At 37.9% G+C, this 144179-nt stretch overlaps 4 protein-coding genes across 4 annotated transcripts in view; 2 read left to right on the top strand and 2 right to left on the bottom strand.

Moving 5' to 3' along the window:
* Nucleotides 1-10260, top strand: part of AK3 (adenylate kinase 3) — a 29021-nt gene extending 18761 nt beyond the window's left edge. The window contains exons 4-5 of the mRNA XM_036738111.1: nt 3539-3657; nt 6554-10260. Of these exons, the coding sequence (XP_036594006.1) occupies nt 3539-3657; nt 6554-6674 (240 nt within the window). The 3' untranslated portion in view covers nt 6675-10260. The remainder of the gene's footprint in view (nt 1-3538; nt 3658-6553) is intronic.
* Nucleotides 10261-14428: 4168 nt separating this feature from the next.
* CDC37L1 (cell division cycle 37 like 1) lies at nt 14429-45449 on the bottom strand. The gene is made up of 7 exons (XM_036738110.1): nt 45108-45449; nt 41041-41322; nt 36783-36876; nt 22710-22825; nt 22116-22238; nt 17105-17269; nt 14429-16197 (listed from the first exon to the last, which is right to left on the bottom strand). The coding sequence occupies exons 1-7, from the start codon at nt 45237-45239 to the stop codon at nt 16096-16098; spliced, it is 1014 nt and encodes a 337-aa protein (XP_036594005.1). The 5' UTR covers nt 45240-45449; the 3' UTR covers nt 14429-16095.
* Nucleotides 45450-58777: 13328 nt separating this feature from the next.
* Nucleotides 58778-143029, top strand: SPATA6L (spermatogenesis associated 6 like). Its single transcript, XM_036739414.1, has 12 exons — nt 58778-58816; nt 66019-66156; nt 71160-71208; nt 77261-77302; nt 97030-97154; nt 111421-111495; nt 114220-114474; nt 122252-122357; nt 131192-131226; nt 136165-136355; nt 139771-139864; nt 142931-143029. Exons 1-12 carry the CDS (start codon nt 58778-58780, stop codon nt 143027-143029), a joined length of 1248 nt encoding a protein of 415 aa, XP_036595309.1.
* On the bottom strand, nt 60110-63608 carry PLPP6 (phospholipid phosphatase 6). Its single transcript, XM_036739415.1, has one exon. The coding sequence runs from the start codon at nt 63562-63564 to the stop codon at nt 62668-62670; it is 897 nt and encodes a 298-aa protein (XP_036595310.1). The 5' UTR covers nt 63565-63608; the 3' UTR covers nt 60110-62667.
* Nucleotides 143030-144179: the final 1150 nt, after the last annotated feature.

The raw sequence follows: 144179 nt of genomic DNA, 5'->3' as shown, positions 1-144179 counted from the left end.
TTTTCATTCGCGTAATTTCACTCACGATGCATTTTAGGTGGCACATCAGGTAGAGGGCTGGAGTCAGGAAAACCTGAGTTCAAATCCTATCTCAGGTTCTTATGACACTGGGCAAGGGACTTAGCCACTGTTTTCCTCAGTTTCCTCATCTGGAAAATGGGGATGATAATAATAGCATCTACCCAGGACTGTTATACAGAACAAACGAGATATTTGTAAAAGCACTATGTAAGTATTACTGTTGTTATTGTGGTTCTCAGTTCTTTGCTCTCCATCAGTTCATGCAAGTTTTCCTTTTTCTCTGAAGCCCTCATTTTCATCTTTTCTTATGGTTCATTACTTTTATTTATTTATTTTTTGTTTTTTCTTGCGCTAAGGACAATTTCTTGTTTTTTTTCCTAACACAAAAAATACCACAATCAGTATTTTGTTTATACAGAGTTTCCCAAAAGTGTTAGTGCCATTCTAAGCTTGAATAGTTAAAAGCTGTTACCTAGGTAGTATTTACACATAACTTTACAAGTGTTATCCCATCACAACAACCCTGGGAGGGAGGTGCTATTATTATCCCCATTTTACAGATGAGATAACTGAGGCAGAAGGATGTTAAGTGACTTGCTCAGGGTCACACAGTTTTTAAGTATTTGAAGCTATATTTGAATTCAGATCTTTCTGACTCTGGGCCCAGTGCTCTGTCCACTGTGCCATCTGGCTGTGGGACTTTTCCTCTATCTCTGACCTCCTTGAGGACCAAGAGTAATATTGGGTTAGAGGGTATGAACCATTTAGTAACTTCACAGATGAGAAAATACCTGATCTTCGAGATTCTGACTTATCCAAGGTCACAAAGCTAGTTCCTGGTGGAGCTGAGGCAAGACTCTAGGTCATTAGACTCCTAGTTCGATGTTCTTTTCATCCTACTTTGCTGCCTCATAGTCTTTTAGCAGTTCTGTGGGAGGTAAGCCTTTTTTTTTTGGCAGTGTGTACCATATATGGCAGGCACTGAAATCTCATGGTCCCCAGAGTCTTAGAAACCCATAAGTTTGGCCAAAGCTCTTTCTCAGAGGGTTTGTTCTGAGAGTACTTGGCATCAATCAACAAGCATTTATTTAATACTTGTTATGTGCCAGGTATTGTGCTAAGTGCTGGAGATACAAAGAAAGTTCAAAAGATTCCCTGCCCTCAAGGAACTTATATTCTAAAGGGAGAAGACAACTTGTAAATAAATAGGAACGTACTGTATATCTATAGAGAAGATGGAAGTCAGTCTGAAAGGGAAAGACATCAGCAACTAGAGGAAGCAAGAAAGGCTTCCTGCAGAGGGTGGGATTTGAGCTAAGTCTTTTTTATTTTATTTTTTGTTTATTTTATTTTTCTTTTAAATAATCAAGTTCTTTAAATTTATTTTTAGTTTTCAAAATTCAACAAACTTTCTCCCCATCTCTACCCTCCCTGCCACCGCAAGGTGGCATGTATTCTGATTGCCCCTTTTCTCCAATCTGTCCTCTCTTCCATCACCCCCTCCCCCACATCCTCTTTCCCCTTACTTTCTACTAGGGCAAGATAGATTTCTATACCCCATCGCCTGTATATCTTATTTCCCAGTTGCATGTAAAAACAATTTAAAAAAATTTTTTTAACATTTGTTTTTAGAATTTTGAGTTCTAAATTCTTCCCCTTCTTCCCTCCCCATCCACCCTCCTTGAGAAGGCAAACAATTCAATATAGGTTATATATGTATCGTTATGTAAAACACTTCCGTAAATAGTCATGTTGTGAAAGACTAACTATATTTCCTTCCATCCTATCCTGTCCCCCTTTATTCAGTTTTCCCCTTTGATCCTGTCCCTTTTCAAAAGTGTTTGCTTTTGACTACCTCCTCCCCCAAACTGCCCTCCCTTCTATCATCACCCCCCTCTTATCCCCTTACCCCCTTCTTTCCCACAGGGTAAGATACCCAATTGAGTGTGTATATTATTCCCTCCTTAAGCCAGATCTGATGAGAGCAAGATTCACTCATTCCCTTTCACCTACCCCCTCTTCCCTTCCATTACAACAGCTTTTTTCTTGCCACTTTTATGTGAGATAATTTACCCCATTCTATCTCTCCCTTCTCCTTCTTCCAATGTATTCCTCTCACACCCCTTAATTTTATTGTTTAGATATCATCCTTTCATATTCAACTCACCCTGTGCTTGCTCTCTCTCTCTCCCCCCTCCCCCTCCTCCTCTCTCCTTCTGTCTCTCTCACTCCCTCTCTCTCTCTCTCTCTCTCTCTCTCTCTCTCCACTTCTCTCACCCAGGTCGAACAGTTTTCTCACTGACCTGCTCAGTTGTCTTTGTGGGTTAAGAAGTCACTGAGCTCAGTGATTCAGGGCCCTGAGACCTACTCCGTCAGTTCTAACTGCAGCCTGGTCTCTTCAGGCATGGCCCATGCTGGCCTGCACTCCACTGTCAGCATGGTGTGATTAGACCCTTCCCAGTGACCATCCAGACCATCTTGGTCTGGAGACTTGTCTCACTCTGTCATTTCATGGGTTCTGTAGCTCTAGAATTTGTTTAGAGTCATTTTTTACAGGTGTTTGGAGGACTTTAGGGGAGAGCTCAAGTGAGTCCTTATTTTCATGCCGCCATCTTGGCTCTGCCCCCTTGAGTTAAGTCTTGAAGGAAGCCAGGGAAAGTAGAACCTGGAGGTGAAGGGGGCAGAGCCTTTGACTCATGGGAGAAGGCCAATGCAAAGGCCCAGAGTGAGATATGGCCTGCCATGTGTGAGGAAGCAAGTAGATCAGGGTAGCAGGAACGTAGAGTGTATAGAGGGGAGGAGTCTGCAAAGGGGTGAAGAGGCCAGATCATAAAGAGGTTTAAATGCCAATAGACCATTTTATAATTGATCCCAGAGGTAAAAGGGAGTCACTAGAGCTCTTTGAGTGGGGTTGGAGGGATGGATATGATCATATCTATGCTTTAGAGAAAGCATATTGGCGGCGAGTGGAGATGGCTTGGAGTGGGAAGGGAACTTGAGGAAAGGAATCCAGTTAGATGGCTACGTATGATCCAGGTGAGAGGTGATGAAGGGATGAACTGGGGTGGTCATTGGGTGAATACAAAAAAGCGTAATTGGTTTAGCCATGTCTGTACTTCTGAAGTTCCCTCTGGGGGCCAAGTGGGTGGATGAATAGATTGTATAGTTTTAGTGGCAAAGGAGAGGGGTGACGTGCTCAGAGTCTAGAAGGCAAAGTTCCCAACCTTTCACTGAAACTGAACATTGAAACCAGAACTACAGTCTGTAATAGTCTCAAGTGATGCTGACAGCTTTATGTTACAAATCACATTGGGCTTCAAAGCACCCTCGTTCTCTGTTGCTGGTCAATTCCATCCTGAAAGACATGGGGTGGTGGTGAGTTTTTACTTGTTTTGCATGTGGTTTGGACCTTGTGGCATATTTGATGGATAAGAGGTTTATGTTTCAGACTGGTGGATGATGGTTGTTTTTTTTTTTTAAGGCTACTGATTATTTTCTTTCATGACCCACCTTTTAGGGCATTGATGATATTACTGGAGAGCCTCTTATACAGCGTGAGGATGATAAACCAGAAACTGTTACCAAGAGACTAAAGGCTTATGAGGCCCAAACAAAACTTGTTCTGGAGTATTACCGGTAAGTTGTTCACCCACCTGTCCCTTTCTTTAATTCATGGATGTTCACAGTGGGCACATGTATTCAGTTTTCATTTATATTCACAGATGAGAAGGTTGGCACAGAAAATGCAAAATGCACCATTCAAACCCCACTCATTTGGCTCTAGAATTATTTTTTTTTTTAAAGAGAGAAAACTCCAGTAAACTAACTTACTTTTGAATGTAGGTGCATTTGGTGTTCTGAGAATTTACAACACTTCATATGAATATAAAATGAAACAACACAGCTAACATTTGATTTGGGAGGCTAGAAAGTTCTAGAACTTTTCCATTCAATTTCCTCGTTCTGCTTCTGTCTACTTCTCTTTGTAGGGCATAGACAGCATCACTTCTCAGTATAATACTGAGAACCAACCTCAGGGACTTTCTGTGTCCTTTAGATTCTCCTCAGGTTCTTTTGTCTTTGGGTTCCATGGCCTTTGGAAGGGGAGGTAATTAGGCATTTTGATTTTTAAGAAGTTTTATGGATGCCTTTTCTCTGTTAAAAATAACACTGTAACAAATTGTACAAATAACATTTTAACATTCTAATCTTGTCCTGCCCTTCCTTTTGCCTTGAATTTTTCCTTTCCTTGTAACAAAGAGAGAGTTAAACAAAACAAATGGATTTATCAACCATGTCGGACCACACATGCAACATTTTGATTTGGTAGTATTGCTCCTCTTAAGTGAAAGGAGGAAAATGTATCAGAAGTGGTAAGGAGCCAGTAGAGTTTGAGTCTGGGAGTGACATGGTCTGTTCTCCCGTCCTCAGAATCAAGACTGTCAGACTGTCATGTTACTCTAGATTTTGATTTCTTTTGATGTTACCTTCGTTTACATGATTGTGGTCATTATGTATATTGTTCTCTTGGTTCTGCTTTCTTCACTCTTTATCAGTTCATACAAATTTTCCTGTGTTTCTCTGACTTTGACATTTGGTATCCTGCAATAATACCTTTATATTCATATATCACAATTTATTCAGTCACTCCCCGATTGATTCATGTCCACTTTGTCTCTCATTCTTTGCTACTACAAAAGTGATGCTATGAATATTTAGCTATATATAAATCTTTCCTTTCGATTTTGACGCCCTTGAGGTCTGAGACCTTTACTCCCTGATCTTTGAAGAAAAACAGAAATTCTATGAGGCAGAAGTATAGAAGGAATGAATTTTAGGGATAGAGACAAACAGTATATAGACATGGAGATGGGAAATGCAGTGTCTTATGTGACAAGAAGGCCCATTTGACTATACTAAAGAGTAATGGTATTAATAGAAACAGATCCCCACAGCTCACAGATTGACTTAGAAAATCACAAATTAACATTACCTAAGTTGTATTGTATTTTTATTTATTTTGTTAAACATTTGCCAATTCCATTTGAATTTGGTTCTGGGGACTTAGGGGTTTTTCAGGGGTGATGTACCTGCTTTGAGTTTCACACCTTTGCCATAGAGTGCATACAGGGGAGCAAAGTTTAATAAGGCTGGAGAGGTAGGTTGCTTGTGAGGGCCTTTAAATACTAAACAAAGGAGTTGTTAGAGCCAACAAGGAACCAGTAGAGTTTGAGTAGGGAAGTGACATGGTCAGGCCTATGCTTTATGAAAAACCACTCCTCACCAGAGCACAGGGAACCACTTCTACTTTTAAAACTAAGTTGGTATTCTGGAAAGCAATTTGGAATTATATTAGCAAAGTCATAGGACTGTCCATACCTTTTGACCCAGCATTACTGTTACTAGGTATGTACCCCAAGGACAGAAGCCAAAGTTTGTGCAAAAATATTTGTAGAAATACTTTTTGTGGTGGCAAAGAACTGGAGGCAAAGTAGATGGATGCTTTTTGCTTGGAGACCAGTTGATTAATTTCTGGTATGTGAATTTAGGGCAGCTAGGTGGTGCAATGGATAGAGTACCAGGACTGGAGTCAGGAAGACTCATGTTCCTGAGAGTTCAAATCAGACCTCAGACATTTACTAGCTGTGTGACCCTATTCAAGTCACTTAACCCTATTTGCCTCAGTTTCTTCATCTGTAAAATGAGCTGGAGAAGAAAGTGGCAAACCACTCCAGTATCTTTGCCAAGAAAACCAGGTTTTTCTTGATATGAAGAGTCAGGCACAACTGAAAAACAACTGAATGTGAATTTAATGCAGTATTATTACACTCTAAGAAACAATAAATATGAAGAATTCAGGGAAAATGGGAAAACTAATAGGAAGTGATGCAAAGTGAGTAGAGCCAGGAGAACAATTTATACATTGACCACAACAATGTAACGGAAATCACTGAAAGAAATAACTCTGGTCAATGGTGACTACTGAAGACTGGTTGTAAAGCATGTTCTGACCTCTCAGCAGAGAACGGCCATAAAGTGGCACATTGGATAGAGTGTGAGACTTGGAGTCTGTAAGACCTGAGTTCAAATCTAGCTTCAGACCCTTTCTGTGGGACCCTGGTCAAATCACTTAACCTCTGCTTGACCTCATTTCCTTATCTATGAAGTGAGGTTGATAATAGCACCTACTTCACAGGGCTATTTTGAGGATCAAACGAGATAGTGTTTGTAACATGTTTTGCAAACCTGAAAAGCTATATGAGTCCTAGTTGCTATTATTATATTACCATAGGTGAGGAAGGAAGCATACATTGTAAGACGTAGTTAATATGCTGATTTACTTTGCTTAACAATATTAGTTTGTTCTAAGGGAAAGTTCTATTGGGTGGAAGCATCATTTGGAAGTGATGAGGATATTAAAAAAAAACCCAACAAAGCATTTATTTAAAAAATAAAATGTAATAAAATCAAGTTAGAATAGTCAAGTAGGGAAAATCAAAAGTGTTTATTTGTTGTCTTTTTTTCCTTTTAGGAATAAGGGTGTGTTGGAAACTTTCTCCGGAACAGAAACCAACGTGATCTGGCCCCAAGTATATGCTTTTCTCCAAACAAAACTGCCAGATATAAGTCAGAAAGGAGCAGTGACTCCCTGAAGAATAGCAATTCCCTATAAGAGGATCAGAACACTGGTTTGCTTTGTCAGGGAGCTTCTGAATTATGGGACTCATCATATATGAATTCTAAGATCATGATCTACTTTCATTTTTGCTGATTTTTCTGGAAACTAAGTGATGAGTCAATCATGAAGACTTTCATTTCTTACATCTTTATTGCAGTGACCTGGTTCTCATCTCCTGGTGGTTTGTGTAGTTTTTAAAAATTCCTATTTATGTATCTAACCATATTTCATTTTGTAAAATGGCAAAGCCAAAAGGATGACTGGTCATTTTAAAACAATACGATGCCCTTTTTTAGTAAGTCAACAGCTTCTAGTGTTTCCCTCTTTTTTAGGAAAAGAATCGATGTTTACATAGCACTAACTGAGATCAAATACACTATCAAAGAGGCATTCTCTTCCTCCTTGTCCTTTTAGATTAAAGCCATGACAAATATCCTTCTTCTGACTTTAACTCAGAAATTTCCAGCACTGTTTTTTTAAATATCTGGAAGATCTGCCTTAGAGAATCACTGATACAGAATGTCAATTTATCTATGCCTCAAATAACGCACATATGAATCAGCTTTATTTGATGACTAGAATGTGCTTATTTTTCTGGTGAGGATCCTCTCCTTTGAGGGCAGCTAGGTGGCACAGTGGACAGGGCACAGGGCTTCAATCAGGAAGACTTATCTTTCTGAGTTCAAATTCTGCCTCAGACATCTACTAGATGGGTGACCCTGGGTAAGTCACTTAACTTTGTATACCTCAGTTTCCTCAGCTGTAAAATGAGCTAGAGAAGGAAATGGCAAACCACTCTAGTATCTTTGCCAAGAAAACCCCAAAATGGGGCCACAGTCAGTCATGACTGAAACCACTCAACAACAACAAAATTATCTTCTCTTTTAATTCTGCCTGTTTCTTCAAGAGTAACTATAGAGCAGAATGCTGAATTCAGAGCCAGGCAACTTGAGTATAAATGCTGGCTCCTGCTACTTATAAGCTGTGGAATCTTGGGAAAGATCACTTAACCTCTCTAGGCTTCATTTGTTAAAATGACCGGGTTGGACTAGATGACCCAGTGAGGTTTCCTCCCCTTCTAAATCCATTATGATGCCACGAACTATTGAAAACTGCAATGCTCATTAGGAAAACATTCTTTCATTTGTAAAGTGCTTTGGCATTTAGAAAGTACCACAGCATACATAATCTCATTTGATCGAGACAACAGAACTGTAAGAGAGGCACTAAAGGAGTGATCATCCTCATTTTGTCTTCAGTAGTTCAGTCCTGTCTGACTCTTTGTGACCCTGTGGACCATAGCACACCAAGCCTTCTTATCCTTCACTATCTCTTGAATTCTGTCCAAGTTCATGTACGTCGTTTCCATGACACTATCTATCCATCTTGTCCTCTACCATCCCCTTCTTCTTTTGCCTTCCATCTTTCCCAATGTTAGGGTCCTTTCCAATGGGTCCTGTCTTGTCATTTTATGTGGCCAAAGTATTTAAGCTTCAGCTTACATATTTGTCCTTACAATGAATAGTCTGTCTGTTTTACAGGATCAGGAAAATGAGACTCAGGAGTTATCTCATCCCAGATTACAAAACCACATAGTGCCACTGCCTAGAGATAACTGGTCATTATGTTTATTATTGGTCTTTTTTCTTTTGAAGATATTTTCTTGCACTGGGGGATATGACACACAAGAGTAACATAATGCAATGAAGAGGTATAATTTTTATCCCAAATGGAAAGTTCTTAATTAGGAGATTCTAATCTCATTCTTTATTCTGGTTGAGAAATATGGACTTTAGTATATAATTTCTGTTTTTTCTTCCTTGTTCTCACTTATATTTTGCTGTCAGTAATTTGTCCTTATGGATTCCATGCTAACCTACTGAGAAAGAAACATGGTACTCTGCAGACCAAGTATGTTTCCTGAAGTAAGCATGGGGCCTTACATGTAATAGGCTCATAATAAGTGATATTGGTGATTGTTAGCTTTCTACCTCCCAATTCTTGGGCATCCCTGGGCATCTTGGTATCAATAGCTTCCTTGAAGAAGTAGCAGGTGGAGTAAAGTCCTGGAAGGGTTGCCATTCCATATATGAGGTAACAGACTTGGTAGGAGCAAGAAGATAGTATAGTTTGGGGAAGAATGTTTATTATTATTATTTTTTAAATTTCTAAAAAAAGAAACCATGATGCTGCCCACCCTATCTTAATTTTGGGAAAGGAAAACTTCCAGAAGTGGGTGATCTTAAATCATTTAATGTCTCTGGGCCTCAGTTTTCTTATCACTAAGATGGGAACAAGAGCAGGTACCTCTAAGGGTTGGTGTGAGGATCAAACAAGGTAAAACAAAGCTTATATTTCAATTGTATTTTCCTCACAATAACCCTATGAGAGTCTGTGGGTAGGATTTGAATATTATTCTTAGCCCCACCCCATCTGATAGATGAAATTGACTTGCCCAGGGTCATACATCTAGTATCAGAGATAGGATTCAAACTCTGATTTCCTGACTCTGTGGCTGGTTGAGAATAGTGGTATGGTGACACCATATAGCGAATCCAAACTTCACAGAACAAATCCCCTTAATAAAAGGATTTTTTTTTCTGTAAAACTTGGGACTCGGTCAAAAGGTCACATCGTAGAACCCAGAAGGCCACAGGTTCCCCAACCCTGGACTGTAAATAAAATGCTGGGCTCAGTGTCAAGGACAACTGAATTTAAAGCCTGCCTTAAACATTTAATTGTGTGACTCTAGGCAAGTCACTTTCTCTCAAGCCTCAGTTTCCTCATCTGAAAAAAGGAGAGACTTTGGACTTAATGACTTCTAAAGTCCCTTCCCGCTGGAAATCTATGTTTCTGAGCTGTGGCATCAGAGCGGAACAGGAAATTGTCATGGTTTGACTTACCTGGCTTTCCTTCTCTGCAGACTACATTTTTTATAAGTGATCATTTAAGTGCTATGTCAAGTTTCCCAGTGTCTTTGAAAACTTGACCTCCCCTTTTTCTGAGATTTTCTTCTAGGCAGTTAAAATGTAAAGGCCATTTTAGAAAAAAAAAAAAAAAGGTTTTTTTTTCCTATTTAGCATTTCTCACTCACTCACTGTCTGTCTTTTTCAAGATGGATGGAATGAGGCATTTTGAAAGGATTACCACTACTACTTCCCTTTTTGGTATATTTTTCTTTTACTTTGTACAAGATTTTCTGTAATGCCTTATGTGAGTATCATAGTATACCCATTTCTAACAAAATAATTGTGGAATATTAGACTGATACAAAACAATACTAGATTATAAAGCATGCTTTATAATAAAATCAATCAGAAATCAAAACCAATGTTTCTTTCTCTTTGACTGTATGTACTCCATCCACACTTGCCCTATCAATTATGTTGATGCTTTGTTTTCCTGCTACTTAAAAAAGCTCTGCGAATTGAAATCCAGATTCTTAATTTCATAGTGTTTTATACTTTACAAAATGCTTTTACTTGTATTCCTTAGAATCAACTGTAAGAAGAATGAAGGGCATTGTTGCTATTTAACAAATGAAGCTGATTTCCCAATTAGCTGATTTTATATTGTTTTGTATGTAACTTATATTTATGTGTGCTTATTGTATCCCAACCCCAGTAAGGAATTGTTTTGGTTTTAGTATTCCCCTGTGCTGTTGGTAGTGCTTAGCACATAGTAGGTGTTTGTCGAATTTAATTCAGAGAGGTTGACAAAGGTTATATAGCTAGGAAACTGGTAGTTAAGAGATAAGATGTGGGATGACACACTCAGGATCCAAAAATAGATTCTAGAATGATGGGCTGAATCTAATAAGAATTGCAGTTGGAGAGGTCCAGGGGATATCAGTCATCTGATCCAACCCACTCACTGATCCACCCCATTGCTCTAAGAGAGAACTCATTATATCCTAAAGTAGCCTAGTGCCACTTTTGGATAACTCCAGTGATTGTTTTTCCTTCTGTGCAAGTACCTTCCTACTACTGATCTCTGGTGCAAAGAACACATTTAAATCCCTTTTCCCTATGATAGCCCTTCAAATACATGAAGACAACTGTTATATCCACTCCTGTCTTTCATTCATGTTAAACTGTCTCCTCATTTCATTTAATCAATTCTTATAAAGCATAGCCTCCAGTCCCCTCATCATCTTAGTCAAACTCCTTTGGAGATGCTTTCATGTGTCAATGTTATCCTTCGAAAAGGGGGATACAACATTCCAGATGTGATCTGGCCAGAATGAAGTACACTTTCTAGTAAGTTAACCTAGTATCATTTCACCTATTTTGGCTGCCATGTTACACTGATTTGTATCTGAACTCCATTGAAATCCTCTTCCTTATCCTCTTGATATGTATTAATATCTGACCAATAGAACAATATCTGTTCTTTATTCATTCAGCTTATTTTTGGGCTTGAATACAGGATTTGACACTTACCCTCATTAAATTTCATCTTAATAGATTTAGTTCATTTCCTTATACCTACCAAGAACTTTTTGGGTTCTGGGCCTGTCATACATTTTATTAGTTATTCCTATTATCATTGTCATGTGTCATGTTATATGACTTTTCCAAGGCCACACAATAGGTAGAAGAGCTGGAATCTGAACCCAGGTTCTCTGATTTCAAATACTTACACTCTTCAATGTGAGCATATTGTCTCATGACAATGAGACACTAGAAAGTAGTGTCCCTGTCTCATGACACAGGTTGAAACAAAAACATTTCAAGCCTCATCTATATTTTCAGGTAACATCCAATGAAATTTTATTATTGAATATTTTGGCAATCTCTTTAAAGTTTGCAGTAACAGAAACTGGCCTGCACCAATTTGAAAATTTAAAAGATATGAAATGGTCCTCTGTCAAAATGACTTGTTTGTGTTTGCAACTGATTGCAAGAATAGATTTGTTGCTTTTATTCTAAAATGTACTGAGGGTAGCAGAGGGGATGTAGTGATGGTCTTGGAGTGAGGAGTTCAAATCCTGCCTTAGATGCTATCTCTGTCCCTGGGTCAGTTCCCTCCTCTCAGCCTGTTTTCTCACTATAAAATAAGTTGTGAAACAAAGTTTTTATATAATTGTTAGCTGTCATTTTTACAGACTCATCAAAGAAAATATGCCCAGAAACTTTGACAACTGGCAGAATTACTTACGTTTAATCTACAATTCTCCTGTGGCTACCAAATTAAACATTAAAATTAAAAAAAAAAAGATCTAAGTGCTAGACCAGCTAGACTTAGTATTAGTTTTTTATATGGCACTATGTGCTAGGCACTTTACAATCAAATAGAGATCAAGTGACCTTCCCAGGGTTATATAGCTAATAAGGGTCTGAGGTTAGATTTGAATACAGGTCTTCCTGACTCTAGGCTCATTATGGGTATGGGTATGTGTGTACACACACACCCCTTGTAGATTTCAGTGCTTTTTCTTTACCTCTAAAGTATCTGGCACATCTCATCATATTACTTGGATTGAGAAGGCCTAAGTGTTCCTGTTCATAACACTTTGAATTTATGTTCCAAAGAACTCATCTCTTACTCTGAGGTCTCATTGAGGTTAGCAGGGGTAACCCTGGGTTCTTGAAAGTTATGCCAATACAGCATTAGCTCTAGCAAGTGCTACTAAGATGGAAAGAATTTAATTATAGGCTCTTTGAGATAGTGTTTGCTGTTGGAGGACCAGCCTAGGTAAATTCAAAGCGGCTTGTCACCAGGTTAACTATGAAGTGATGAATTAATTTTTATTATGACAGTTCTCAGAGACCATCTATTAAAATGCAGAGGGATTGCAATCTGTCTTGTTCTAGGAAGTACATATTGATAAATTATCTGAAATACTGAATTAAGAACTCAACAGCATTTAAATATGAAGCATTAGAATGATATATGACTTTTCTTTTGGCAACCAAATAATTCACCTTTTACATGTCAATTTAAATACTGATCAGGAAAGGGATGGTGACTAACTTGAATCAACACAAGGCATAATTTAGGAGATGGTTTATTGGTCAGATTTCCTAGTCTAGGAAAAGCTCCACAAAAAGATGACTACTAGTTTGCAATAGGATGAACATTCATTTTCATACTTACCATCCATGAAAAAAGTTTCGAAAACATCATTGAAGAGTAAAAGTTTACAGGCAGTATCATTTCAAGTGCCTTTCGCAACAAAAGAAAGTTGTGAATGATAGCTATTTTGACCATTTTAAAATATTTTAGTTGGAAATATAAAATAGGGGATATAATTGTTCTGCCTAGGTGGCCAACGTGTTTCATGGGGCTTGTTGGTAACTTCAACTGTTTGGTTTAGTTCGTTGAGAACATTTCAAATGGATGTTAACCCAATTTCTCTGCTGGCATCCCACTTGTGTAGATGTGCCAATTCATTGCTCTGTCATTTAAAAAAATATAGCAAGAAAAGAGAAGCCCTGCCATTATCTAAGTATTACTGATATTCCAGTGTAATTTCAGGAAGTAAGTTTTTAAGTTTGCACAAAGGCTATCAGCCTACCTACTTCAGCACTTTTAACACCAATTATGGCCTAAGTGGTCCCTCATTCAGTTTTGAATAAAAGGACACTTAAGTTTAAAAAAAAAAACAAAACAAAAAACCTCCACGCACCCCTATGAGGGTATTTGTATTACTAATATGCATTAAATATTACTGGATTTGGTAACATCCACATGAAGTAACTCCAAGGCCCAGAGATTTGTCTAAATGAATGGGCGTCATCACTTTTGTAATAAACTTGAAGCTTGAAAAAAAATTCCCTTCACAACTAAAATACTATGCCAAATTTTAGAACTTGATTTTGTGGTTTCCAATTGTACTAAAGTTCTTTATTCAGAAGGAAATTTTCAGGGTATTCATCAACCTTAACTTTTTCTTTTCTTTCTTCATGCCACTCTGATTATTAAGATCTGGTTGCTCAAAAGCAACTCTTGGAAGGCAGTGAAGGTAGAAGAAAGTTGAAAACAGTTAAAATGAAAGTAACTGATTAAGCTAGCTCTGTGGATTTTAACCCCATGTTTTATTTCTGTTTGTAATTGATAGCCAAGAGTTGGCTTCTAGAAGGAGATAAAACATCTCTTTATTCATTAGGAAGCTGAAGGATAGAAAGGGAACAAAAACTTGAGAGGCATTTCTGCAAACCTCATTGAAATGGGGACCTAAATGAAACAATTACAGGCTCAGGAGTCATCAGAACTTCAAAAGCCCAGAATTCTGCCATTCTTCTACCTTCTGCCCTGCCTGCAAAGACCCAAATCCCTCCATGCCTTCATTCTCAGTGTGTTCCTGTGGCCAGCACTGAATGCCAACAAATAGATTATGTAGGCAAACAATCTATATTTACATAAAGCAGGGTTCTTTTTCTTTCACATTTTACTCTGAAATTGGGAGAGCTGAGGCTCATGAAATATATTTGATTCACAATTTCAGTCTATGATTATTAGTTCAGCTGGTAAGAATACGGTAGCAATAACGGGTCTGTTGGCTTTATTAGTTCTTAAATACAGACTGCAACTTTTAAGAGCAAGTAAGTGTATATTGCTAGTTCCAGAGAAGTGCGAGTCAAAGACCATCTTTCTCAAAATAACTGAGCTCATGTTCTACTAATGGTAGGATTGGCGTTTTATCTTTACCAAAAGACAACAGCAATGAAAATAAATATTACAGCATATTTGGAAGCAAACATTGTAAAAAATAAAACTTATAAATTTCCCATGATTGGGTTAGAGTTTAATGAAATTTACCACTGTGACAAAGTAACCACATTTGTAAGGAAAAAGCTAGCTTTTATTGAGCAGTTTTAGTCCCTCAACTTTGTATGATGCCACTTACCCCTTAAAGCACTATGTAAATGTGAGTTATCCTTAATAACAATATGCTCAAGGGATTAAATTCTCATAACAGAATAAAATAAGCAATGCCATTTTAAAAAAATCGAATTATCCTATAACTTGAAGGTACTGTACATGTAGTCTACAGGCCATTTATGGATCCTCCCCTCCCCACCCCCCACCCCCACTTCTGCCCAATATTTTCAGGTCATCTAGTGGAATGAAGTTAAACATGAAGAGTTAAGTTGTTCTTATTCTAAAGAAGGGCTTAGGTGAAATTTTTAAAAATTCTGCAATAACTATGATGAGCAATGTGTATTGTGGTTTGGTGGAGAGAGCACTGGATTTCAGGTTGGAAGACCTGGCCTTAAGTCCAGGTTTGGCCCTTTTACTAGCCTTGTGACCTTTGGGAAATTGTTTTAACTCTCTTTAATTACAGTTTCCTCGTGTGCAAACGGGGAGAAAGTAACACCTGCACTACTTGCCTCACACGGGACTGTTGTGAGGACGGCACTTTACCAATTTTGAAGAGTGCTCTAGAGTTTGAGGTTTGTCTTTTGTTTTTAATGAAGGGTTAGTGTGATAATCAAGTAAAATCACCTAGTAAAGAATACCATTTATTCAATGCAGCTTTGAATAGACACTGGGGTGAATCTTTTAAAATATCAAATTACATCCTGGTGTAGCAGAAAGAGAAGACTTGGGTTTGAATCCCACCTCTGATCAATACTTCCTAGCTGTGTGACCACATGACCTTGGACAGCCATGGTTTCCTAATGAGTAAGATAAAAACACTTGCACCACCTACCCTCACAGGGTTATTATCATGAGGAAAGTGATTTGTAAACCTTAACACCATAGAAAACATGAGTTGTTGTTACTACATCCATTTAAAGGCTAGAACTGACAGATATCTTGGAGATAAAAAATAAAATAAAAATTTAATCCTAATAAGGTAAGATATTTGTTTTAATCGCTTACCACTCAGTTCCGTTAAGTGGATATCAGTTATTGATTTATTGCTTTTAATATGATGAAACACCAGATTTGACATCTAAGTTAGCAATATGATACAAGTACATTTTATCTTTAATTGTCTTTGTAGAGTAGGACACGAATGTCTATATAAAAAGAGACTGTAGCAGATGCCTCCTAGAATCAACCAGTTCTTGTAAACATTGTATTTGTGCAGATTTTCATACTTTGATTCCAAAATTGAGAACAGTAAGATTAAAGGCAAATTTAGTAGCCAAAAAAGAGTCCAGTTTCACATCCTGCAACATATGGTGTACCTCTCCTCCCTCCAAGGGAAAAAAAAAAACCCTCCCCCCCAAAAGACAAAAACAAAACAAAAAACCTAGCAGCATATTTTCCAAAAAAAAAATAAAGAGAAAGAAAATTACAAAATGTTTCAGTACTCTCTTCCCCTCCCATCAAAAACCAAACAAAAATAAAGTGCAGCACCCATAAAAGTGTCAAGAAAATAGCCAAGTTCTTCCTTTCTTGTAACAAAATAGCACTTGGCCTCAGCAGTCTTAACTGAACTATACAGTGTCCATCATTTTCGGTTCATCATCCTCTTTATGAACCATGGAATTTAAGCTGCAGAGCGCTGTATTTGTACAATACTGAAGATAATCTGGATTCTGGAACAGAGAAATGGATGAAAAATACAAGAAATCAGTTTTGTGAAAGTTGATGCAATAAGGCATTCCAGTTTCACTTTGTCATCTTCCAAGAAAGATAAGGATTCAACTATTCAACAATGTGGTATCAGCTGATGCATGTGATCTTAATTCCACAACTTTCCAAAACAGAAACTGAAAAGAATGTGACAATTTCAGAAATCAATCTTGAATACTTACCTTATTACCTCATCATATTTTAGCTTAAATAACAAATATCACATTAGTAAGTACTGAAAACAATTTGAATTGTAGAAAAACATTGACTGACTAGGTGAGGGAAAAAAGAGCCCTCTTTAGCATCAGAATTTTGTCTGTTCAAACCTTAAAGGTGATATTATTTCTTCCTATTGAAGGCTAGTGACCCACATTAAACACAAAACCAAAAACATCAATTCAAGGGCAAGTAAAACTCATTTTCGGCTCCTAAACATTATTTTTACAGAAAGAGAAATATGAAACATTTCACTTATCTACATCAACATTTCAGAATGGAGAACATAACACACCGGTCAAGAAATACAACAGGTTTCATTTCATTGATTATTTATAAAATGCCTATTCTGTGCAAGATGTGTGCTAAATGGTAAGGATTCAGTTATAGTGCAGCTAGAGTAGGGTGACAAAGATATCAGGGAGAGGGAAAGGAATGGTAAGAAAAGGGGTATGGGACTGCAGAGAAGTGGCACAAAAAGACAATACAAATCACAGAAGTTCACTGACTTTGGACAAATATACAATACGATCAGAGATTAACCAAATTAGTATACTTATTAAGGTGGGAACATTTTAATGGTCATGAGTACTCAGAAATCGTTCAGTAAGGGAATGACAAGAATAGCGTAAATGATCACTTCTCCACACCTACCTGTGGTAAGGATTCTAATACACCTATAGATCCAACACCAATGTGGGGAACATGATTCTGAACTGACATAGGTTGAAAACTCTGTGATTGAGAATAGAGTCTTACTCTTGACTTGAATGCTTCAAGTTCATTTTTGAAGGCTTCAAAATAACCCTCTTCTTCAGCCTGGAAAATTAAAAAAAAAATGACCACCAAAGTCTACTGAAAAATTTCAAGATTTCTTAATGTCAAGTGGAATGGAAACTGAGATCGCAAGGGAGGAAGGGTACTCCTGTTATATAATACACCTCAGCAATCCTTTAGGATAGAAAGCTTAGGTGTCATTCAGTCTTGGGATTTGATTACCTTCTCCTTCATGTTCTGCTTTGTAGCATAGTTATCTGTGCACACCCTATTACTGCTGTTAGATTACAGAGCTCTCAAAGGGCAGGGATACGGTTTCATTTATGTATCCCCAGCTCCCGGTATAAAGTAATAACAAATTCACATTTAAATTGTGTTTTCAGGTTTACAAATACCTTTCTTCCCAACAACCCTGGTAGGGAGGCAGTTCAAGCACTATTCCCATCTTAGGGATGGGAATACCTGGCCAGAGTCACACAGCTAGTAAGTTTCAAAGAATCCGAAACCATGTCTCCTAAGTCATGAACACTCTCCATTGTATTAAGCTTGCCTGAGAAACTGAAGGCTAGAGAGACTGAAACCTGGCCTCCTGCAGAGAAGACCTGAAGATTCAAGGAGACAATTCCTCCCCCTCAATCAGCAGCTTGAGGATGACTAGGAGCACTTATTACCACAATGACTTTCCTAAATGGTGCTCAGACTTCCTAGCAGGCTTCAAGAGACCACAAGACCTTAGAAAGTTCCTTCTTGCTCTTCCTCAATGCATGACAGCTGAGTAGATCTCCAAAGTTAATACTCACCGGCTTTTCCTCAAGCCCACTTCAACACTGTCCTGTATCATAAGCCACTGTGAGCAGCCCTTCTCGGTGCTGACACTCCTAATACAGGAGTAGATGTTTACTGGTTTTTGAATTAAGCCTTCTGTTCTTGCTATGGCAATACCATGGTTTACTCAGAAAGTCTTATTTCTTTTCAAGCATAAAATACAACTACATTCAACAGACTACAGATAAATACAAAACTTGCTATATTTTCCCCAAACCAGCCTACCTTGGCATGCATATCCTTTTTGGACCTTACAATTCACCCTTCACATCCAAAATCTCAACCACAAACACACCTTTATTCTCTTAGGGATTTTCTTATATAAAAACCTCTTTCCCGTATTTTCTTTCGTGTCCTTTATAAATTTTTTTCTTTAAAAATTGAACATAAACATTTTCTTCCCTTCCTTACATAGCTAACGCTTCACAGTGACACCCCTCTTCATCTCCACCCAAAAGAACCTTCCTTGCATCAAAGACACATTGTTAACCTTCTTCATATTTTTTATACACTTCTGAATGGGTGTTTTATTTACTTTACAACCACACCCTGGAAGAAAATAGGTATCTTTTATGAATCCTCCTCATTGTCTTTGAGATCCCAATATCTTCCATCTGTCCCAGGGTTGGTGTACATATTTTTTTCAATCCTTCAAAGTTACTTACAAAACAGATAAGGGTACATACAAAGTCACAGAATTCTAGATCAACTACTTGGAAATAGCTATCTTGAACCCCCAAAGGAGACGCAGCTAGATGGGTCAGTGGATAGAGTGCTGGGCTTGGAGTCAGAAGACCCCAGTTCCAATAGAGCGTCAGACACTTACTAGCTATGTGACTCTGGGCAAAGCACTTAACCTCTGTTTGCTTTAATCCACTAGACAAGGAAATGCCCAGAACACCCAATGGACAGTATGGTCTACAGGGTCACAGGGTCAGACATGCCTGAACGACCTCCTGTCTTCTATAGACAAAGTAACTACCATTCCTTTGTGATCCTCACATGGTGTGTACTCAAGGCCCTTTCTTGTCCTGGAAGCCTTTTTCTAGAGGCTCTCCAGATCGTCAGTGTCCTTCCTAAATTGTAGTGTCCGGAACGAATCATAACACTCCAGACGCAGTCTGACCAGGGCAGACGACAATACAACTCTCACTTCCTTATTCTTGGAAGCTGTGGCCTCTCTTAGATGATGGCAAGATGAACCCAGCTTGTTGTTGTTGCTGGTGCTCAGCACAGTGCCTGGCATGTCAGGCAATAAAAATGTTTTTGACTGTCTGATTGATCTCACGCTGCTGTTTCAACAATTTGGCTAGCAGCTGTTGTGGGGATGTAAGACCAACACAACCCCAACAATAAGCACTCCACAAAAGCACAGGTTCTTTTGATCTGCTTAACTAAGGAAAGCTACGTGAAGGGTTTGACAAGCTTACTTTAATTAAGCATACAAATATCATTCACTTAGTTCAGGGAAAAAAGCCAGCACACTGAACTTCAGAACAAATACAAAGTACAAACATCGACAGACAGACCTTGTCTGATTCAAATCCCAATACATAGTTACCAGAGTTTAACAAAGTCTCAGCATCCAGGTAACAACCTGGAGGGCCCTTAGCTACAGCTGCCCGGCATCAACACCATCTCAAGTGAGAGCCCTTGCGCAAATGGCTCTGTCCTCTCTTTTTATATGGATTCAAACAGCATCGAATGTCATCTGAATGACCAGAACTTAGGCTGCTATGATTGGCTCTTGAGTTAGCCCCTCCCCTTAAGGGACCCTGGGAGGTTCACATCCACATACGTTAGGTTAACACCTAATGGGGTTAGAGCCTGGGGCTTAGCACTTAGTAAGACTCAATGAAATACACTGAATTACTCAAAGCAAACAAATGCCAAACTCTTCAAGGGCACTTGTTGAACTAAGTGCTAAGGAGCCCATTTTGCTTACCAACACAACTGCTGACTCACACTGAACTTGAAGTGCACTGAAACCCTCAGATCTTTTTCAGAAAACTGTAGTCCAATTACCTTCCTGGATCCTTTATTTAGGTCAATTTTTTCGAACCCAGGGGTAAAACTTAAATTTCAATGTATTAGGGTCAGTCCAATGTTCTTTATAAATTTAAACAAATTGTAAAACAAAACTAAAAGCAAACCCAGCAAAAGCCAGGTATACCTGAATTTAAACCCTCAATCCTTCTATGTTCTATTGGAGAAATCATCTTCAGAACTTGTTAGGGTCATTCTTCATTAGTTTTTATTCACTTATTATCGATTCCTAGTTATTCTACTAGCTTAAGCCCCACACCCTTTTGGGGAAACTCCTGGTACATGAAAAATAATGAAGCGAATACCTCAAAATTTGGCTTCCTTACTATCACAAGTTATTGTTTGGGAATCAAGATTAACTTATTTTTAACTAGTTAAGAAGGGACTGAAATATAACATGCACATTTAGTTAGAAAGAGTACTCCGGCATTACCATAAGATTGAAAGGTAAATTCTAAACTTAACGCCCTACCCTCTCCCCACAATGGGAAATGCCTGCTCTGTCACAGCCCTGGCACTTCCAATGGGTAAGTTATTTAACCTCTCTGGACTTTCTTTTCCTCACACAACACAAACCTTACGGCGTTTTTGTGAAGAAAGTATTTTGTAAACCTTAAGGTGATATATAAATATGGGTTATTCTTTACAAACCATCTCTGTTTTGCATGAAAATTTCCTCCAGTGCACAACACATTAAGGAATGATATAATTATGGCACCAGATCTGAGGGTCACTGTCACACTGCAAGGGCCTGCCTTTCTTCCAGAACAGTAATGAAAAATCCAACATTATTTTCTCTGTCTCTCTCCATCCTGGCTTCTTGGAAGACCAAGACTTCTCACTTTATGCCCTTCTTAAGAATTCTATATTGGAGTTCATACTACCTGCTTCAAATGACATGGTTTTCACTTCCTTGATCAATGACTTCATCTAAACTAGTTGAACAAAAGCCATCCCCTCCAGTCACATCCATGGCTACTAATGCCCTTGTTTTGAAATTAGTTCTCTGCCTTAAAACTCAAGAACAAGGGTTAACTCCTTTGGCAGTCTGGGGAAATTTAATACTAATGTAGTTCGTTGCTTACCTTCACAAAAGAAATACTAAATTTCAGTTGAAAGTTAGTGAAAATAAAAATGTAATCTTTTTCCCAACCCAGTTCACAAGTCCCCTGAAATCTATCCCCTTATGAGTCCATGGGCCCCAAGCAAAGAATTCCTGCTCTAGAGTGACAGATTCTTCCCTATGCTCACAATAAGTCCCCCACTTCCTTTGAGGTCAAAGGGTTTATATTTCCATTTTGCCCCTCCCTGGGTCTAGCCCCACCATTCTGCTGCAGCACAGAATGCCCTATCTGACAGGGTGACCTTCCCTTCCTACAGATGAACCTGAGACCTCTCTTGTATCTAACCCTGTTTCCATTCTTTCAGGTCCTAGTTAATTAGGTATCTAGAAATAAAAAATGTGATCTGGGTCTAACTGATAATGGACAATTATCCTTGGCTATCCCTACTCCTCAGTAAATTCTTAGTCCCTGAGACATGTCTTCATCCTCACCTCTGGAGACTACAATCTTCACAATAACAAAAGAAAGAGATCTCGTTAAATTTGTTCTTACTTTTATGTAGGAATTTTCATTTGGGTGATATTGTAGATATGCTATGAATTTCCCACCACCAGTTACTAGTCATTTTGGTCAGTGTCTAAATCCAGAATATCATGAAGATCAAGACCAGTCCAAGATTTGAATCATCCGTATGTCTCAAAACTTGGTTTATGTTTCACAGCAGAAATTTAGTGGGCTTCCCTTATATCTGCAGAATAACAAGTACAAGATTCTGGTGGTACATTTCTCTTTACCTTTCCCCTGCTGTCCCCCTCTCCTGTTTCCAACAAGAAGAATCCTTTCAATGCCACTGTCACAGACGATTCTAGTGGCACTAAAGCCTTTGACAGGGTTATCCCAGATGCTACAACCTACCTAAAGTTTCCGTTTAACAATCTCCGTCAGCTACTTACTTTGGCTTTCTGGAAAAATAAACGAAAACACCCTCGTGGATCCACATTACAGTTTTTGGCCATTTCCATAATAAACTGCATTACGACAGCTTGATGTGCTACTTGTTCCATTAGAGCTCCTTTCTGAAAAGAAATTGATTTAACTTGTAAGCAACTCTAACAAAAATATAGTTAAGTGTCTACAAAAATGGCATAATGTTTTGCATTTAGAGGCATTTCAGCCTATGCCCTTTGTATATATATCCAATACCATATGATTTTTAAAAGTTTTTGACCAACCGACCTGTTTATTAGGTTAACTAAATCTAGTCAGTGATATTGATTTAAATCAATATTTAACTACTGTTTGGATGTAAAAAATTGTTTATTATATAAATTACAATAAAAGTGATTTTGAAAAGCCATACCTTTCTAAAGAATGTTTCTATTTATCAACTGGAATATGAATGAATCAACTCTCCTTTATAATTATGTTTAAATGAATTCCAGAAACACATGTAGGACTTCCAATTTATTGACCATGACAGGTGCAAAAATACAAAACCAAAGGTTGAACCAAAGTATTTCCAAGTTTCCAGAAGATTTACACAATACCTTTTCAGCTTCTAGATGAAAACACCACAAGATGAGATACTTCGCAGTTTCTTCACACACAAGGTAAGGCTGGTCAGACAAGAATCTCTGACTATCATCCCATCGACTTAGCATACCTGTAAAACAAAATTATAGTATAAATGACAAATACTTTGCGTCTCTATGGGATATAATGACATTTAAAAATTATTTCATTTTAAATGGATGCAAAACATTACTAGAGAAAACAGAAAATAATTCAGTGGGTAAAAATAACCTAGCTGTTTCTCATTGCTTATTTTTGTTTGTGCAGGTCAAGCTAACATTTTAATATACATAAAAACTCTCTTCAAACAGATGCATATTGCTACAGAAACCATTTAACTGGTACAATGTCTTACATCTCAGATCATTAATGAGGTCAAATTAAGTATGATGGAATTAAGAAACACTGTGGAGTAGGAGATTGAACTCTAGACTACAAATCAGGAAGACCCTGAGTTCAGATCCCATCTCATACTCTTATTAGTCGTGTGACCCGAGGGAAGTCACTTAACTTTTCCATGCCTCAGTTTCCTCAGTAAAATGAGGGGGTTGGATTCTACGGACTTTAAAGTCCTTTTCAGACCTAAAGCTATGTATGATCCTAAGTTGTTTCAACCATTTGAAGAGATTAGGTTTTCCTCAACGTCTAAGTAATAAAACTGTGCACATAAGCAAAGAAGAAATTAAAGTCTCATGGATCTAGATTTGACACTTGTGGTACAAGCATCATTACCTCCATTTTATAAATGGAAAACCTGAGGCTTAGAGATTAAGTGACTGGTTCAGGGTCAAAGCTGAGACCTCTTGCATATAAAACCCCTTCAAAGATCTGATAGCTCAGGATTAAGGATTCAACTAAATCTTAGTGATGCAGTCTTGCCCTGCCATTAATCAGCTCTGTAACTTTGAATAAGTCACCTACCCTCTGGGAAACTCATTCTCTTCACCTATAAAATAGGTCAATAACCTCAGGTTCTTTCAAAGTTCAGGGAAAAGACACATTTAGCAAACTCACCACAAAAAACAACTCACTGAATGTATAAGAGAGAAAACCAAGTGAGTAAATTTAAGCCCCATCAATCACATAGTTAAGACCTGGGGTCCAGATGCTTGACTCTGGTTTTTGCAGCAAGAACAGCATATTTATTGAACCAAAGGTCAGGATCAAGGCAGCCTCTCCACTATTTGTTGCCCACCCCTCTTATAGTTTCTCTAAAGGAAAAGGCATCTATGATAGCTGACCTAAACCAAATAATTTGCTTAGTGATTTCATTATCTATCATGGAGTTAATTATCATCTCTATGCAGAAGATCCTCAGATTTTTCTATTCAACCCTAATCTTTCTCTTGACCTCCAGTCTCTTGTTTCCAGCTGTCCACTGACTTTTTGAACTGGACCATAGAAATCTTAACATCTCAACACGTTCAAACACAGACATTTCAGTATGTCCAAAACCGCACTTGGTATCTTCTTGCTCCCCCTCCCCCAAATTTTCCCTCTTCCTAACTTCCCCATTGTCATGGGCACCATCACTCTCCCTGCCAAGTCCTGTAGATTCTTCCTTCACAACATCTCTCCTCTCTTCTGAGACTGCCACCACCCTGGCAGACGCCCTTATCACCCCATACACAGAATACTTCAACATGCTGGATGATGTCCTTGCCTCAAGTCACTCCCCATTCCAGTCCATACTCTACTCAGCTATCAAAGTGATCTTCTTTAGAGTGCAGATCTTACCATATTACTCCCCTATTCAATAAACGCCAGTGGCTTCCTATCACTTCCTGGATCAAATTTAAAATCCAGTTTGCCTTTTAAAGCCCTTAATAACGTAGCCCAGGGGTGGGGAAACTGTGGCCTTGAAGCACATGTGGCCCTCATCTCAGCCTCCTGACCTCCTTCAAGGCTCAGCTGAAGTCCCACCTTCAGCAAGAAGGCTTTCTCAGGCATCTTTAATCTCTGTGCCTTCCCTGAGACTATCTCCCATTTATTGTGTATCTAAACACATTTGTGTGTTGTTCTCCCCTGCACCCCTTCCTAATATTGGATTGTGAGCTCCTTGAAGACAGGGACTATTTTTGTTTTTCTTTGTATCCTTGGCACTTAGCTTCCTTGTTCAGTTTCCTATCACCTGTTCATTTAGGCCCCATCATAGGCCCCTTAGCACACAGTAGGCACTTAACAAATGCTTACTGACTTGACCAAGTGTATTCAAGTCCTACCTTTGATCCTTACCATAATGACTACTCTCATTATCAAGTTTATATCAGTGTTTGGAAGCCAGGCAAGAGAAGTATGCTCAGTTTATAAGTTGTGGGAAAATAATGGTGCTAAATCTTACCTCCTAGCAACTTTAAATTATTTCAATGACCAAATATGGAATGGAGTGGATTATAAATAATGTCAGGGGGTTAAAATTTTTGGTATTGACATTCCAATCACTGGTCAAGAGCCAAAGAGCTGCTGTTCCCTGCATTCTATCTCTTGTCTCTGTATAAGCAAGCAAGGGATCCATCCTCCATCCTCAAATTGCCTCTTAGAATCCTTAGATTCCTTCAAGGCTCATCTCATTTGGCACTTCCTATGAAAAGCCTCAATTTATATTATATTTACCTTAAATGTTATAGTCCCCTATAGAGTGTAAACACCTTCAGGGTAGGAATTCTTTTGTTTTGTCTTTTCGTCCTTAGTTCCTAGCACAGTGCCTTTCTTATCACAGGCATTTAATAAATACTTATTGGAACTAAATATAGAAAACAAGATGAAATAAATTTGATAAATTATTATCTTTTTTTAAAAATTATTTTTATCTTAACAGTACTGATGACAAATTTTTTTTCTTGGTTAACTTTTTTTTGTTAAATGTTAAATGCCTACTAAAGGATATAAACCAAACTACGAAGAAAAAAATTCTACTTAATCTGAGATCTATGAACCTCAAAATTTTTTTGAAAAATATATTTCAACATAATTTATTTCCTTTGTAATCTTGTCAATTTATGCATTCAAAAATACTATTCTAGAGGGATCCATAGATTCTGCCAGGCTGGTCCATGACACAAAAAGGAAGAATACAAGGAAGGTGTAGCAACATTTCCTGAGCAGGAACAACATTTGGGTACCTCCAAATTTCTAGAAAATATAGTCTGATATTTGGTATCCCCCACATTTTCATCACTTGAAACCTGGCTTTTATTCCCACCATTATCCCAACTACACTAATGACCTCCTAACTAAAACCAGCACTCTTCTTCTGTCTTCTCCCTTCTATACCTCTCTGTATCATATGACCCCTTTGCCCATTCCCTCTTTCTTGATATTTTCTCTGCTCCTTCAGTTTGTGTAACACTGTACTTTGATAGGACTCATATTTTTCTGACTTCTTCTGTCTCCTTTGCTGCTTCCTCATCCTACTTCCTCCCATTAAGCATTGATAATCCACCCCCCCCCATTCATACTCTCTCCTTTGGTGATCTTATCTAATTTCATGACTTCTGTAGTCACTTTTTGCACAAGCCCCAAATCTTTCTCCACCCATAATCTCTCCCCAGAGCTCTAGCCCTGTATTTCCAACTGCCAACTGTTTATCTCCCCTGGAATTCCCTTGTTAACACTTCAAACTTGACATGTCCCAATATGAACTACCTTCCCCTTAAAACCTAACTTTCTCACCAATTGTTCTTTTTCTTTTGCTGACACCATCATAGAAAGCCTGTTATCTAGGCTTTTATTGGAATCACCCTTGACTCCTTCCTCCCCTCCCACATATGATTGGCTGCCAACTCTTATTAATTTTAACTCTTAATTATCTCATACTCTCTCCTTCATACTATCATTATAAACACCTCAGCTTAGGCCTTTACCTCTGAGAATAATAAGGTTTAGAGCTGGAAGGACCTCTAGAGATCATATAGTCCATTCTCCTTATTTTATAGCTAAAGAAATGGAAGCCTAGAGGATTTAAGTGATACATCTAAGATTACAAATATAGGAGTGGCAGAGACAAGATTAAACTCAGGTCCTCTAATTCCTGTATTTTCCCCACTGATACATGTTACTTACAAGATTATTTTGACACCCTTCTAACTGATCTTCTTGCCTTTGGTCTATACTTTTCCCTACCCATTCTCCATATTACTGAATGTCTAAATAAATCACCCAATATATCATTCTGATGTCACCCCTTTGCTTAAAAATTTTCAGAGGCTCACCACTTTTTGAGTAAGGTAAAAACTCTTTATTCTACTCGACCGGCCATATTCTTAGCAGCTATCTTTGCCGCTACCAGAAACTATGAACAAAGACTTTAATCCTTTTATCTCCTGAACTCCAACTCTGGAGACCTATGTCTCACTGGCAGCATTTCCTAAGGACCCAGGCAGTTCTCTATTTAAAAGTGTTCAGTGGGGCAGTGAATAAAACAACGGCCCTGGAGCCAGGAGGACCTGAATTCGAATCTGACCTCAGACACTTGACACACTTACTAACTGTGTGACCTTCGGCAAGTCATTTAACTCTAATTGCCCTGCCTTCCCCCTCAAAAAAAAACCCAAAACATTAAAAAAGATGTTCAGTGATTCACCAATGCCTACTAAGTAAAGTAAAAACTCTTTATTCTATTCCCTAGCCATCTTCTTGTCAGCTACCTTGCTACCCTCTATTCCATGTCTCTGTACCTTTTCCAGTTTTGGAATTAAAATTAAATCAATAGCCTGCTGGTTGGCCTCCCTGCCTAAAGTCTCTCCCACTATAGCCTAGCCTATACTCAGCCATCAAGTCGATCTTTTTAAAAGTACAGGTCTGACCTTGTCAACTTTTCTATTCAATAAACTCCTGTGTCTCCCTATTATCTCCAGGAACGAATATAAAATCCTTTGTGCTTAGCTAGCACATAGTAAGATAAAATGCTTGTAGACTTGACCTCTCAGTGCCTTAGGCAGCTAAGACTAAAAGTTAGAGAGTAGGTGCCAATCTACATTGGGAAAGGGACTTTCCTCTTTGGGAGTTCCCTATACCAATGAAATCAACGGTCCAGTCCAAAAAACCTCTCTCTGTGTGTGGTTTCCTCCTTCCCTCTCTATTTCTAGTTTAAAGTGCCCTCATCAGACTTATGTGAATCCAGAAAAATCTATTTCTATTAGCTTATTAGGTATACTACATCTCTGGTCAAAGGCCAAATGTCCCTTTATTTTAGGGTTAATCACATTTTCTCGCAAGAATTTAATAAAATTATTTTTTACTTTAAAAATATTAGTGATAGTGGATAGTTATTGATTGTGGGAGGAATGGATAGCTAGTCCACAAGCCAACTGACCTGAGAGTAAGCATTCCTTCTGACACACACTGGCTTTGTGACCTTAAGCAAATCACTTAACCTCTCTGTGCTCTAGGCAACTCTCTAAGATTACAAATTGTGAGAAGAGAAGGAGCTTACTTAAGTTGGTAGAGGGAATGTCCTCTTCTGTGAGTTCCCTATACCAATGAAATCACAGGTCCAGTTCCTATATATATTACTATCTTTTGTTTTTACATCACCTTCATTTTGGAATATATCTCCATCTCTCTATCACTTGTAACAAAGAATAAAAAAAAGAGAGGAATAAAGCAGCTCAGCAAATTCAACCAACACATCCACTGAGGCTGACAGTATACGAAAGCACACGAGATGTTCCCTGCCCATGGTTCTATAGCTCTGCAATGAAGAAAGGTACTTTTTCTGAACACTTCCCTAGGACCTATTTGGTCACTATAATTATATGGAGTTCAGTTTTGGTTTTTTTTTTTGGTCCTTTCCCTTTATGTTGCTCTAGTCAATATATGTGTGTGTGTATATATGTCTATGTCTATGTGAGAGAATATATATTTTCTAGGTTCTGCTCATTTCACTTTGTATTAATTCATTTAAGTCTTTTCATATTCTTTCAGAATTCATGTTTGTCATTTCTTTCATTTTAATATTCTAGTCCAAAAAAGTTTAGCCATTACTCAATCAATGGGCACCAATTATTTCTAGTTCTTTTAAGCCACAAAAAATACTGCTATGAACAGTTTGATGTATATCTGCTCTGTCTTCGGTCTCTCTGCATGGTATGGATTATAGTGGGATCTCTGGGTCAAAGAGTATGCATATTTTAGCCCTTTTCTAAGCATAATTCAGAGTTTCTAATTCCATAACTCAGAATGTTATCCAGAAAGGCCAATGTAGAGTTCTTACCCATTATGGATGAGTGTACCTGTCTTTCCTTTCATAGCCCTTTCAACATGGTTGTTTTTGACTCTGGTAATCTCTGGGGTTTGCTGGGCATGATTTGCATTTCTTTTATTAGTAATTTAAACAATTTTAAATAGAGTTGTGAACAATTTGCACTTCTTCTTCTGAGAACTGTTGGTTCCTTTGACTACTTAAGTTCTGGGGAATGGTTCTTGGGTTTTATATGAAATAATGTTTGTAAAGTGCTTTGCAAACCTTAAAGGACTATACAAATACTATTATATAACTGTCATTCTAGCTTCTAAACCAGCAGTTTACTTTCCAAATCTAGTTCTATCTTATATCCATACAACTGACAATAGTGATGAAAATACAGTATCATTTCCTCCAGACTTTAAAAGCCTATAGCAATGCTTTCTGGCATGGTCATTTGTCTCCTACTTCACTTTTGCCCACTCCCCGGGTCAAGTTTCCAGAGACTCTCTATTGCATCCGAGATACCCACCCCAAGTAGGCAGCAAACATCTCTACTGGTCCTGTCAGGTTACAAGCAGCTGCTTCAGCAGGAAGTTATTAACCACTAGTACTCAAGTCTCTTTCCTTCTAAGTATTAGTAGAGGACATCTTTTCTACTGGCACTTGTGGATCTACCAAGTCTGCCTTCCTTGAGTTGGAGCTGCTTCCTCCTCACAGAGTTTAGCCACCTCTAAGAAGAATGTCATGCCTGCTGTACAGCTTGCTCAGTGCTCCTTTACTCCATTCTCTGTGTCATATTTATCTATCTTTCAGCTGTTTTCTTATTCTTCTTTGCCTTTCCTTCTTTCTGGGAAAGCTTCATTTTCCCCGAGAAGCTGGAGAATAGACGATGCTTTCTCCTTTTTCTCTAGCCAGGAGATCAATTTGTATTTTGTTAGTCCTAGCTGTGTTTCAGCAATGGCAAAAACAAATGTAGTACATTCTCTGCATGGAGCTGCAAAATTGTCCTTTCCCTATATAACTTGTTGAAAGCCCCTTAGTTCTCAGCTGCTCTTGTGGCTAAATGAATGATGAATAGAGGCTCAGTTACCCCACCTAATGATCTGTTTTGCACTTCTCTAATGCAGCTGTCATTTTAATACTGTTATCTCATTTTTCATTAGATCAAATTCCACAAGGACAATGTCTCCTGAGTGAACCTTTACTTAGTTACTTTTGACTGGCTATTAGATATCTTTCAAAGCCTCAATGTTCAGGTTTTTCCATTCCTCCTACTCCTTGACAGAGACCAAGTTATCACATGTTGAGTAAGCCAACGATGATGGAAAAACTTGGGATGAACAACACACATCAAAAACATGTTCTAACTAGTAATATGTTAAAATCAATGACTAGAAGTCTAATAGAGTTTGACTATGTAGACTGATTCCCTACGTATCTGGGATGAACCGTACTCAGACACAGGGAGGAAAGGGAAGACACACGGAAGTACCTTAAAGGGATCCAACTACTTCTATTCTAGAGCATGATTTCTAACTCCAACACAAGAAACCACAGACTGCTGAAACAATATCAGAGAACACTGAGGTCAGTAGTTCAGAAATCAAAGCCTACCTGCTTTCAGATATTCCATAAGTTAATTTTCTTCTTTTAGTACAGTCTCATACTATGGTTACTTAAATAAAAAGTCATCTAGTTACCTGTAAAGTTTTAACAATACTATTAAGGTATCCTCCTATTTATTATCTGCCATTTCTATTACTGTCTTATTTGGGCCCTAAAATTCAGTTACTGAATTAAATAGCACACACTTCTCATCTATTTTGTTCTTGATTTAAAAAAAAAAATTAGACAAAAGCAAATTTAATCTTTTATGGAGTTAATGAACTTGGAGGAAATCAATAGAGCTCAAGTCTCATCTGCTAACATAAGGGAAGCATGGCTGAAGTTCTAATCACTCAATACAAGTACTTTTCAGAATGAATGCTCAGTGAAAACTTTTCAAATCTCTAATCAATCAAAAAGGTCATCAACACAGCAAAAACAAAAATAATTCTTCATAAACACACATCCAAGGTTCATAAGAATATGTGGAGCCAAATTTACATCTTTAACTCTTTTATGATGAAAGCAGCAGGGGCTTTTCCCAGGTTCTTTTCTTACCTCTAAATTCTACAGTAAATAGTAGCATTGCATTGAAGGAGCAAGCAAGCCAAGGTGCCCCTCTAACATCAATGACTGAATCCATACTCATTATTAAATCAAAATCTTGGGGGAAAGATCACTGGCACCTCTTAATTAATAATGAAAATTCTTTGGGTATAAATTCTCTTTTAAACAACAAAAACAAAAATATAACCTACATTCTTAGACAAGGACAGTATCATATGGACAACAGAATTAAACGGGTTCATGATCTCAGAGCAGGTGTTCTTTCACTAGTATACATTACACACCCATGTCTTTTCATTCTATGTGATTTTTTTTTAACCGAATCTTTCAATAAATCCTCTATTAGGAGAACTACCCAAATACACAAGAAATCCGTTGGTTTTTTGTATTTGGTGGATACCAATGAAGCACTTGGGCTTTCCATGGTTATGTATAGACTACTTCCCCTTTCAGTCAGAAATGTATACATTACGGGAGGGAGGTAGCATAGGAGCTAGAACGACGGGCCTGGAGTCAGAAAGATCTGAGTTCAAATAAGGTCTCAGATGTTTACTAGCTAAGTGACCCTATCAATTAACCTGTTTGCCTCAGTCTCCTCAACTGTAAAAATGGGGACAACAATAGTATCTACCTCCCTGAGCTGTTGTGAAGATCAAATAAGATATTTTTAAAGCACTTGGCTCAGTGGCTACCATATAGTGGCACCTCATAAATGTTTGTTTTCTTTCTTTCCTTGTTTCCTATACCACTACTTGTACCCAAGTCATCTTTGGCATAATCAACTAACGTGCTATTAAGTAACTATGTACAAGGTATGGGGATATAAAGACAAAGAAAAAAGAAACAATCCTATTCTCAAAGGAATTCCATTCTATCGGGGAGATATCACATACCTATATAAGTATATAGAGAATTCAAAATAAATACCAGTTAGGGAAGGATCAGCAAAGGCTTTGTGTACAACACTATGCTTAAGTTGGGTCTTGAAAGACAGGTGGAGGAAATACATTCCAAACGTGAGAGTCAGCCACTTCGAAGTCCAGGAGACAAGAGATGGCATGCTGGCTGGGTATGAGGCTAGAACACTAAGTAGAAGGAGTAGAGTAATAGAAAACAAAGATGAAAGTAGGCTTTGAAGGGCTTAACATGCCAAACAGAAGAGTTTGTGTTTGATCCTAGGAGCAATAGGGAGCTACTGAGTAGGAAAGCGGCTGGGTCAAATCACTGATTAAGGAAAATCATTGGCAACTCAGTGCAGGACTGACATAGTGAGTCTTGAGTCAGGAAGACTAATTAAGGGGCTACTGAAACAGTCTAAGCAATAAGGGATGAAGGCTGTGGGAATGGGGTTACATGGAAGAAATACTGTGGAGGTAGAAATCACAATATTTAGCAAATGAATGAGTACTTGGGATGAAGGAAATTGAGAAATCAAGGACAAAGCTGAGGTTAAGAACCAGAGAGACTGGAAGAATGGTGTGTTTCTTTGACAGAAATAATGAAATTCAGTAGAGGGGTGAGATTGGAGAAAGGTAACGTTGAATTTAAGAGGTCTCCAGGACACCTAATTTTAAACAGCCAATAAGCAGCTGGTGATGCAGGATAGGGCTGGATGAGATCTAGATGTAGGAGTCATCTGCATAAATATAATTATTTAACTCATAGTAGCTGATGAGGTTACCAAAAAGAAAGAGTGCAAAGAAAGCAGAAAAGATGGCCTTGAAAAAGTCTTAGGGAACATCCACAACTAAAGACTTTGATATAGACCAGGGGTGCCCAAAATGCGGCTGTCTACAAGCATAGAAATTTACATAAATGCTTTAGGAAACAAAGCCGAGCTACAGCAGAGCTCTCACCAAAATGGCAAATCAAAATATATTGTCTATTGTTTCAATAAAAACCTAAGGTTGGACAGCCCTGACATACATGATGAGCCAGCAAAAGAAACTGAAAAAGTTTGGTTAGTCAGATAGACAAACCAGGAGATAGCAGTACTGTCAAACCCTACAGTGAAAAGTGGATCCAGGAAGAGAGGGCAGTCAACAACATCAGATGCAGCAGAGAGGTCCGAGAAGGCTAAAGACTGAAAAAGATTATCAGATTTGGCAATTACGAGACTGGTGGTAACTTTGTAGACAGTAGCTTCAGTTGAATGAGTTAGAAGCCAGATTACAAAGAATTGTGGAGTAGAGAGGAACTTGAAGAAATGAGTGCAGAAAGCTGTTATTGTTGTTTTTTGAAGAATCTGGATATGAAAGGGAGGAGGATCTAGCACAACAACTAGAAGGGATGGTAATGTATAATTAAGGTTTTTTAAGACTGAGATTGGGCATGAAGAAAGCAGAGAAAGAACCAGTATACATGGAGAGATCAAGGAGTAGGAATGAAAAGGGTAAGGTATGGCAAAAATGTAAGAGGAAAGGATCAAGAGTACACACAGAAGGATTGGTCTAGAGAGGGAGAGTATTATTATCAAAGACTAGGAGAAAGGGGAAGAGAAGAATGATGGCAAAGGGATTTGAGATGAAGGGAAGAGAAAGAATGGTCAACGGGCTCAAATTTTCTCAGGCAAATTAGAAGCAAAGGTCTTTAGTGAAAAGAGTTGGGGAGAGGGAGGAGTTGGGAGTCTTGAAGAAAGAAGAGAAAATCTGAGCTAGTTTCACTGGGGAGTGAGATTAGGGAAACAATTAGAGAAATAAAAAGATTGCCTGGAGGTAGTATGGGCCCAGTTGAGCTTAGATAATAAATTCAGAGTGTGCCCAGGCAGCAAAACTGGGTGACTTCCTTTACCTCCCTTCAGCACCATGTGAGAAGCAAAAGAGGTAGATAGTTGGAATAATCTAGGGAAAATTGAAAAGCCATTTTTTAAGGACCTGCCATAGTACTTGGACATGGAGTCCTGAGTGTCCCACTCCCATCTCCAGCCAGTTGTAAAGAATATTCTTCAATAAATCTTTTTTTAGATATGCCAATCTTATGCATGGATTCCTTTTCCCCCTTTCCAGTATAGATGATAAGTTACTATATAATAACCCAACAGCACTCATTTACAGAAGAATTTATAATAAAATGAAAGAACTGAAATGGAGAGGAAAAACTAATTAAATCTTATTTTAAAATTCCTCAAATTCAGAAAGTTCTCGTTCTAACTGCTGAAGGAGTAGTCCTTACTTAATCAACTCTTCTCTTTCTCTGTACACAATCTTCAGTCTCTCCCAATTTACTACCTTCTTCCCTGCTGCTTGTGAAGAGGCCTAGATCTTTAACCATCTTCAAGGAAAAAAATACCTTCACTTCACCCTATCATTTCCTAAAGCTACTATCTTATATCTCTCCAACCTTTAGTAGCAGAACTCCTAGAAAAATACACTCAGTGTCTCTATTTCCTTTCCACTTATTTATTGCACTTAAAAAGTGCAATACTTTAATGCACCCTTCTCAATTCCATCCCCATTCCAAGACCTGTCTTTTCTAATAAGTAGAGTCAAACACAAAAAAAAGTGATTTTCATTTCACACCTATAGTTTACTTCCATGGCCAAGTGGAATTCTTCACCAACCCTCTGAAATTACAATTGATCACTGTACAGATGAGAGTTCTGTTAAATGTTGTTTTCCTTTAAACTATTATAGACATCACATAACTGTTCTCCTGGTTCTGTTCACTTGGCTTTTCATCAGTTCATGAGGCTTTCTCAAGTTTCTTTGAATTTTTCACATTAGTTATATCTTAAACAGTATAGTAATATTACATTACATCCACATACCACAAATTGTCCAGACAGTCTACAGCTGGTTAGTACTTACTTGCTTTCCAGTTCTTTTGCTACTACAAAAAATGTAGCTACACATTTATCTATATGGGAACTTTCTTTTAACCTTCATGAAGTTAAATACCAAATTGTACCATCATTGATTCAAAGGGTATGTACAGTTCAGTGACTTTCTGGGTATGACTCCCAATTGTCTTTCAGAACTGTTGGACCAATACATCAGTGTGCCTGGCTCCCCAGAGTTCTGCCAACATTGAAAAAATATGGAAAAAAGACCAACATGGTCAATCTCATACACTTTCCAACTTGTTCCGATGTGGATTATGACTTTGCTACTCAGTTGAAACAGTTCTCTCCAAGGATGCCAAAGATCTCAATTACGAAATCAAAAGGCCTTTTCTTGTTTCTTCCTAATCTCTGCATCACGACACTCTTGACCACCCTTCTTCCTAGATACTTTCCTCTCAGCATTTTTGGGAAATTGTTCACTCCTTGTTCTCCTAGGTCTGTATGGCCATCCTTTCTCAGACTCCTTTACTGGACCATCTACCTCCTGCCCTCTAATTATAGGTACACCTAAAGGTTTTGGTCTTAGGCTCTCTTTTCTTTTTCTACATTTTCTTGGTCAGCTCACCAGTCCTAGTGGATTCAATTATTTCTATGAAGATGACTTCCAGATCTATGTATCTGGCTATGTATATCTTTCCTGAGCTCAAGTCTCATACCGTTGACTACTGGACATTCTATCTAGATATATCTAGATATTGGACAGGGATGTCAAACTCAGAGCAATCAATGTAGAATTTCACGTTCATTATGGTCCAGTCATAATGAATGTGAGGACAGTAATGGATAATAAGACTAGAGCCAGACTGTGAAGGGCTTTAAAAGCCAAACACAGGAATTTGTTGTTGTTTTTTATCCATAATAGGGAGCCACCAGAATCTATTGATCAGGGAATATGGCCAGACCTATGCCTTAGGAAAATCACTTTGCCAGTTTTGTGGAAAAGAGAGACTGGTAGCAGGGACACAAATTCAGAGTCTACTGTAGTAAATTCCTGTACACAACTACTGAATTAATCTTCCTAAATCTCAGGTATAAACATGTCACTGCTTTAATCAGTAGACTCCAGCGGCTCCCTCCTGATTCTAGGATAAAAACAATATAAGCTCTTCTACTTGGCATTTAAAGCCCTAACACAAAATAAGAGCTTCCAATGTGTCAATTCAGACAATTCCATATTACTTCACTGCAGACCCTCACATTTTAGCCAAAATAGACTACTGTTCCTCCTATACACAACATTTCATCTTCTACTTTGGTGCTTTTGCAGGATATTCCCTGGGCCTGGAAAGCACTCCACCTCACTGCTGTCTGCCTCCTTCAGAGTTGAGCTTAAGCACCATCTTACATGAAGTCTTCCTGGTCCCCTCAAGTGGTCAGTGTCTTCCTTCACACCAAAATGACTTAGTATATATTTCAGTGTTCTGCCTGGTTATCAAGAATTTGAAAAAAAAATTAATGCCTAGCCAGAAATCATAAGATATTAGTGACTAAGAAGCGTAAGGAAAGGCAGAGAAAAGTGAGTGGAGATTAGTAACAAATGTTTAAAACTGCATATAATAAAGAAATGGTTTTATCTTAAAGGTTAGTACTATAAAAATTTTTATTTTTGCTTCTATTAACTGGGTGGTTTTGCCTATCACTCTGCTCTATCTTTGACCAAAAAAAGACAAAAAACAAAAAACAAACAAATACTCTGCAACCATAGCCATATAGTTATGTCAGAAATAGCCAGAGAACTAGTATCTGGTTGGCATTTACCTTCTTTTGTGTTCCATCTTTTATATTCTCATTTTTAGCACAGATGGTACCAAGAACTACAAAAGAAGGAAATTCGAGTAAGGTACTTACCAAAATGTCTAATCTTTTGCTCATATTTCTGCATAAATGATTTGGATTTATCTTCATCTTCTATTTCTTTACTTTTATCTTGATTAATAAAACTCTGAGAAAAATAATTTATATAAAGCGATCAGAATATTTCTCTCCCTCATTTGAACTAGAATGTCTAAGTAGGCCTTTTTTGATAATCTTTCAAAGTTCAGTCATCATACATGTCTAGACATCCTTCTTTTGGACAGAGGAAACTCTATCACTATATCAATCCAAGTCTTAATAGCTTGCCCTTAAAACCAACTCCCCCCACCTCCCCACAGCATTTTAGTTTTAAAAAAACAACCCACCAACCTATTATTGTCTAAAGTCAAGTAGAGAAAACAACTAAACTTGAATTTTAAACTGCTGAATTTCAGAAGTAGATACACTTGAAATAAACCAGTGAATTCAATAAACATTTACTAAACATGAATACTGTAAGCACTGTGTGAGACAATACAAAGTTTCTCTAAGACATGGTCCGAGCTCCAGTGGGAATTTTCAGCTTGCTTTTTAATCTATCTTTATAATACCAACTCTCACTCCCAGCCTCATCATCACTTTAGTTGTTCTTTGTTGTTCTTAATTGTTCTCCATTTCCATTTTTTCTTTCTTAAGGTGTGGTGACTAGAAATGCAGAGTATTCTAGAGTGGACACATATCCAGAGATAAAGTGGGCATACACTTATAACCGGATTAATTGCCTATAAAGATTTCTGACTATAGCCCTAATTAGTTCCAACTGAAAATGCCAGAAATCCTGATCAAACTAAGGTAAGATGTATTAAGTATTTTTCAAAATCTCTGATGATTCCTGAACAAGATGGTGAAATTTAGCTGAAATTTCTAATAAACTTTATAGGGCAGTTAAAAAAACATTTTGTTCTTAAAACAGTTTGAAAGCTCTATTAAAGGACATTTCTTTGAGTTAAATAAACAAAAAAGGACACTAAATCAGGTTCTTATTTAGCTAGGAAAACCGTTGAAGAACAATTTTTCAGAACATTCTGTGACCACATTGATACGCTGAGATCATCACTGCCCTAAATAAAAATTGCATTCTAGTTTTCTGCCAGCTCTTAGAATAAGTATTCAAAAACACACAAAACACGAGTACTTCCTGCTAATTCTTTTTTTCAGTAAATTCTGTCATCAAGATCCCATCTCCATGACTTAAATTATCTTATAACAAGTATAAATTTAAACTGGAATAAGTATATATAAAAAAGCACTGTTCATTATAAAACATTCCCAATTAATTTCTGACAAATTCAGGTCAGGTAAGAAGCTAGGTTTAAAAAGAAACAGTTGATAGAGTTGAATATTATATTATGTTGGGTCTACCACTTCCTAGGTGTGTGACCTTGGGCAAGGCACTTCCCCTCTTGTGGACCACAGTTTCTTATCCGTAAAGTGAGGGAGTTGGTAGATGGTCTCTTAAGGCCCCTTCCAGCTCTAAATCGATGATCCTATGATCCTAGACAAAATACTTAGGATTTTCTAAAGTTAAAGAAACCTATTTTTAAGGAGCACTTAATAGATAATTAGCAATAATAAGAAAAAACAGCTATTCACCCATTCTAGAACATGCATTCTATCATTATTTGACATTTTGTTAGACATATACCCTTGCCCTTTATCCTGAGATAGGTGTCCAATCTAGAATTTTCTATTTTTCTGGTCACTGTGAGTCAGAGATATAATGGAAATGAAGAAGGAAGAGATGGGTAACTAAAGTGAATGGATATAGAAGTCTAAAAAAAAGTTTAAAACGATCAAAGATAAAAAGTAAAGATAATTATATATGAACAAAGGAGACCCAATTTTTAGCTTTATCAAGCTTAGGAGAGGATAACAGGGTAAAAGTATTATCTTTACATCCCGTATATGTAGAGTTCTTTTAAAAAAAATTAAATCCATTTTCTCTTCTTTCCACCCACCCTCACCACTGGGAAAACAAAAACAAAACCTTTGTAAGATATATGCATAGTCAAACAAAACAAATTCCCTGCATTGGCCATATCCGAAAAATGTGTCTCCTTCTGCACCTCGAATCTGATCACCTCTATGTCAGGAGGTGGGGCAGCATGATAAGCAAATTTCTGAAACATACCCTCTTCCCCAAACTGATGATCCGGGCCAAAAAGAGAAATTCAAAAAAGGTTTAAGATTCACTCTTGAATGAATAAACATTTATTAAGCACTTTCTACGTGTCAAATGCTGTGCTAAGCACTGGGGATACAAACAGGAATATTGACAGTCCTTGATCCCACTCCAACTCCGGGAGACAATACTTAAAGAGCTCAGTTGAAGGAAGAAAGGATAAAAAGACTGCTAATTCCTAAGGATAAAGCAGCATGCCAGATGGGTCATATAGTTCATAGTGGGCCACTAAAGAAAACGAGGATATTAGGGTGTGCCGTTACTTTTACATCAACTGAGAACAATTATGTCTTTCTGTAGGACAATTCATTATTATACATTTTATCACATTCATCTTATACTGTGGTGTCAATTCCAGTCTCTCCAGGACTGTAATCTAATAAGGAAGTTCTTAAGGTATTTGTTAATAGTGAGAACAGTAATATTTGCTTTAAAGCTAAGGTTTTTTTATTTTCCAAAAATCCATTCTCCATAAGTAGCTGGTATAGTAATCAGATATATCTTCTATGCTTTGTATTTAATTACTGTGTTTCTGCAAAATAAACGTTACTGCTGTAGCTCAATCTGCTAACAGAAGTATTCATTTGCTATCAGATAATTATGCTACATCACTACTACATAGAGAATGGTAACCTCAACAATAGTCTGGCCTTATTATTTTAGTTTTTTTTGTTAACAGATATTATTTAGCAGCCAGTAGAATTAATAAAAGGCTTCCTATGTAGCTAAATACCTCTGCTTCTTTTCATAGTAAGGGAATTTGGCTCCCCAGTTCCTTAACTGCTACTCTGAGAGTTTCAACATAATGCTGATACCTGTTGTACTGATGTTTCTTAAAATCTTATTTGGGAAGGACTGAAATTATGGACTCACATATCACGAGAGTGTGTTCAACAATGATCTTAGATGAAATCCAACAACTATTTCAATAGATTTATGTGATAAGAAACGTCCAATTTTGGAAATCCTCAAATCATAGGGAAAACAGATTTTCAAGGTCACCTAGTTGTACGATTTAGAGTTCAAAGAAAACTTAATCCAGTTAAACTCTCTCTTTTAACAAGAATAAGTAGGCCTGAAGATGTTATAAATTACTTGCCCAAGGTCACACAGATAGTAAAGTAAGTAGCAGGTCTGGATCTGAATCCAGATAATCTGACTTTAAAACCAGCTCTTTCATAATGCTTATCACCTCTCTATGTGGTGATAAATTGTTATTTTCCATAGAAACTGATATCTATTCCATTATCAATGATATTTAGGAAAGGATATTCAACTTTTCCTAGACTAAATGTAATTTCTTTCAGCTTCCGGTGTCAGGAAATTTTCCCTTATTTCTAACTAACAAGTGCTGTGAACTTTAGCATTTTATTTACCTTTTCTTTCTCAGTAAGATAAGGGGGCTGGGCCTAGACCTCCAAGGTCACTCTCTCACCTAAAAGTTCTAAGTCTCTAGGATTAGAATTTAAACTCTTTTCTTCTTGAATGAAGAACATAGTCGTAAAGGTTTGATCATGTGCCTTGGTTGATACAGTGAGCCAGTCAATGGCACAGTCAGGAAAAGAACTGCTGCTTGAAATAACTGTTGACCTTCTAGCTTATACTCTAGCTTTGATTTTTATATAATCTATATATAATTTATAAATAGGTACAGTATTTTTTTAGAGAAAGAATAAAGGATTGGATTACTTGAAATATCCCTTCTAATACTAGAGATTCTACCAGTAAGTAAAAGTTCTTTAACTAAGGGTTTACTGAATGTATGCTGGTAAACTAAATGGAAAAGGCTATTTGTTATTAAACAAATTCAGTAGCTACAAATTCATTATACAATCAACACTGTAGCTTATGGCTATTATCAAGAACTGGCCACATCAAATGCAGCATTGGGGGTATTTGTTACTGGTAACAGTTTCTATGAATCCTTTCTGAAATTTTGGGGGAAAAATTGGTAGATAATGACTGCTGTTTTGTTAATGCAGATATTCTAATGCTAGGATATTAAATGTCCACAACATACATAAGTATATTGATAATTTTTGCTTTATATTTCCCAATAAAAGCTTGTACCTTATTAAAAACATCCTTGCTAATGGCATCCATGTTCCACAAACACATTCTCTCTCGCTGTACCAGGGCCTCTTCTTTTTGTCTCCACTCTTCTTCCCTTTGCCTCAGTTCTGACACTGCTGTTTGTGCTTTGGCATGTTCCTGATCCAGGGATTCAGAGTTATGCAGTGCTAAACTACCAAGTTTCTGCTGAGCTTCAGCTAGATTCCATTTGCACGCTACAGAGCTTTTCACAAACTCTTTCTGCTTTTGGCAAGCCAGTTCAATCCCTTGGCTATACATCTGGATGGAGAACAAAACATTATTTGTAACAATTGAAGGAAACAAAGCATATTTGTGCAGTACAACCATAATTTCACTTTAGATTGTATTTCACAGTGGTCAAACATTTCCAATTTTCATTAATAGAGATTACCCAAATTTTCCAAGTCAGTTAAACTTTTTTGAAGTTTGCCAGAGAATAACTAGGGAAAAAACCTCCAACTACTGCATCTTTATTATATGTACAACTCCCTCATCATTTAATATATGTAACCTTGTAGTGTTCTCTTGTACTCCCAGCTACAATATAAAGCTTTTAAAGTAGGGATTTTTGGTAACCTACACAATACAGTGCCTCATGCACTTTGGTCTCAAATATTTGTTTATTATCTTGTAATAATTAAAGTAACAGAAACAGAAGCCTATAAGTTCTCTCCTCCTTTATACAATGAAAACAAAATCTTTGGAGTTCTCTTCTGTAAAGAATTTCCTTATACCAAGGAATATCAAGAAACGATTCCTTCTTTTTATCTTTATGCATACTTGGAATCCTAGTCCTTAGTGACAGAAGTCTCTTACGCTAAAACACAACAGTACGTTTGTATTTTTATTTCTCAATTTGAAAAAGGTTCAGGTGTTGCTTAGCCCTATTAAAAGAATGCAAAATGTCAAAATGCTCCCTTTTTAAAGGAGTGCTGAAGAACTTATTACAATTGTTCGGCCAGTTAAGAAGTTGTTCATTAATTGTAAATTACCTAGCCAAATAGGCTCCCTCAACTGCGGATTAACTACATCTTAAATACTATGTGCCTTTAAAAGGCAAGGGAATCCTCAAGCAAAGCCCAGCCTCTGGCAAACCTGGAAGACAGGACAAATGGGCATACTCTTAAATCCAGATGCAGCACGCACTCACCACTTTAGGATTTTGTAAATGTTCACTCCATGCTTATATTCTAATCCATAATACTTTACATATATACATTTTACAAACTAAAGCACTTTGCTTCCTATGTATAGGTAGTACAAACACTAACATTTTAAAAAGAGGTTAATGACTTGCCCATGGCCATATACTTAATAAATGTCAGGGCCAGACCTATAATTTAAGTTTCTAAACATTTTACACTGAGGGAAAAAAAATCTTTGTTCTTATTCAGTTTTCATACTTTATACAGAATTACTAATTATTTGTAAAATCTAAAGAAGATAGCTACTAGCATCTGTCTTATTTAAGTCAACTGTTTTCAGCTGGACTAAATTTCTATTTCTTCACATAACAGGAATCTGAGGACTCATACCCCCTTAGATAACTTAGAGACCTTCCTCACTGGCAAAAACTGAACCAGAAATTTAAGAATTTAAAATGTTTACAAACTGTGATAAACATTTTCTTCTTGCTGGTTCTAATACAGAAACTTAAAAGTTTTAAAGCCAGAAAGAAAAACAAGCATCTTAAGTGTGCTTAGAGCAAACAAATGACCAAAACTAGCATTAATCAAACTACGACCTTACAAACTGAAGTATCATTGATAGAGCATTTCATCCAAATATGGTTCAGTTGTGTCTCACCACTTCAATCAAAGCACACAACTCCCCTCCCCACCCTACTCCCAAAAGAAAATAATACCTCACTCACTCAAAATAGATTTTCTTTTGGGAGCACTTTGGGAAGCAATCTCTTTGAACTGAAATTCCTTAGAGAAACTTAAAAGACCTACTCTTTCCTGTGCCTGCAAAACTGACTACAGAAATTGCTGTACAATCTTTCTGCAAGATATGTTTCACATATGAAGATGACATTACTGATTCATAATTAGTAGGGTGCCATGGACTCATCAATTCTTTCATACTTTCTTCATTTCTCAGATGGCTGGTGGTGTCTGTGGTTGTAAAACTGAATTCTGGTCTATTAGTTGGGGAATGGATCAGTGATTGGCTTCTTTGTAAGCACCATAAATTATTTTATGTTTTACACACACATGTAAAATAGATGACTTTATATACTTTTGTCTTATTTGATCCTTTTAACAATTCAATGTGGTTGGTACTAGAAAGGATTCAGCACTCTCTTTAACATGTGAGAAAGTTGAGTCTTAGAAGGGAAAAGGAAGCTTTGGCCAAAGAAGTTTTCAAAGAATATCATGGAAAGTATAATCAAAAATGCTGTGAAAACAAAAGGGCAGTGGCTATTTGAATAAGGGTGGGATGCAGTCTAATACGAAAATCAAAGCCAAGATCACAAAACTAAGTTAAATGTCAAAGATTCCTGAAATTTCATTAGAATTTTGCTCAGGGAACAAGCAAACTGTTACTTCTTCCTCCATCAGTATTAGTTTCACCAAACAAAGTTTCAGAGAACTACACAAAAAGGAAAAGGCAAGTTTATTTAAAGTTTACAAAGGGCTAAGAAGAAAATGAAGATAGCAATCTGCTAAAAGTTTATATAGCATTATGAGGAAGGCCTGCCTCAGCTTCTTTCTGAATGTGGCTCACAGAATTTAGAACTGGAAGGGATGTCGGCAATTACCCAATCCAATCTCCCTTTTTACAGATTTCTTTGCAATTTTGATTATTTACCCCAAATCATATATTCAAATCCAAGTTTTCTGACTTCAAATTCGGAGCTGTTTCCATTAAGATTTGTATCAAACTAGCATATGGAACCTGAATTGGCTGGTACATCTCGTTGGAGAACGCCCATCTTTATTTCTGAAAGCAAAGCTACCAAATTCTTACCTCCTGGTCTTCAGGGAAAGGACAGCTAAAGTGAAAAAGCATGTGTACCTTTGCCGGAGGTGGGGAAACTGGCATAAGCAAACCATGGAACTGCCAGGGGCATTAGAGATCATTTAGTAGTCCAAGGACTTCTAAGATGTCCATGAATTTCGTTAGGTTTGTGAATTGGTTGGGGGGAAAAACTACATTTGATATAATAGGTTTCCTTTGAAATTCTATATATTTTATTTTTATTCATTTCAAAACATTATCCTTAGAAGAGGTCCACAAACTAAACCTAACTTCCAGGGTCCACGACACAAGATTAAGAACCTCTGAAGTAGTCTAAACCCTCCACATTTTAGAGTTCAGCAAACTAAGATTCAAATGTTAGGTGACTTTCAGCCGAGGTAATAAATAATACTCCAGATTCGAACCCAAGGAGGGGTGGGGCAATCGACTGTTCCTTTCACTACAGGGCACGAAGGAAGGAAGGAGGGAGCATGTTTGTTGTTAGGGAACACTGGTGCATTTTTACTTTTACTATTTCACTTTCGGTCTCGCAGGTTGAGAGGCAATTCTGCAATTCCCATTTCTCTTCCAGAGGGGGAAGAGTAGCCAAAGTGAAAAAGTGCTTATGTGGGTATGGAAGTAGAGGAGAAGGGTAGGGGTTGTAGAATGTGGAGTTGAAAAGGTATCTACTGTAATTCTTTCATTGCATACAAGAGGAAACTGAGTTCAACGGAAGGGAAGAGATTAAAGGAAAGGAGACTTTAGGGGTCGCCCCGTACAACTCCCCTATACCCACCCACCCCGTAGTCCCACAATTAGGACGCCTCTCAGATGATCTAGCTCCTCCATTAGGCACCCACACCCTCCCCCACTCCCACGGGGGTGGGGGGGTAGAAGGAGCAGAAACCTGATGCAGCGAAGAGCGAGCGGGCGGAGACCGTGACCGAGGGGAACAACGCGGGGGGCGGGGCAGGAGCAAGGGCCGGCCCGGAGGTTGATGACCCTCCCGTCCCCCGCGACCTCCAGGGGGCCGGGAGTCTGGCAGACCCTCTCCCTCCCACCCAAGTTCGCCCCTTTACCTGGGGGCTGTCTCCAGGCGGCTGCGGGAAGCGGGAGGAGCCGGGAGACACATCCAGCTCCGTCTCCTCGTCAGCCTCACCGCCGTCCCGGGGGAGGTTCCAGGGTCCAGGCGGCGGCCACGGCCGCTCCATAGCCCCGCTCCCCCCGGCCCGGCAAACCGCCACCTTCAACTGCCTCCCGGCAGACCGGAACCGGCTGCCCCACAGCCGCCGCCCCCGGTGGGGGGGGCCGTTACCCAGAATCCCTCCGCGCGCGCGGAGACGCCAGCACACGCCAAGCGCCTGCCTGGCCCCGGCCCCGCGGCGGAAGGAGACGGCCAGAGTTTTAATAGCGTCACTTCCGGAAGCATACTTGGGATGGTGGGGAACGCTGGGGGAAAGGGGAGAAGGGCAAGGGGAAGGGGCGGGCGTGTAGGCGGACCTCGGCTTGGCACGTGGCTGGCGAGGAGAAGGAAGTGGGGGTGTGGAGAGAGGGTGACTTTTCCTCCAGCTGCCTGCCGTGGCATTGAGAGTCTTTATAACTATGTTTTGTTTACATTTCTTGGCTTTCTGCAGACCTTTTCAACTGCAACCTTAAGACAGGGGCGACTCTTCATGATCATTATTTTTATTACTAATTATTTAGATCGCAGGGACCCAACAGATGTCTATAATAACTATTATAATTTTAAAATAATTTGTTTCTTTAGCCCTTTGAAGTTTACAAAGCTCTCTCTTAGCAATACTGTGAGGTAGGGTAATTTCCCCTTCCCCTTTGCAAGTAACGTCCATATTTTACAAATGAAACATGCCCAGAAGCTAAAAGTTAACGATAATGATTTTATGCAGCAATAAAATGAAAATAGATGTATGTAGGGCTTTAAGGTTTACAACGAGCTGGGCATTTGACCCAAGGCAACCTTGTGAAGCAGAGGTAGCAAAGCGGAACACAGAAGGTGCTCAGGAAACTGCTGTATCACTCTTTCTAAAAGTTGCATAAAAGGGGCAACTTTTCTGATGCAGGGTTTAGCGGCTTCCTAGGCTTTGAGTGCCACCAACTGGGGGAACAAGAGTGCTTCAGGGAGGCAGGCTTAAGAAGAGAGTTAACGAAAGGAAGAAAGTGAGCGCATGAGATAATAAACGAAGTCGTTGGTTTAGAGGGAAAAGTCTGCAGAAATTCAATTCAATAAACATTTATTAAACGCCTTCTATGTGCAAGATACTGCTAAGCGCTGGGTATACAAAAAAGAGGCAAAAGACTGTCAAGAGACTTACAATCTAATGGAACAACAAATTTAAGAAACTTGAGTCAAGATATATAAGAAATTAATACATAAAACAAAGAACTATTCCCCAAAGACGTTTCAAAGACTATGAACAAATAGTTCTCAAAAGAATTGTAAACTATTAACAACCGTGTGAAAGATGACTCCAAATCACTAATAATAAGAAAAATGTAAATCAAAATTCCTCAGGTATCAAAGATGACAAAAGATGGAAATATTTAATATTGGAGGGGCTTTGAAAAGAGAGGCACAATAACAGTAGCTCTGAATTGGTTTCATGATTTTGGAAAGCAATTTGTAGTTATGCTAAGACAATGATTGGAACGTTTATACCTTTGACCCATAGGTCTCATTGATAGGCACGTACCCCATGGAAGTCAAAGGCAAAAAGAAAAGTCATGTACACCAAAATATTCTAAACACTTTTTGTGGTAGCAAAGAACTGAAAACAATGTACATACTCATCAACTGGAGGATGGCTAGACAAATTTTGTTAAGTAAATTTATTAACTTTCACTATGCTGTAAGAAATAATGAGTCTAGTGAATTCAGAGATACAGGTGAAGATATGAAATGATTCAGAGAAAAGTAAGCAGAACTAGGAAGATGGTATACAATGACTTCAAAAATAAAACCAGAAAGATTAAAAAACCTAAACAATGTTGTAAATTATAATAACCAAGACTGGCTCTGGAGAAAATTTGAGAAAATGCACTTCCCTCACTTTGCAGAGGTGAAGCAATGTGGATGTGGAATGTCATATATATTATCAGATGAATATATATGTTGGTTAGTTTGGCTGAACTGCTCCCCACCCCTACTTTTTCAATCTATTACAAGGGAACAGATCGATTGCTGAATAGGGGTGAAGGGAAATTCAGAAATAAAGGTGATATAAAAACAAAAGATACCAATAAAATTATTTAAAAGAAAGTGAATGGAAGAGTAAGAAAATGAGAATGGTAGAAGAAGAAAGGAGATGGTAAGAAATAAAAAGTACATTTGGTGGGGAAAGCAGGGAGGAGAAGGCAAGAATTCATGAATAATTTTCTTAGTGGCACCATAATTATCTAATTCTGCCCAAAATTGAAATCTAATAGTCATGTTCCCAATTTCCACTGACATTTTTTCAGAAGCCATGGTATTTAATTATGAGTTATGAAAAAATATGGTTGTTGGAGATTTCTTCTGCTTTCCTGTGTTCAATTAATTTCTTATAAACAGTTTTGGGGGCAAAAACAGTTTGTCAAAAGCAAGTTCCATAGATCTCTGAGGCATACTTTAGCTATGTTGCCTGCACCACTGAACATTATCTATCTATCTATCTATCTATCTATCATCTATCTAGCTATATTCTTCAATATTTCCAGATCCTGTGATTTTATCAGTACAAGTACTCATTCCACTGACACTGACTGCAATTCTCTATAACTTTGTAGATGGCCTTCAAGAGCTGTATTTAAAAAAAAAAATCACATTGTAGCCAGCTTGTTCATATCCATTCTGTTATCAAGGCTTGTCAAGTTCACCTTTGCAACATTTTTTGACTATATCTCCCCCACCCCCTCACCTCTGATAACATTACCACCCTGGTGTAAGCCCTCATCTCCTCAAGCCTTGCACTATTACAATAACCTGTTGGTTGGTCTTCAGGTCTCAAGTCTCTTCCCACTCTAGCTCATCCTCCATTCAGCCACTAAGGTGATTGTCCTAAAGCACAAGCACATCCTAGCACAAGTCATGACAAGCACAAGTCATCCCTATATTCAATAAACTCCAGCGATTCCTCGTTAGTCTAGGATCAAATACAAAATCCTCTAGTGTTCAAGACTATTCATAACCTAGACAGGGTTGGGGAGGGCCTCACTTGAGGACCTAGAGGGCCACATGTGGCCTTGAGGCCTCAGGTTCCCTACCCCTTGATAGGTCCTCTCCCTTTTCCAGTTTTCTTACACTACATATTCTTCAATTTAATGTCACTAGCTTCCTTGTTCCATGAAAAAGACAATCTCTCAGCTCCCTGTATTTTTTTAAATTTAAATTTATTTATTTAACATATTTAGTTTTCAGCATTGATTTTCACAAGAGTTTGAATTACAAATTTTCTCCCCATTTCTACCCTCCCCCCCACTCCAAGATGGCATATATTCTGGTTGCCCTGTTCCCCAGTCAGCCTTCCCTCCATCACCCCCCCCCATCCCCTTTTCCCTTCCTTTCTTGTAGGGCAAGATAAATTTCTACGCCCCATTGCCTGTGTATCTTATTTTCTAGTTGCATGCAAAAACTTTTTTTTTTGTTTTTGAACATATGTTTTTAAAACTTTGAGTTCCAAATTCTCTCCCCTCTTCCCTTCTCACCCACCCTCCCTAAGAAGTCAAGCAATTCGACATAGGCCACATGTGTATCATTATGTATAACCCTTCCACAATACTCATGTTGTGAAAGACTAACTATATTTTGCTCCTTCCCAACCCATCCCGCTTTATTGAATTTTCTCCCTTGATCCTGTCCCCTTTCCAAAGTGTTTGTTTTTGATTACCTCCACCCCCATCTGCCCTCCCCTCCATCATCCCCCCCCTTTTATTTTTTTATCTTCCTCCCTCTTCTTTCCTGTGGGGTAAGATACCCAATTGAGTATGTATGGTATTCCCTCCTCAGGCCAAATCTGATGAGAGCAAGGTTCACTCATTCCCCCCTCACCTGCCCTCTCCCCTCCTCCCACAGAACTGCTTCCTCTTGCCACCTTTACTGGAGATAATCCACCCCATTCTATCTCTCCCTATCTCCCTCTCTCAGTATGTTGCTCTCTCATCCCTTAATTTGATTTTATTTCTTTTAGATATCTTCCCTTCATCTTCAACTCACCCTGTATCTGCTCTCTCTCTTTTATATATATATATATATATACATATATATGTATATATATATGTATATATATATACACACATACACACACAGATATATACATACATACACATTCACTTACATATATATATACATAAACATGTATATATATATGTATATATATATATGCATATTCCCTTCAGCTACCCTAATACTGAGGTCTCATGAATCATACATGTCATCTTTCCATGTAGGAATGTAAACAAAACAGTTCAACTTTAGTAAGTCCCTTGCAATTTCTGTTTCTTGATTACCTTTTCATGCTTCTCTTGAATCTTGTGTTGGAAAGTCAGATTTTCTATTCAGTTCTGGTCTTTTCACTGAGAAAGCTTGAAAGTCCTCTATTTTATTGAAAATCCATATTTTGCCTTGGAGCATGATACTCAGTTTTGCTGGGTAGGTGATTCTAGGTTTTAATCCTAGCTCCATTGACCTCCGGAATATCGCATTCCAAGCCCTTTGATCTCTTAATGTAGAAGCTGCCAGATCTTGGGTTATTCTGATTAGGTTTCCACAATACTCAAATTGTTTCTTTCTGGCTGCTTGCAGTATTTTCTCCTTGATCTGGGAGCTCTGGAATTTGGCAACAATATTCCTAGGAGATTTCTTTTTGGGATCTATTTGAGGAGACGAACGATGGATTCTTTCAAGTTCTATTTTGCCCTGTGGCTCTTGAATATCAGGGCAGTTCTCTTTGATTATTTCTTGAAAGATGATATCTAGGCTCTTTTTTTGATCGTAGCTTTCAGGTAGTCCAATAGTTTTTACATTATCTCTCCTGGATCTATTTTCCAGGTCAATGGTTTTTCCAATGAGATATTTCACATTGTCTTCCATTTTTTCATTCCTTTGGTTCTGTTTTATAATATCTTGATTTCTCATAAAGTCACTAGCTTTCACTTGCTCCAATCTCATTTTTAAGGTAGTATTTTCTTCAGTGGTCTTTTGGACCTCCTTTTCCATTTGGCTAAATCTGCCTTTCAAGGCATTCTTCTCCTCATTGGCTTTTTGGAGCTCTTTTGCCATTTGAGTTAATCTATTTTTTAAGGTGTTGTTTTCTTCAGTGTATTTTTCAGTATTTTTTTGGGTCTCCTTTAGCAAGTCATTGACTTGTTTTTCATGGTTTTCTCTCATCCTTCTCATTTCTCTTCCCAATTTTTCCTCTACTTCTCTAACTTGCTTTTCCAAATCCTTTTTGAGCTCTTCCATGGCCTGGGACCAGTTCATGTTTTTCTTGGAGGCTTTTGTTGTAGGCTCTATGACTTTGTTGTCTTCTTTAGGTTGTATGTTTTGGTCTTCTTTGTCACCAAAGAAAGAATCCAAAATCTGAGACTGAATCTGGGTGTGTTTTCACTGCCTGGCCATATTCCCAACCAACTAACTTGATCCTTGAGTTTTTCAGTGGGGTATGACTGCTTGTAGACTACAGAGTTCTATGTTCCACGTTTGGGGGGGAGGTGCCAGCTCTGTCATACCAGCACTCCTCCTTCCCCAGGAACCCCCAACCCAGACCGGGCTTAGATCTTCAGCAGGCTGTGCACTCCTGCTCTGATCTGCCACTTAATTCCTCCCACCAGGTGGGCCTGGGGCCAGAAGCGGCAGCAGCTGTAGCTGCCCCACCTCTGCTGCCCCCAGGGCTGGAAGCCAAACGGTGAACTCCTTCTACTCCCGCAGCTTTTCCCACTAACCTCTGCAGTCTTTGGTGTTTGTGGGTTGAGGAGTCTGGTAACTGCCGCAGCTCACTGATTCAGGGCACTAGGGCCCCCTCCGCCCGGCTTCTGGTCTGGATGGTCCACGCCGCTCAGGCTGGGTTCTGCTCCACTTCGTTCCCAGCTCCCAGCTCCCAGCTCCATGTGGGGTAGACCTCACTCAGAGACCATCCAGGCTGTCCTGGGCTGGATCCCTGCTTCCCTCTGCTGTTTTGTGGGTTCTGCAGTTCTAGAATTGGTTCAGAGCCATTTTTTATAGGTTTTTGGAGGGACTTGGCATGGAGGTCATGCTAGTCCCTGCTTTCCACCTGTATTTTTTTTCTTGAAGTACTTCATTTTTGGAGCGCTCTCCTTCCTAATGTTGTCCTTCAAAGTTTCCAACTAAAAGTTCACCTTCTATAGAAAGCATTTCCTAATCCCTCTTAATTCTAGTGCTTTCCCTCTGTTTATTTCCTATTTATTCTGCTTATGACTGGTTTGTATATATTTGTTTGCTTCTTGTCTCCCCCACTGAATTGTGATCTGTTTGAGAGTAGAGACTGTCTTTTGCCTCTCTATGTATCACCAGGGTTTCCCTCAGTGCCTGACATATAGTAGGCACTCAATAAATGCCTATTGACTGACCAGCTAAGTCTTCCTGAGCTGGTCTTCAGGGTGACCTTCATGTCTTTATGAAGATAGGGACTTCAGTCACTATATTACATGTAAGAGTAATAATATCTGACATTTATATAGCACTTTATAGTTTACAAAGCATTTTCATAATAACCCAGTAAGGTAGTATATAATTAACTTGCCATATGTATATGGGGTTTATACATGCTACATATATGTAAATAGTTCCATAATTGGAAGACCAAAGGAATTCTTTTTTTTTCTAGTAGACAAATTGTCTATTTTTTGGTTTTAATTTATTTATTCATTGATTTATTTTGGACTGGGTCTTTCCGTCTTCACCTGAAACTTAATTCCTGTCTTGGAAACAAGTCCTAATACTTATTAAGGACACTTGAGAAGTTGGTCTTGCTAAATAAATATTCAGATTACTTCTTCTCCCTTTCAATATTTTGCATCCTAGGTCATCTCCAGTCATCCTGATGAATACCAGGTCACTGGATCCAGATGATCAGGTCACTGGATCCAGATGGCTCTGGAGGAAGAGAAGCTGTTGACCTTGCACAGCCCTCTCTCACTCAAATCAAAGTCAACTGCAAGTCATGAAATGAAGGACAAACAACCCTTTTTTTTCTAATTAAAGAGCCCATACCTTTACTGACTTCTTAAAGAGGCCTATTCACTGAATGGGTGATACCTCACTCTAAGGGAGTACATGAAAAGGCCTGAGCCTAAAAGGGCCAAGGTCTCCCATTGCATCCTGGGTCATCTCTAGTCATCCTGATGAATATCAGGCACTGGATCCAGATGGTTCTGGAGAAGAAAGTGAGGCTGGTGACCTTGCACAGCCTTCCCTCCCTCAAATCTAAGTCAACTGCAAATCATGTCATCATTTCCCTGATGTCATGGTCGTATTTGAAAACGAAGGACAAACACAACAACAGCAATACTCTAGGAAGAACAGTAGAAGACTGCTTTTTTTTTTTTTGGTAACAGTAGGCTTCTTTTTCCCTTCTATCTTTGAATGACGGGTAAGGTACTATGTAACACAGCAGTTTGTCTTTTCACCTCTTCTTGGGCTTAGCAGATATTCTGTAACTACTTTTGCATATTCAAGGCTTTTCTTTGGAGTTTTCACATTTAGGGAATCTGCCAAGAATCCTCTTTTTAGATTTATTATTTCACAATGGGTAGAAACTGGGTTGCTCTAAGTATATGTATTTTGGATATGGTTTTACATAGCCATTTTAACATAGGAGTTTCACACAGACTTTGATGTAATCTGGTTTCTGGAATCATAGGATTTAGATATGGCAGGGACCTTGGAGATAATCTAGTATAATCTAGTATTTAATTTACAGATGAGGAAACAGATACATTGAGGTTAGATCGAGAAAAGCAACTGGGCACAACCCAATGAGCTCTTTGACATATTCAATCATTTGCTAAACTTCAGTGTCCAGCTTTGTTCCATTCTTTCTCTTGATGCTACAATTAATTGTCATGGAAAATATTTCAGGAACACTAGACATACTTTGTAATTACCATTGAAGCTTTGAATCAAGGACTAAGCTAAAGAAAATCAATTCAAGTCACACAAAAGTGAATTAACTTATCTGAAATAATGGTGGTGGTAGTAGTGAGGAGGTTCCAGTTATGCTAATGCTAATGAATATTGGAGACAAGATCATGTAGTATTATTCATATTAAAATGGAATGAAATGAAAAAAAATGAGCCCTTAAACAAGAATTTCAGGAATCCAGACATAACTGCTGGTAGAAATTGCAAAGAGGCAAATCATTGTTGTTATTGTTGTTCATCCTTCATTCTAGAGGAGGACCAATGACATCACAAGAGGGATGTCTTGACTTTTGAGTGAATTGGATTTAAGTGAGTCACAGCTGTAAAAAAATCATGAGCCTCATTCCCTCCTCCAGAGGCTTCGAAGTCCAGTGGCAAGACATAAGTATAGAAACCAAGATCTGAGAAGTGAAACCAGTGGAAATGACAATGAAAAAGAGAGGATCCTTTACATTGCCCACAAAATAACACAGAGGGTCTTTTTATTTCCCATAATTCATGTAGTATTACTGGTATTCGCTAGAGGTAGCCAGTATATTTTTATGAATTTATTAGGACATAGCCGATAGGGTGATAGAAGATAGGGAGATAGGAGCTTGACATGAGGAAATTCCCTATACCAATGCAGGTTGTTACTTTTTCTGCAACTAGAACCCTAAAGGTTAAATGATTTGACCAGGATCATACAACTCTTTATCCACAAAGCCATATTAGGAAATGCATGCGCGCGCGCGCGCACACACACACACACACACACACACACACACTCCATACACCCAAAGCACCAAACATTTGACAGTGAAGCTGGGATGAATTTGTCTTTGTTTATTTTTTGTATTTGACTTATCTCTCCTTTTTTGGTGGTTGTTGTTTCTGTTTTCATCTCTATATTTCCTTCTAATATTGTTTGAAAAAAGTTATATGAATTCTTCAGGGAAAGGTGCTATATAATAACTTAAAATGATGATTCCCATGAAGGCTAAGGTTTAATCCTGTCTTTTTAATACATACTGGCTGTGTGACCATGGGCAAGTCACTTAATTTGTCAATATTCTAAGTGACTTTCTGAGACTATAACTTGCAGAGAAGGTACAGACCTGCACTGGTGGAAGGTGTTTCCTCACCTGGGAGTACTCTAACCTAATGAAATTAGAGGTCTGGTTCCTATCCCTATAGTCTTCACACTTCACTGAATAACTGTCTGAGAAATTTCCCTCTTTTAAAGTTGACTCTTTTATTAATTTCCTAAAACTAAAATTCATAGGTAAGTCTTACTTTTTTAGATGGAGAGTCAGGATAAAAGAGCAGGAAACATGTATTGTTTATTGTTATTGTCTACAATGAGGGAGGTTGTTCAGTGCTGCAAAAGGAACAGAGTATTGAGGGTTAAGCCATCCCAGAGGTGGTAAGAACCCAAACACTTGGGCTGCTTCTGCATTCATTCACATGATGGTGGCAGCTACCATGGTGCTTTGACTGCTTTGTAAACTAAACAGAAAGAAGAGTGGCTCTACCCTCTTATGTTGGTAGTTTGTCTTTGTCCAGATCTTTGATTTCATTGATATATGGAATTCCCAATGAAAAAAACCCTCTACCAGATCACAACTGGTTCTATGAATTATAGCCTTAAAAGAATTGCCTTGTGAGACATGCCTAGGAATAGCCAGTATGTGTCAGAGGCAGGATTTGAGCCTAGATCTTCTTTATTCCAAGATTAGCTCTCTTTCTCCATCCACTACCCTAGGCTACTTCATTAAATAAAGCCTAGAGAGCTTAAGTGATTTGTTGGAGGTCACAAAGGTAGTAACTGAGTCAGAATTTGAATTCAGGTCCTATGGACTTTCCAAGGTACTATGTTGCCTTGACAGAAACTGAAAAGCAAAGATATATACACACATATATATATATATGTACATACACACACACGCACACACACACACATATATATCTATAAAACAAAGCAACTGTGGCCCAGGAGGGTTGGTGACTTGTCCAGAGTCACAGAGCTAGTTAAGTGTCTGAGGTAAAATTTGAATCTTCTTGTCTCCAAGTCCAGCCCTTTACCACTCTCCAACACTACTTTTCTCCCATATTATAATGGATAGGGAACTGTACTTGTAGCAAATCCTACCTCAGACACTTACTGGTGTAATCCTGGGCAAGTCACTTGGGCCCTGTTTTCTCAACTGTTAAATGGTTATGATAATAACACCATCTGTCTCAAAGGGGTGGTATAAGGATCAAATGAGATAACGTATATGAAGTTGCCATATACAGCTGAACTGGATTGTACCATCATCCCCAAACTTCGTTATGACCATAGTGGTTTTGTAGTTAGTTTGCATTGCTGACTGCTGAGAAGTCAGGGCATGGAAGCTCTTTAATAGGCTATCATCTGGGTTAATAGGAGAACCTCAACTATTTGTCTTCTCCAAATCCTGTGAAATTAGCTTGAGAATGCTGGGTTGCCTTTTCCCAAGGCTGAATTGGCTTCTGCAGTATGCAGGGCCTATCTCCAAACAGGCCCTGGTGCAGCTATAGATTTCATCATGTCTGCATTGTAAGCAGTGCTGCAGTCAAGATTCTGCATCTGTGCCTCTTCTTTTTTGCCCAAAATGTCTTAGTTGTTTTGAGCTACTTCTAGCTCTCTCTCCCTTTAGACGTTAGTCATGTATTTCATCTCCTGCTCTGGACATAGGATTTCCTCTGTTTTGCAAAGGTTTTGTGCTACCTTTAGAATCAGTGCTCATTGTTAACCATTGGTTAATAGTAATCTTAGAGCCCTTCAGAGCTAATGAATGCCTGCAGCCTACATTTTCAACAAGTAATAGACAGGGTATCCCAATGATCTCAGTGTAGTTTTAAGCTTTTTAGTAGCTGATCTATATTGGTAGAAGGTTTCTTTTTAAGCTTTTATTAGCTTAAAACTGCACTAAGACTTCTGGGACACCCTGTAGGGGGTTTCATTCTATAGCTGTCCTTCTTAAGATCTATAATACAAGATCTAGATAAGCAGATGGAAAGAATACTATGACATCTTTGGGACAGAAGATCCTCCTCACTAATCTTACTTCTATTTGCTTCTCCCTTTGTGGAACTACCCCTATGTCACTTTCATGAATCTAGGGACCCTTCCTCTTACTCTGTTATCTGGCAAACAGTCACTATCAGGAAGATAGCTATGTAGGGTCAAGAGCAATGATCTGAGAGTCAGGAGGTCTGGTTTCTAATTCTGGCTCTGTTGGTAGATAGTGGGGTGACCATGACTAAATCATTTTACCTTTTTTAGGCCTCAGTTTCCTTTTCTGTAAAATGAAATGGCTGAGTTAGATGATCTACGATGTCCTTTCTTTCTGTAAACTTCATCGGTTCCAAGTTCTTTCTCACATTCCCAATGATCCTCCAAATGGATGATTAATAACAGCATTTATGATTATTCATGTTTCCAGTCCAAATCCTCATAATATTTTGGGATTTATTTTGGTGTCTGTGACCCTTTCCAGGCGCTATTACTTGCTGTTCTGCCAGACTTTCCCAGCTCTCTTTTACTATACTCATCAACTGCAGTGAGTGGAAAAATGCTATTTACCTACCCTTTAAAAAACTAGTCCCTGGCTTATTCTTCTTAGGGCTGGAATCTCAGCACTGCCTGTTTTAAAAGTGTAACCATGACACTGGAGAATATATTAACTACTGTGAGATAAAGAGAAATCTTACAAGCTAATTTTGTTTGCTTTGAACTGTGAAAGCTAATCTAACAAGTTCTCCCTGAAGTGCCTTGGAGAAAAAGATTAGGAAGTACTTTTAATGCTTTTGCATATAACTTATATGCCTAATACTTAACTACTTTTGAAATCACCCCAGCATTATTTGTATTATTCATATAAGCAATCTTTCTTGGTCCCTTGGAACAGCAGCAAAAGAACACTGGATTTGCAGCCAGTCAGTTAAGTCAACAAGCATTTGTTAAGTCTGGGGCAATAAAGAAAGACAAAAAACAGTCCTTGCTCTTAAGGAATTCACAGAAGACCTAGGCTTCAATCAAGGTCTCAGACAGGGTGGACAGAGCACAGAAAGGACCTGGAATCATGATGATCTGAGCCTTCTTTTTAAAAGATTTTAAAATTAATTTTTTATTTTTTAAAGCAGAGACTTTTTATTTTTTTCTTCAGTTCCAAATTCTCTCCTTCCTCCCCCATCTAATGAGAAAGCAAGAAAAATAAAACCTATAACAAATATATGTAGTCATACAAAACAAATTTCTGTATTAGGTATGTTCCAAACACTTTTTTGTAAAGAGAAAAAAACTTCTGATTCAGTTTGTACTCTAAGTCCATCATTTCTCTATGTTTCATCATGAGTCCTTGGTGGGACTGTGGTGGGTGTCATGCTGATTAGAGTTACTAGTTCTTTCAAAGTGGATTATCTTTACAATATTGATGTTATCGTGTCGATTTTTCTGATTACAGTCACTTCACTTTGTGCCAGTTCATAAGGTCTTCCCAGGTTATACTGAAGCCATCTCCTTCATGATTTCTTACCACACAATAGTATTCCAGCATATTCATATACCACTTGTTCAGCCATTCCCCAAATGATGGGTTTCACCTCCATTTCCACAAAAAACTGTTATAAACATTTTAAAGTTTTTTTTTAATTGATGCTTCCCCCCCAGCTCTGTCACTTCCCAATGACTCTGCCTCCAACCCTTCCTGGTAATAAATAAATTAAGCAAAACCAACCAGCACCTTGGCCATGTCTGCAAATGTTTGCCTGATTCTACAACTGTAGTCCACCACCTCTCTCTCTCTCAGTCCTCTGAAATTCAGGCGAACACTACTTCTAACACTAGCTCTAAGACTATAGGAATTTAACTTCTCTGAGTCTCAGATTTTATATCGATAAAGTGGAGATGGTAAAAAGTGCGATGCCTACCTCAGGGCATTGTGAATCTTAAAAAAGAAAGAAACAATGTTAGTTGTTAGAACTACATGTACGACTATTAACCCCTACTACTACCTGTGTCAGTTTGAACAGATCACTTCCCTATCCTGGGCCTCCGTTTCCTATATAAAACCGCATTATATGTCCTCCAAAACTCTATTCCGCTCTAAATCCTGTGATCCTCACCCTTCCGTTATATCAGACCCAGGATCATCATACAGGTCCTGAAAAGAGGACAATAGCGAAGAAGTGGGACAGAAGGAACATAAAGACAAAGCAGCGGGAGAGGAACCCAGGGCTCTAAGCGTGCCTCGAGCATCCCTATGCAAGCTAGGAGCACGTACTCCGAACTCGAACTCGAACCCGAACCCGAACCGAATCCAGACCACTTCTTTCCGTGAGTAGCGCAGGCCAAAGGGCATGCGCACGCACGTGGCGTCTCCGGCCTCCCGCATTCCAGCCGTGGAAGTTTGGAAGCTTCGGTCTCCGTGGCAACGAGTCGCTTTTCCCTTGTGGGAAAACAGCGGCATTAGAAGCTCCAGCTCTCACCGCGGGACAGGGGTCGGGGCGGGAGGGCCGGGGAAGAAACCCCGCTCCTCTGCCCAGCGCAGCAGGGTCCCTTTCCAACCCTTCCCTCCTCAGCTGGGAAAGATGCCCCTGGAAGTGATAGTGGAGCTGCACATTCGAGCGGTAAGGAAGACCAACTCACCTTTGTCCCATTTTGCTCACAACTCTTAATTTCATGTCGTACTCTCTGCTCCCACTCTTCTTAACCCCAGTTGATCTTCATTTAGCTTCCTGCCATATTCCTCACCGTCACCAGAGTTCTCTCACGACTTAACAAATGCCTCTCTCCAAGCTTATTCCTCATACAGTTAGTTCTTCATTGATAATGGAACCTTTTCACCCTCTTCTCTAGCACCCTACCTTCTGCTTGGCTCCTGCTCTTCCTCTGTCCCATTCTTCAAGGACCACTTGTTTCATCCTCTGTGCCTGCCCCCCACCTCCCCACCCCTTCTGCTCGTCCATTTGAAATAATCCTAGACTCAGTTTGGGTAGTGTTTGTATTCTTTTAGTCCTAATATAACCACTAGAAAGCATGTATAATTAGCACAATCACCAAGTGAAAAATTGCCATTGCAGTATAGACCAGCTGATTTTCTTCTGACCTAGTTCCCTCTAGGGCCAGCTCTGGCTCGCTCTGGTCCATGAAAATCAATCAACAAGTATTTACAAGGCCTTGCACTGGATGCTCCAAACAGAGTTGCTGTGCTTTTCTTTCTGGTCACCCATTGACTCCTCTCTCCAGTTTTGGATTCAAATTCTCAGAATGTTAGAGCTAAACGACTTTTAGAGCTGGCATGTCCACTCTTTTAGTAGCAGGCCAATGAAGAATTCTAGTTTTGAGCTAATATTGTCAACCCTAAGGGCAGAGACTTAGAAGAATGCAGGACTGGAAAATGTAGTCCCCATAGAGGTTGGCCACACACCGCACAATTGGCGATTGTGGGCCTAGGGTTCATAGATGTAGGGTCTGAAGGGGCTTTAAAGATTTCCCCCAACCCTCTCACTTCACAGAAAACTTAAATGATTTGTTAAAGGTCACTCAGGGAGTATGTGAAAGAGCCAGGATATGAACCCAGGTCCTTTGATTCCAGATCTAGCATTCTTTACATGTCAGAGGCAGTGGTAGGAAGGAGATCTGGCCCAGTTTGCTGTTAGCCTATAGGTTCAGAGGGAAAAAAAAATGTATATATATATATATATATATATATATATATATATATACACACACACACACACACACACACACACACATATATATGCATATATACACACACATATAATATACACACATATACATATACACACACTGCATCAACTGAGGTCTCAGAATAATCAAAGAATGAAGACATTCATTTTATAAGGAGCTAAAAGATAAATCAGTCTCTCAACTAAATTAGAAGTACATTGCACCAAAGTTTAACAGTACTGGTTGGATTTTATTGTGATTCTGAAATTGAATTCCTTCTTTTACAAAATACAAAGACATTTATGGTCCATTCTAAAGTACTACTTATTCCATTTGCATTGTTCTCCACCAAATCTCAATCAAGAAGAAAATAGGCCTGTGGTCTGAGAATCAGTAAACTTAGGTGCCACTTAATTAAGTGAATCTCAGTGGTATAAACATTCAACAAAATTCCCATCTTAAAAGCCCCTAGGAGTTAATTTGGGGGCTATGAATAGGAGTCTCACAACTTTAAACATCTGGCACAACATTGCTGTAAAGGAAATCTTTAAAAGTAAAAGGGAACAAAATAATTTAGAACTTCACCGATTGAGGGCAGTTCACTGTGTTGACTTCTGGAAATGGAGAAGTAGTCAGTGTTGGGTTAAAGTGAAATGAAAATGATTCCATTCCCCAAGGAGTAGCTCCAATTTCTGAGTGCCATCTACCATTAAGAATTTTACTCTTTTACACAGCTAGAATCAGCTATATTTGCCATAGCTGATTTCAGATACATGATACATCTGCAAAAGGGTACCGTCAATCACAGTCTTTTGTATTTATGAATGCTGATAACATTCTTATACTGAATTTTATAATGATTGACTCCTTGTCCAACTTAAGGGTTCTTTGTGGCTACAGCGCCATTTAAATAATTTAACCAGTCTTCCCCCCCTTTCCCCAACTCCCCTGCCGCCCCAACCTAGTTGAGGAATGATAAGCATTTTGGATTAGGCTGTCTTTGATAATATGATTTGTGGAAGCACACTGGATGAAATTCTCTGAAGAAAACAAGTCAGCATGAAGGAAGTTCAGTAATTATATATCGTGCATGGTACAACAGCAAGCTCATAGTGATGATGTTTTGATAATCTGATTGTTTTAATTTTCATCACCCTCAAAATCATTACAGGAAAAAAACATCACCCAAATACAACATAAAAATTACAAAATACACAGGCCCTTTTTGTTGTACTTGGGAAAAATTGCATCGTCAATTTGAAAAGATTGTTCCCATTCCCCACTTTTCAGTAGTTTATCCTTTACTGAGTAGAAATGATGGGCAACAAAGCACATCTCTTAACAGAGTAGTTCATATAATATATGGCCTAACTCACAGTTTCCCTCTACTAGAGAAAATGTTTCCTCATAGGCAACTTTCTAATTGATCTTTCCCAACAAGTGGCTTTTTAATGAACTCTTTTGAAAGAGATTTATTTTTACTGCCTTCTATCACAGTTTTAGGATATCTGACCTACTCAAGTCACCATGAATGTCCAGCAAAACTGCCGTAGAACTAACTGAAAGACAGCCCCACTCCCACACTTTTCTAATTGATACCTCTTAGCCTTTTCTTTTCCTTTTCTATTTATACTGTGTGCTCCTCCACTTAAGTCTTTTGGCATCTCACCATAGTGTGGATGGAGCTTTGAGTTCTTGAAGACTATGTCAAAGAAATGCAAGCTCTGCAAGATAGATCCCACCATGCTGGAAAGGCTTCCCATACAGGCCTGGTGATATCTCTGTTCCAAGGACCATTCTGGCTAAGTTGGAGAAGTTTATAACCATAGATGGACTTGCCACCAGGTGATGAATCTTTTTTTTTTCATCCACAAGTCATGAAACCATCTAGTAAGGCATGGAGGGCTTATAATCTGCATTGGTGGAAGGTGCACTCATTCTGATGAAATAGTAGGTTCTTGAAGTATTAATGTATTCTATTTTTGGAGTTTCTCTCAGCCATTGGGTTCTCTTTCATATGGTAACAGGTAGTATTAGATAGGAATGGAAAAGATTAGTTTTCATCTTTTTTTTAATGGGATGAGGAAAAATAGTTCTTTATCTCTTCTCTGTGTCCCAATTTGCTGTATTAACAAAGACCAAAATGTGCCCTCCCCCCAATCTACCAAAAAAAATCCCGACAAAAATGTGTGGGTTCTTAAAAGTAAATAAATTAGAAATCTACACATCTGTAGCACCAGACTTTCAGAGATAAAAGTAGTGGAATTTATGTTTTAAATTTTTAAAATTGTTTGAAATCTATGGGACAACACAGCAAACTACTGAGTTGTTCACGTATGTTAATGTAAAATATGATTCTAGTTAACACTTCTTTTCCCCCCTTTCCCTTTTACAAAGAAGTGTCATGTAGTGGTGATATGTGGAATTGTATTATCCACCTGATATAAACTTTCAAAAAAAAATATTCTTCAACAGCAAGAGAAACTGTTTGGTTGCTTTGTTATTGGCTTGCTGACAGTTGTTAATGAAGGTCTATGTATGTCTACTTCTCCCTATATAAATATTTTATTTACCTAATATGGCTGTGTTCACCTTATGGCTGGCACATGCTTCAGTCTAGCAACTATCAAGATGGCAGGGATTACACCTTTTCATTTAGACTCAAAATTCCAAAGGAAGTCCAAAATGTCTACAAGAGCTAACTAAGCAAGATGGGTGCTGGTGTATCTTTGGTCCTTTTTATTCTGGAAGCCTCCATATCTTCTGGTCCCATATACAGTCAAATTATTTACTGGTGACTCCACAAAGCAAAAACAGCAGGGACATTGAAGGGAGACAGCCAAAAATAGTCCACTATACTGTACTGTATGTAACCTAAGAAAAATCCAAAAGCTACGTCTGTGACATTGTGCCTTCCCAGCATGACCCTGGACAGGCCCAAGATGAAGGCCCACAGCACTATCAACACCCTCAGCGGAATGGCCAACACCAGGTGGTGCAAGATGAACCGAGACACCAGGGCGGCCCTAGTGGCATGGCCAGAGGGGAAGGAATACTTGTCTACCGAGAACGTGAAAAACATGTCCATTTGGTTGTGCGAGGGTCTTCGCCGCCTAACGAGCCCTTTGAGCAGCGCCACCAAGACCAAGTCCAATAGCAGAGCGAAGAGCAGGTTGACTAGGACCTCTCGGCCGGCCCAGCTGTCACTCTGGTACAGACAGTACGCGGTGCAGGCCAGCCACAGGATGCCGTGGCCCGAGATCTCCAGCAGCTTCATGAGGGGCCTGGCGCTGCCCCAGGACGACTTCTCCCCGGCGCACACGCCCAGCCTCTTGGACATCCACAAGTCAATGGCCAACAAGGAGCGGAGAGCAATGCCCAGGAAGGAAGGGTTCAGCTTCATGCAGTCCTCCTCGGGCAGAAGGGGCGGGGGCGGCTGCGACGCGGCTGCCGGGGGCAAGGGGAAGGAGCCGCGGCGGTGCACCGGGCTCTCGGAGGTCCGGAGCCGCGCCGCGCTCGGCTCGGTGCCGGGACTGCGGCTGCTCAGCAAGGACTGGAACTCGAACCTGCCTCCGCTGCCGCTGCCGCCGCCGTGGCTCCCGTGAGCCGGGCTGCCGGAGCTGCCCCCCGCGCCCGTCCCCGGGCCCGCTGGACGGCTGTCGACGCTTCTCCGGGGGCTGGACATGTCTGCGGCCAGCGTCTGCGACCTCAGCGGCAGACCCCTGACAGTGACGCGGGGGCGGCGGCGTGCGGGAGCCTTAGATCTCTTCCGTTTCCGCGTAGGAGGAGCCGTGGGGCGGGCGGGGCGGGGCGGGGCGGAGCGAAGCGAGCGAGGAGACAGAAGGAGCCCGAAGTGGTGGTGATGGAGCTGAAGATGCTCCGAGGCAGAGAGGAGGGGAGGGAGCAGTTAGGGAAATGCAATCGTTTCAGTCGTGTCCAACTCTTCGTGGTTCCATTCGGGGTTCTCTTGGCAAAGAGACCACATGATTTGCTATTTCCTTCTCGAGCTCTTTTTACGGATGAGGAAACTGAGGCAAACAGGATTAAGTGCCCTGCCCAGTGTCACACATCTAGTAAGTGTCACACATCTAGTAAGGGTCTGAGAACGAATATGAACTCCGGTCTTGGTGACTTCATGCCCGGCTCTCTATTCACTGCGCCACCTAGCAGCCCCTGTTAGGAAGATAGGCTAGTTATGAAAAAAAAAAAGTGTGAACACGTATATATGTGTGTATATATTGCACGCGCCCGCGCGCGCACACACACACACACACACACACACACACACACACACCAGGTTTAAATACCAACAAAAGCAAGTAATTATTATAGAAAAGCTATCCAAACGTCTTCTTTAATATCTTGTTTCTTCTTTCATAGCAGTCAGTACTTGGGAAGACTACAGTTGGTTAAACAAAGAATGAATTCAACTATTTACATTTGAATATATGTATTTACACTTATAAGGACAGGTAGGTGGCACTGTGGATAGAATTCCCCACCTGGAGTCAAGAAGACCCATCTTCTTGAATTCAAATCTGGCCCCAGACACTCTATGATCGTGGGCAAGTCACTTAACCCTGTTTACCTCAGTTTCCTCATCTGTAAAATGATCCCGAGAAGGGAAATGGCAAACCATTGCAGTTTCTTTTCTAAGAAAACCCCAAATGCCTATACCAACTTATCAGTTACTTCCCTTGAGTGTCCCTTTAACTTTCCTTTTATTTGTTCATCTTTTATTACTTTTGTCTCTCTTTTTCCTTTTCTGTAGTTTTAGTGGAGAGGCAAATCCATCATAGTCAGGCGTGATGACTTGTGTTCAAGTCTCACTTCTGAGCCAAACTGGCTGTGTGAGCATGGATGGGCAAGTCACTTAAACTGTGTCAGTGTCCTAGACAACTATACAAGGTTAGAGCAGTTGGTGATCTACCTGCTTTTGGTGATGGAAGTTCCTTCATGGGGATTTTCCTTTACCATGAAATTATAGGTCCTGACATGATAGGCATTGTTAATGTGTACTCTGTTCTTCTGGTTAGACTTTCTTTCCTTAGAATTATTCTTATATATGTCTTTATCTATTTTTATTTTCTACATACTCAACAATCTTAATCATATTATAGTATACCATAGCATCATTATATTATAATTTAGGGAGCCATTCCTCAACTATTGGAGTTTTATATGGTTTTTACTCTACCCTCCCCCCCCCCCCCCCCAGTAAACAATGCTGCCATAGATGGCCTTAAACTAATTACTCTTCTCCTTCCTCCTCCTCTCCCTTTTTGACATCTTCTCAGGATATATTTCTAAGTAATGGGATTATTGAGTAACCAGCATAGGGTAATTTTTTTAAAAATGATATTTTCCTTGTGCTGATAGATTCTGTCCAAAAAAATTTTGCAATTCCATCAGCATTGTATATTTCCAATTTTCCATGTTTTGTCATTTTAAGTTTTGTTTTTTTCCATTTTAATGGATCTGATAGAGATTTTATTTGCATTTCTTTGAGTATACAAAAAAGTTAATATCCTTTGGAGGGCAGGAACTATTCTGATTTCTGTCTAGCACCCAGGACTGAGCCTTATAGATAGTATATTGGTTGAATAGAATGTGTTGACTATTATTGAAGTTGACAACTTTTTCAAGTGAATATTTATGTGTCAACAGGTATGGAGGGAAGATCACTGAATTTGAAGTCAAAAGATTTTGATTTGAATCCTTACTTTGATATGATATTTTCACCTTAGCGCACTAAGAAAGTTTTACCTTATTTTAGCATCAGTTTCTTCATCTGTAAAAGGACTGGGTCAAGCTAGACCATGAGATTATAGATTTAGAGCTGAAGCCCCCTAGACCAACCCCCTCACCTGATAAATAATTTCTAAAGTTCCTTCTAATTCTCAGTGCTATAACAATTTGGTTTTCCTCTTGCGGAAAATTTCTATTTATAGTCTTTGACCATTTGATAGTAAAATATTAAGTAAGTAAGTAGGATATTAAGAAAAACAAATTATCTCTCTGGCAAGTGAATCTTTTTGAGTAAGATATTAAGAAAAATGAATTGTCTCTCTGGCAAATGAATCTTAGCAGAGAAAGAGGAGGTTCTTTGGTCTTTATGATTGTTTTCTTTCCTTTTAAGATCACCTGCCCAGGTGTGTTTCTTCCAGAGAAGAAAGGACTTTTACTCAGTGTCTGCATCCTTGATCAATATAGGGAGACAAAATGCTTTCCTGCTTTGTTCCCCCTTCTGATTCACGAGGTTATGAGATTTGACAAGGTAAAACTATTTTCTCAGCTTGGCATCTCTTTGAGATATTATAATGGGTCACAGTTCACATAAATTAATTCTTTTGATTGTACATGAAAAACCTATATTGATTTGCTTACCATTTCAGGGAGGGGGGAGGAAAGGATAGAATTTGGAACTCAAAACTTTTTAAAAATGTTAAAATATTTTAAACATATAATTGAGGAAAATATTACAAAAAAAATTAAAAATAGTTACTATCACATGGTTGGGGGTGGGGGTAGAGGGGCTGGTTTTGCATTTCAAGTAATCTTATTCAGTTATTGCCACAAGTTACTATTTTCTGTTTCTGGAACTTCTATTACATTTTCCGACTAGAACATGCTTTGTTTTTCTGAATGCACATTGAAGTGTTACAAGTAATTAAATGAATTTATAAAAGCAATTATCCTTAAATGACCTTTTTTAAACCTAGAAAAATTTTTACAGGGTGGTGGGGTAAGGATATCGACAAGTAAGTTATCAAACATCTTGCTGAAAATTGAGAGCCTGAACTGTGAAAGACAGGATTTCTCATTTAGAGAATTCAGGTTCTCATTTATGTAAAACTAAAGCAAGTAAATCTGATTCTATTTCAATGTTAAACCTCTATGTAAAATATTTCTGAACTCCAACTAATAACCTACTGATTTCTAACAGCAGTTGGCAGACTGACCTTAAACTAATAAAGTTCTACTCCAGTGGTTCATCATGGTGTGGAGGTGACCCTTCATTCTCAAAGACTATGCCAGTCTTAAGTGCAAGCTCTGGTTTGAATAGTTTAAACTTTGGGCCTCCCCCTGTACCAGCCCAGAGAGGCTCCACTTGAAAGGTTAGCTGGTCATCATGTGATAGCTTTGTGGCCATAGTAGTTGCTAAAAGGTTGTGCTCTACTGCCATAGAAAGAATACTGATATCACCAACCCCTGAGGTATTGAAACATTATTTCACAGAATAAATCTTCTGGTACAATAGCAAAAGAATGCATAGTCTTCTGCAATTAGTTTTAATGGATTTGAAAATATACTCCGCTGTGGCTTTGGCAAAATCTTTAATTTTGTTTCATACAATATGCTTTTTTTGGGGGAAAGGAGCTATACTTCTTAAATGGGTACCCACTTAAATATCCCAGAAAGGGATAATCAATGAAGCCTTTTTTGCTGTGAGGCAAAAATATGATTTTCTGCAGGAGAACTGGCCATCATATTTGATATTTTCACAGCGACTTTGGTAAATTGAAGAAATGGCCAGAAACAATGCAAGTGTAGTCTGTGTGAGACTCAAAATCCCAAGGTGAAGGATTTCTTTTGTGCAAGCACAGTAGGGAATGATAGACTCGGTTAGGAAAATCAAATTTAAATGGACTGGAAATTATAACTGTCTTTGGAAAGTATTGAAGTTCAAGTTAATACGTTGTCAAAGCAGCTCTATGACCAAGGACCTACTGTGGGGACAGAATTCTGGGGCTTCTCTGTTAGATCGAACTCCATTCTCTTGGGTTTGTGGGCTGCTGAATTTTCTCCCTTGGCTTAGACTCTGTATTTGTATATATTTCATTTTGTTTATTGCTTTTTGTCTTTTGTTTCTTTTAAAAAATTTTTAAAGATCGTTGTATTCCTCTTAGTCTTCTTGTTGCTTCGTGTTTCCTGTCTCTTTTCTTATTTGTATGTAGGTTTTAATATGTTTATATTCCATCTCTTATTTTGATCATTCTTTCTCCATCTGTTTGAGCTCTGGATTTGGAGGGGGGAAAAGAATGATTACATTAAAAAAGGGGGGCAGCTAGGTGGCACAGTGGTTAGAGCACTGGTCCTGGAGTCAGAGGACCTGAGTTCAAATCCAGTCTCACACACTTACTGTGTGACCGTGGGTGAGTCACTTGACCCCAATTACCTCCTAGCCCCCTAAAAAAGAATGATTGCTTTACGAGAGAGAGAGAGAGAGAGAGAGAGAGAGAGAGAGAGAGAGAGAGAGAGAGATAGAACAGGGAACAGGGTTCAAGTTCTGTCTCTACTTTTTACTGGCCATGCGACCTTGGGCAAGTTACTTTATTCTCAGAGCCTCAGTTTCCTCATCTGCAAAATGGGAAAGACATCACGCAGAATTGTTGTGAGATTTAGAAAATAATAATGTATTTAAAGTAATTTATAAAACTTTAAGCACTATATAAATATTAGTTATTATTCTTATTTCCCATAATAATTTTTTTGTTTACCTACCCCACAATCAAAAGATATGCTTCTATGTATTTTCCTCTCTCTGTTGGGTAGATGATTGCTTTTATGTTGAAATAATTAATCAGAAGTAAACTCCAATTTCTGAAAGAGGATTAGACCAGGGCCCTACAAATGTGTAGACACTTGCAAAAAGTATTCATGACATTCTTGGACTAAAAGAATCTCAGCCCAGAGATTCTATGACTATAGCTTCAGTGTTTGTTTTTAAGCTAAAAGCTAAAAAATTAGTTATGTTTATAATAGAAGAAAAAACTCCTTAATGTATTTTTAAAAGGAAGAGTCAGGAACATTTAGGATACATCTTTGAGTCTTTCAGACTTTTCTCCAAAATATAGAATTATCATTGGTAGCATTATCAGAGATCGAATGCTAGGTAGATGCTCTGACCCGTTATGATGTTTCTTATTTTGAATTGGTTTATATTTGGGCCTGTTTGTTAAGGTATGGGGAGTGAAATGCCATATTAGTATTTTCTACATGTTAATTTCCCTCACTAAAACTGGCTTGTGTAAAATTTGAATGTAACCTACAATTGTTGTTATTTTTCAGGATATGTCAGCATTTTTACATTTCTGAAAGATTTTAAGAGTTTTAGCCAATATTTAGTGATAAGCTATATTCATACCAATAATTTTCTGAGATAAAGGCATTGAAGTAGATCTGTAGGTAGATACTTTTAGAATATTCAGTTGCCACTTAATAAGTTAAGTTTTTCCTAAGTATGATGGAAGAACTTATCTAATTTGAGTGGGAAAATAATAACTAAATAATTCATCTGTTCTCAACACACTTATGCAAAATAATCCTTATTGTGAAAATAAACAAATTCTCTTATACAACAGCTAACAGTAGGCTTACAAGATGCTATCTTGGGCCCTTGGATACATTTATTTCTGTTTATTTGGATGTTAATCCTGTTACTTGTGTTGTCAAGCTTCTGAGAGATGGATTTAAAGAACAAAATGTACCTGATTAAATCGAATAAAGAATAAGGAGTGGTGGGAAGAGTTGAAGCTGTGATGATCATAGTGGGTAATGATTTTTCATTTAAGCAGAGTACATAGTACCACACCTCAATTCCAGGTAACAGATTTGAAATTCTTCCCAGTTTTGGATTAATTTGTTGCATAATAGTACTCAAAGCCAAGTAGCAGATTTTGAAATTCTTGGTTTTGGATTCATTTGTTAAATAATAGTAATTGCTGGCCCAGTAGTAAAAGGAATTTTCTCAAACATCATTCAACTAGGAGGTGTGAAATGTAGATGATATATGCATGTAGTTATTTTCAAGGTTCCCCCCCCAAAACCAATTTTATATTTTTAACAGAAAACTTTGTAGTCCTTTTATAAGAGTTCTAAAGACATGAATAGTCAGCAGTTGAACTCAATGTATAATGAATGAAAAATACCTTTAAAATTTTAATAAAAAATGTGATGATTTTTTTTTCAAAATTCTGAATAAGTTCTCTTTGAAATACAAGACTATTTTAGGAGACAGTTGTGTCTCAGCTTTCTTTCAAGGCTTTCAATTTGGTTTTCCTTTCACAGTTCAGGTCTTTTTGATCAACTGTCTCATAAAATTGTTTTTCCTCAATTTTTTTCTAAATAAGACAGAAGGAACTCTTCTGTACCTTTGGATCTTTTATAAAAAATTCTTCATGTTTTCTACTTTATGCGGAGGTGAACCTCTGTGTTTGGCGAGACATGATAATAAAATGATCTTGCGAACATTCGTATATAACATTTGGGCTGTATATATATTTGCAAAGACACAGAATGCAATTTCCCAGACTATACAGATTAAGAAATCCATCACCCACATTTTCTTAAACTATTCACATCACTAAGACAGAGGTGAATTTGGGGTTTTGAATAATTAGTTATTACTTTAGTCTATACCTCACTCTGCACTTATAGCAACGTCACAATGGTAGCATTAAATAACATTATTTGACTAGATTCTCTTTCTTAAATAGATGATAAAGTTAAAGGATTAGATATATACCAGCCAAACACCAAAACCTTCCCATTGGGTAAATTGGGCGATGTATTCAGATTATTCTTAAATAAGTTTCCAAATGCTTCATAGCACAAATGTAAATTTTTTTCCCCTGGAGGTAGACATTGTACTATATGGGAACAACTTAAGAGGGTTACTGTGATAATCAAATGAAATAATATCTACATAGTGCTTTGTGAACTTTAAATGTCAGCAGTTTTTGTTATTATCATTGCTAACCTGATTTTCTGGCTGTAGGGTTACTAGTAATGGACATAGGTAAGACTTTTAAAAAAAGCCTTTTCCTTTGTTTTTAAGCTTACTGAGTTGCATGGAAAAAAACAATCAGAGGAATCAATACTATTTATCGAATACCTACTGTAAGCAGAACACTTTTTTAGATACTCTAATGAGGCTGTTGATTGGATGCAACTATATTTTTGTATCTGGTCCTGAGCTGGATAGTTTTGTCCCTTAAAAAGTAAGATTAGACCAAGTTGAATTTTTAAAAGTGTATGTTAGACTCAATTATCTAGTTCAGGCTTTCTTGACTGGAACCAACGCAATGATCCCTATAATAAAGTGAAGATTTCAAAAGTAGACACAACTTCAAAACCTAGCTGTACTCACAGTGGTCTATTATTGCTTTTTGAATAATAAGATCTATAGTTCTCTAATACAGATTTTACTTATTTGGAAGATTGCAATCTAATTTCTATGAGTACTTGACCATGAACACGTTCTGTTTTTCTCTGTAGATATTTTTAAATGCACTCGATCCAGCTGCTGTAGCGGAGCTTCTAGAAAGTACGTACTATTAAAAATTATCAAGAAAGTGTGTGTAAATTTATGAATGTGAAGTTTTTCTAATGTATGAATAACTACTGTCTAAAAGGAGCTTTATCTTATATTTCTATTCAAAGCTGTGGGTATAAAATCTGGCTCTCATTTTTGGGTTTCTTTTACAGAACTCTTTGTAAAAGAGGAAATATTAATTCACTGGAATGAGAAGATTCTCCATCACATTCTTAGGCTATTTTTGCCTTAATTTTTTGGAGGCAGAGTTACTAATTGGTCCCTTTCCTCCTCTATCTAGGGATGCAATCTGGAATTTGCAGGTGACCCATTTAATAGATGTTTTCTGCTTTAGGACAGAAGGTGGCAGGAGAATATAGACATAGGGTGGGAAACAGGACAAGGAAGGCTAAAACCAGGCAGGAAAGAAGCAAGGTAAAAGAGTAGGTATGGGAATAGTGTAGGCCCTTGGAAATACTGAGAAATTTGTGAGTGAGATGGAGTTGGGGGTCCAGAGTCAGATGAGAAGTATGGAGGAGGGGCATATACAGATGATATAGGTTAGAAAGAAGCTATAGAATGGAACCACGGAAGAAGTTAGGAAACAAGTTCAGGTGATGAAGGGTAAGGCAAGACTTTACACCAAAGGCCAGCCAATCAGGCAGGCAAGCAAGAATCAGAAAATCCAGAAAAGTCAGAGGAGAAGGCAAATCATGTTCAGATGCCCAGATACATAGTCCAAGTAATAGTACCGGAATCCAGATGACAAGCAAAGAACAGTAAGAGCAAGGAGACTAATTCTGAGGCAAACTCTTTCCCGGTTAGAAGTTTCATATGAATTTCCTGATGGCTCGGAAACCATTCCTAGGGCTTAGCCAAGATAAGATCTACTGTGAAAAAAGTTGCATTTGACTGGAGGGAAATGTGGGACTGAAAAATAAGGGCTGATTCTGATAGATATTGTAAAGACAACTGGAAATAATGGGCCAATGTTAATGTATCGAGTTTGTCTTTTAAACATTGCCTAAAAATCAAGTGTCTACTCTGCCTCAGTCCCCTCCCCTTCCCCCAATTAATTATTGTCCTCTTTTGTGGCTTTCTGGAAGTCTTTAAACTTGGGACAAGAATTCATTAAGTCTTTTTCAACAATGTGTTTTGAAAAAAATAGACTGTATGTTTTTGAAAATATTATTGTCTTCCCTTATCCACAAAGTCAGGCCACCAAAAGCCATGGCTCTGGAGCCTCTCTGAATTAAGGTGAGAAAGAAGGAGATTAAGTTGGTTCCTGGAAGCAGTAGTTAAGGAGGATTGGGAAAAATTGTCAGTACTGTAATGGAGTTCTTCCTCCTTCCTCCATTTCCCAAAAGAAAGAGAGGCTGATCAGACATATGGAACTTAGATTCTGCCTGGATTTATGTTGGGCCCAGTTCTGAAGTATAAGGTCAAAGACAATTCAGTAAGTGCTTGATAATTTTTTGTTGAGTTGAATTAAAGAGACCAAATGACCCCAGCACACTTAGGAATTTTAGAATCATAAAACCTGAGAGTTAGAAGGGATCTTAAAGGCCGCCTAGTCCAATTCATGCCTTATTATGCACCTGACAGGTTTTTATTCAGCTACGCATGAAGACCTCCAGTAATGGGGACCCTATAGGATGTTCAGGGTTGGAAAAGTTTTTAAAGATCTCTTTACCCAACTCCCAGGATGTATAGGTGTTCAAGGAGGACTAGCACCTCTGGTGGGAGGGCTTGCCAAGCCTTTTTCAGGGCTGTTCATCTACCTTTGGTGTCCACCTAATTCACCCAACTCTCACCTGTGGCTCCAAGAACCTGTAGCATGTGCAGCAGTTATACCCCAGTAAAACTGTCTCAGCAGATGGGCCAATTCAGGTTGAGGATTAACAGACAGGCCTCAAGCCAGTTGATGAGTTAGGGGGATGTCTCCCCTAAGCATGTGAACTTCCTCTGGCGGAATGGGTGGAAGAGAACAATTTGTTCCAATGGCCATGAAGGTGACTGAAGCAGGTGTGGTGGGGCACTTAGAGCTTGGTCAGACATTGAAGATGCCAAGGTCATCCACTGCATCCTGGGCCGTCAGCAGTCATCTTGATTTTTGTCTTGCTACTGGACTTTGATGACTCTGGAAGGAAGAGTGAGGCTGACGACTTTGTGGAACTCTGCCTCACTTAAATCCAGTTCATGCACCCATCAAGACATCATCCTGTGATGTCATTGGTCCTCTTCAAAAATGAAGGACAAATCACCACCACCACAACAACCCAATTCCCTCATTTTGAAGTTGAGGAAGCCTACCTGCAGCCTACCTCCTCCAACCTACCATACCAGTTTTATTTTGTACCACTTCTCTTTGTATATTCTAAGTTCCACTTAAATTAGGTGACTATTTATTCCTTGACCTTATGCTGTCCTCTCCCAGGGAATCAGCATGGCATACTAAGTTTGGAGAGCTGAACTTGGAGTCACTGGATCTGATTGAATTCTAGCTCTGCTACTTATTACCTGTGTGACCCTGGACAAGTCAACTTAAAAATTCTGGGCCTCAGTTTCTTCATTTGTAAAATAGTTTGGACTAGATGGCCTATGAGATTCCTTCTAGCTCTGGACCTATAATCAAGCCTCCATACATTTTCAGAGACTATCCCACATTTCTGGAACTTAGGTCCTTCTCATCTCTTAGATGTTGTAATCTTTTATTTTTCAAGGTATGCCTCAGGCCACCTCCCCCATAAAGCTTTTCCTTATTCTATCAGCTGGCATACTTAGTTTTATAGATTTGATGTTTCTCCTTTTAGATTGTAAGCTTCTTGAAGGCAGCGAAAGGAGGTGGTGGTGGTGGTGATGATGAACAGGGATAGTTCCAGTTGTTTCTTCTTCAGTATATCCCTAAGGCCTTGAAAAATGCATTGCACAAAATAGTCATCTAATAAATCTTTTTTCAATTGAATTAGGATGTTAGTTGACTTGCCAAAAGTCATGTAGCTAGTTAATGGCAAAGGTAGGGCTAAAATTCTGAGCTGTCTGGATTCTGAACCTTAATTCTGTACTTATTTGTTACATGAACAGCTTGAGCTGGACAAGTCCCTTTCTTTAAAAGTACAGTCAGCAAAGGATCTGTTGAAAGCCATTTAGGTGGCAAATCAACAAAAACTTGTTGATTCCTTTGCTCTGGGCTAGGTACCCTGGAAGATACAGAGAAGAGAAGACAGGAATCTTCCCTTGAGGAGTTCACTATTTTGTTAGGGGAGATAAGAGCTATGCTCTTAAGCTCATAGGATTTACAGTAGAAGAGACCTTGGGGATCACCTAGAGAACCAGAGATTTTTAACCTAGATTCCATGAACTTTAAAAAAAAACCAACCTGTATTTTGGGGGCAGCTAGTGGTGCAGTGAGTAGAGCACTGGCTGTGGAGTCAGGAGGACCTGAATTCAAATCCGGCCTCAGACACTTGACACACTTACTAGCTGTGTGACCTTGGGCAAATCACTTAACCCCAATTGCCCTGCCCCCCCCAAACCCCCTACATTTTAATATAAATGGTTTCCTGTAGGTCATATGTGTTTTTTTAAATTATTTTGAGAAAGGGATCCATAGCCTTCACTGGACTTCTAAAGGGGCCCATGACACACAAAAAGATAAAGAATTCTTCATACTGCTGCTGCTGCTACTACTACTACTACTACTACTACTACTACTACTACTACTAGCTATCACTTTACATGTGGTATCTTACTTGATCCTCACAATAACCCTGTGAGGCAAGTACTATTATTATCTTCATCTTACAGATGCAGAAATGGAGGCACAGAGGGGTTGAGTGACTTGCTCAGGGTCACACAGCTAATAAGTGTCTGAGGCAAGAGTTGAATTCAAATCCTCCTGAGTCTAAGGCCAACACTGTCCACTGCGCCACTTAGCCACCTCCAATCCCATTATCTTACATATAAAGAAACAGGTCCAGAGAAGTGAAGAACTTGTCCAAGGCCGCCAACTGGTTCAAGTATCAGGAACAAGGCCTAGATTCAAACCAAGGTCTTGTGGCTACAAATGGGATAAGTACCAATGGGCATCTAGACAGGAAGGACTGCATTCTGATAAGGAAGAGATCACTTCCATTGCATAGAGAGAGGTCTTCATGGAAAAGGTGGTATTAAATTGAACCTTGAAGGATAGGTAGCTTAATCTTGTCCCTCAAATATCTCCCTTATCTTTTGTCAATATAGCAGAACATTACTACAGGAGAGTAGTATGGTAGAAAAAGTCCAGAGCTCCAGAGCTTGGCTTCAGAGTTGAACCGTGACTCTACTACTAATTACTTTTGAGCTCTTAGACAAGTTATTTAACCTCTGTGGGCGTCAGTTTCTTCATCTGTAAAACAAGAATGTCGGACTAAACCGTGGGCCCTTAACCTGGTGTCTGCGAACTTTCTTTTTAAAAATATTTTGAAAACTGCATCTCATTGTAGTTGGTTTCCTTGTAATCCTATAACATTTACAAACTTTATTCTGAGAAGGGGTACATGGGTTTCACTAGACTGTCAAAAGGGTCCAGGACACAAAAGCATCTAAAAATCTCTAGTTTAGATGATCTCTGTATTCCCTCCTAGCTCTAAATACATGATCAAATGATTTAAAAATATGCACTTATATAAGATGCTTTTATTGGCTTATAATGGGACAATTTCTCTTCATCCTGTCCATTTTTAAAAGTACTTTTCTAATAGTCTTTGTCAAAAACCCACTTTCTGCAAATACAATTCTAATTTTATATCTAGTTTGTGTATTTAGACAAATAGCAATACTTTTAGAAAGCCAGAATCATCCTGTGGCAATGGGGAAAAAAGGTTTTGCATTAAAATTTTAAGAGAAATTCAGTTCAACACACATTCATTAAGTATCTGCTCTATGCAAGGCCAACCTAGGTAACAGAGGGCTGGAAGTCAGGAGAATCTGTCAGATTTAAGGCTGCTTCTGACATATACTGGCTATATGACCTGGTCAGGTCACTTAAACTTTCAGTAGCCCAGGCAATTCCCTAAAACTAAAAGTTACAGAAGATTACCAGCATCAGTAGAGGATGTTTCCACACGGGGACTTCCCCACACAAACTAAACCACAATTTTAAATATAGGCCCTGTCCCTTATAAAGTCTGTGACCTTGGATAAGTTATTTCTTATCTCTGTGACCTTGAGCAAGTCACTTAATTCCCTGAACCTCAGTTTCCTTATCAGTAAAACGAGGGTTAGACTGGATGGCCACTGAAGTCCCTTCTAGCTCTGGATCTATGAACTTTTGATAGATTGATTAACTTTTCCTCTCTTGAGGCTCAATTTCCTCATTTGTAAAATGAGGTGCTGGAACTAAATCCTATGAACTCCTGTAAGTAATAAAAATAAAAAAGGGCCTTAAATACCAGGTTGAGAAGTTTGCAGTTAACTCGAAAGGCAAAGGAGTTTTCAAGCAGTGGGGTGAGATATCTCTGTCTTAGAATGATTATTTTGGTACCTTTATAAAAGATGGATTGGGGAGAAGAGAGATTACAGGCAAGCAGACTGGTTAGGAGGATATTTTAGCAATCCAAAGGGAGATGAAGTTTGCTGGTGGAAATGGAGGGTGAGAGAAGGCGGTACAGCGTTGAGATGCAAATGAGAGAGATGTGAAGGAAAAGGATGATGCTTGAATATCATATAATGATGGTTTTGAGAGGTAAAATTTTCTTTCCTTATATAATTTAGTAGTTTTATCCTTGAATATCTAGACCACCACTCTAATATTTTGTCAATTCTTGTCCCTTGATTTATTGGGTTCTGCAAGTCCCTGAGTTTAAAAAGGGTGCCAGTATTTCAAAATAATGTCTGGTCCAATGATGTGGGGTATTTTTTTGGTGCTGTTGGTGGAGGGGGAGAAGGAACTTTTTTGTTATGGTTATAATTTTAAATATTTAAAGTATGATAAATTATGTCAGATTTGAACTTATCAGTTACTGAAGTATTCCGGTTCTGTCTAACTTTCTGAAGTATTGTGATGTTATTTTTTTTCTTACAGCTTATACAATCAGGTTTGAACTAATACAGCTAATACCTCCAGGTAACATGATAACAAATATTTTTCTAAATATGCTTATTTTATCTTTAAAAAGATTTTGTTGACCTGAGTTTTGAATCATTATTTTAAAATTGTGAGTATCCATACATATATATGTGTATCTGTGTTTATATATATATGCATATATATACATATATATACATAATTTTTTTACAACCCTGCCAAATTATCCCAATCTTATAATTATGGGATTGATTGCATGAGCACACTAGTTTAATGTTTAGTTTTAATTTTTGGTTATTTGTATTTTTAATCAAATTTTATCTACCCACTTTCCAGTTATTATTATTATTTTTAGTCTGGTTTACTTTCTTTCAGGTCCTTGTCAGATTGTAAGCTTGAGGATTGTTTGATTTTTGTATTTCTGATGCCTAGCAGAATACCTTATACACAGAAGGTTTTTAATGCTTGTTGTATTGAATTCTTGAGCTGTAGTCATGCTCTTATTTGTAATCCCATGCGTGGGTTTGCCTATATGTGCTTACCTCGAAAAGAAAGAAAGAATCCAGTAACCAAACCTGTCTCTTTAGTCAGACACAGAATGGGAGAATTTTTTAGTTAGGAGGCTCTTTAGAAGTCACCTTTTCCAACTCTCTGATTTTACAGATGAGAAAATTAAACCCCAAATTGGCAAAGTGACTGGTCCAAGATCACAAAATAAATAAAGTGGCAGAGCCAGGACAAAAAAACAGATTTCTGTACTCTAGATTTGGAGTCCACAACCACCATGTCTGTTCACTTAGATTTCTTTTCATTGGGAAGTGATGAAGTTCGATTAGTCAATCAGTCAACCAGAAAGCACTTATTAAGCAACTATGATGTACCAGGCACTGAGCTAGGTGATGACTGTACAAAGATAAAAACAAAGCAGCTTCTGCCCTTTATTTTTTCCCTTAAAAATAATTATACTTTAATATTCATTTAAAAAATTTTGAGTTCCAAATTCTCTCCCTCTCTCCCACTCCTTCCAACCTTTGAAAAGGCAAGCAACATAAGTTATACATGTGAAGTCATGTAAAAATATATTTCCATATTAGCCATGCTGCAAAAAAGGCAAGAAAAATAAAGTGAAAAAAGTATGCTTCAATCTGCACTCAGATTTCATTAGTTCTCTCTCTGGAGGTGGATAGCATTTTTCATCATGAGTTCTTTGAAACTGTCTTAGATCACTGCATTGATCATAGTAGCCAAGTCAAACAGTTGATCATTGTACAAAGTTTCTGTTACTGTGTACAGTGTTCTGGTTTTGCTTACTTTGCTTTGCATTAGTTCATATAAGTCTTCTCAGGTTTTTCTGAAAACATTCTGTTTGTCATTTCTTATAGCACAATAGTATTCCGTCATAATCCTAAACTATGACATGTTCAGCCATTCTTCATTTGATGGGCATCACCTCAGTTTCTAATTCTTTGCCACCACAAAAGAGCTACTGTAAATATTTTTGTATGTCTGGGACTTTTTCTTTTTACTTTGATCTCTTTGGGATATAGACCTAGTAGTGATATTGTTGGGTTAAATATGGAGTTTTATAACCCTTTGGACATAACTACAAATTGTTCTCTAGAATGGTTGGACCAGTTCATAACTCTACCAGTAGTGCATTTGTGTACATATTTTTTCCAAATTCTTTCCAGCATTTGTTATTTTCTGTCATGTTAGCCAATCTAATAGGTATAAGGTGGTACTTTAGAGTTATTTTAACTTGCATTTCTCTAACTTGTAGTTATTTAGAGCATTTTTCATATGATTATTGATACCTTTGATTTCTTCTTCTGACCCTTTTTCAGTTGGGGGAATGGCTCTTATTTTTATTGGCTCAGTTCTCTATATATTTGAGAAATGAGGCCTTTATCAGAGGAACTTGCTGCAAATTACCCCCGTCCCCAGTTTCCTATTTTCCTTCTAATTGTGGCTGCATTGGTTTTGTTGGTGCAAAACCTTTTTAATTTCGTTTAATCAAGATTATCAATTTTACTTCCTGTCATTCTCTCTGTCTTTTCTTTGGTCATAAACTCTTCCCTGATCCATAGATCTGACAGGTAAATTTTTCTATGCTTCCCTAATTTGCTTATTGTATCACACTTTAATGTCCAAATCATGTACCCATTTTGACCTTATCTTGGTATACAGTGTGAAATGTTGGTCTATACCTAGTTTCTGCCAAACTGCTTTCTAGACTTCCCAGCAATTTTTGTCAAGTAATGAGCTTTTGCCCCCAAAACTTGGCTCTTTGAGTTTATCAAATACTATATTATTATATTTGTTTACTACTGCATATTGTGTACCTAACCTATTCCACTGATCCACTACTCTATTTCTTAGCCAGTACCAGATTGTTTTGATAATTACTACTTTGAGATATAGTTTGAAATCTTGTACTGCTAGGCTGAATTTTTTTCTTTGATTCACTTGATATTCTTGACATTTTGTTCTTCCAGATGAATTTTGTTATTATTTTTTCAGGCTCCACAAAATAATTCTTTGGTAGTTTGATTGGCATAGTAATGAATAAACAAATTGCTTTATATAGAATTGTCATTTTTATTATATTGGCTCACTTTATATGTGAGGAATTAATATTTCTGCAATTATTTAGATCTGTTACTATTTGTGTAAAGTGTTTTTAAATTGTGTTCATATAGTTACTGGGGGGAGGCGGAGCCAAGATGGCGGCTGGTAAGCAGGGACTAGAGTGAGCTCCATATAGTTACTGGGTTTGTTTTGGCAGGTAGACTCCTAAGTAGTTTATATTGTATGCAGCTACTTTATTTTATTTTAAAAAAAATTTATTATTTCTTTATTTTTAGCATCTACTTAAAAAATCTTGAGTTCAAATTCTCTCATCATTGAGAAGGTAAAAAATGTCATATCAGTTGTACATGTGAAATCTCACAAAACATATTTCCATATTAGCCATGTTGAGAAAAAGCTAGAAAAATAAAGTGGAAAAAATAGGCTTCAATTGTCATGGGTCATTACGCTAATCAGAACAGTCAAGTCATTCATGGTTAATCATCATGCAAAATTGCTATCACCGTGTACTTCTGGTTCTGCTCACCTCACTCTGCATCAGATCATATATGTCTTCCTAGGTTTTTATGAAACCATCTTGTTCATCATTTCTTATAGCACAGTAGTTTTCCATCACAATCATATACCACACCTTGTTCAGCCATTCCCCAGTTGATGGGCATCCCCTCAACTTCCAATTCTTTGTTACAACAAAAAGAGCTGCTGTAAATATTTTTGTACATATATTGGTTCTTTTCCCTTTTCTTTGATTTCATTGGGATACAGACCCAGTAATGGGGTTGCTGGGTCAAATAGTATGCATGGTTTTATAGCCCTTTGGGCATAGTTCCAGATTGCCCTCCATAATGATTGGGCCAGTGCATAACTCTTTGACCAGCAGTGCATTAGTGTCCCGACTTTTTCACTTCTCCTCCAACTTTTGTCATTTTCCTTTTCTGTCCTATTAGCCAATTTGATAGGAATGAGGTGATACCTCAGAGCTGTTTTAATTTGCATTTCTTTAATCAATAGTGATTTAGAGCATCTTTTTTTTATGACTACAGATAGCTTTGATTTCTTCTTCTGAAACCTGCCTGTCTTATTGCCAATAGCTAGCATTTCTAGTCCAATATTGAATAGTAGTGGTGATAATGAACATTCTTGCATCACCTCTGATCTTATCAGGTAGGCTTTTAGTTTATCCCCACTACGGATGATGCTTGCTCTTGGTTTTAGATAGGTACTACTTATCATTTTAAGAAAGGCTCCATTTGGTTTTCAACATTCGCTTCCATAAGTTTTAAATTTTCTCCCTCTCCCTCCCATCCCCCTCCCCAAGATGGCATGCAATCTGATATAGGCTCAACATATACATTCCTCTTAAACATATTTTCACTTTAGTCATGTTGTGGAAGTGAATGTTGAAAACTAAAAATAAATAAATAAACTTAAAAAAAGAAAAGTTTAAGAGAGAGGAAAAAAAGAAAGTCTCCATTTATTCCTATACTTCCAGTATATTTAATAGGAATTGGCATTGTATTTCATCAAAAACCTTTTCTGAATCTATTGATATAATCAAATAATTTTTGTTATTTTTGTTATTGATATGCTCAGTTATGTTTATTTTTTCCTAATATTGAGCCATCCCTGCATTCCTGGGACAAATCCCACCTGGTCATAGTAGTTAGATATTTGTGATATATTGCTGTAATCTTCTTGTTAGTATTTTATTTAATTTTTTGTATCAATATTCATTAGGAAAATTGGTCTATAGTTTTCTTTCCCCGTGTTTGATCTCCCTAGTTTAGGTATCAAGACCATATTTGTGTCATAGAAGGAATTTCAAAGGACTTCTTTATCTATTTTTTCAGATAGTTTATATAGTATCATAATTAATTGTTCTTTAAATGTTTGGTAGAATTTATCTGTCAACCCATCTGGTCCTGGAGATTTTTTCTTAGGGAGTTCATTGATGGCTTGTTTGATTTTTTTTTCTAAGACAGAGTTTTTAAGTATTTTATTTCTTTTGTTAATGTAGGCAATTTATATTTTTGTAAATATTCATCCATTGCACTTAGCTTGCCATGTAGTTGGGCAAAATCACTCCTACTAATTGCTTTAATTTCATCTTCATTGGTGGTACATTCACCTTTTTTATTTTTTGATACTGGCAATTTGGTTTTCTTCTTTCTTCTTCTTCTTTTTTTTAAATTAACCAAAGGTTTATCTCTTTTATTGTTGTTTTCATAAAACCAGCTCCCAGTTTTATTTGTTATTTCAATGGTTTTTTTAAACTTTCAGTTTTATTAATCTCTCCTTTGATTTTCAGGATTTCAATTTTGGCATTTAATTGGGGAATTTTACTTTGTTCTTTTTCTAGTTGTTCTTTTAGTTGTTTGCCCAGTTCATTGATCTATTGTTTCTTTTTTTTTTATTGCTGTAAGCATTTAGATATATAAAATTTCCCCTACTGCTAATCTCTGCCCTTTAAGGAATTTACATTTTATTGGGTTGGGGAGACAAAATATTAACATTTATATACATACACAATATATACAAAGTAAATTCAAGAACATTTTCTTTTCTTTTTAGCAGAAGTGGAGGTACTATCACCTAGAGGAATCAGGAAAGGCTTCATGTAATCTTATGAACTTCTCTAAGTTCCTATATGTAATTCATATAAGTATATATAAATGTATGTTTATATGTATGTATCTGGCAGATAAATGACAAAGTAGATAGAGCTTCAGGCCTGGAGTCAGGAAGATCTGAGTTAAAATCCTGCTTCAGATACTTAGTAGCTGTGTGACCCTGGACAAGTCACTTAACCTCTATTTTCCTCAGTTTCCTCATCTATAAAATAGGGATAATAATAGTATCAACCTCCCAGGGTTGTGGGAATAAAGTGAAATAATAATTGTAAAGCACTTAGCACAATGTTTGGCACATCGTAAGCACTATATAAATGAGGTGAGTCTTAAAGATGGAGAAAGATTTTTTCAGAGGAAAAAGTGATAAAGCTACAGGTACAGATACACTGGGAGCTGTAGTCACAACCCTCCCACAGGCAACCCTGGTCATTGGGTCATCTTCTTATTAGACTGAAGCAGCAGTGGAATCAGCCCTCTGGGTATCTGAGCAGTCTTTTTAAAGGACTGTATTGCTCACTTCCTGACATGAGGAAGGGGCTAGAAAAGATGCTCTAAAAATTGTCTGCTTCACCTAAGCTAACCCTGGCCAGCTTATTTATGGCAGGTGGGATCCTACGCTGTGGTTGAAACACAAAAAATGTCCAAAAACTTTCGCAAAGATGATTACATTTACCCTGTACATGGAACGTGCACATGCTTATGGATAGCATGAAATTCAGTGGACCTGAAAGACGAATGGCTTTTGTTGTGAGATAACTTTGCAGGTATCTCATCCAAATAGCAGCCCTGAGTAAAACAGGAATGGAAAATGAAGGCCAGCTTACTGAAGGCAGAGCTGTATATATGTTTTTCTGGGGTGGCTGTTGTGATGGGGAAGGCCATGAAGCTGGCATAGATTTCTTAATCAGAACTTAATCTAGTCAAGAAACTTGTATGCTTCCCAAAAGGAGTGAAGACAGACTCATGGGGATGTAATTGCCACTTCCAGGAAAGTGCCATGTCACTATCATCCGTGTTTATGCTCCCACTATGACGAACCCTGATGAGGTCAAAGAAGAATTTTATGAAGACCTGAAGACCCCTCTCATCAGTGTGCTGAAAGAGGACAAGCATGTAACTGTGGGTGACTTTAATACGAGAGTAGGCACAGACTATCAGATTTGACAGGGAAGCCTTGGTAGGGATAGAGTTAGAAACAACAATGGTGGTGGTCACTTACTACTGATGAGTTGTGTGTTTTGTGACCTTCCCATCACCAACCCTATCTTCCATTTACCTAAATTTAATAAAACTTTGCAGCAACATTGGCATTTAATAGACTATGTCAATGTAAGGAGAAAAGACAGAACGTGAGAGTGATAAACATGATGTGTGGTGCAAAGTGCTTGACTGATCAGACTTATCCTCTCCAAGCTAAACATTCTCATTGAACAAAATCAGTGGCCCCAAGACAAGACAACTACCAGAAGACTTAATGTCAACAGGTTAGAACATTTCTCTGTTTATAAACAGTTTGTTGCTAACTTGGAGGGAAAGCTGAGCCAACATATAGCAACAATGGAGCAGAAAAGGAGTGGGCAGCTTTCAGAGATTTGATGTGCAGCACTGCATTTACTCAGCTGGGCCAAAACGCTTGCAAACATCAAGACTGGCTTGATGAAAATGATGGAGAAATTCAGAACTGCGAAGTGAAAAATGGGAACTCCACAGGTTTTACCAGCAGGATAGTTTATTTGTCTCTAAGAAGGCAGCATTTTAACTCCATCAAAAATAAAGTGCCAAGTGAGGCTTAGAGAGATGCAGAATTCTTGGCTCAGTGAGAAGGCGAATGAAATTCAGTTTTACACTGATAGTAACAATCCAAAGTGCTTTTATCATGCCATGAAGGCTGTTTATGGGCCAAAGACCTATGTTGTATCTCTGCTCCTCAGTGCAGATGGAGTCATGTTGATTAGTGATAAGGACATGATCCTGGAGAGGTGGGCTGAACACTTCCATAGCATTCTCAACAGACCACCATCAACCAATGCTGAAGCCACTGACCATATACCTCAGGTGGAAGTCAATCCCTTTCTAGCCAAACTACCAACTGAGGAAGAGGTTTTGAATACCCTTAAGCTCCTGTCTTGTGGCAAAGTGCCTGGTGTTGATTCTATTGTGGTTGAGATTTTCAAAGCAGGGAGTCTGCTATTCATACAAAAGCTGACTGAAATCTTCTGGCTTACATGGCAAGAGGAGGCTATCCCCCAGGAATTCAGGGATGCCTCCATTGTACAGCTCTATAAAGGAAAAGGCAATAGGCTGTCCTGTGACAATCACAACCACAGTTTCTTTCTTGAGTTGATAATGGTCATTCTATTAAACAGAATTATTAGGTATTTCATAGTTGTTGTTATGGCTTCTCCTCCTCCTCCTTTTCCTCTTCCTCCTCCTCCTTTTCTTTCTCTTCCTTTCCCTCTTCCTGCTTCTCCTTTTCCTCCTTTCCTCCTCCTTTGAGTTGCTGCCATCTGCTGGAGCTAGCATCAAAAAAGTGCTATTTTTGAAGGGAGTATTAGTGCTCTTTTGAGAGATTTCTCTTGCCAACATGGTCAAGGGTCAAACAATATATTTTCTCTTGTTAAGTCACCACTGGGCAACACACAGAAGAACCAATGAAGCAACTACTAAGTCCTTTTTTTCTTTTTAAAAATTTTGCTAGGTATTCCTCTCCTTACTTCTAGCTGGTTTAAGAGGAATACATTCTTTTCTACTCTTGTCTTGCCCCTGGGAGCTAGATCCTGCTACAAAGATTCATACAAGGTCCATACAAATTACCTTGAAGCTTTCATAAGCCTCTCTGACATGCTTAGTATGAGTCGATGGGGGCCTGGAAGAGCTAATGAACTTTGTTCTCTATTTCTGTTACTAAAGTAAAAGTCCCTGGTTCTCTTATGCAGATAAACACTGCTCCACTTCCCTATAAGACTTGAAAACAGTAAAGCAAAACAATGGGAAACAAGTGTTTACAAATGAATGCACAAACTATGGTGTACTTCTCTTCCTTGCCTTGTTATAAAAGAGGCATGCTATGTGCTTTAACTTTAACATGATATTATCTATGCAGTCTATTTTATTTACCCTGAGTATTTTTTGCTCTTTATTATTGTCTTCATTTATAGTGCGTCATTGGGTTAGTGCATGCATTGCTCTTTTAGATCTGCTTTCTTTACTTTGCATCATTTCATATGGTTTTTCCATGTTGCTTTGAATTTTTTTCTAGAATTTATATAGAACTTTAAGGCTTGCAAGCACTTTATGAATGTTATCTCATTTTCACAATGACACTGAGAGGTAAGTGCCATTACCCTCATTTTGTAGATGAGAAAACCGAGGCATATAGAAGTTCAGTGACTTGCCCAGGATCATACAGCAAATTTCTGAGGCAAGATTTGAACTTGGATCTTCTGGACTTCAGGTTCAGCAGTCTATCCACTGTACCACTTAGCTTCCACATTTTTTAATTCCTCAGGATGCAGTATTACTTATTTCACTATATTTACACATCACAGTTTATTTAACCATTTCTTATTTCTTGAGCATATAGCTTGTTTCCAACTCTTGATTATTACAAATGGTGTTGCTATGAATATTTTTGTATAGATAGGTTTTTCTTCTTGTCAAAAACCTCGTTACTGTGTAAACTTAATGGAAGAATAGCTGGATATGAACGTGGAATCTGGCTTTTGACACATGTGTATCATTTTAAATATATTTTGGACAGTCAGTTTTTTTAAAAAAAAAGATGGTTGTCATGCCTCCCACCTCTTCCCCATATCTCTCTCTGTCTCTCTCTCTACCCCCCCCATACACACACAACACACACAACACACAAACACACACACACACCTGAACACTGTTCTGTTGCATTCCTCTTACTATTTAATGTATCATATTTCACTTTGCAAAAGTTTTTATTTTTGCATATTCAAACACATTCATCTCATCTCTTAGGAAATGATGAAATATCATTTATGTCTTTAATAAAATCTTAATAGAGTCGCTGAATCTCAGAATTAGAAGGGTTCTAAGGGGACAACTAGTTTAACTTATGCCTTTATTCAAGGACCTCTAGTAGGAGGAAACACTACCTCCAAAGGCAGCCCATTGTACCTTTGGACGGTTCCATTAGGAAGCTTTTCTATAAATTGAACATTAATCTGTGCCTCTCTGAAGCTTCCACACATTATTCCTAGTTCTGCCTTCTGGAGCCAAGCAGAACAACCCCCTACCTCCATTCGACTTCCACAGAATAGCCCTTCAGATATTGATGACAGCTATCTATCTTCTACTCTACCACTCCCACCCCCCCCAATTTCTCTCTTCCCGGTTAAATAGCCCTAGTATCTTCAATCAATCTGTGTATGGCACAATCTCAAGCTCCCTTTCCACCCTGTTTCCCTTCCTCTTAAGACTCTTCATCTATTCAGTGTCTTTAAAATGTGGCATCCAGCACGGGACACAGTACAATAAATGTGGTCTCTGGGTTTAGTATATTGGAATTGTCACTCCCTAGTTCTGGGCATTTTACCTCAAGTGATTGAAAGGCGTTTTAGCTTTTTTTGCTGCGCTATCCCGTCAGTGCATAGTGAGGTCAAAGTCTACTTAAAACCCCTCCATGGTTTGGAAAAACTGTGATTTAATTTTTTATCCCTCTTCCCACTTGTGATGAGGTACCTATTTAATTTTCTTCCAGTTTTAAAAGATTAATTAAAAATATTTAACCTTTTGACTTGTCTGGCATTTTTCTGTTTCTTTTTGATTTGCTATATATTACATGTATCATTTTCCAGTTGTTTCTAAAGCTTTTATTAAATAGCAGATACTTCCTCCATTGTGGTGTTTCACTAAGTTTGTTAAATTTGAAGTCCTTATAATAGTTTGAATCTATTTATTAAATATTCTGTTGATTTTTTTGTTTCTTTGAACCACTTTTTTGCACAATTGTCCCCTTACAATAATGTTTTTAAATATAAGTGGACACATTCACAATAGTTTAGTACTTCAGTGCATCTTTGATCTCATCAATATATTTAATTCTTAGTGTCAGTGTAGTTAAAGGCATCCATGCCTTTCTGTCCTGTGCAATTCTTACCCATGTGCTCCTATAGATCCTTCCTTGAAAATGAGTGCATTATGAGGGAGGCCCTCCTCTAGGTCTTTTTCCATTTTGTAGTTTCCAGTGCAGTTCCTCGAGTGTCCATCTATTGCCTCATGTTCTTACCACACGATCACGAGGAGCTCATTATCATTACTTTGAAAAACACACACTCAAGTACTTAGATACATGCATAGATACATAGATATGGTATTCTTTGATCATTCATTCTCCCAAGTGACTTTTCAATATCGTATAGATATTACAAAATATCTTGCAGATATTTTCGTTGGAATTTTATTAAACCTCCATATTAACTGAGGTAGTATTATCATCATTACTATATCTGGGCTAATGAGAGGCAGTGTAGTGCAGTGGAAAGAGCAGGCTATGGTATCAAAGCCAGCTCAGCCACTTACTTCATAGCCATGAGCAAAATCCCTTAACATCTCTGAGCCTTAATTTCCTCACCATTAAAATGAAGGGGATCAGAGTAGATGACTAATGTCCTTTTCAGCTCAGATTGATGGTCCAATGAATAACCACAATTTGGATTTATGTGCTATCTTTTTGGAGGGTAAAGTCAAAATTGTGCTTGAAGTTCATAGTTGATATACAGAATTTTCCTGTCTTCAAAGGGAGTAGAAAAATAAATGGACACTGGGTGGCAGAATAAGCCTATTATTGAAGTCAGTAATCATGAGGTTTCAGTTCATTCATATGCGAGAATCCTAGGATGGATTTCTTCTACCTTGGAGAAAAATATGCGAAAAATTCTGTCTGTAAAATGTATGTTTTAGAAGGCACCTATAAATTAGTAAGCCCTTTTTATTACATATTGACATGAGCATTTGTTATTTTTCTTGAAATTCTATCTCCCTTTCCTATCTCATGCTCTCCCCCCTCCCCCACCCCCTTTTAAAGACATTCAGTACCCTTGATAAAATCCCTGCTTGGACAATTAATTTCTCACAATCACCAGAAGCTCCCAAGGTACAGACAATTCATTCACCCTTTAAAGATTGGAAATAATGTGAATACAATAGTTGAACCCTGACGTGGTGAAGATGGGGGCTCCAATAGGAAGAACACAATGGATTTGGAGGTAGAAGACCTGGGTTTATATGCTGGCTCTGCCACTGGTTGGCTCTGTGGCCTTGGGAAAGTCACTTCAGACCTTGGGGGTCTCAGTTTTCTCATTTGTAAAATGAAAGGCTTGGATTAAATGGTCTCAGGTTTTTTCCTGATCTTTAGATCTTATGAACATTTTAATACTCTTTCAGCCAATGTTGCTTCCTGTGATTTTAAAGATACTGAAAAAAGCCCCATCCTGGTTCTCTGGATGTTAGTTTTCATCATAGTCTTTGTTAAATACACTTAAGTATCTAATCAACAAATATTTTTTTAAGTGCATGCGTAGTAGGCATTGTGGTAAGTATGTACAAGGTATCATGTACATGTACAAATGAAACATTCACTACTTGTACTACAGTATCCATTTATTAAGTGGTTACTATGTGCCAGGCACTGTGTTAAGCAGTGGGGATATAAAGAAAGGCAAAAGACAGTCCCTGCTCTTGAAAAGCTCACAATGCAATGATAATTTGTGCTATGGTGGGCTTGGATTCTAATAGGGGAGGTAGCAAGTACATATAAAAATCTAGACAGCATAAAGGTAAAGTTAATATTATATATATATATATATATACATACATAAATACACAAAGTAGTTAAATACAAGGTAGTTTGGGAAAAGGAGTTGTGGGGAACAGGACAGGATTTTGCGAAAGTTGCTGGGTGAACTATATCTTGAAGGAAAAGAAGGGTTCTCTATGACTGGAGTAAGTAGGGAATTCATTGCAGCCAGAGCAAAGGCACAAAGGTAAGTTTGAGAAGGCCAGTTTTTGCCTAGATAGAAGGGTATGAGGGTGGGAGTAATAACTAGTGAGACTGTCCAGCTATGCTATGAGTTAAATATATTAATTGGGAGCCTGTTATTACACATTGACATGGAGTATTTGTTATTTGTCTTGAAATTCTATGTCCTATTCCCAGCTCACACGTTCCCCTTTTAAAAGATGTTTGGTACCTTTGGTAAAGTCCCTGTTTGGACAATTACTTTCTCACAATCACCAGATGCTCTTAAGGTACAGACAGTACAGTCACCCTTTAAAGTTTGGAAATAATATGAATGCAGCACTTGAATCAGAAAATTCTGTGTATCAGCAATTAACTTCAAGCATGATTTTGACTTTACCCTCCAAAAAGGTAGCATATAAATCCAAATTGTGGTTATTCATTGGATCATTGCTTTGGAGCTGAGAAGGACATTAGAAGTCATCTAGTCCAATCCCATTTATTTTAAAGATGAGGAAATTAAAACTCAGAGAAGTTGAGGTATTTGCTCATGGCTACAAAGAGTAAGTAAGTAAGTGGCTGACCTGGCTTTGACCCCATAGCTAGCTCTTTTCACTGTACTACACTGCTTCCCATTAGCTCAAATATAGTAATGATGATAATACCACTTCAGTTAATATGGAGGTTTAATAAAATTCCAATGAAAATATTTGCAATTACAAATTAGAATAATTATTCTTATAAACTAGGGACTGTATAATTTAACTCTCACTTGAGTGTCATCATGGCATCCTTTAAAAATGTTGTATCATTGTAGGAAAAGCTCCACTTGATGGCATGAAGAGACCTGGGGTCTTGTCCTGGCTCTGCCACTAATATTAATAGCTGACATTTATCGACTGTTTTAAGATTTAAACAATAACTACTATAACTTTTCTCACAACAACCTTATGAAGTAGGTAACACAAATGTTATTACCCCAGTTTTACAGATGTGGAAACTGAGATAGAGTGGTGAAGTAACTTATCTGTGATAAAAAATAAAAAACTAAAAAAACAAAGCTACCAAATGTTGGAGCAGAGTTTTGAACTCAGGCCTCCTGACTCTAAACTCAGCTATTAGTTCCATTTCACTGTTACTTTAGAGGGAGCTTATTTCTCCTTTATCAGCCTCATTTTCCTTATCTAGAAAATGAAGGGGTTGAACTAGAAGATCTCAAACATCTTTCTAGGAAGTAGCTGCTATACTCATTATCAAATTGATCTTGGCTTAGTGTTGGCCTTATCACAGAAAGAAGGAACCACAGGGAAGAACAAATGACATCACTCCATTAAAATCTACTTTATTTCCCTTTGGAGAGCAATTAATGGGCCCACAGCAAAGGACATAATAGTTGTATCTTAGGATTTAAAATGCTCTCCTCACAGCAACTCTGTGGGGGTTAGGGAATGCAAATATCATTATCCCCATTTTACAGATGTGATTGTTGAGGCAAAGATTAATTAAATGATTTGCTCAGGGTGCCATGTCAGAAGCAGGATTTGAACTTGGGTTACTAGAGTCTCAAACTACTCCTTTTTTCCTGGGGTGAGGGGAGGCAATTGGGGTTAAGTGATTTACCCAGGGTCCCACAATTAGTAAATGTCTGAGGCTGGATTTGAACTGAAGTCCTCCGGACTCCAGGGCTAGTTCTCTATCCACTGTGCCACCTAGCTGCCCTCAAACTAGCCCTCAATACCATACTGCCTCTCATGAAATCTGAAGTCTGACATTAAAGTTAAATCCCCTTGTATGTATTGCCTTATTATTCCAGTCTTGGGGCCTGATATAGCTCTGATGTGGAATCCAATATGAAGAGTAAAGAGGACAAAAGAGATCAGATTTGTCCCTTGGTCACTTCTGATTGACAAGATAGCCAGGAAGGTTGACACCTAGCTCTGGAGGTTTTACTTTTTAGGAGACCAGTCTTAAATTCTGGACTGATCCTGGTAGTACCCCAACATTCTGAAGGTAAAATAAAACAGGCTTGGTGTCAGAAGACCTGGGTCATTTCTTGGCCCTGACACTTACTAGTTATGTGACCTAAGAAAGGCCAATCACTTCCTTTCTCTGAGCTTCATATTCTTCCTCTCCAAAGTGAGGGGTTTAAATTAGATGATTGCTAAGGTGCCCTTTCACTCTACCTCTTGATGATGTATCTTTGAAGCTGAGATAGCCTGGTTTTAATTCCAACTTCCCCTAGTTTTAGGAGAATTTTAGAGGTCTGGCCTTCTCTGAATACATACCTTTAAGACTGGGTTAGATATTAGACTTGTTGAAATCCAGGGTTCTTCCTTAAATGCTCAACATTTGACGATAATGCTTTTGAGTTTATCTGGGTCATGATTCAAACTAGATTCTGACTTGGTGCTTTGTCCAAAGTCTTTCAAAATTATTTCTGTCATTGTGTCAGGGAATATTAAAATGTAGTGGCCAACAGTATGACAGGACAGCCCTAAAAGCTATTGGAATCTTGTGTTGCATTACTAAAGGGAGAATGAGGCAGATATTTACCCTGTTGTCCTCTATTCTGGTCAGACCCCATATAGATTACTGTGTCTAGTTCTGGGTATCATATTTTAAGGAGGACACTGACCAAGTGTATTGAGAGTAGCCAAAATAGTGAGGGAATTCAAAGCTATGCCATTTAAAGAATCAGTTAAAAGAACTAGTCATGGTGAGTCTGAAGAAGAGAAGACTTAGATGGGGTAGGAGGACAGGGTGGCTATATTCAAGTATTTGAAGGACTGTCATGCAAAAGAGGAACTAATCTTAACTCTAGATGGTTCTGCGAGGAAAAACTAGGCAGTGTGGCTGGAGGTTGTAGAGAGGCAGATTTTAGCTTGATATAAGAAGACATCAACTAATTCCTAGATAGTTTTAACCACTAACAACAGGAAAGACAAAATTCCCCAGAAACTCTTAACCAGAAAATACTTGATCTCCTTGGAAGAGACATGGCAACCAAAGGTGATACTGATTTAAAGCACAGCTGTGTGATAGCATAATCTTGAAGTCATAGCATATAAGAAGATGTTGAGCTACCCAGTATATATGAAGCTGAGTGGAATACATGTACGCAGGTATAGGTTTGAAATAGAGCTGTACAGGAAAGGCACTTAAACAGGCAATCCAAGTGAGAAACAAATTAGGACAGTGAGCAATCACTTTGGTATCTCAAGCAGAGAAAAAGATAAGCCATCCTCAGGCAGGAGACCAAACTGGAAAAAAGAATGGGGAAGTGGGCTAAGAATAAGGTCAACTGTGGTTGCCTGTCTGACAATTTTGTTTCTGATGACCTAGGAGCTAAATAATGTGGAAAGAATAAAAAAATTTTGTAAAGACCATTATGCAATGTGGAGTTAAATAGAAAGCCTATGCACCTTGGGCTTTATGAAAAGTATGTATTGGTAGGAAAAGATTATTAACTCATTTTGAGGAAGAATGTACATCCTTGTGTATTGGAAGCAGAAACAGTGGGAAAATGAAAAAAAGGAAGGGAAACAGTAGCGCAATTATTAGGTTAAAAACTGTTGAGAGGTTATTCCAATAAAGGTGAAGAGGCTATGTCTAACAACACAATTAGAAATTATAGATTATGATTTGGAGGATGAAAACAAGGTTGAGAAATTATGAGAAGTGGACCCAACAAGAGAGTGACTTACTAAATTAATATTAATTTTCAACAGAGGCAGTTTGAATTATATGTGATATATACTAGTTAGAAAAATGGAATGGAAACATCCAAGACAGGATTTAAAAAAACAGAATTGGCTAGGGTTAAATATCATTTTTGAAAGAGAATAGTATGGATTTGAAACTTAAGAATTTAAGAGAAAGATAGGGCCTGAAGTTATACATTAGAAGATAGAATAAATGTAAGACGGAAATAGCAGACCTTCCAGTTCTAGTGCTTATGAACCCAGGACTTATATGTGAGAACTGGATACTTCTAAGGGCACTTTTGACAGCATGCTAGCCACAGTGAGAGCAAGGACAGAGGACTACGTCCACAAAATACTCAGAAACCCTGAGCAAGGCCCTTGGTGCATTTGGTGGATCGTCTGTAAGGGACTTTTGGAAAACATTATAGCAAAGAAATGCACAGGATAAGAATATATGGCTAAGCATGATCTGTATAAGTAGAATGCCAATGAGATGATATATACTTTACATATTAAAATTACTTTGTATTTATATTTTTATATTTTTGGGGTTTTGGCTGTAGGTTTTCTAAGGTTCAAAATAAACAGAAAATAATGTGCCTTTATTAAAAGGAAGTAACTAGAGTTTTTTTTAGGACAAAGATATTTTAATCACCAAGTGTGATTTGGGGGGGCCTAAAATATTGATGACTCCTATTCACATAGTTCTCTTAAGGATGAAAAAAGCTCTCCCTTTGGAACAAGTGAAGTGATTTGCCCACAATTACATAGCTAGTAAGTGTAAGAGTCAAGATTCAAACTGAGGTCTACTGACTTCAGTGTTCTTTCTATGACAATGTGTTACCTCCAAACATAGCAAATTCTTTTATCTAGCCTCTAAGTCTGTTACCTGGGATTGTTCAGGAGTGAAGGAGTTAATGAGGAAAAGCAGTATTTCAGTTAACAGAGGTTGAATGGTAAGTTGGAAACGGTACCATAATATAGTTGTGTGACTTTGTGAGTCAGCTAACACCTTTGAGTCTCAGGTCCCTCATCTGTAGAATGGGTATAATGATATCTATATCACCTACCTTACAGGGTTGTTGTGAGGAAAACTCTTTTTGAACCTTAAAGAGCTAAAAAAAATCCTGTGATCTTTTAATAGATTTAGTGTGTATTTATGACTAATTCTTAAAGCATTAAACCTCTTATTGAACACCATTTAATTTTTTTTTGTTGATTCAGAAGGCACTGAAGATTAAATATATAGAGAAGTTGTTAAGAACATTCATTATCATTGTACGTTGAAGTATGCAACCTCAGCTTGAGTATTGTAGCTAATAGAGTGCTAGATGAGATAGCTTTAATTGAATTAAAATATAATCAGGATAACACAGCACTTTGTAAAATGGCTACAGCTAAGAGGTTTGACATCTTATTTATTCAAAGATGTGCATGTACATATTTATTTTATGTATATCTGTATGTATGTGAACTTTATTGATTTCGTTGATGACTTTTATTTTTATGTCACGTTCATTTTTTGGAGGTACCCCTTCCCTGTCATTCCTCAAATCAAACTCTTTTGTAATAAGGAAAAGCAACTGAATGATAACACCCAATACTGTGGCCATGTCTGACAATGTGTGTAACATTCAGTTGGCAATATTTTTAAAATGATTCCCCCCTATGAGAAACATGGTTTAATATGTTCAATTCTATCTAAGATCATTGGACTTAGAGCAGGAAGGGGACCTTAGAAATCATATAATCTAGGCTCATGTTACTGAAGAGGAAACTGAGACCCAGAGAGATGTGGTAACTTAGTTGCTCAAGGTTTCTAGGCAGTTAAGTGACTGAGGGACTCGTCATTCAACTCTTGATTTAGGCTGTAAATAGCATGGGATGAATGGAGCTTGGCTGAAGGATACTAATACTGAACACTTCCTTCTCAAGGGGGCCAACTTTTGCAGTCCTTTGTCTAGACCCTGTTACCCAGAGCCAACCACATATACCCTCCCTTTTTTTAAATCAGGGATGCAGATGCCCTTGTGGCACTTGATGGCAGATGGGCCTTCTCCTCCTAGAGATTATATAGGTATATGACTCTCTTTGCCACTGTGCCATCCCTCCCCTCTTGAACTTTCTTTTGTGCCAATCCCAGTTTTGGCTCTTTATGGCTCTTAGCTTACTGTGCTGAAAATATACCCTTTCTAGAGTTCTCATAAATAAATAAAAACTCAACCAACCCCCCCCCCCATTTCATTGGCTAGTAGAGTTTTTTGTTTGTTTTATTCATTTGTTTTTTTCTTTCTTTTTTTTTTTTTTACAAAGGCTGCTATAAGCCTGAATTCCTTTCTCCCTCCATCTTCAACAACTGCAGTACATACGCATGAGCATGACTTGTCCAGTGACTCAATGTCAATGTCTTCATTCACTTGGTTTCACATTGATGTTTCAGAAAGATAACACCTCTGTATCCCAAACCAAAAAATCTGGTAGTCAAGAGACTCTGGTTCTATATTTGGTTCACAGATATGCCATGAATTATCTGTGTGACTGTGGACAAATTTGTTTTTCTGGCTATGATGTACCTTTCTTTTCTATAGAATGAGAAAGTTTGAAAAGATGAGCTCAGGTATTTTCCATTTTGAAAATCCCGTGCTTTTGTGGTTCTTTTTCTCTTCTCTGGCCTGGAATATCTTTTGACTGGCTTCCCAGTGCAGATTGATTCCTTGTTCAAGAGAGTTTATAATATTAACTCGTATTTAATGTTTGAAGGTTTACAAAGCACTTTTCATCACAGCAAAACCTGTAATTCTACTTTATGAACTCTGAATTCCAGCTCAGTTGGCCTACTTGCTGTTCCCTGAACTCCACATTCCATCTCCTCTTGCCTCCTTGTCTGTCTACAGTCTGTTGTTTCTCAAAACATCTTTCCTCTTAGAATCCTTAGCTTGATCCAAGGCATACCTCACATACCACTTCCTGCAAGAAGCCTGTCCCAATCCCTCTCATCAATGTTCTTTCCCTCTGCAAATCATTATATGTGTACTTATTAGTTCCCATATGAAATGTTAATTCTTTGGAAGGAGGGACTATTTTTGGTTTTGTCTTAGTATATGCCCAGTGCCTAGTACAGTCCTTGCACATAGTAATCTGCATAGTAATGCTTGTTGGATTGGACTAGTTTGGAGAAATAGCACGCAAGTATTACTATCCTCAATTTACAGATGCAAAAGCTATGGTCAGAGTGGTTAAATGACTTGCCTGCGCTAACCCAGTTGGGAATTTGAAACAAAATCTCCTGACTACTGTTTTTTCTAAACCACACCATTGTGCCTAAGCATGTATATAATAATATATTAAATTATATATATATATAGTGCATATATGTGTCATTATATATAATATATATTATTTAGGCATATACACATATATCCGTATATATAGATATACACATATACATATACACATATACATACACATGTATGTCTAAGTAATTCCATGGAGTAGGGGGATCAGGGAGGCATTTTTTAATGGTAGAGAGAAGGAGTTATATTAACTAACTAATAGGCTCATAACAATCAGATTTGGAATTTCCTTTATATTAAATATGGCATTGTAGAAGGTGCTGGACTCTAAATCCAACACTTGGAATTTATAAAATGGGACACTTGAATCATTCTTTGATTGAGTCACTGGTGCCTTGATCTGAATTGGGTATGATTTCTACCTGTTCTGAGAGCCATCACTGTCTATGCCTCACTGAACCTTCATGATTCCAGGGTTAAGCACTGATTTATATAATTTTCCAGCCATGGATCCATTATGTTGTGCATTTTTTGGTCTTCTTTATTCCTTTATTTTTAGAGGGGACATTGCTGGCCTACTATGAAGAAAACACACGGGATTTTCTGTTCCCTGAACCCCGGCTGACCCCTCTATATCCTGGGGTAGACCGAGAAGTGCTAATGAAGACACCTGTAGGCTTCCCAGTAAGTTATCAGTGCCCAGCCACCTCGTGCTTTGTAAGTAAAACTTGGGATCTATCCATTTTCATCTCTGTTCTGATAATGCTTTGCTGTGGGACCTTTGGAAGGCCACTTCATATTGAGGTGCAGAATGCATTTCTTTTTGTAACTAAGCAGGCCTGGTTAACTCAGTGAATTTTAGGCACTTAAGATATCAAACAGCACCCATACCCACAGCTGAACTGAGATCTGAAACTTCTCTACCTATTTTAAGCCATACCCATAACCACATTTCTCTTGGAATGGTATAAAATTTTGTTTTTTCATTTCCCTCAGTAGATTTTAAAAAGCGCATAGGAAAAGCCTGAAGCCATCAGTAGAAGGCAATTGATTTAGCATGAACAAATGCCATTCACATTTTGTTGTATTTTTAGCTTTTCAAAGTGCTTTCATGTCTATGATCTCATTTCAACCTCATAGGAACTTTCTGAGGTAGGAAGGGGAGGTATTTATTATCCCATTTTATAGGTAGGGAAAACTAAGGAGAATTTCCTCCTCCAAGAAGCGTTCACTGATTTACCCGGCTAAAAACAGATTAGGATTTCTTAAAAATTTTTGGCTAGATCTTCCCTTTGCCTTTACCTTACTGTCCCTTCCACTGTACTTGTATTATACTTTTCTGTATTACACTGTGTACATGGCATATCAGCCCCTATAAGCTCCTTGAGGGCAGGAACCATATAATTTTTCATCTCTGTGTGACTGATACTTTGCACAGGACCTTCCATGTGGAAAGTGATTAATACATATTTGTTGAATGGAATGGAATTGAAAATTAATGAAGTGATATTTTAGCACCTTAGGTTGAGACAAGAATATAAAGGTTTGGGTATTATATAAACTGCATCTAGAGTCTGATTTTTATCAACTGTTGTTGTGGTTTTATAATCATTGTAATGTCTTCATCAATTTCTTATGATTAATGAATTTTTACTACAGTTAGCTCCATTAAAGGACTTCTCCATTGCCTTACTGTAGTATGGTGGGGACCCTGAGCCATGGAGAACCAGTGGAAAACACGTTTTGGCAAGTTCTACCAAACTGGAAAGGCCTCGACTATCATCCCAGCAATAGATTATTCCCTCCTGTCCAAGGACCATACCAACTAAATATAGAGAGGCTCATTACCAATAGGTTGACCTAGTTTAGGTGACAACTTCTTTGACCATAGCAACCATGAAAACAAAGAAAAATATGAAATGTTCTGCAATCTTGTGTGGTTCCCTTCCACTTCCACAGTAATGATTGCTAAATAGTGGGAAAATGGGGCTGTCCAATACATGTCAGTTTAAGCATTGGTGCTTTAAATATGAGATCTGTGTTCAATGACTAGCGAGTAAGTTGGTGTCCCACTGGGGAAACAGAACTACATCAGTTTTGACCTTCTCACTATAAATTAAACCAGATGACATAAAAAAGGCACAGGAAAATAAAATGGATGTGTTATAGTTAGTCCTCAAAAGACTGGTAAAGGAGTTGGCAGAGTTTATGTTTCATTGCATGGACAAAAACAGCAGCTATTTCTTCTTGCAATAGTCCTGATAAGCATAAATGAAAGGATCACCGTGAAGCTGATTGCAGTTTTTCATTCTAATATCTGTGACAAAGGATAAAGAAGAGAAATTCTACAAAGAACTTGGCAAGATCTTCCCAAACAAGTGGGCATATACCATGTTACTTGACAACTTTAGTGTAAAGGCAGACAAAGGGAAGAATAACAAAAACCCTGTTGGGAAACACAGTTTAGAATTTTTAAAAAATCAAGAGAAAAAAGCTTGTAGAATACTTAGAAACTGTCAGCATATCATAAATACTTTCAGGGGAATTGAAAAGCACTAGACTATATGAGCACCAAACATTGTAATAAGAAATGAAATTCACTATCTTAATAGAAAATGATTGGTTGCTTATATGATGGGAATCATTTCCAAATCAACTATCTGGGTGCAGTTGGACCAGTTAATTAAGACAAACTTCAAAGTCAAAACCAAATTAAAAGATGAAATAAGTATCAGAAAAAAGTGTCCAATTATAGCAGCTCCAACTTGACCTATTTAAGCAAGCTACTGATATTGAAAAGTAGGAAAAGGGATGAAGGTCAGGCAGTAAGTCAATAAGCATTTATGGTGGCACAGTACATAGAGTGCTGGGCCTGGAGTCAGGAAGATTCATCTTCCTGAGTTCAAAAATGGCCTCATACACTTACTAGCTGTGTGACTTGGGCAAGTCACTTAACCCTGTTTGCCACAGTTTCCTCAACTGTAAAATGAGTCGGAGAAGGAAATGGCAAATCACTCCAGTACTTTCTCTGGATGTGGATAACATTTTCCATCAGGAGTCTTTCAGAATCATATTAGATCACTATTGTTGAGAGGAGCTAAGTCTAATCAAAGTTAGTCATCACACAGTGTTGCTGTTACTATGTATAGTGTTCTTTTGGTTCTAGTCACTTCACTCAGCATAAGTTCCCATAAGTCTTTTCAGGTTTTTCTGAAAGCCACCTGCTTATCATATCTCATAGCACAATAGTATTCCATTACATTCATGTATGATAACTTGTTCAGCCATTCCCCAATTGATGGGCATCCCCTCAATTTCTAATTCTTTGTCACCACAAAAAGAACTGCTAGAAATGTTTTTGTACTTGTGGATCCTTTTCATTTTTTATGAATTCTTTGGGATACAGACCTAGTAGTAGTATTGCTGGATCAAAGCCCTTTGGGCATAGTTCTAAATTGCTCTCCAGAATGGTTGGATCAGTTTATGACTCTACCAACAATGCGTTAGTGTCCCAATTTTCCCACATCTTCTCCAACATTTATCATTTTCCTGTTTTGTCATATTAACCAATCTGATAGGTGTGATGTGGTACCTCAGAGTTGTTTTAATTTGCATTTCTCTAATCAATAGTGATTTAGAGCATTTTTGCATGTGACTATAGATAACTTTAATTTCATCATCTGACAACTGCCTGTTCATATCATTTGACCATTTATCAATTGGGGAATGACTTATATTCTTATAAATTTGACTCAGTTCTCTATATGTTTTAGAAATGAGGCCTTTCTCAGAGACACTGGCTGTAAAAATTGTTTTCCAGCTTTCTATTTCCTTCTAATCTTGGTTGCATTGGCTTTGTTTGTGCAAAACCTTTTTAATATAATGTAATCAAATTATCCATTTTGCATTTCATAATGTTCTCTATCTTTTGTTTGGCCATAAATTCTTCTCTTCTCCATAGATTTGACAGGTAAATTAATCCTTGCTCTCCTAATTTGTTTATGGTATCACCCTTTATGTCTAAATCTGTATCCATTTTGACCTTATTTTGATATCTAGTGTAAGATGTTGGTCTATACCTAGTTTCTGCCATACTACTTTTCAGTTTTCCTAGCAGTTTTTGTCAAATAGTGAGTTCTTATCCCAGCAATTGGAGTCTTTGGGCTTATCAAACAATAGGTTATTATAGTCATTGACTACTATGTCTTGTGTACCTAACCTATTCCACTGATCTACCATTCTATTTCTTAGCCAGTACCAAGTAGTTTTGATGGTTGCTGCTTTATAATACAATTTTAGATCTGGTATGGCTAGGCCACCTTCCTTAGCATTTGTTTTCATTAATTCCCTTGATATTCTTGACCTTTAGTTCTTCCAGATGAATTTTGTTATTATTTTTTCTAGCTCCATAAAATAATTTTTGGTAGTTTGATTAGTATGGTACCGAATAAGTAAATTAATTTAGGTAGAATTGTCATTTTTGTTATGTTAGCTCGGCCTACCCATGACCAACTGATATTTTTCCAGTTATTTAGGTCTGACTTTAATTGTGTGAAAAGTGTTTTGTAATTGTGTTCATGTGCTTCCTGGTTTATCTTGGCAGGTAGATTCCCAAATATTTTATATCGTCTACAGTTATTTTAAATGGAATCTTTCTTCCTATCTCTTGCTGCTGGGCTTTGTTAGTAATATATAGAAATGCTGATGATTTATGTGGGCTTTTATATCCTGCAGCTTTGCTAAAGTTGTTAATTATTTTTTAGTTGATTCTCTAGAATTCTCTAAATATACCATCATATTATCTGCAAAGAGTGATACCTTTGTTTCTTCATTGCTTATTTGAATTCCTTCAATTTCTTTTTCTTCTCTTATTGCTAAAGTTAACATTTCTAGTACAATATTGAATAACAGAGGTGATAATGGACATCCTTGCTTCACCCCTGATCTTATTAGGAATGCTTCTAGCTTACCTTCCTTAGCTATAATGTTTGCTGATGGTTTTAGATAGATCCTACTTATTATTTTAAGGAAAACTCCATTTATTTCTATGTCTCTAGTGTTTTTTTTTAACAGGAATGGGTGCTAAATTTTGTCAAAAGTTTTTTATGCATCTATTAAGATAGTCATATGATTTCTGCTAATTTTTAAATTTAATTTAATCAATTTATTTTATTATTTTACTTTTAATTTAATTAATTATGCTGATCATTTTTCTAATATTGAATCAGCCTTGCATTCCTGGTATAAATCCCACCTGGTCATAGTGTATTATTCTCATGATAAGTTGCTGTAATCTTTTTGCTCATATTTTATTTAAAATTTTTACATCAAAAATTGGTCTATAATTTTCTTTCTCTGTTTTGGCTCTTCCTGGTCTAGGTATCAGCACCATATGTGTATCATAAAAATAATTTGGCTGGACTCCTTCACCTATTTTTCCGAATAATTTATATAGTATTGGAATTAATTGGTAAAATTGGCAAAATTCACTTGTAAATCCATGTAGCCCTGGAAATTTTTTCTTAGGGAGTTCATTGATGACTTGTTCAATTTCTTTTTCTGAAATGGGGTTATTTAAATATTTTATTTCCTCTCCTATTAATCTGGGCAATTTATATTGTTGTAAATATTCATCCATTTCACTTAGATTGTCAGATTTATTGGCATATAGTTGGGCAAAATAGCTCTCCTAATTATTGTTTTAATTTCCTATTCATTGGTGGTGAATTCACCCTTTTCATTTTTGATACTGGTAATTTGGTCTTCCTATTTTTAATCAAATTAACCAAAGGTTTATCTATTTTATTGTTTTTTCCCCATGAAACCAGCTCTTAGTTTTATTTGTTAGTTCAATCACTTTCTTAGTTTCAATTTTATTAAAATCTCTCCTTTGATTTTCAGAATTTTTACTTTGGTATTTAATTGGGAATTTTTAATTTGTTCTTTTTCTAGCTTTTGAAGTTGCATGCCCAATTCGTTGATCTTTTATTTCTCTATTTTATTCCTGTAAGCATTTAGAGATATAAAATTTCCCTGAAGTACTGCTTTGACTGTATCCTATAAGTTTTGGTATGTTGTCTCATTATTGTCATTCTCTTGGATGAAGTTATTTATTGTTTCAGTGATTTGTTGTTTGACTCACTCACTCTTTAGGATTAGATTATTTAGTTTCCAATTAATTTTTCCTCTATCTTTCCATGGTTCTTTATTGCATGTAATTTTTATTGCATCATTATCTGAAAAGGATGCATTTAATACTTTTTCCTTTCTGTATTGGATTGTGAGGTTTTTAATGCCCTAGTACATGGTCAGTTTTTGTGTAGGTGCCATGTACCACTGAGGAAAAGGTATATTCCATTTCATCTCCACTCATTTTTCTCCAGAGGTCTACCATATCTAACTTTTCCAAAATTCTATTCGCCTCCTTAACTTCTTTCTTATTTGTTTTGAGGTTAGATTTATCTAGTTCTGAGAGAGAGATGTTGAGGTCTCCCACTAGTACACGCTTTCTATTTCTTCCTGTAACTCACTTAACTTCTCCTCTAAAAACTTGGATGCTATACCACTTGGGGCACCTATGTTTAGTATTGATACTACTTCATTGTCTATGGTACCTTTTAGCAGGATGTAGATTCCTTCCTTATCTCTTTTAATTAGATGTATTTTTGCTTTTGCCTTATCTGAGATCAGGATTGCTATGCCTGCTTTTTATTTTTACTTTAGCTGAAGCATAATATATTCTGCTCCCACCTTTTGCCTTTACTCTGTATGTATCTCTCTGCTTCATATGTTTCTTGTAAACAACATATTGTAGGATTATGTTTTTTAATCCACTCTGCTATCCACTTCTGTTTTGTGGAAGAGTTCATCCCATTCACATTCATGGTTATGATTACTAACTGTGTCTTTCTCTCTATCCTACTTTCCCACCATTTATACTTTTCTCCCTCCTTTCACTCCTTGCCGCCTCACCAGTGTTTTCTTCTGACTACTGCCTCCCTTAATCTTCCCTCTCTTCTATCAGCCTCCTCCCTTTTCTTTCCCCTTTCCCCTACTAATTCTTCCTTCCCTTCCTCCCTGCCTTTTATCCACTCTTTTTTCTTTCCCCTTTCTTTTCTTACTTCTCTATAGAGTAAGATAGATTTCTATAACCAACTGATTGTGTATGTTTATTTGAGCCAAATCCAATGAGAGTAAGGTTCAAACAATGCTCAGCTTCCTCCTTTCTTTCCGTCTCCTGTAATAGGTCTTTGCACCTCCTTATATGATATAATTTAGCCTTTTCTGCCTTCTCCTTTCCTCTTCACCTAGTACAGTTTCACCCCTTAATTAATTAGTTATTTTAATTATCACATCAAAGTCAACTTATTCCCACACCTTCTATCTACATATAACCATTTTAAAGGCTGTAATAAAGACACAGTTCTTAAGAGTTATAAATATCATCTTTCCATTTAGGGATGTAAACATTTTGACCTTATTGACTAACATGCTTTGTTTTCTTTCCTTTTTACTTTTTTATATTTCTCTTGAATCTTGTATTTGAAGATCTGTTCTGTTCTGCTCTGTTTTTTTCCATCAGGAATGATTGAAAGTCCCCTATTTCATTGAATGTCTGTCTTTTCCCCTGAAAGATTATGCCTAATTTTGCTGGGTAGTTAATTATTGGTTGTAATCCAAGCTCCTTTGCCTTTTGGCAAGGGCTTTTACCAAGTCTCTTGATCCTTTAATGTAGAAGCTGCTGAGTCCTGCGTAAGGCTGACTATGGTTCCACAATATTTAGATTGTTTCTTTCTGGCTACTTGTAGTATTTTTTCCTTGACCTGACAATTCTGGAGTTTGGCTACAACATTCCTTGGAGTTTTCATTTTAGGATCTCTTTCAGAAGGTGATTGGTAGATTCTTTCAGTGACTATTTTGCCTTCTGTTTCTAGGATATCAGGGCAGTTTACTTTGATAATTCTTGAAAAATGCTGTCCGGGCTCTCTCTCTCTCTCTCTCTCTCTCTCTCTCTCTCTCTCTCTCTCTCTCTCTAATGATTGCTTTCAGGTAATTCAGTAATTCTTACATTATCTCTCCTAGATCTGTTTTCCAGATTAGTTGTTTTTCCAATGAAGTATTTTACATTTTCTTTTATTTTTTTTCCATTCTTTTGATTTTGCTTGACCGATTCTTGATGTCTCATAGAGTCATTAGCTTCTACTTGCCCAATTCTAATTTTTAAGAAATTATTTCTTCACTTAGCTCTTGTACCTCCTTTTCCATTTGGCCAAGTCTACTTTTTAAGGACTTGTTTTCTTCAGTCAATTTTTGTCCTTCCTTTTCCAAGCTGTTAACTCTCTTTTGCATACCTCTCATTTCTTTTCCCAGTTTTTCTTCTACCTCTCTTATTTGACTTTTAAAGTCCTTCTTGAGTTCTTCCAAGAAGGCTTTTTGGGCTTGAGACCAATTTATATTCCCTTGTGAGGTTTCAATGTTGTCCTCTTCTGAGTTTGTGTTTTAATCTTCCATATCACCATAGAAGCTCTCTATGGTCAAGGTTCATTTTTGCTTTTAGCTCATGGGTTGTTTTTTTTTTTTTTTTGCCTTTTTCCTGGCTTTTAAAGTTGAGCTATCCTGTTGGAGCACCGGTGGCACTGTCCCAAGCTTCTTGGAGGGCCAGGTGTCTGGCCACTGGCTTTGTGTGCTGGGACCTCAGGTGTTGGCAACTGGAGGCTATAAGGATCTGGCAGTTTACCTGGTGCTGACCTGGGGTCCTAGTCATGGCGTCTGGCTTGTGCTGAGGCCAGGTGGTTTTTTTTTTATTTCCTGGGGGCTACACTGAAGCACATGGAAGTCTGACTCCTGGAGGTCCAGTAGATGGAAGATGCCTGATGGCCCTGGGCTATGCTGAAACCAGTGGAGGTCTGACTGCTGGAGGATGCCTGCTCACGCCGGGGTCTGTGCTGAAGCACATGGTGGTTCTCTGAGCTGGAGGCTACCAGTTCCCCTGGCTGTGCTAAGGTATGTGTGGGGTCTCGGTGTTGGCATTTGCCTGCTCCACCACCCTGGGGTTCAGGATCTCCCACTGGTTTGCTGAGATGGGGCTTGCTGCTGGCTTGCTTGGATCTTCCTGTCTTGGACTGTTTCCCCTATACCCAAGTGATATGGACCATTTTGCCAATTCTCCAAGTCTCCCAGACTAAAAGACTGCTCCACCCTGTCTTTTTGCTGGCTCTGCTGTTCCAGGATTTGTTCTAGGGTGCTGTTTTATGGTTGTTTGGTTGTTCAGCGGTTTATGTGGGATAGGGACAGTAATTTACTGCTTACTCCACCATATTGGCTCCCAGAAATCACCACTGTCTTAAAGGATATCCTGTAGAAAGTTCAAATAGAAGAGGGGCCTCTTATAGATAATGGTGTCCTCCAGATGGTCCCATTTCCAATGATATTGTGCTGATTGAATCTAGAGTACTACAGGGCCTCTTCCGCGAGACCACCTATATCCACGCAAAAGAAACCAGTCTAACAATTCACATAAGAAAAACCTAATAGATGAAGAATGTGTATTGCCCAAGTTGTAACATACCATTGAATAGGGAGCCCATTGAGTTTGTCAGGGGCACTGCAGATATAGACATAATGGATTTTTAAAAATAGCTTTAGCTTCTACATCATGATTCATGTTTTCTAAGTCAGGCTTTGCTCAATCAGCAAAAATTCTTTGGCTCTTTGTATATTTAATTCTCAGAATGAGTTCTAAGGACTGCTTTGTTTTATTTTTAAAAATTTTAATTACTGATTTCATTCTTCAGTTTTTTCATTGTACGTTTTGCCTATTACATTGAGCAGTCTGCATAGTGGAGTGGAAAAGAATGCTGGATGAGAAGTTAAAAGAAACCTGAATCTTAATCCTGGCTCTCATACATACTTGCTAGCTATATGACCTAGGTCACCACTTAATCTTTCCAAGTATCAGTTTACTCATCTGTAAAAGGAGTATAATAATATCTTTACTACTTATCTGACAGGGAAGTTGTAAAGAAAATGCATTGTAAACCTCAAAATGGCATAATGATGTGGGTTAGAGACTCTGACACTTCCCAGCTGTGTAACCTTGATTAAGTCAGAACTCTCCAAGCTTGAGGTTCTTCAATATTGCCTGCATTACTTATAATGAAGATAAAGAGACTCGTGATAATATACACATCTACCTCCTCAGTGTTGATGTTAGGAAAGCCCTTGTAAATCTTAAAGCACATGTAAGTGTGATTTATTTATTATTCTATTTAATTAAACAAATATATATTAGAACCCTGCTATGAGAAAGATTCTATCATTTCAGTGATTTGTCGTTACAGTCGGACTCAGCTACTATGATTGTAGGATGTAGAACTAGAAGGGACCTCAGCGATCATCTTAGAATACCTTAGCTTATCTAATTGTTTTGGCTAACTCATTGGTACTACTTGTCAATTTCATTATGTAGAAATTTCCCACTTTATTCATCTCTCCAGAGTTCTTTCCTTTTCTGAAAATTTATTGTGCAACATATTACATTCTAATTATGATGATATTTAGTACCCTGGTCTTGACTTTCAGTGTTATTCTGAAGATATAGTGTCCATCACTTAGCTTCAGTGGACTTTTCTCATGACTTTTTATAATTATAATGCCATGCTTTGTGAACTACGTTTAGCCAGATCAAATAATTTCTATCTAGACACATGTTCTTTCATTTTTAGATTGCTCTAAGAAACTTAGGTACTATGAATTTATTCCAGAGTATAATCTTTGTAGCTGGAGTCTATGTGGCTTAGAGCACCTGATCCTGCAATTTACTAACAATCTCTCTGAACCTGTTTGCGCCTCTGTAAATGGAGATTAAAATATTTGTACTACCTATTGTTGTTCAGTTGTTTCAATCTTGTCTGACTCTCTGTGACCTCATTTGGAGTTTTCTTGGCAAAGATACTGGAGTGATTTGCCATTTCCTTCTCTAGCTCATTTTGCAAATGAAGAAACTGAGGCAAACAGGGTTAAGTGACTTGCCCAGGTCACACAGCTAGGAAGTGTCTGAGGCCAGATTTGAACTCAGGAAGATGAGTCTTCCTGACTCCAGACATGGCATTGTGTCCACTGCCGCTTGTACTACCTATTTTGTGAGGAAAGGGCTTGGTTAGGCTTGAAGAGCCATATTGATGTGAATTGCTACAATGCATATGTAAGACAGGGGTAATATTACTTACCCTACCCATTCGATGAGGTCGTTTGCCCTGCTTGGACCTTTCTCTACTTTTCTGCTTTCTTTTTTCCCAGTTTAGTCTATACCACTTTGGCCTGTGGCTTTGTTTATGTCTTTGCCCTTAGATCCCACTGCCACCTTTGCTTCTGGATTGCTTTATGCTATCAGTGGACATTACCCTTTGCCTCTGGTTCTTTTGAGAAATGTTTTAACTGATTTCTTGCTGATTTCTTTGTTATAGACATACCCTAGCTCCTGTCCCTCTCCTAACCTTCCATCATTTGCTTGGCCTCAGACCCATAGTACTGCATCTCACTTCAGCTCAGCTTGATGGCTGTGCTACATTAAGAACCCTACTCATGAGCCATGCTCAGGTAACTGAGAATGTCTGAGGGCATTTAGCCTGAAATGTGTGGGGCTAACCTCTTCATACCTCACCTTCCTTGTGGGCAGCTACTATAGGGAATGCCAGCTAACCTTGTTCTCCTGAAGGGAGGTAACTATGTTAAGGCTAGTGGTGAACAGTGTTTTCCATTCAAGGAGAAGTCTCACGGTGTAAAATATTAAGAAGTCTAAGGAAGTATGACAAATGTACTCTTTATCCAAAAGTGTTTGTGTCTAGAGATGCTAAAGTTGTAAATCTAGATATGGTTTAGATATTATAAAATGTAAATATGTGGTGTTAAAGTTCTTCTATTTAAATACTTAACAGCAATCAGTGGGGTTTTCCATTAACGTGTTAAAAGGAGTACTAGATTTAGTTAGGGAGCCTGGCTTTCAGACTGTGTTTAGCCACTGATGAGCTATCTATCAATCAATCAACAAGCATTTATTAAAGCAACTACTGTACTCCAGGCCCTGTGCAAGGCACTGCAGATACAAAGACCAAAAATGAAGTACTTCCTGCCCTTAAGGAGCTTACATTCAATAAGTGGTCCAAGGGAGAGAATGCTGGACCTCAAGTCGGGAAGACTCGAGTTCACATCTATCCTCAGACATTTGTTCATTGTGTGACCCTGGACAAATCACTTTACTTCTGTCTTCCTCATATTCCTCATCTATCAAGTGAAGATAATAATAGCACTTCCCTCCCAGTATTGTTGTGAGGATAAAATGAAAGAACATTTGCAAAGCTCTTTGCAAACTTTAAAGTACTATATAAATAAATATACATAGGTAAAGCACAATGTAAATGTTAGTTGTTTATTTACAAAATGTGTACAAGTTGCTTTATTTTTCCAGGGGGAGGCACTAGCAGTTGGAGGTATTGGGAAAGGTCCCATGTAGAAGGTAGTATTTGAGCTGAGCTTTGAAATGAACTTAGGATTCTAAGTGCCAGAGATGAGAAGGGGAGGGCATTTTAGGCAGGGAGGGGCAACCTATGCAAAGGTATAGAGACAGGATATGGATGTTTTTGTGTATGAGAAATAGTAAGAAGAAGAGTGTGGGGGTGAGGAGGGGATATAGAATAATGCTAAAAAGGTAGGATGGAATCAGGTTGTGAAGTGCTTTAAATACCAAGCAGAGGAGTTTATATTTGATCCCACTAGTAATAGGGAGCCACTGGAGGTTATTGAGCAGGGAAGTAACATGGTCAGTCTGTGCTTTAGGAATATCATTTGGTAGCGCTGAGGAGAATGGATTGAAACCAGAAGAGACTTGAGGCAGGTAGATCACTAAGGGGGCTATTGCAGTAGTTCAGGCAAGAGGAGATGAGGATCTAAACTACAGCAGTAGCTATGTGAATAGAGACAAGGGGATGGATAGGAGAGTAGTTGTGGAGGTACAATTGACAATAATTAGGAACTGATTTTCTTCTTCCTCCGTGTAGGTAGACATAATTCTTTTGATCACTTGAGATCCAAGAATAAGAATCCTCCTTGGGACAGTCCCCCAAGAGCCAACCTAAAGGGAAGCAAGCAAGGGTCATTTGAGGAAAGGATCCTAGACACTGGAGGTGCAGAATTTCTTTTGCTAGAAGGTCTTTTTTGATAATGTAGTGGTTAAGGAGTAGCTTCAAATTCCTGCTTTGCAATAAATTATCTTCGAAACCCAAGAAAGGTGGTAAATGAGATGCCAGCATCAGAGGAGTCCATGGTGCTCGCTTATATAAGCCTTTGTATGCCTATAGCAGGAAGCCATGGTTGAGGAGAACATGGCTCTAGCTACATCACTTGAATGACTACTTTCCTCCTGGTGCATGCTTATGCTCTTGATCCCTTTGTAGTTCTTCACTGTGGTGACTGGCTCTATTGACTATAGTTTTCCTGGAAGGCATGGCTACAGCAAAGTGTGTATGTTTTTGTTTACTTCCTCCTCCAGGGTTCCAGGGCATTTCCTTGCTGGTGGTGGCAATGAATTTGAATCCCTGAGGTAAATGCCATAAAGAGGGGCTAAAGACAATAATTGGACCTAGCTTTGGAAGATGAAAAAAGGGAAGATTAGCTGGAACTGTAACCCCACGAAAGTAATGGAGAGGCCTTCAGATATAGGGGAATGATGGCAAGGTGTGCCTGGAAGGAACACAGACATGTACTGACTGTAACTACATAAATAGTAATACGTCTGTATAAATCAACATATATCTATAAGATATAATTCAGTATTCAGAAGATATGTTTTTTAATTATACTGAGTTTTTTCTTTTCTTTCTTTCTTTTTCTTTTTTTTAAGGAGATGGAACTCTTTTAGTTACACTGCAACAGTTTTTTTTGGCAAGAATGTTGGCCACTCCATTAAATAACTTGTCATTGTCTCTTCCAGCCCTATATTTTTGAGAAACAAGAGGGGGGGAGGGAGAGGGAAAAAGAGAGAGAGAGAGAGAGAGAGAGAGAGAGAGAGAGAGAGAGAGAGAGAGAGAGAGAATGAATCTTCTTGCCTGATTTCATAGATATTTCCATTTGGTGGAAGAGCTGCTCTTAGTACTGGCGTACAAATCAAGCCTCTTCTCCCAGACATAATCTTTGAGTCACTGTAATAATTGTCAAGTTGTTGGGTGTTCTGTGTGGAAGCAAAAGAACTTGTATTAAAGTATAAAGCCCAAGTATTAGAGCAGGAAAGTTATTTCATTTACATTGCTCTGGTCAGTAAAGAATAGTTGAAGTATGATAAAAATATGATACAAGATACATTTGTTAAGCATCTCATATGTGTACAACACTGTAAAAGGTTCAGGAGGACATACAAAGCTGAGATAAGTCACATTTTCTAGCTTCAAAGGGTTTGTAATCTAGTAAGAGGAAGACACTCACACAGCAGATAGCTATAGTACACAATATTACAGGATAAGGCATTAGAGTTAAAAAAAAAAACCCCAACACAAGGTTCTTTTTGAGGTCTGAAGACAAAGGCTGTTATTAGCTGGGAAGAGGGGGAATAAGGGAAGGCTTCGTGGGGGTAGTGACATTTGAGCTAGACTTTAAAAAATGAGTAGGAGTTCAGTAAGGGAGGGTGGAAATTCTAGGCGCAGGGATAACATGAGCAAAGGCAGATGTAGGAGAATACAAGCCAGTGTTCAGGGAATAGAGTTAGATTGGAGCTCCAGTTAGGTTAGAGTGTAGAAAACACATTTTGAGACTGAATGTGGGATTTTAGATAATGATAATGGAATTCATAGATTATGACAATGTGACAAAATAGAACTTCTGTTATTTTACCATTTTAGTGATAGTGGGTATAGAGCATGTATTTCCAGTGGTTTCATTTGTTCCTTTTATCTATTTTAAGGGTATCTCTCCAAAAATAGAGTTTTCTACAAGGACAGCCATCAAAGAACTCACTTGTCCATTAAAAAGATTTTTTGTAAGTATAATTAAGAAAATCAGCACAACAAAAATGCTATACCTCTTTGTTTGACTTAGAATGAAATTTAAAGTATTTTATTCAAGTTTCAGTTTTAGATTAACAAAGTGCTCCTGTGAAGTTTAAATCTTTATTGAAACTGTTTTTCCAACTTGAATATCAAAACAATAGTGAGGCCTCCTTCAGAAGCATTCTGTATTTTTAGTTTAGCTCACTTGGCTAGAACAAGACGTCAATGAGGTCAAAATTATTTGATCCTCGAATATATAGCTACTTGTGCTTTATTCCTGCCCACAAGTGCTGATGAGCTAGCTTGTAAATCTTCACCAGTGGTTATGAGGCAAACCGTGTGAAGAGTGGGTGGAGGAACACAAATTTATCATCATTCTTGGCCAAGCAAAGTAGTTTACGTCAGCTGATAGTTGTAGTAACTAGTCATCCATGCATGCACAAGGCAACCAAAGAATAATTTTAAGGTATTAATTAAACCTCAGGAAATTATAATTATAGAATTAATTATAAGCCTTGGGGAATATATATATATATACATTTATATGCATATATATATAATTATATGTAATTTGAAAATATAAATGACTTATTTCATTAACTAGGTTTAGTGATTGAAAAATATAGAAAACCAAGATAGATTTTACTTCATCCAGGCAATGCTAAAAAAAATAAAAATAAAATATCTGAAGACAAATTCAATTTATAACAAAACAATAATAATTCTTCCCACTAAAATAAAGTGTCACAGAGTAGATCGAGAAGCAAAACTCATCTATATCTTGCTCAAAGAAAACACATTTAATGCAAAAATATAGAGCTAAATTTAAGTGAATAGGTGGTTCTAAACCATATTATTTACCTACAATTAAGAAATGGATGAGTGGCAGAAAGGATATTTGATAAGGTAGAATCCAAACCAGCAAACATTAAAAGACAGGCAAGGGCATCACATAATAGTGAAAAGAAAATATGTAATGTGCAGATATGTAACAAATTACATTTCGTATGTACCAAACAATTTGACAATTAAATTAATAAAAGATAAATAAAAGAAGGAATTGACAAAAGTGTAATTGTAATAGGAGACTTCAATGCTTCATTATCAGATTATAAATAATAAATAAATAAATCAAATAAAATAAAAATCAAATAAAATCAAATAAATCAAATAAAAAGATTAACAATAAAGGAATCACAGGTCTAATTTGCTAATTTAGTAAAATAGAATTAAAATATTTGGACAGAATTAAATGGAAGAATTGGTTAATAAACACAAAAAATTATAATCAGCTGCAGAGAAGTCCTACATGAATTTTTTAAAAACAAAAAGTATACAGGCTATCTTGTCAGACCATAATGAAATAGAATTAAAATCACAAAAGTTTTAAAATCAAATGAAAACTGAAAAACAATCTATTAAGCCATGTTTGGCCTAAAGATGAAATAAGAAAAATGATACCAGAATGTTTAAAAGCCTGACAACAATGATACTACATTTCAAAATCTTATTTAATTTTCCTTCTGTACCTGCATTTTTGTATTACAGCCCTGTTTTGGAGAGTGTCTCAGTTGTTCCGAATTTTCTACTGTTTTGTTAGACTTACGGATTTCTTCCTTGAAAGTTCTAATTTCTGTCCCTTTTATTGATGTCTAATTTTTTTATTATTCATCTGAAATATTCTTATATTCTTGGAACTACTTCATTAGCTTTTATGGGGCTACATGTAATATACTATGATATTGTCACCTTCCTTAGAGGCCAGTGTGGTGTGGTGGCTAGAGAATTGGCCAGGAAGAGCTGAGTTGAAATTTGACACATACATGCTGATTCTGTGACCCAGGGCAAGCCATTTAACCTTCTAATGCTCTACAATTCATTAAGACTATACATTGCCAAGAAGGGGCTAACATACATTGGTAGTAAGGGTTTCCTTACCCAAGAGTTACAATACCAGCAAAATCACAGGTCCTGTTCTTATATTTGTCATATTTTATCTGTTTCTCTGAGGCTGACCTTGTGGTATATGACTGCAACCCCTGCTATGGGGGAGGCTGAAGATGATGGATCTTGAGCTTGGGAATTTTGAGTTGCAGGAGGGCTCAGCTTGTTGTGAGGAAGCTGTATGTACAAGGTGTCCCAAAAGTCTTCTCGCAGTTTTAAGGTTTAATAAGTTAAAATTGCAAGAAGACTTTTGGGACACTTTGTAAATGTGAGTTATAATTGTTATATTACAAATACTGGTGATATTAGAATTTGAACAAAATTGTCCTTAGAAAACAAGAATTGGGTTAAAAAATACTCCCTTAGATGTTCATAGAATAATAGGATTTAGTGGGTTAAGAAATTTTAGGGGTTATCTAACCTGACCTTTTCCTTCCACCCATTTTATTTTTATTATTTAAAAAAATTCAATTTTATGTTATTTTCAGTTCCAGATTCTTTCCTCTCTTCTAACCCCTCCCCTGTGCATTGAGAAGGCAAGAAATACAAAACCCATCACAAATATGAAGTCATGTATAGATGAGTAAACTAAAGATTAGAGAGAAGTCACATAGGTAGTAACAGGAAATAATCAGGATTCAAATCTGACTTCAGATGAATGTGCTAAGTAGAAAAGGTGAGCCTCCTCTCAGCTCCTAAACTAATAAGATTGTGGGTTTCAATCCTATCTTCTCTTTATCCTTCTTTTACAGTAATTTTTTTTTTTACAGGAAAAAAGATTGCGACAATCGACGCCTGGTTCTGCTTCATGTTTTAAACCAGTGCTCAGTCCTCATCTACATGACTTAAGAACCACGACGAAGGAGAGTACTTGTGAGAATCTTAGCAAAAGCTTAAGGTCTCGTTCTCCATCACCACACATGATCCGGCGCCTTTGCCAGGAGGAGCGGCCAACACGGGTGAACTCTGGATCTCGTGGTTTCAAACCCTCTCAAGAAGCCAAACCTCCATTTGTAGTTAGACATGTAAGCCTTAATACCACTCTTCACAGACCTTTGGAATAAAGTGGGAACAGTGAGGAGGTGGGTTGGAGAGGGAATCTTATTGCAAAAATAAATAAATGAATACATATATAAACAGGGGGAATTAAAGAGAGGCCTGAAATTGTATAGTATATCCATCCATGTCTTTATGCAAACATTTGGATATTTGTTATCATAGGAGCGAAATTTTTAGATGTATCATTGAGTTTTTCACTTTTCTCCTAGGGCAAAAGTGGGAAACCTGTGGCCTTGAAGCCACATGTGGCCCTCTTGGTCCCCAAGTGCAGCCCTTTGACTGAATTCAAACTTCACAGGTTAGTTTGGATTCAGTCAAAGGGCCACATTTCAGGACCTAGAAGGCCACAGGTGGCCTGGAAGCTGCAGGTTCCCCACCCCTGTCCTAAGGTATCACATAGCAGGCACACTTGATTTCCATTGAAGTTTTATTCCTACTTGTAGCATGGGGATAGTAAAGGTGTGGCATTGTAATTTGCCCATTAGAAAGGCTCTTCATGAGGCCCTTGACTTTTTTCAGTCGAAAGTCATAAAAGTGGTTACAGTCGGCCATGGTGGAGGGAGTCCCCACATTGACAAAGTCATGCATTGTAAGCTGAATGGGGTTATTTCTGTGTCCCCTGTGCTGCTCAGGAGCAGGCATAACCTTTAATGCTGAGAGGGACCTGAGCATTTGTTTTTATAGATCAGGAAACTGAGATGGGCAAAGTGATCTGTCAGAGGTCACTCAGGTTATAAATAGCAGAGCCTTTATGATCTATTCTTGACACCCTTTCCAGAAAACAATGAGGCCAGTTCTGTAGAGCATTCAGTGATCTTCACCCATAGTTTTCAATTTGGTTAAATAAACATTTATTAAGCCCAAACTACGTGCAAGGCAAGAGGCCACATGAGCTTGTGGATGGAGAGATAGGCTTGAAGTCAGGAAGACCTAGGTTCAAGTTAGAGCTCTAGTATTTCCTGGTTGTGGGACCCCAGGCAAGTCCCTCAACCTCAACACTCTGAAATTGCAAGTTTTAAATGGGTTGCTGGTTTGTATCAGTGGAGGAATTTTATTGTTGCCTCTTGTTTTTAAACATAGTAATTTCACATTATCACCCTTCACAGAACACTTACTTCCTTGTAACAAATAAAAATAAGTGAAACCAAGCGACACATAATTCTTACACCTGACTTTTCTCCCTTCCTCCCCTCCCCCTTCCCCAGCCTTTCTAGAGGAGGGACATCTCTTTAATTATCAAGTCACAAAACTTACATTCTACAAGTTATTTTTAGGATCCTAAATACACCAGACTAGTATATATACCATGTTTCCTCATGTATAAGATACATCTTAATTTTGGGGGCCTGAAATTTGAAAAAAAAGTATTACGTAAAGTTATTGAACTCAAATTTTGTTCATCTGCTCATAGCTTTCAGGCATCTTTTGGGCAAGTCTGGTGCATGTACGAGTGCTTTAGTCCATTCTTTTTCATGAACCTGAAGCATCAATTGTGTTGTCCTTTGAAATCAGTAACTTCTTTTTCATCAGCAATTCTTCGTGCCTCATGCTGAGCCATCTTTGTGGACACAGGAATTCCAATTGCCCTTTGCTTTTCAATCCACATCTTCAATTCCCTCTCTAAATCAGGCCATTTTGCTGACTTGCCTCTCATGGCCTTCTTCTGCTGTGGCGTTTTCAGTAGGGTTTCTTCTTCCTGTGGCCAGTCTCAGATTGTTTTCTCAGTTGGAGGAGGACCAAACATACTTTCAGCAGCACGATTTCCATTCACTTTTGCAAACTGGATCACTTTTAACTTGAATTCAGCATTGTACGAAAATCTTTTCTGAGCCATCTCTGGGCAGAACGTGGCAAAACGTAACCTAATATACCAGTAACAAATGCGAAACAGTGAGTGCAAAGACAAGCGCCAAAAAGCGGGAAATGCAGGTTAAAAAAAAATCTACAACCACTGTATAAGATGCACCCAGTTTTTAGACCCCAAATTTTTCAGAAAAGAGTGCATCTTATACATGGGGAAATACGGTAAATAGTTGGGAGTTCTCATGCTGTGGTCTGTGAATGAAAAACAACAACAAAAAAGAAAAATCTCAGTGATAGCAAACTACCTTACAGTGACAATGACCCTGAAGCCCTGCAAAATCCTGAAGTACCTTGTGATCAATCAATGTAATATTACATTACGATAAATATAATTTCAGCATTAAGTATAGCTGTTATTTCCTCAAACAACAACAGCTAAGTTTTGTGATCTCTGTGAACCTCAGTTTTCTTGTCTGTAAAATGGATGATAATATACTGCATAATAAGACTACTAATAATCTGTGGAACTTTTCACATTTTCATGGCATGTTACATATATGACCTCATTTGAAGTTTTGTTGTTTTTTGTTGTTTGGTCCTTTTCAGTTATGTCTGACTCTTCATTTGAAACAAATTTAACAAGTATTCTTATGCCATCTTATAGATTAGGAAACTGAGTCTTAGGTTAACATCTTGCCCATGATGAAACAGCTACCAAGGAGCAGAGGAAAAACATGAGGTCTTCTGACTCATACTCTATCTACTATGCCATGTGCTGCCTAAGAAAAACATTTTCTAAAACGTAAATGTCATGTTAATGTGAATTGTTATTATTATATGTATCTTATTTTGTTCTGATTCTTTGAGAATCAGTTATCTGGGTATTGAGTTTCTAAGTGGTAACTCTTTGTTTTCCAGAATATTCAGAAGGTTGACAGGAGACCGTGACAAGTAGACAGAAATAGATTATTCATGGGCTAGAGGGAATGTTTAATTTTAAATGGAAACTGCCAGTTTCGAAGGGAGCTCCCTTCAAGTGGTTGCTCAGTAGCAATTGCTGAGCTAAGCCCTGAAAGCAAGGAAATAATGGATTGGGCATAATCATAACATCTTGAATCCATTTCTACTTAGCTACAGAATGAATTCAGTTTGTCAAAAAGTACTGGGTTAATTTAGTCACTCAAATTCTTTCAGCTAATTTTATAGTTTTTTTTTTAAAAAAATGTTTAAAAAGGACCTGGTATTTAATTTAAAAAAAAATATCATCGATTCTCCATCAGATTTCTTCCTCTATCCCTCCCAGAAAGCTACCCCAAATAACAATATTTTTTAAAAGCCCCCAAAAAAAAATAAAAAAAGGAAGAGGAAAAAAAATCAGCAATACATTGAAAATGTCTGAAATTATGTACAATGTGCCACACTTGTGAACCTCCTATTTTTGTAGAAGGAGGCATAGGGGTGTCTTCTTATATTTTTATTTTTGAAGTTATTCTCATTCTTTGAAATTTTGCAACATTCACTTTTGATTATGTGTTTATGTGTGTGTTTCTTTCCATTTGCTGTAGTATTGTAATGCTTGTTTCTGCTTATTTCATTTACACCATTTCATGTAGATCTTTCCATGCTTCTCTGTAGTTATCACATTTATCATTTCTTACAGCATAGTAATATCTCATTACATTCATGTACCACAATACTGCTTTGACTGTATCCCAAAAATTTTGGTATGTTGTCTCATTGTTTTCATTTTTTTGAAAATGATCTTCTCTGTTGTTTCTATGTTCATTGACCCACCACTTCTTTAGGATTCAATTATTTAATTTACATTTAAATTTGGATTCTTTCTTCAAATGTCCTTTATTGATTATAGCCTTCTGATCAGTAAAAGATGTGTTTAATATTTTTGCTTTTAAAATTCTGTTTATGAAGTTTTTATACCTTAACATATAATCAATTTTGTAAAAATGCTTTGCATCTCTGAGAAATATATGTATATATCTACATTTATAATATTATATGTAGCATTTATATATGTATGTATGTATATTCTGTTTATGAAGTTTTTATACCTTAACATATAATCAATTTTGTAAAAATGCTTTGCATCTCTGAGAAATATATGTCTATATCTACATTTATAATATTATATGTAGCATTTATATATGTATGTATGTATATTCTGTTTATGAAGTTTTTATACCTTAACATATAATCAATTTTGTAAAAATGCTTTGCATCTCTTGAGAAATATATGTATATATCTACATTTATAATATTATATGTAGCATTTATATATGTATGTATATATATTCCTTTTTATTCCTATATATTTAATCACCAGAGATCCTTTATATCTGACCTTTCTAAATTCTATTCAAGTCCCTAACTTCTTTCTTCTATATATTTTTGTTATATTTGTCTAGGTCTGAAAGGGACACATGAGATCCCTAACTACAGAACATATATTATACTTGGGAGTATATCTACAAAGGCATACACAGGAACTATATGAATACAAGTACAAAATAATCTTTATGGTAATAAAGACAGAAATGAATAAAGAAATAATCGCTTATGGTCAGACCAAGCCAATATAATGCAGATGATAATGTATTTATATATGTATGTATATATGTATGTATATATATGTATGTATATATTTAAAATGTATGTGTGTGAATTGCTATATGCATACATATACACAGTTAGGTGGCTTAGTGGATAGAGTGCTGGGCCTGGAGTTAGGAAGACTCTTCCTGAGTTCAAATCTGGCTTCAGAAATTTATCAGCTGTGTGACCCTGGGCAAGTTAGCCCTGTTTGCCTCAGTTTCCTCATCTGTAAAATGAGGTGGAGAAAGAAATGGCTGCTTCAAAATATGTAGAAAATGTATTTTCTATTTGGACCCTGGAGGAGGACATCTTCCCAGAAAATGTCAAAAAACCTTTGACAGGCATACATCTCTCTGTTTTATGGCTTGCTTGACATTAATAATAGGTGCGTTGTTGAATAAAGTTATCTCTATAATTGCTTTTAAGAAGAAATCTTTTTTGATTTTGACATACATATGAGTGATTCCTTGAAGGAGAGCCTTTAAAATCACATTTTGTTCTATTGAATCAAATTCTTTTCTTTTCTTTCTCTTATTGCACCCAACAAATAGTAAACACAATGGAATTATATATTTTTTATGCCTTTCAATCAATTGTATGATTGAATTGTATGGCCTGATAAAAATTATTTTACAAAAGTCTATCTGTTTACCTCTCATATTTTCTCCAAAGTTATATACTTCCATACATGTGTAGATGATTCCTACAAAAATGTATACAGTTGAGAAAGTACCCATAGGAGTCAGTAGTAATTAATGTCCCCTTGATTCCTTTTTTAGGGTGATAATGCCATGTATGATTTCCTTCCAGTTTTTTTTGGATACATTCTCCTAGATTATCTTGTAAAAATATTCTCTCAGTGCTTTCAAAGTTGGATCAACTCCAGCTGATTTCTGTACTAGTACCCAGTCATTTTCTAATCTGCTGATAGTCAATTTCATTTCTGGATATACTGTTCTGCATCGTGTCCAGCACCTTCCAACTTGAGTCTGGAAGAGAGTATTCATGATATTTAGCAGTATTTAGTGTAGTCTACACAAGCTTTTGCTACTTTTATTTCCTCTAAAACTGAGACCAATTTTCCAAAATATATTTATACATTCTTCCCTGTACCTTCCATTTTGAAGTTACTAGGTGTGTGTTGACTTGTTTTGGAGGATCTTGTCAAGTTCTGTATTTATTCACTTTATATTTATGCTATCTATTTTTGGTATACGTACTGTTCTTTATCTTCATTAGAATGTAAGCTCATTGGAAGTAGGGATTGTTTCAATCTTTGAACTTGTATCCCAATGCTTGGCACATAGAGGGTGCTTATGATTATATATAGGTTGATTGATTAAATTTCCCTTCCTCTTCATTCTTGGTGACATATGTTGATGTAGATCAATTAGTCAATTCATAAACATTAAATGCTTGCTCTGTGCTAGGCACTGTGCTGGGCACTGGAATTGCAATTTTCTTCATGATGATCTTTTTGTTTATGTTTATCATGAACACTGTAAGAGAAGATGACCAAGTAAGATAATTCAATAAACTCCAGTGGCACCCTATTGACGCTAGTTTCAAGTACAAAGCCCTTCATAACTTTGTCCTGTCCTACTTTGCTAGTCTTCTTACACCTTCCTTCTCACTATGTGCTCTTCAATACAGTGATACTGGTCTCTTTGCTGTTTCACAAACAAGACACTTCATCTCTTGGGTCCAGGCATTTTCTCTGATTGTCCCCGATACCTGAGATGCCCTTCTTCCTCATTTCTGCCTAATGCCTTCCCTGTCTTCCTTTATCTTGTGAAGGAAGCCTTTCCCAACTTCTCTTAATTCTAGTGCCTTTGCGCTCTTAGTTATTTCCTACTTAACCTGTATATTGCTTGTTTGTACATATTTATTTGCTGCTTGTCTCCCCTGTTAGATTGTGAACTCCTGGAAGGCAGGGACCGTCTTTTGCCTCTTTTTGTAGCCTCATTGCTCAGAGTCTGACACATAATAGATACTTGATAAATGTTTATTGACTGCCTGATTGACCGATTGAAGCATCTCATTAAACTAGGTTTTTTTTAAATTGCCTTTGGGTACATGAAAAAGATGAACTCTTTTGTTTGCTTCTCTAAGGAGAACTTGAGTCATCCTTCTATTTAGCTGCAACTTCTTTTTGTCTTTTTCCTGTTATCATAATATTGATAATACTGTGGTTTAGTTCTTCTAATACTATGTCAGATTTGTTATTCATTGTACAAAGCTCTCATTCATCAGAATAACTATAGTTATTATTTATAGATGTCTAAAAACTATGTGATTCTTTGTACCCCTTGATGCCCTTTCTGCCACATCATCACCAAGATTGCAAAAATAGAAGGTACAGGACCAGGGACTGTATTGTATTTTGATTTGTTTGTGGCTGCTGTGGCCATCGCCTGATGTCCAACCTACTGGTTGTGAGCCTTTCATACTTGGCTAGGTTGATCCTTGGACAACAGACTCAACCTTTCACTGGGAATATGCTTGGAGCTTTTCTAGCATGGATTAACCTTTCATAGTTTATACTCCTCTGGCATAGCTTTTGTTAATCAAGGGTTATCTCCACTCTATGACAAGTCATCACAGTAGGACTATATGTCCTTTAATGTAGTAAAAATGCCTCAGTTGCTTTGCAACCTTCTCCTCTTTAGCCTACAGGACTTTGGGTGGAGAGAAAGACAATAAAGAAAACAGGCAAAAAGGTTAAAAAAGTTCTGGTGCTAGAAGAGGTTGGGGCTATCCAGCTGTACACATACTGTGGTAATACTTCTCCATGTCTGGGCTGAGAGTCTTAGCTTCATGTAGAAGGAAAAAAAGGGTTCTATGTGAAGAGAATATGGGCCTAAAAAGGACCACATTTGACTCCCTAGATGAAGATTAGGATTCTTCATCCTTTGGCAGAAAAACCAATCATCACTAGCATATAGGCATTGAAACTCACCTACCTGTATCCCCTCCAACCCCTTTTATAGCCTTTCCACTATTCCCTGAAGGATGCTGCAGATCTCTCCTAGGAGTTTAACCAGTTGTTATTGTGAAAATGACATTTACAAGTACAAGGAAGAGTTGCCTGGGAAATTGCAGTCTCCAGAATGTCTCTTTTACTTGACTTGTTTCTTTTCTGCTGTGAATTTTTATACGAATGAACAAGGGAAAAAGCAGAAGCCTTAGTTTTCAAGTTGGGTAAATGACAAGTGTGTGTCAGGCTTATCTTGGAAGAACAAGATTTCCTAGCACATTCTCTGCTACTGGCATCATGTCAAATTTTCATGGAATACTAAATTTTGTTTCATATCATTGCTTTACTTTTAGGTAGACAGTTCAAAGCCATTTGGTGAACAAATTCCTTTAAAACCACACGCTCGAAAGTCCAGGAAAAAAGGTGACTTTACATGCTTTGATTTTCCGCTGAAAAGAGGTACTTTGGTTTCTTCTCTTTTCCTCCTGTAATGTGTCTAATGGGATTCATACTTCATACTGCTATGTAGCCTTTCATACTGTGGAAGCCTAAGTTACCTTATAAATTACAGGCTCAACTATTACTCAGGGGAGCTTCGTGGAGTTCGTGGGCAAAGGATTCCCCTAGATGAATGACAAACAATAATTCCTATTTCTAAAATGTGTATGTATATATTCATATAACATAAGTACTACACGAGTGGTCTAAATAGGGCTTGTAGAAGGCATTGATAGATTTGATCTGAGGTCTGGACTTCCCCTGAGGAGAGGAGGAAAATGGACAGCTGGGGACAAGGAAAGGAGGAGGAAGGAGACAGGCAAGCCCCAGGGTACCAGCAGTCTGGGTGTTCTTTTATCCAGCCTACCAGACTAGAATTACATCAGTCTGCTCCCTGAATACTGTTTGTCTAAGAGTAAAGTACAAGAGATTCAATATAAAAAGCCACTTTCCAGGTTGCTCTCAGTGGGAAAGGGTTAGCTCAAGCTTGCATCTGCAGGCTTAGCTCCTCACCAAACTCTAGTTAAACAAAAACCCATCACAAACAGTGAATAGCAAGTACAATTATTTATCCAAACAGCAAACAGAAATGGGAGAAATTATGCATATATGCCAGAAAATATGCAGAATATATGAGCTTTTAAAATGAGAGCAAGATGAGATCTCAGTTCACCCAAGGGAAAGGCCCTAATCTCACTCAAGGGGAAAGTCCCAGAAATTTCATGGAGACAGCCTGGAAATCAGGGATATTTAGAGTAACCAGCTTTCTCAACATGTCTACAGATTGCAAAGTCTGTCTCTTTCTCTGTACATGTCTGGAGTTGGTCCCCAAGAAAGTCTGCAATCATCCATGTTTCTTTTCAGAGAAGGAATGAATGTCTCCCTTTTCTAATAACCTGGCACCAATTCTGCCCCTCCTACAGACACACTGCATTGTGTCAGCATCCTCTCCATTCCACTGATCTATAGTCACTGTCTGCAGCCTGCATGCTCCCTACTTGGGATGCCCCTCCCTCATCCAGGTTGGGAGTCAGGCCATGTTCCTTTAGCACTTTAAATTATACAAAGTATGCTACTTACTGCCTGTGTAATTCACTTTCCCTTTTCAAGCCTCAGTTTCCTCATCTATAAAATGTTGGGGTTTTATTAGGTGATCTCTGATGTCCCTTATTGCTCTAAATTTATGATCTAATAATTGAATAGCTTCATAAGGTGTAATATTGTTCTTCCCAATTTAGAAATAAAGAAATATGGTACAGGGAGATTTAGGGACTCTCCTACACTCACACAATACATTTTACAGGCAAGATTTGATCTCCTCTTTTCTGACTCCAAGACTAGAGCTTTAGTGAAATCAACTGAGGTGTGGAGCCAAGATGGTGGCTGGAAAGCAGGGACTTGCCTAGGGCTCTCCCCCAGGACCCTCCAAACACCCATAAAAAATGGCTCAGAACAAATTCTAGAACTGCAGAACTTATGAAATAGCAGAGGGAAGCAGGGCTCCAGCCCAGAACAGCCTGGATGGTCGCTGGGTAAGTTCTATCACGCACGGAGCTGGGAGCGGAGCAGAGCAGAGCCCACCATGGACTGTGCCCGCACCAACCAGACCCGGAGCCGGGTGAAACAGGCCCTAGCACCCTGAATCAGTGAGCTGTGGCAGTTACCAGACTAAACCCACAAACACTAAACACTAAATACAACAGAGAAGGTTAGTGGGTAAAGCTGTGGGGACAGAGTGAAAGGAGTATTTGGAAAAGCAAGTTAGAGAAGTAGAGGAAAAATTGGGAAGAGAAATGAGAAGGATGCGAGAAAACCATGAAAAACAAGTCAATGACTTGCTAAAGGAGACCCAAAAAAAATACTGAAGAAAATAACACCTTAAAAAATAGACTAACTCAAATAGCAAAAGAGCTCCAAAAAGCCAATGAGGAGGAGAATGCCTTGAAAGGCAGAATTAGCCAAATGGAAAAGGAGGTCCAAAAGACCACTGAAGAAAATACTACTTTAAAAATTAGATTGGAGCAAGTGGAAGCTAGTGACTTTATGAGAAATCAGGATATTATAAAACAGAACCAAAGGAATGAAAAAATGGAAGACAATGTGAAATATCTCATTGGAAAAACCACTGACCTGGAAAATAGATCCAAGAGAGATAATTTAAAAATTATTGGACTACCTGAAAGCCATGATCAAAAAAGAGCCTAGATACCATCTTTCAAGAAATGATCAAGGAGAACTGCCCTGATATTCTAGAGCCAGAGGGTAAAATAGAAATTGAAAGAATCCACCAATCGCCTCCTCAAAAAATCCCAAAAAGAAAACTCTAGGAACATTGTTGCCAAATTCCAGAGCTCCCAGATCAAGGAGAAAATTCTGCAAGCAGCCAGAAAGAAACAGTTTGAGTATTATGGAAAAACAATTAAAATAACACAAGATCTAGCAGCTTCTATGTTAAGGGATTGAAGGGCTTGGAATATAATATTCTGGAGGTCAATGGAGCTAGGATTAAAACCAAGAATCACCTACCCAGCAAAAGTGAGTATCATGCTCCAAGGCAAAATAATGGATTTTCAACAAAATAGAGGACTTTCAAGCTTTCTCAGTGCAAAGATCAGAGCTGAATAGAAAATTTGACTTTGAAACACAAGAATCAAGAGAAGCATGAAAAGGTAAACAAGAAAGAGAAATCACAAGGGACTTACTAAAGTTGAACTGTTTTGTTTACATTCCTACATGGAAAGATGATGTGTATAATTCATGAGACCTCAATATTAGGGTAGCTGAGGGGAATATATATATATATATATATATATATATATATATATATATATATATATGTATGTATGTATGTATGTATGTATGTATAGACAGAGGGCCCAGAGTGAGTTGAATATGAAGGGATGATATCTAAAAAAATAAAATCAAATTAAGGGATGAGAGAGGAATATATTGAGAGAGGGACAAAGGGAGAGATAGAATGGGGTAAATTATCTCACATAAAAGTGGCAAGAAAAAGTTCTGTTGGGAGGGAAGAGGAGGCAGGTGAGGGGGAATGAGTGAATCTTGCTCTCATCGAATTTGACCTGAGGAGGGAATAACATACACACTCAATTGGGTATCTTACCCCACAGGAAAGAAGGGGGAAGAAGATAAAAAGGGGGGATGATAGAAGGGAGGGCAGATAGGGGGAGGAGGTAATCAAAAGCAAACACTTGGAAAGGGACAGGGTCAAGGGAGAAAATTAGATAAAGGGGGATAGGTTAGAAAGGAGCAAAATATAGTTAATCTTTTACAACATGAGTATTATGGAAGGGTTTTGCGTAATGATACACATTTTGCCTATGTTGAATTGTTTGCCTTCTTAGGAAGGGTGGGTGGGGAGGGAAGAGGGGAGAGAATTTGGAACTCAAAGTTTTAAAAGAAGATGTTTAAAAAAAGTTTTCCTGTGCAACTAGGAAATAAGATATACAGGCAATGGGGCATAGAAATCTGTCTTGCCCTATGAGAAAGTAAGGGAAAAGGGGATGGTGGGGAGTGGGGTGACTGAAGGGAGGGCTGACTGGGGAATGGGGCAATCAGAATATATGCCATCTTGGAGTGGGGGGAGGGTAGAAATGGGGAGAAAATTTGTAATTCAAATTCTTCTGAAAATTAATGCTGAAAACTAAAAATATTAAATAAATAAATAATGACTTAAAAAAAAAAAACAAAAGACAACCTGCCAAAGAGTGGGTTGATGTTGACTCCTTGCTTTGGAAGGAGGATGTGGGAAGTTTTCTATCTTCCAAAGAGCCTCCAAGCTGCAGATGGTAGCAGCTGGCATGACTATGAAGTCAGGAAGCCTCACATGCCTTCCCAATTCTTCCTCCTGGAATTGGTCCCTCTGATAAAGACTTTTAATTCATGGGATCATAGAATGGTTCGTGTAAAGCTACCTTAGAACATTCTATATACAAAGGAGAAGAAGAAAGAGGACTTCATATATATCAAAATGTGTATATCTTAAGAGAGATCTTCAGCTTGCAGCTAGGTGGCACCATAGTGCACAGAGCGCTGAGCCTGGAGTCAGGAAGACCTGAGTTCAAATCTAGCTGTAGAGATTTCACTCAACTACCGCCTGTCTCAGTTTCCTCAAATGTAACGTGGAGATGACAAGAAAAGCACCTTCCTCCCAGGATTGTTATAAGGATCAAATGAGATAATATTTGTAAAGTGCTTTGTCAACCTGTATAAATAGCAGCATATAAATAAAAACCTATTTGAAAAGCAAAAAAAAAAAAAAAAAATCAACTGAGACATGACCTTTTTGATAGCTTTCCCAGCTAGGAAAGGAAGATAGACAAAGGAATTCTGTGGATTTGTAATTACATTTATATTCTATCTGTACTAAAGAATAAAAATATAAGTTTTTGCACTGATGTGAAGTCTTTGATAAAGCACTGGCTTTTTAAATCTAAAAAATCAGTAGATGACAAGCTTCTTAATGTGGTGACTGGTGGGGAGAAGGAAACCTAGTCTGCTTCTCCCCCAACTCTGTATGAGCAGAAAGGGAAGGTCAACTTTAGTATTAAAGTTATATTAAGGTCATTTGGCTGGTAATGTTTTCCTTGTGATTTAAACCACAAGATTTATTTCATTGAACTAAACAATCTTAATTTGAAAAGGGAATGTATAAAATGTTGCATGTGTAAGGAGCCATCTAATCCACACTCATCTTATAGACAAGGAATCAGACTAGAGAGGAGGTGATTTGCTCAAAGTTCCATAGCTAATTAATGGCACATTCAGGTCTTGAATTCAGGTCTTTTGCCCTACATACTCAATGTCCTTCCCATTAAGCCACAGTTGTCCCTTTTTTACAGGTCCATTTTTTCCCTTGAAAACAAACAATCACTGACATCCCACAACTGACAATCACTTGTCTCCAATTACCATTCTTCCCAGATAAAAGCAAGCTACAGCTTCCTTTGGTAACAAATTGCCAGTGTTTTTTTGGATTCCAATGACTGAGAACTGCCAACCAAGATATATCCAAAGAGATTTGAACAGAAAGTCATTAATAATCTTGGATATTTAATTGAACTACTCTGAATTGAATTTCACTAGGCTTACCTCTAAAAGTTACTCAGTGCTCTCTGTTACTGGGAAATCTTAGTTTGTGAGGTTATTTCCAGGGATGGGCACATGGAGAAGAATTCTCAAACAGCGTTGGTAGGATAATTTATCTCTAAAGATCTTTTTGGTTTAGATATATAACACATGCAGAGTCAAAGGCCCAGAAGAATGGAGAGTCATGTGAAGATCATACAAGAAATTTATGGCATTAGAGCTGCAATTAAAGTGGACATCCAGGCCTCCAACTCCAATTTCAGTTCTCGGATCCATCTCTGACACTACCCATGTAATCTTGGATGTTTAACCTCCCATTTTGTTCCTCTTTAAAATGAGGGGGTTGGACTTAGAGGTATACAGGCCACTAGATCTGTGGCCCTATGTGATCTTGTGATGCTCCAATGTCTCCTCTGGCATGAAAACAATCTTAAAGACAGCTAGGTGGCAGAGTAGGTCCTGTCTGGCCTGGAGTCAGGAAGACCTGAATTCAAATCCAGCCTCAGATACTTCCTGATCTAAGTGACCTCATGCAAATCACTCAATCTCTATTTGCTTCAGTTTCTTCATCTGTAAAATCAGGATAGTAATAGCACCTACCTCCCAGGGCTGTTGTGAGGATCACAAGTTCATACATAAGATACTTTGCAAACCTTAAAATGCCATACAGATTTTTACCTATTTCTGAAGGGTAAACAAGAGGAAATCAAACTTGGGCCTATCATATTTTTCTTGAAAGGTTTTGAGTATAGCTGCAGAAGTTGGCTAAGTATGGAGAACCTTATATGATTAGGCTGACAGCAAATGGTAATTCTTTGCTCTCAGTTTTCTCATTTGTATAATGGGGATAGTGATAATACCTATATCCCTGAGTTATTGTGAGGATGAAATGAGGTAATATGTATAAATCACTGTGCAAACTTTAAAATGCTATGTCAATCAAGGAGCTTTTATCTCTCTCTCTCTCTCTCTCTTTCTCTCTTTCTCTCTCTCTCTCTTTCTCTCTCTCTCTCTCTCTCTCTCTCTCTCTCTCACACACACACACACACACGTAGTTTGGGGAGGATGCCAGCAGCTGGAAGAGAGGGGAGACTTGGATCATGAAAGACTTCAAGTAGAAGGTTGTGCAAGATTCAGTTAGGGACTCATAGAGGTACAGGTGAAGAGGGGGTCCATTTGCAGCATGGGAAATGACCAGAGCAACGACACAGAGATAGATGATGGAGAACTTTGTGTGAAGAACAGCAGGAAGGCCAGTTGGACTGTCCATCGAGTGCAGGAGGGGTAGCAATGTATAATGTTGTGGAAAAATCAGTTGGGGCTAGGATATAAAGACCTTTAAATGCCAAACAGAGGAGTTGCTCTTTTGTACTAGAGGCAATAGGGAGCCCCTGGAGTTTATTGAGTAGGGAGGGGAATGACATGGCCAGATCCTCATTTGAGGAAGATCATTTTGGCAACCATGCGGAGAATAGACTGAAGAGGAAAAGAGACATGAAGTTGGAAGACCAGTTAGGCTACTCTAATAGTCTAGGTAAGAGGCTGAATTAAGGTTATGTGAATAGTGATAAGGGGTTGGATACAAGGGATTTTGTAGAAGTATTGATCTGTCCCATGGTTGAGTTGTCTCACATAAATGTGAGTTATGCTGCTGCTGCTGCTGAGGCAGCATTATCTAAGAGTTAGGAAGGTTTGAGTTCAAATTTAGCTTCCGTCACACACTGGCTGTGTGACCTTGGGCAAGTAACTTAACTTCTCACTACTTCGGGAAACTCACTGAGACTGTATATTGCAGACCAATTACTAATCTTCTTTGGTAGAGGGCACTTCCTCACCAGAAGTTCCCTATACCAATGAAATCATAGGCTTGGACACCCTCCCTCCTATTCCCCTCCCCCTAAATGTTGTTATTATTTCCTCTGGAAATTTAACGGATATAGAGCAGCATGTACAAAAAGGCCCTGGAAACCACCATAGTCAGCAAACACTTGATTTCCTTGGCAAGTAGAGAGATATGGCAGGTGAGCAACACCAGTTTAGAGTACAAACTAGTTTGAAATGTATATATATATCTATATATATATATGTATATATATATATCTACATATATATATACACACACACACATATATCATGATATGGAAGATTATGAATGGATGAGTAAGACATTTATTAAACATTTACTATGTGCAAAGCCCTATGTTAAGCACTAGGGATACCAAGAGAAAATATAAGCAATGCCTTGCTTTCCAGGAGGTCACCTTGTAATGGGGGAGGTGACACCCATGAAGGTTTCAGCTGTAAGATGGAAAGGTCCCATAGTCCTTAGTGGACAGCAGCAAAGCAGATACTCCTTTATGTCATTTCCACTGATAAATCATTTCTGTTTTGGATGTTGAACCATTTGACATCGCCAAGGGCTTTTTGGGTCTTTAATAAATGTGAACAGTAGGAGTACCTTGTAGGAGCACGTGCAAGGCTGCACCTCTACAAGAGTGGTTTCCTAGGATGATGGTCATAGGCAGCATTCTAGCAGGGCTGAAAGGATCACTATTCCATAGGTCCTTGGGTTCAGGGATCTGGGATATTTCCACTGGGGTCCGAGGGAAGATGGTGATCAAAGTGGTTATGGTCTGACCTGCTTGGCACACACTGCCTCCCATCTCTTCCTCAGGGTGCCTTGGTGCTTCACCTAGGCTGACTTACCTATCCTGTGGGTAGCAGTTAGTCGGGGTGGGTGCCCCCCTCTCTACAGGAGTTGACTTCCCCAGATGATGGCTGCAAAGGTGGGCTTGGGAGTGGGACCAGCAGTACCACCATTTCCAGGGCTCTTGTTCCCATGTGCCCATGGATGGTAGTTGGTCATCAGTTGCTGGCTTCAGCACACTCCTGTTCAGAGCTTTTGCTTAATCTTAGTCTGAAAAGGCTAAGAAGCAATGTGATTTCAAATCTCTAGCTATGTTACTGTGGACAGATCATTTAAGCTCTCAGTGTGCCTCAGCCAACTCTCTAGGACTTATCTACAGTATCATAGATAGATTGAAATTTGTGTTGATAAAGGGAGATTGTGCACTGGGAGTTTCAAACACCAATGAAATTGAAGATGTGAATTTTCAGATAGCATTCTATACTTTTCAAAGCATTTTCATCCTATCATTTGACCCTAAAAGGATGATATTATATCATAGGTTGGACATAATACATATGAATATCTTTCTGGGAAGTATAGTTTGAGTTTACTGACAGGGTTCCAAGGAAAAGGGGGAAGTCAAGAAGAACAGGGTATTAAAAATGCCCACAAGGTTCAACTGCTGTCTTCTAGCAACAGCATAAATACTTTCTCCCCTTGCCTGGACTAAAGTGGATACTTCATTTTATGGGGTTTTATCTTCATTGTAGTCACAGTATTTTGTCCTAAGGCTGAAAATTACCGCTAGATCAAGAGACCAGAAAGTCCACCATTGAAATGTCTGGGTCTTAAGGAAGACTTCACCTGTAGTCAGGCTCTAAAGTGGTAGGTAGTGGGCCCTGAAAGTGACAACTGAAGTCACAAGTGAGCAATAAAGTGTGGTAATTGATTATATTGAGGTTATTTTTTTCTGTGCTACAATTTAGGGACTTAGCAGCAGATTTAAGAGTAATTGGAAATGATGAATCATTGACATTTCTGTTCCTCTTTTTTCCAGCTTCTTCTCTTGACAGTCTTGCAGCTGACATGAAGGTAATTAAAAAAAAGTTTTGTAGATGCCTTTTGTTTTTACATCACATCGATTTCAGAATATTGGAATGCTGCTTACCTCCACTATCCTCCTTTCCCAGTGAAGTTTACCTTGTAATGAAGATTAAAAAAAATCGAGAAAATTAACACATTGATCACATCTGACAACATATGTGACATTCTGCACCCATGAAGATAATTTTAAAAGTAACATGTCTAAAATGATACATTTTCAACTCTGATGTTCTGGCAACAGTTCCATTTCTCTAGTCAATGGTGGAAGGGTCTTTCTCTGTCTTTCTACAGCTGCACACTGTTTGCCTTAACTGTCCCAGAAGAAGGGGAGGGTCCTTGCTTGAGACAGTTATTCCATTGCCCTTTTGGGATTCCCCCGCTCCATGGCTTCCTACAACTCCATACCTGTTGCCAACCACCCCCTTCCCCCACTCCTCCTCCAGCTGCACAGTGATGTCTGTGACTCCACTTGAGGCTGACTCATTGATTTGTGAGTCTTTGTCTAGAACCTCTATGTGGGTCAAAGATCTACTAAACTTAGTGCTCATTCACAACTCCCATTCTGGCCCATCCCTAGCTCTGGCACCCTAGGGATGATGATAACCTGAACTCATTCCTCAATGATTTAATTTTTTTAAATTATATTTTAGTTCCAAACTATTTCCCTCTCAACCCTGCACTAGAGAAGGCCAACATTTCACACACACGCACACACACACACACACACACACACACACACATGAAACTATGTAATACATAGTTCCATATATCAGTTCTTTTCTATTTTTCCTCACAATTTCTCTTTCTCTTTCTCTTTTTACTCCCTCTCTTCTCAGGAGTCTAATTTTCTGATCATTGCCTCCCAATCCATGCACCCTTCTAGAAGTCCCTCCCTTACCCTATTCTCTTGTCCTCCTAATTCTCTGTAAGTTAAAAAGGCTTTTATGCCCTATGAAATATGTATGTTATACCCTTTTTGAGCCAGTTCCAGTGAGAATAAGGTTCCCATACTACCCACCCTCCACACTCTCCTCTCCTCCACTGTAATATTTCTTCCATTTATACCTCTTTTGTATGAGATAATTTGCTCCATTTTACCTCTTCCTACCTAATTTTATTTTTTAGGATCTTCCCATTATAATAAACTCAATCCCAAGCCTTTTATCTACATATACTCTTTTGAACTACCCTAGTAATAGTAACATTCTTAAGAGTTACAAATATTTTTCCACATAAGAAATAAACAATTTAACCTTATTACATCCCCTATAGGGATTAGTCTTTCACATTTACCTTCTTATGTTTCTTCTGATTCTTGTAAGTCAAATTTTTTGCTCAGTTCTGGTACTTTTCTCAAGAATAGCTGAAAGTTCTTTAGTTCATTAAATATTCATTTTTCCTTTGTAAGATTATGCTCAGCTTTGCTAGGTGGGTTATTCTTGGTTGCAAAACAAGCTCTTTTGCTCTTCGTAATATTGTATTCCATGCCCTTCAGTCTTAATGTAGAAGCTGCTAAATCTTGTGTTATCCTGACTGTAGTTCCACAATTTTTATATTGTTTGTTTTTAGTTGCTTGTAATATATTTTTCTTAACCTAGGAGCTTTGAAACTTAGTTATGATGTTCCTGTGAGTTTACATTTTGGGATCTCTTTCAGGTGGTGATCAGTGTAGCTTTTGGATTTCTATTTTACCCTCTAGTTCTAGCAGTTCAGGGCAATTTTCCTCAATACTTCTGGAAGTATAGTGTCTAGACTCTTTTGATCATAACTTTCAGGTAGTCTGACAATTCTTACATTACCTCTCCTTGATCTATTTTCTAGGTCAATTGTCTTTCTAATGAGATGTTTCACATTCACTTATTTTTGAATTTTTGTCTAGCTTCCCTTGCCCAATTCTAATTTTTAAGGAGTTATTGTCTTTGGTAAGTTTTTGGATGTCTTTTTCCAGTTGATTGACTGCTTTTAATAATTTTCTTGCTTTTCTTAAATTACTCTTATTTCTATTCCCATTTTCCCCTCAACCTCTCTTGATTTCTAAAGTTTTTTTTAAAGCTCTCTCAAGAACTCTTTTTGGGCTTGTGACCATTTTATGTTTTTCTTTGAAGCTTTCCAAGAAGCTGTTTTGTCTTCTTCTGAGTTTGAATCTTGATCTTCTCTATCACCATAGTAGCTATATTTGGTCAGGTTCTTTCTCTAATATTTACTCATTTTTAATGGCTTATTTTCTGGCTGTTATCTTTATGTTAAGGTTGGGCTCTGCTCCCAGGGTGTGGGGGATAATGTCTCAGGTTTCAGGTTTTTCATGGCATTATTTTCTGAACTCTTATTTGGGGGCCTTTGACCTTTTGGTTCTTCTAGTGTTCTATAATCCAAGGTCAGATGTGGTCACTGCTCCTCTGGTTCATGCCTTGGTCTACAAATGACCTCAGGTACTCCTCTCTGCCCCTGAGCCTCAACCAGGAGCCCCAGAGCCACTGCCTGGAAAATGTCCTTGTTCTCTGTGGTCCCTGTGGTGGCTGTAAGGATCATCTTTAACCTTTACCCTGGAACTAAAACCAGGGTGCTGCCTACACAGCTGCCCCCAGGAATTGCTGTTTGTTGACTCAGCTGTGTCTGCCTGAAGGTATTTGCACTTCAATCTGGCCAAACCACCACCCCAGGAGGTCAGATATTTCCTAATGTCATTTTAAGTTTTCTTAGGCTGGCAACTGCTTTACCCTGACTTTTAATCAATTTTGCCACTCTACAATTTACTTTGAGGCATCATTTTAAGTTATTTGTGGGGAATTTGGGAGACCCAGGTAGTTTCCTGCCTTATTCTGCCATCTTCCTACAATTCTTCTTTTGATGATTAATACACTGCCACTCTTCATACTCTACCAATACCAACGATTTTGAACCACCCAGCTGTCAGTGTACAAGCCCCATTCTGCATCTGCCATTGCCTGGTCCTCATTCCCGTATCTCTCATCATCTCCCCACAACATCTCACTCTGAAATTACCCACCCCTTCCACTGTGCCTCCTGGAATAAATGCCTGCTTCATAAGTAACAAACAATTTCATTTTAAACCTCTTCCTTTTTCACTCCTGTCATCTTCTAGCACTCACTGAGACCTGGCTCTCTTCTGATGACATAGCTTATCTGGCCACCCTCTTTAGCACTGGTTGCACTTCCACTCTTACCCTCCTTGGAGGTAGATTTAGAATACTCCTTGATCCCTATTGTCTTGTCCAGACTTTCTTTTTACTGCCAACACTCAGTAACCTCTCTTCCTTTGAGGTTCAGCTGATCCATATTTATCACCCAATCAATATTCTGGTAGTTGTTATCTACCAATCTATAGGACACTCTCCTTCCTTCCTAAATGGGTTTAGTAGTTCACTCATAGTCTTTTTTCTTCTCCCCAACTCATTTTCTCATACTAGGGGACTGCAACATAGTGATAATCCCTCAAGCACCCTACCTTCCCAGTTCCTTAACCTAACTTATTTCTCATGACCTACTTCTCCATCTTTCTTGGCTACACATGGAGATAATCATACCCTTGATTTTGACATCCTCCACAATCATTCCATTTCCATGCTTGCAAACTATGACACTTTTATCTGATCGTAATCTGTTATCATTCCACATTTCTTACTGCTTTGCAACCCCTAACATTGTTCTTCATCTTCACTGGTATTTCTAATCCCTTTCCCCCTTTCCCCCAGGCTCTCACCCCTGCACTGATCATATTCTCTTCCCTTCCCCATAACAGTCCTTAGTGAAATCAGTTCAACTCTACACTGTCCTTTTCTCTCTAGTTCCTTGTCCCCTCATTCTATTACCTATCTTGCCTTCCCAAGCCCTTACTTCGGTTAGAGTTACCTTACTGAAAGAATTCCAAAAAAAAAACCAGGCAATAATCATTTATTAAGTACTTACTAATGGTCTCTTAGTTGCCAAATCAATGGCCTTTTCTCTGTCCTCATCCTTCTGGACCTCTCTGCAACCTTTGACACTATTGACTACCTTCTTCTTGAGACTTTTTTCTCTCTAGGTTTTCATAATACTGCTCTGTCCTGGTTCTCATCTTCTCCTTCTTGTCTGACTGCTCCTCCATAGTCACCTTTGCGGGATCTCCATCTAGGTCATGCCTGTTAAGCATAGGTGTCTCTCATGGCTCTATCCTGGGTCCTTCTTCTCTTTTCCTTCTATATTATTTCACTTGGATATCTCATCAGCTGTCATGGATTCCGTTACTATCTCCATGCAGGTGATTCTCAGATCTGGTCTTATCTGAATCTCAGATACATTTATCCAGTCATATCCTTTCTCATCTTAATTCTTGCATCTCCAACTGCCCAATGAACCCCTTAAACTGGATGAAGTGCTGGGGAGACAAAAAAGGGCAAAAACATGGTCCCTACCCTCAAGGGGCTCAGATTCTAATATCTATATTACAGCATCACAATCCATATATAGTCAGGCAATTGAAAAATCCTAGATATGCTTGGAGGATATTCCTGGCTGTGGATTGGATGTCTCTCTTTCTAGCCAAATGTGGAGAGGATCAGCAAGGAAAAGCTGACCACCAGTTAATGAATGATTTTGGTACCCATGAAGACATTTTGTTAGCACATGGAAGGGTAGAGATCCTCATTGGCAGAGGGAACACCAATACTGATGAATTGACCTCTGGACATATTGAAAGGAAACAGGATCTTTCCATTCACTCAAGATTTTGCTCTGTAATCATAGAACAAGATACTATTTATTTACACTTTGACTTTGAGAGCTTAACATTATCTTTCCAGCTCTCCTAACCCTCTTTTTATTTTCAGGAGGTGGCTGTGTACTCAATTTTCTTCCTTCTCCTGATTTTCTTGTCCTCTCTCACTTAATTAAAAAACAATTTAAGTAATAAAGCATATTGTCTTCTAGACTTTAAGGGATCAAGAAGAATGGAGTGCTCGGAGGCGTGAATTGTTATCTCCGTATTCAGATAGGTTTGGAAATACCTTGTCTGGTCATGCTAACCAAGGGGATTCCAATTTTCACCGTACAGCTTCATTTGCTGTCAGTCACCACCGACCACCTAGTCCACATCTGAATTATTGCCTTCACCAAAACAGGTTTGCATTCTAGAATAATTATAGTCCTGTTGCTTCCAATAGTACACCATTAGGAGACGAGTGGGAGATCAGACACAGCTCACTTCTTTAGAATGCTTTGCTTGTAACTGTTTGGAAGGGGGAGATAATTACTCCTTTGAGAGCCTATCATAGAGGGGGTACTGTTTGCTTAATACTGAATAGCATAGCTAAGAACCTATTGTTCATAATAAGATATATGGGGGAAGGAAACCCGAATTTCAGAATTAGAGATAGGGACCAGACCAGTGATTTTATTTGTATGTGGCACTCCTGGATGAAGAAGTTTTCCTCTATGAAAGCAGTTTGGCACCTTTTAACAACTTAAAGTATTAGAGAATTCTCTAGCAATCATTGAGGTTAAATGATTTGTCCAGGATCCCATAGTATGTATCACAGGTGGAACTCAAACCCAGATCTTGGGTATCCCACATTACCTTTATATACTGATTTTGTATATTCTTTAAATATACCCCTTATATAATAACTTTCATCTGTCACAAACGTTTAAAATTCTGAAGGTTTTATAGAGGGCTGGAAATTGGTAATATTTGACCTCCTTTTTCAAGGGATGCTGCCATGGAATAAGGCATAGAAAGATAAGTAAGTTTTTAAAAGAAGTACTAATGTTTTGTCATAGGACTCTTAATTTTTTTTTCCTCTGGGCACCACCAATGATAAGGGAGGAGAAAAATCTACATGTTCAAAAGAACACAGGCATTCACAAAAAACCCATTGAGTAGATATTATCAGAACCCCGATGACACACATTCTAAAAGGATTTATTAAGTCTAGGATAGACAAGGAAAAATAGCATGTGCCACTATTGAAGGAAAATGCAGGAAGTTTTCCAGAAGTTGTGGAGTCTGTTGATTTTGGATTAAAAATAGATTTGTAGAAATAAAACATTTAAACATAAAATGCACAATGGTAAAACTAACTTTTGATTATCCACTCTAATCTGGAGAAAACCAAGCATAAATAATGCCAAGTAATGGTTATTCATATTTAAATTTAGAATATATGTGAGGAAAATGATAGCAAAGTATGTTGTCTAACAACACAAATAATGATTAACAAAGTGAAAGACTTGTCTGTGGTCACATAGCTATCTAGGGACTAAGTATGGACTCAAGCCTGGGCCCCGTAATGATGAACTGACATTTAAATTGTATAAAAATTGCTATAAGTATTTGGAGAAAGGAGAGATTACTTTTGGCTTGGGTGATGTTGAAAGGCTTAATGGAGGTAGGCATGTGAGCTGGGCATTGCAGGATGTCAGTAAAATTTTGTTAGGTAGAAAGGGACAGGAGGCAAAAGGCAGTGATATGAACAATGATGAAGAAGCAGAAAGTTACAATTTGTTTGTAACAGATATTTGGTCAGAACCTGTGGTTAATATAGGTGAATAGAGTTAATGTTGGAAATGTGGGGTTCAGCCAAATTGAGTGAGTGTTATGTTAAGGAGTCTGGACTTCATATGGCACATAGTGGTGAGCTCTTGAAGGTTTTTGGAGACAGTAGTAGCATAGTTATATTTATGCCTTGGTAAGATTCTTTTGTCAACTGTGTAGTGGCTAGATAGGATCAAATGCAAGAAGGGAGAACAGATAGGAGATGATTATTCAGGAAAGAGGTGGTGTTAAGATGAACTTGGGTGTGATGAACAAAAGTATGCTTTTCACAAATGAATTATTTACAATTTAGTAGTTTTTTTAAACTTCTAGTGAGCAGAGAGAAGGTTATGAGTATACAAGACATGGTGTGGAGCTAGAATTGATAAGATTTGGCAACTGTTTGGATATGGGTGTGTAACAACAGTGTTACTTACAGCTATTGTGGCTCTGTTAAAGGCCAATAACACCAGCACACAGGAGGGCTGTTAGCACAGGTTCTTTGATCTGCTTTTCTAAGGAAATCAACTTTGAGGGTTTTATAATCTCACTTTAATCAAACATACATGTATCATTCACTTAGTTTGGGGGAAAAAGTTCAGCATCCTGAACTTCAGAGAAAACACAAACAGAAATTATATAAACAGAGCAAATAACACAAATCAACAGACAGGCTTCTGTCTGACCATATCAATACATACATAGTTACCAGAGAGAGAAGCGCCAATATCTGGGTTTTCAAAGCTGGAGAGGGGGGCTCCTTAATAGCTACCCAGAGTCTCCACACCAACACTCTTCCAATGAGTGAGCTCCCAAGCAAAACCTTTCCTCCTGCAGTTCTGAGAGTTCTTGCTTAATGGCTACCCTCAGAGAATATATACCCTTTTTCAGGGCCAAAGGGCTTCACACCTCTTGAGAGCTTCACACCTCTTGTGACCTAATTAGCAAAAGGGTCTGGGTTTTCCTATAAACAAAGGCAAAACTCAATCAAATGCACTTGATTGCCGTAGTGCTGAGAAGCATTCCAAAACAAAAGACAACAAAAAGTCCCACTTTGCTTACCATTACAGGGTGGTATTAATTAGGGGGAGGTTTCAAACCCTATGTGTCTGGGAAGATGTGATGCTGACAGCAATATAGAAATTCAGAGGTGGGTTTAGTTTAAATATTTTTTTAGTTTAAGGGGGAATGATGATGAATTCAGTTTTGAATATGTTGGATTTGAGGTACAAGTGGGAAATTCATGTGAAAATATCTTACACTTTGAGATATGGTACTGGAATGCAGGAGAGAGTTTAGGAATGGATATATAAATTTGAGACTCATCTACATAGAGGGGATAACTGACTCTGAGGAAGCAGATGAGATCACCAGGGGGAATGTATAGAGAGAAGAATGAAAGGCATCCAGGGACAAAGCCTTGGTGGATATCTTCAGAAGATAGGAGATAGATGATGATATAAGAAAGAAGATAGAGAAGAAATGGTTCAGAGGAAAGGAGGAAAACTTAAAGAGTGTTGTGGGAGTCAAGGGAGGAGAGAATATCTTGTGAAGGAATAGCTTGACAGGATCAACATTTGCCAGGTTGCTAGCTGGTTTTAGAGGTGCGGTCTGTGAACAAAGCTCCAAGGGGTCAAACCTACAGTTTTGGTTTTATCAGCCTCATGGCCTAACCCACTGACCTACCCCAAATATAGGAACTTAATAAATTACTTAAATGTTTTCAGCACTTAAATAAATTTTTTAGGTATTCTTAGAGAACACTAATTGTGATTTCTATTACATGGAAAATAGTGATGACTTTTTGAAAGTGTGCTACATATACACATTCATGCTTTAGAGTTTTGGTTCCCCTCTTCCTCCTCAATTTTATTTGTTGGCTGAATTAAGATGTCTAGGGTCCTGGTTAAGGCTGGGTCTAGTTTGCCACATGTCTCTGAGAGAGGACGTGGAGCTCTTTGATGGAAGATATCTGGAATTTGATGATTTAATCTATTTTATAGGTTGTGCTGCAGCCCTCACTTTACTTGGGAGAAGATTCATGATAGAGTACGGGATCTTCTGACCTCTCGAAAAGCCCGACAACGACTCTACCTGGTCAGTTAAAACTAGATAGTTGTTGGCAAAAGAACAATGTGCTTTTCTGAGATAGCTGACTCTGTGATCACAGGTCTCTGTGTCTATTTCATTTTGGCCTTTTTTATTGCTCCTTTTTTGAAAAAACATCACAGTTTTTTCTTGATATGGCTTTTCTTTCATAATGCCAAATTGTTTTCTAGAACAGTTGGATTAATTCATAGCTTCACTCAAAATATCTACTAGTGTACCTTTGTTCCTGTTGTCCATCCGTTATCAGCCATTTCTGTCTTTTATTGTCTTTCCCCATTTGAAGGATGTGAAGTGAAACTTCAAAGATGATTTAATGTGTATTTTTCTCATTCTTAGTGATTTGGAGCATTTTTCATGTAATTGTTGACCCTGTGCATTTTCCTTCTGAAAATTATTCACTGTGTATGATAGTGAATAAATCAGTTCAGTTTTTTTCATTTATAAAATGAGAATGTTGGACTTAGTGGACTCTGAGGTTCCTTCTAGCTGTAAGTCTGTGATCTTGTGAAACTCCGTTAACATCCTTTGACTAAGTATCTATTGGTTATTGAATCTTGCTGGTCTTATATTTTTGTGTCAGTTAAACCTTTATTTATGTTCCATTACCTTAAAGTCTTTTCTTTAGGATTGATATATGATTATAATTTGTCTACTTGGCCATGGCCCATTTGGCCTTCATTCAAGGGCCAGAGAACACAGTGTGAGGTAGAATAGATTTGTGTTTGCCATCCATGAAGAGGCACAACTAGTGAAAACAAGAATGGGCGAAAGATAAAATTCTTAGAGTTGAATTCATGGAGACATCTTTTGCCACTTGACTTAGTATAAGATGATATTTGTAACCCATGGACAGAAACTCCTGATACTCTGCCTTTTGCTGAGACAGTAAGTACTCAAGTGACCTTTCACAATCTCAAATGCAAACATACGAGTTATTGATGGCAGTTAGTACAACCCAAACATAACATAATGATCTAGTTAAATTTATCCTCTGACTTTTGTACTTGCTGATTCACCTTAGGAGTGACAGACAGACTTATCAGATGAAATTTTTATTGAACTTGTTCCTTTGCTGAATCTATAATTTAATTGGTGCAGATAATCCTTACAGTCATATAGAATGCATTCCTTCATAATCTGCTCATCCAGTGCCATGGTTTTTCTATCAATCCTTCACAAAGGATTTTGACACAGTGGAATTCTAACCATTTATTTTTTTCACTGTCTTAGAGCTAGGATGGGGCCAATGCAACAGTCAGGCTTTCTAGCTATTGTTTTTTATTTTTGCTTCATGACTCAGCTGCCTTTTTTTCTGGTCATATATGTCCTTGATGTCTCTTATTTTATTTTTCCATGTACAAGTCATTGCTGGTAATAGCCCTTCTTAGGCTCAGTGTGTCTTTTCCATTGCCTTTGGATAATTTCTCATGATTCTTCTCAGATCATGGTGTTTTCTGTTTCACAGCCATATGGTGTCATTGAGAAAATACTGATCTTAAAAAAGCTGGCCTTTGTGGCAATACAGAGTTTGGAATAACTGAAAGCACAACACAGTCTTCCAAGCACAGTTCAACCTAATCCCATCCTGTTCCACAATTTTGGGCCTAGATCATTGTCTAGCCATGGTACCTGTCCAAGGGATAAATACCGATGGACAGATTTAATGGGCTACCTGTCATAGTCTGGACAATATGCATTTCCCATCTACTTTGTTTTTCCAGTGTGAATACTTAGACCAATCTGGTGTACAATACTGTACATTTCACTGAGGAAGTTTTCTCATGTTCTGGAGTTCAATGTAATTAATACAATGTCATCTATAGTTAAGAACATTTGGAGAACTTTAACATACATAGGGAATTCTTCTTTTATTTTGACTTTGGGCAGCACATCTTCTGTGACACAGGCAAATACCTGAAGTGAACATGCATCTTCCTGTTTCTTATTGTCAGTACCCAGTGAATCATTAAACAAAGTTATTTTCATAATTGAATCTGTCATAAAATCTTTTATGATTTTATTGTACGTGAGAGGGAGACATTACGACTGTGTTTTATTCTAGTGAGAGAAATGCATTAAAAGCAATAGCAAATAGTGGTTTTATATATATTTATATATATTGTATGTATGTATTATATATAGTTAATGACATAATATTTTAAGGGATTGTGTTTATGCAAAGGGGGGAAAGCACTCCATTTTGATCATTAGGGATTTTGGATTTCTGATCCCCTAATATTAATATTCTTTATATATGTACCTGTATTCTATTCTTTCCCACAATCATTTTCATTTTTTCATTTTTTTCTTTGCTCATAAGAAAGCTCCTTGGAAGACTTCATTATATTCATATTGTCTTGAGTCTAAGGTCCAAGAGAAAGTATTCAGTCTCATGCCTACTTTCTTTCATTTGCTCACTGTGTGTCATGTTCATTTCTTTCTTCCTTGACCTAGGCTTCCATTACTTGCGTCTTTGGTGTTGAATCTCAGATACTTTTAGGCATTTATGAGCTAGAAGAAATCTAGCTGGTAGCTCCCTGTCTCTCATAAATACTTTAACTTCTTAGTGACTGGTTCCTGGATCCTAGAGTTGGATGATTGGATCTAGAGCTGGAATAATAACTACTTGCATCTGTGTAAATGCTTTAAAGTTTACAGATCCTTTTTCCTCTTGACATCTCTGTGAGGTAGTTAGTATAAATATTGTTACTCCCAAATTACTCCTACAGTTGCAGAAACTGAAGCTTAGAGACGTTAGATGACTTGCCCAAAGTTAACAAGGGTGAGAAATAGGATTTGAACCCAGATTTTTTCTGCCTCTAAGTCTAATACATTGACTGGAAGGGATCTTAAAACCATCTGGTTTTGCATATAAGGAAACTGATGCTCAGTAATCCATACAGAATAGGTGACAATAGGGACCCCACACCCATGACAGTGTATTATTTTATTTCTTCTCTGTAGAGTTCAGGTTTTTTTTTTTTGAGCCAGCTATATTGATAATGTTTGTGTGAATGAACGATGGGGCTAGTCAGCTCCTGTACTCTTTTGCAGGGAGTAACCGACTCTGAAGTTGATGAAATCCTTGGAAGAAGGACCCCCTATTTGAGGCGCTCCCCACTACATGAACCTCTCGAGCGCAGATATTTCTAAGTAGTTGTCACTTGTATAGGTAAGCAGCTTAAGCGATCCTTTTTATCGTTCAGTTTACTGTCTTAATGTTGGTTGTCTAATATCAAAGCAAAATATAAATTTCTAAAGCCTATTTGTAGAGAAAGATTGGAGGGGATGTGGTATGATACTTATTATTCACAGTTAGCCCAACAAGCTTTCTCCTTTGTCTTTCAACATTGACATTTTAAAAGTATTTATTCTTCCATCCTTGGACCACTGCCTTTTTGATCTGTACTTTGCTGTTCAACAGAAACCAGGGGTTTCAGTTAATGAAATGTCACTGCAAAGGGATTCAGTTAAATTCCATTCAGTTCGAGGAGAGGATGAATTAAGTACCTATAATGCACAAGGCTATATGTTGCATATTGTAGGGGAGGGAAGATACAAGGATGACTAAGGGCCATTCTGTACCCTCAAGGAGCTTTCTATCTAGTAAGGGAATGAGGTAAATATAGGCATTATAATAATATAGGTTACAATATGATTAAAGGCTTAGGAGAATTTAAACAGTGGCCAGGGACATTCAAGGAATAAAGGATTCCTTTTACCTGGGAGTGAGACAAAGGAATAAAGGAAAGCACTCTAGAGGATGTGACACTTGACTATGACCCTGTGCTCTCCAAAATTTTTATCAAGGGCTTGAATGAGGGTAGAGCTGGGAGAGACAGCTAACATGATGGCAAGTCAGGGTTCCAAAGGAAAGGTTAAAATTATGGAACAAGCCTAACAAGTTGAAGTTTAATTGGGATAAATATAAAACCTTCTACTTAGGTTTAAGGAATCAGCTGCAAATGTACAGCATGGGCAAATGAAGCTAAACAACAGCTTGTGGGATTTGAGTGGACTGCCAGATTCATATGAGTCAGCAATATGGTTTGGCAGCCCCAAACTCCAACTGCATTAGGATATAGTGACCAGAATAAGCCACATGATAGTCCTGCTGTACACTATACTGCTCAGACCACATCCAGAGTGCAGTGCAAAGTTTTGGGTGTCACATTTTAAGATGAACATAGGAATTCATTGAGAGAAGTGCCCCCAGAGTAATAAGGGGACTAGAGACCATGCCACATGAGAAACACGCTGCCAGAGAATCTGTTGAAGGAACTGGAGATTTTCACTTGGAAAA

The sequence above is a fragment of the Trichosurus vulpecula genome, chromosome 9 (assembly GCF_011100635.1).
Source record: "Trichosurus vulpecula isolate mTriVul1 chromosome 9, mTriVul1.pri, whole genome shotgun sequence".
In the NCBI taxonomy this organism is placed as follows: domain Eukaryota; kingdom Metazoa; phylum Chordata; class Mammalia; order Diprotodontia; family Phalangeridae; genus Trichosurus; species Trichosurus vulpecula.
This window is presented reverse-complemented; position numbering and strand designations above follow the sequence as displayed.

Bases quoted from the DNA above. Each gene is read 5' to 3' on its own strand.
- CDC37L1 (XM_036738110.1), bottom strand. From the start codon at position 45,239: ATGGAGCGGCCGTGGCCGCCGCCTGGACCCTGGAACCTCCCCCGGGAC. The intron at 36,877-41,040 runs GTACAAGCTTTT...TATTTTTCTCAG, and splicing joins GCAAGGATGTTTTTAATAAG to AGTTTTATTAATCAAGATAA. The intron at 22,239-22,709 runs GTATTGTGTAAA...ATTTCTTTTCAG, and splicing joins TTCATCTAGAAGCTGAAAAG to AAAGGAGCTCTAATGGAACA.
- SPATA6L (XM_036739414.1), top strand. From the start codon at position 58,778: ATGCCCCTGGAAGTGATAGTGGAGCTGCACATTCGAGCG. The intron at 114,475-122,251 runs GTAAGCCTTAAT...CTTTACTTTTAG, and splicing joins CTCCATTTGTAGTTAGACAT to GTAGACAGTTCAAAGCCATT. The intron at 136,356-139,770 runs GTTTGCATTCTA...TCTATTTTATAG, and splicing joins TATTGCCTTCACCAAAACAG to GTTGTGCTGCAGCCCTCACT.
- PLPP6 (XM_036739415.1), bottom strand. From the start codon at position 63,564: ATGTCCAGCCCCCGGAGAAGCGTCGACAGCCGTCCAGCGGGCCCGGGG.